General features: G+C 50.1%; 15 protein-coding genes across 16 annotated transcripts; 14 read left to right on the top strand and 1 right to left on the bottom strand.

The window, feature by feature from the left end:
• Positions 1 to 33,623: 33,623 nt before the first annotated feature.
• On the bottom strand, positions 33,624 to 49,083 carry LOC136558095 (potassium channel subfamily K member 16-like). 2 transcript variants are annotated; one of them, XM_066552385.1, is made up of 6 exons: positions 48,886 to 49,083; positions 46,746 to 46,866; positions 44,886 to 45,052; positions 43,176 to 43,344; positions 40,043 to 40,203; positions 33,624 to 33,686 (listed from the first exon to the last, which is right to left on the bottom strand). In XM_066552385.1, the coding sequence occupies exons 1-6, from the start codon at positions 49,078 to 49,080 to the stop codon at positions 33,672 to 33,674; spliced, it is 828 nt and encodes a 275-aa protein (XP_066408482.1). In that variant the 5' UTR covers positions 49,081 to 49,083; the 3' UTR covers positions 33,624 to 33,671. The 2 variants fall into 2 exon arrangements, with proteins under 2 accessions (XP_066408482.1, XP_066408481.1); XM_066552384.1 differs by lacking the exon at positions 33,624 to 33,686 and having other exon boundaries at positions 39,269 to 40,203.
• A 6,171-nt stretch (positions 49,084 to 55,254) lies between these two features.
• Positions 55,255 to 56,718, top strand: LOC136558253 (inositol 1,4,5-trisphosphate receptor-interacting protein-like 1). The gene has a single exon (XM_066552577.1). The coding sequence runs from the start codon at positions 55,255 to 55,257 to the stop codon at positions 56,716 to 56,718; it is 1,464 nt and encodes a 487-aa protein (XP_066408674.1).
• Positions 56,719 to 61,489: 4,771 nt separating this feature from the next.
• Positions 61,490 to 62,695, top strand: LOC136558252 (inositol 1,4,5-trisphosphate receptor-interacting protein-like 1). Its single transcript, XM_066552576.1, is given in 1 exon segment — positions 61,490 to 62,695. A coding segment is annotated over 1 exon segment (1,206 nt).
• A 2,380-nt stretch (positions 62,696 to 65,075) lies between these two features.
• LOC136558250 (inositol 1,4,5-trisphosphate receptor-interacting protein-like 1) lies at positions 65,076 to 68,772 on the top strand. The gene is made up of 3 exons (XM_066552575.1): positions 65,076 to 65,172; positions 67,163 to 67,593; positions 67,648 to 68,772. Exons 1-3 carry the CDS (start codon positions 65,076 to 65,078, stop codon positions 68,770 to 68,772), a joined length of 1,653 nt encoding a protein of 550 aa, XP_066408672.1.
• Positions 68,773 to 71,152: 2,380 nt separating this feature from the next.
• On the top strand, positions 71,153 to 74,849 carry LOC136558249 (inositol 1,4,5-trisphosphate receptor-interacting protein-like 1). The gene is made up of 3 exons (XM_066552574.1): positions 71,153 to 71,249; positions 73,240 to 73,670; positions 73,725 to 74,849. The coding sequence occupies exons 1-3, from the start codon at positions 71,153 to 71,155 to the stop codon at positions 74,847 to 74,849; spliced, it is 1,653 nt and encodes a 550-aa protein (XP_066408671.1).
• A 4,547-nt stretch (positions 74,850 to 79,396) lies between these two features.
• Positions 79,397 to 80,935, top strand: LOC136558248 (inositol 1,4,5-trisphosphate receptor-interacting protein-like 1). The gene has a single exon (XM_066552573.1). The coding sequence runs from the start codon at positions 79,397 to 79,399 to the stop codon at positions 80,933 to 80,935; it is 1,539 nt and encodes a 512-aa protein (XP_066408670.1).
• A 4,532-nt stretch (positions 80,936 to 85,467) lies between these two features.
• On the top strand, positions 85,468 to 87,015 carry LOC136558247 (inositol 1,4,5-trisphosphate receptor-interacting protein-like 1). The gene has a single exon (XM_066552572.1). The coding sequence runs from the start codon at positions 85,468 to 85,470 to the stop codon at positions 87,013 to 87,015; it is 1,548 nt and encodes a 515-aa protein (XP_066408669.1).
• A 4,538-nt stretch (positions 87,016 to 91,553) lies between these two features.
• LOC136558246 (inositol 1,4,5-trisphosphate receptor-interacting protein-like 1) lies at positions 91,554 to 93,092 on the top strand. Its single transcript, XM_066552570.1, has one exon. It carries the CDS (start codon positions 91,554 to 91,556, stop codon positions 93,090 to 93,092), a length of 1,539 nt encoding a protein of 512 aa, XP_066408667.1.
• A 4,538-nt stretch (positions 93,093 to 97,630) lies between these two features.
• On the top strand, positions 97,631 to 99,169 carry LOC136558245 (inositol 1,4,5-trisphosphate receptor-interacting protein-like 1). Its single transcript, XM_066552569.1, has one exon. It carries the CDS (start codon positions 97,631 to 97,633, stop codon positions 99,167 to 99,169), a length of 1,539 nt encoding a protein of 512 aa, XP_066408666.1.
• Positions 99,170 to 103,779: 4,610 nt separating this feature from the next.
• LOC136558244 (inositol 1,4,5-trisphosphate receptor-interacting protein-like 1) lies at positions 103,780 to 105,231 on the top strand. The gene has a single exon (XM_066552568.1). The coding sequence runs from the start codon at positions 103,780 to 103,782 to the stop codon at positions 105,229 to 105,231; it is 1,452 nt and encodes a 483-aa protein (XP_066408665.1).
• Positions 105,232 to 109,856: 4,625 nt separating this feature from the next.
• Positions 109,857 to 111,308, top strand: LOC136558243 (inositol 1,4,5-trisphosphate receptor-interacting protein-like 1). The gene has a single exon (XM_066552567.1). The coding sequence runs from the start codon at positions 109,857 to 109,859 to the stop codon at positions 111,306 to 111,308; it is 1,452 nt and encodes a 483-aa protein (XP_066408664.1).
• Positions 111,309 to 115,849: 4,541 nt separating this feature from the next.
• Positions 115,850 to 117,388, top strand: LOC136558242 (inositol 1,4,5-trisphosphate receptor-interacting protein-like 1). Its single transcript, XM_066552566.1, has one exon. It carries the CDS (start codon positions 115,850 to 115,852, stop codon positions 117,386 to 117,388), a length of 1,539 nt encoding a protein of 512 aa, XP_066408663.1.
• Positions 117,389 to 121,998: 4,610 nt separating this feature from the next.
• Positions 121,999 to 123,450, top strand: LOC136558241 (inositol 1,4,5-trisphosphate receptor-interacting protein-like 1). The gene has a single exon (XM_066552565.1). The coding sequence runs from the start codon at positions 121,999 to 122,001 to the stop codon at positions 123,448 to 123,450; it is 1,452 nt and encodes a 483-aa protein (XP_066408662.1).
• A 4,628-nt stretch (positions 123,451 to 128,078) lies between these two features.
• Positions 128,079 to 129,530, top strand: LOC136558240 (inositol 1,4,5-trisphosphate receptor-interacting protein-like 1). The gene has a single exon (XM_066552563.1). The coding sequence runs from the start codon at positions 128,079 to 128,081 to the stop codon at positions 129,528 to 129,530; it is 1,452 nt and encodes a 483-aa protein (XP_066408660.1).
• A 4,541-nt stretch (positions 129,531 to 134,071) lies between these two features.
• On the top strand, positions 134,072 to 135,610 carry LOC136558239 (inositol 1,4,5-trisphosphate receptor-interacting protein-like 1). The gene has a single exon (XM_066552562.1). The coding sequence runs from the start codon at positions 134,072 to 134,074 to the stop codon at positions 135,608 to 135,610; it is 1,539 nt and encodes a 512-aa protein (XP_066408659.1).
• The last annotated feature ends 2,613 nt before the right edge of the window (positions 135,611 to 138,223 follow it).

Below are 138,223 nucleotides of genomic sequence, written 5' to 3'. Positions count from 1 at the left end.
GGCACCAGGCTGCTGGCCAACCTGACCATGAAAACCAAGGCAAATACCATGATAGATCACGATTCTGGCTTTGGGAAGGCACCTGTTTATGCAGAAAAATGCTGTCTCCTGCTGGATAGTGGAAAATAATCTTGTCTGACAGAAGGTGTCACCCAGGTCCACCCCACTGGCCTGTGGTGGTTTTGTTCCTCCTGAGCAAGGGAGGTTGGGGCAGGCCACAGAGCAGAAGAGTCATTGCCTGGAGAACTGGAGAAGCCCCCATGGCAGGAATTGGTTAGGGGAACTGTGGAATAGCCATTTTCCTCCACTCTTCCACAGACACCCCAGCAATGTCCTAAACTCCTGGAGGGTGAGTAGAGACAGTGGTATGGGGTGGGAAGCTTGGCCTTGGTGGCTCTGTCTGGGTCAGGACAGAGGGTCCAGCTCTGGTAGCTCTTCAATGGCCTTTCCTTGCAGGAGGAACACTCTTCCCCAAGGCCACACAGCTGCTTCATGACCTCAGAGGGATTTCTGGCACCTCCTGAAATGGCAGCACAAAGCCCATCACCCTTCCCTGATGCTGCTGTGCTGTCATGCACATAACAGCCTCTGCTCAGTCCCCCAGCACAGCCCAGGAGTTCCTCTCCTCCCAGTGACACCACCAGCCCTGTCTGCACACATCTGCATCAATTCAAACGCTCACATCGTGTCAGTCATGCCTAAACCCTCTGAGACCTCCCCCTGCCTTTCTCAAACATCACAAATGTGCATTTTGTTAAACCACCTCCAGCTTCCTTGCAGAAAATCCCTGCACAGGCAACAAAGCAAACCTGTGTGGCAAAAGTCTTTCCAGCTCCATGGTGATTTTCTGCAGGACAGGGAAAACTCCACCACCAGCTGAAGAAGTAAAAGTTATGGATCACAGTGGGTGCAGAAAGGATCTCTTACCTGGGGGGGATCAGGTCCCACTTGCAGGTATAGCAGCTGTGCTGTGCTGGGTGAAAAGCACACTGAGCTGTAAAAAAGTAAAACTTTGATTTACCTTCAGCCATAGCCAGCAGCACGAGCCTGGGGAAAAGCAACAGGACAAAACTTGCTTATAGTGATAATTCTCTGATTGACTCCTCCACTGTGCTGCACTGCAGAGAGTTCACAGGTCAGAGTGGGTGTCTTTGTAAAAGACCCAGAGGAGCTTTTTTCCATATAAATGTAGCTCAAAATTGCTTAAGCAAATAAATAAAATAAACAAAAGTTTAAAAAAATTGCTGTCGCTGTGCCCCAGAGTGGGGAGCACCACATTTAAACCCACAAAGTGTGATGGAGCAACCCTTGGGGGTTTTTGTTTGTTTGTTTGTTTGTTTGTTTTTAATTTGTGGCCATTTGTTGCTGCTGTTTTTATCTGCCACTGATAATTTCACAGGCTGACCCTCAGTTTTTGCAATATGTGTGGTATTGAGGGGTACCTCCTCATTCACATTCTTTGGGTCATTTATCATCTTTGGTTTCTCCCTCTTTTCTTTTTCTGGGGTGTCTCAATCTCCTGGTGCTGAGCAGCTCTGTAGGCCTGGAGCTGGGGTTCAGTTCCCAGTTCTTTGCCATATCTGCTTCATCTTGCTGAGATGGTGAAGAAACACAATATTCAAGGTGGAGGCCAATACCTCTATTCAGCAAAGATTTCTGGCTAATTCTCCATTCCTGATGGAACATTTCACAGTTCCCTTGTCTAAGCTTACCAACCTCTATGCTGAAGTTTTACAGAACCATAAAATCAGAGAAAGATTTGGGTTAAAAGGGACCTTTAAGACCATCTCATTCCACCCCCTGCTATGGGCAGGGACATCTTCCACTATCCCAGGTTGCCCCAAGCCCCATCCAACCTGGCCTTGGCCACTTCCAGCCATGGGGCAGCCACAGCCTCTGTGGGAAAAGTGTCACTGTGAAGTCCCTGGAGCACTGTTATCTGCCTGAAAAGTCAGCTGAGTGCATTGTCCAAAGGCTTTGCAGAAAATTGGTTGAAGATGTAGACAAATGGACAATACTGTAGCTAATGGGAGGTTATATTGGCTCCTGTAGAACTAACTGAAAATGTTGCCAGCTGGATACAAGAAAGGAAAAGTAATACTGAATAATTTATTTTTAAATAAAACACACATATGTTGCAAAGTGACTGGATTAAAGCTTCTGGGGCTTGGGGAATTTCATGGAATGCGTGTGAAATTCAAAATGTGTACTGTGCTGAGTTGAAGATTAGGCTGTTTCCAACTTTGATATTTCCTAGCTTTCCCTCACCTGCCTTGCAATGGCCCTGGGCAGTTTGAGCTGTGTTATCAGATGTGTGCTGGACATGCCTGATGAATGCCAAGATCTCACAGCCTGAGCAGACAGCTACTGCTCTGATCTGAGTCACTGCAGACTTTGAACAGGCTGTGTTTAAGCTGAAAGTGGGTGGTCTGAGTTGTCTGCAGACAGTCTAACTTGAGAGGGATCTTATTCCTGGAGCATATCTAACGCCATATATCAAAAGTTACTTTGATTCTTATCAATATTCTGGAGGCAAAACTTCAAAATATGCCATTAAAACAAAGAGGCATGACTGATCTTTTTAAGAACTCTTGTGAATTTATTGTTCTACTAAAGTCAAATAACCTAGGAACAGAAAATATATTTTCTGAGTAGATATGTAGGTTAAAGCAACTTCCTCTGTTAAAAAAAAAAGAAAAAAAAACCTTTGGAAAACTATTTTTTCAGACCTTCCTGGCATTGCTCTGGTTGTACTAAAGAGTCTCCTTAAAACTGTTCTCACAGCACAGCTGAAAATGACCTCCAGCAAGAGACAATTTCTTCAACAAACAGCCAGCAAACTCGCTCTTAGAGAAAGTATCCTCATTCCTCACATGGCACACAAGCTAAATAATGGGCTTGTGCTGTCCCTGTGTCTTGATGATGTACATTCTGAGCCCAAGGGGATTTTCCAGAGGAGAGGAGAGCATGGATGGTCAGAGGGTAGATATGCAGCTATGTAAATACACAAGGATTGCTGTTATTTTATGCTCATTTATATTTTATGCTCATTTATATGAGCTGAAGATAATTTCCTGCCCCACCTACATCAGAGATACAGGCTGTGTTTGTACTGCTCTGTAACTTGAAAATATCTGTCATTAAGAGTAGTTTCATTATACAAGAAAGGGCAAAGAAAGGGAAAATTATGCTGGGAGTTCTGCACTCTCCTTAACTTTTACTTCTTTTGCTTGGGTCAAATGAATATACTATTTAAACTTGGAAATGTCTTGATGAAAATTCAAGAGTCATTAGGTTAAAGACACCATTATCTAAACTTTTTGCTTGTTTGATCTTTTTTCGGGAGGAGCAGTGTAATTGATGATTACACTGACACAATCCCTACAACTTCTTCCAGAACTTTCCACCAGTGTCTCAAAAACCCAGAGAACAGACCAGACATCCACATTCCCCTTCTGAATCAGTCTTAAAATATTGGTGGGCCAAAGTCTCCACAACTGCTTTGGAAAGCACCAACAGCTTCCTGGTTTCAGCTGTATCATTTGGTATTTCTATGTACATGGCAGAGGGCAAAATGTGATTTAATTCACTTTTCAACCCTGTGTATGGTTTTAAGACACAATGCTTAAATGATTTTAAGAAGTCTTGTGTTGTAGACAGGCTTCTTATATAAAAAAAACCCCTCATTGTGTAATTACTCATAACAAAGAATAATGCAATTTTGCAAACAGCAAGAGCTTTGTTTTTTTTCCAATTTCACATTAATTTTATTGGCCCCCAAATCCAGGGCTGTGTTTTTGTGTTTGGGCTTTAACCAGGAGTGGAGTATTTCCTGTAAAAGTGCTGTGAACTCCCTGGCACTGTAAGTGTTTCCTCCTCCATAGTTTTGCTGGTAGATTTATATAAGCTGAAAACACTTTCCTAGTGACACTTTTTTTTTCTTTTTTCTTTTTTTCTTTTCTGGTGATCATGTTTCCTAGAGGGTGCAGGCTTGTCTCTTTGGTTTACACTGTTTTCTGCCAGTGGGGAAGGCATATACATCTGTGTCAGTCAACTTATACAAAGAACAGCTGTTTTAGCCCCTGTAGAGATATTTTCCCCTCCATGAGGATTGTTTGGTCTTGTCTTTACTGCTAAATTTTTAATTTTTTTTTCCGCAACCCCAGGGGAACAAGTGCTCATCCAATATCCTGAGGTAAAAACACAAACAAGGCAGTAAAACTGAAGCACCCTGTGAGATAAATTTGCAGAGGTCAACTTCAAGTGAGATCACAGCATTGACCCTGGTGAGTTTATCCACAGTAAAACCCAAGCCCTCTGTCTTGGCTGGGTTGTTTACCTGAAGAGAGCTGCTGGCCATTAGTTACCTTCCAGTGAAAATAGAAGTGTTTTTCACTAGTGAAGACAAGTCTTTGGAGAGCTGACAGAAAGTTTGGTTGTATTGTCAGAGTTTAAAATAAAGTGCAGATCCTGTTGCCTTGAACTCCTGAGAGCAGCTCCAGCAGGAAGGCACTTGGGACAGCCAGAGCAAGCCCTCCCTGGCCAAATTTGCTGATTTTTCCTACTCACCTTCACCACACTGCCTTGGGCAAATTCTCAGGTGGAGCTGGACCTGAATCTCACAGAATCACAGAACCTCCTGAGTTGGAAGGGACCCAAAAAGGTCATTGAGTCCAGCTCCTGGCTCTGCACCTGACAGCAGCAAGAATCTCACCATGTGCCTGAGAGTGCTATCCAAATTCTTCTTGAACTCAGGCAGGCTGGAGGCTGTGACCACCCGAGCTTGAGGGTTTTAAGTCCATTGACCCACTTTTGAATTTTCCTGCATCCAGAAACACATATCTGACAATCACAGCATCACAGAATGGTTGAGGTTGAAGGTGCCTTGAAGCCCATCCAGTCCCAAACCCCAAACACAGGCAGGGACACCTTCCACCAGACCAGCTTGCCCCATCCAGCCTGGCCTGGAGCCCTTCCAGGGAAAATCCTTCCAAAATGACTCAGTCTGGAGGTGCTGTCTTGGTAGCAGAGTGAAGGGTTACAGAGGAGCTGGAATCTGACATTTGGAGACCCAAAGGTGATGGTGCTTTGGGAAAGAGCTGCAAGGCTTGGCCAGGCTTCCCCTGAGTCAAACTTACACAGCCTCCTCCACAAACAAAGGGGAGAAGAGACACATCCATTCCTTTTCCTGGCCTTGGAGTTGGTGAAAGTGGCACTGCCAATGGTTTGCATTATTCTAAGAGGTGTCATTTTAAATCATGTGTGCATGGTGTTCCACTGCTGTGCCCTGAATCCAGTGGGGTGGGGTGGGATGGGATGGGATGGGATGGGGTGGGATGGGATGGGATGGGATGGGATGGGATGGGATGGGACAGGGCTGGGGCACCGTCACTGAGATGCTGAGGGGGCTCTTGGCACATCTGCACGTGCTGGATGTGGTGCATGGAGAGAGGATGGAAAGCAAGTGCCAAAGGACAGCACTTTAAACTAAAAAGCAGAGCAGAGACAGTCCAGAAACCACCCTGCAAAGGACCTTAGAGACTGGGAGTATTTCCTCTCACTGGCCAAAGAGGGCTTCCTGCTGGTCTGTGCAAACAACTCCACTGCATTCGTGGATTTCTCAGGCACCTGGGGACAGGTGGGGTTCAGAAAGGAGACCTGTCCTCTGCAAATGGGGTTAAACAAGCCCCAGCTGCATTTTCACGTATCTTCAGTGGGGCTGCAGCTCTCTGCACCACACCCAGGAACTGGAAACTGGGCTGAACCCCAAGATATCTGTCTCTGACAAAATGAAGACAAGCTCTTAGCCACAGAAGAGCTCTCTTCTTCCTGGCTCATCACCCTGCCAGTATAAAAATCAAGAAGTGCTTAGCTGTTGTGGTTTGTAAGGATAATATTTCAAGCCTGAGGAAATGCTTCTTCCTGAAAAAAACCCCAACATTTTCAAGAATGAACTTTAGAAATAATAAGCTTTTTCAAATTATATCATTTGTTTCCTATAAACCTGGCCTGGAAAGGTTAAGTGTTCCCCAAGAGAGCAGAGTATTTGAGATGGTCCTGACCTCTCTCCACGTGTAATGTGCGTTGTCAGAAGGGCTTTCACCAGGTGTTGTTTGTTTAAACAGATTTCTGGTGATGGCATGGCTACATATGACCTTTAGGGACTGGGCTGATAAGGAAGGAGTAATTAAAACAAACCCCTGAAAGCAGATATAGAGACCCATCAGGAAGCCAGGGATGCAGATGAAAGTGCATTGGCCCCACAGCTCTGAAAAAAAAAACCAAACCAAAAAACAACAGGGAAGAGTCCTATGGGTTTTGAGATGTCTGGAAGAGGATAATATTTCTGGGCAAAGAGATTTTGGGTCAGTCTTGGGGTTACAGCAGCATGTTTTCCATAAAAGTACAACTGTATCAATGGACCTTCCTGCACTCACGGTGTTGGTGTCTCAACAGGAGCAAACCCAAAGACCTCAAATATGATGAGATCAGAAGGGGTTGTAGTGATTTATTGATGATTTTGAGGTGGGGAGCTTCAACAGGTGGGAAGCTGGCAGAGGGCAGGCAACATGCACATTTCCACTTGGGAAATCTGTGTCAGGGAGCTGCTCTTGGATATCTTAAACTCCAAGTGAACATCCCAATTGCCAGAACATCCTTTTGCTCTGCAAGAGGTCTCATGTCCCTGTTCCTTCTGTACTAGGGCTGCTGCGGGAGCCAAACAGTTCAGCTTCATCTGTTCCTTATCCCATTTCATTTATTTGTTTCACATGGTTTGCTATTTCAGAATAGTGAATCATCCTCGAGGTGTCTCCAAGTGCTTGATTCAGAACTTTCCCCTCCCAGGCACCATTCCTCACCTACTCAACTTGGCAATAAGCTATGGGTACTAACCCCCCCTGCCTTACCCCTGATGTGAATTTAGCATGTTTTGAGCCCGTGAAAAGATTTTGCATTAAAGCCTAGGGCATCAACTGATGAAAAATGACTCTGAAACCACTTTAGGTCATAATTCTTTCCCCCTCTGTGTCCTGGCTGGGTGGGAGATTAGGGCGAGGTGATCTGCCAGCCATCCAGGTGCTAATGGGAACAGATGGAGACATTCCTCCTCTTTCAGGGGTGCTTGGTTGGGTTTCCCTCCTTTTTCTGCAGGTGATGAGTTTCTCTTTGTCTGTTAACTGAGAAACAAATCAGTGGGAGCGTTATCTCACAGGCATCTACCCCACTTTTGAATGCGGTTAAAACTGGCGAGCTGGTTCAAAAGTTTGAGGGTGGAGAGGAACCAACCGGCTGTATCCTCATATAAACCTTGTTTCCTGAGGTAGAAATGGCTCCTGCTCCTTCGGCACAAACTTCACCTTCTCCTGCTGTGCAGCAGGCAGCTAATTGCTTGTGGTTAATAACGAACTCATCTGTTCACAGCTTGCCCTGACTAAGTCAAAGGGAATCCTCCTTCATTATCCAACTCTTTTTGCCACCACCCACCACCCAAACCTGCTTTGCCTTCCAGGGTCTTGGAGGTTTGAGATCTGCTTTGATCCCAAGCTCAGCTCTGTGAAGAGCAGCTCTCTCCACCTGGGATGTGTCCAGCCATTGTTATCCCCGTGCCTTTGAAGCTGCCTATCCGCAGCGCACTTCCCTGCACCGCTGTTTTTACTTCTCCAAGTCCTTTTAACAGCCCCTTCACAGCTGCCTCTGCCTCCACCACAAGCATTTGGCACTGCAAAACCAAACAGGGAAATGGAATCACCCATAGAGTTAATTAAATATTCCCCCTCCACCCCGTGGCTCTGGAGCTCAGGGATGCTTTCCTGTGCCCAGTGTCTTTCCCACCAGGAGAACTGATGGATTCTGCCACATCTCCAGGGCTGAGAGCAGCACAGTGGGACAAAACCAGTACAGCCATCATGCTGGTTGGAAATCAGCCCAGGGGAAAATCCCTGCTTCAAACAGCTCTGAGCTTTGGAGGGAAGTTTTAGCCCAGGACCCAGAACTGAATAGTGAGTGAGGTTTTTTTTTTACTGAATGTATTTATCCTCTGCTCATTGCCAGGATCCCCAGGCCTCTGGCAGTGGTAAAAAAAAGCCAGATGTTGAGATATTCAAAAGCTAAGCAGGATCCCATCCTGATCAGCTTTTGCTCCATCCAGCCTGTCCTTGAACCCCTCCAAGGATGGGGCATTCACAGCTTCTCTGGACAACCTCTGGCAGGCTGTGACAACCTTGCCACCCTCACAGTCAAGAATTTCTTCCTAATATCAAACTAGATCTACTCTTTCAGTAGAAGAACAATCACTGTAGAAGATTACAGTGCATTTTGAGGGTTAGGTGAAATCTCAAAGTACTTGCTGGTTAACGGGGAATAAGTAAATGAATTTTTCATTCAATTTGGCCTTTGCTCAGCACAAGTGGTTGAGTCTCCTCTCCCTGATCTCACTTATCTTTGAAGCTGTGGGGAGTTCATTAGAGTTGTCTGTCTCTAAGCCACTAAAGATTAAGGTGTGCATACATTAGCCCAAGGAAAACACATCAGGCCAAGGAGACAAAATAACCAAGGCTCAGCACTCTAGCTGAGCACAATCGTGTGCTGCCACACACCACTGCATATGGCCCTGGATCTCTCTCAAGTCTGATTCTGCACAGGAATAATTCAGGAATGAATATGGGATCTATTTGTAGGTCAGCCTGTTGAGCTCCGAGCGTGACTCCCAGCAGAGGAAACTTGGAACAGGGCCCACAAAGTCCCACTGAGATTCCCATTGAGATACATATAGACCATTGTGTATTGCACATTAATGCAGGGTAATTATGTCCTTCTGGAAACCTTTCAAGTCAGCATTCATCATTCAGAAATCGTCTTAAACCAGTTTGTGCTGCTCTTGTGCTGGAAAGTGAATTGTGCGAAGCTGGCAGCCATAACCACCACTGCAGCAGGGCGTATAAAAGCCCTTTCATTGTGGACTTGGTGGTTTTACTGTAGCTTCCCTGTTTCATCAAGGAGCACCATAATTCGCTGCAAAAATCTGCGACTCCTGCAGCATCCAGAGCCTCTGGCTTGCTGAGCATGATTGCTGAGCACCTCCAGCCTGAGCTGCGGTGGGATCATTGCTCCACGTCCCCAAGCGTGCCATCAGGAGAGAGACTGGGTGGAAACTCCCCTGGAAGCTGGTCCAGATTGCCCTTCCCAGGTGGCAGGGCTGTGCTGGCTGGATGGCAGTAGGGCAGGAGGAAGAACTCATCCTCAGCAGCCATTCTCAAGTTGAGCTAATAAAGAGGCAAGCAGGCATTTGCAAATATCATGCTGGGCAAATTCTCCAGGGCCTCTGTGGCAGCTGCAACATGAAAGAGATGATAATGAATATCTTGTCTGTTCCGTGGCCTTTCGGGCTCTTCCTGAGTTTGCAGCAGGAGTGTGGTATGCAAAGAGCAAGCCTCCAGCCTCGTGCACCAAATTAGGTGGTAAAAATAATTGCGAAGCAATTTGCGGCTCGGTTTCATTATGTTGTTTTTTCCTTTCCTTTAGGAGCTGCAGACACATAGGAATAGCCTCAATACTCCTTTGCTGAAGATCTTCCAGCTCAATTATGTTTTCTGCATCATTTCAGTGTCCAGCACGTAAATGAAGAATGATCCATCCAGGCTGCTGGTGGAGGGAAGGAGTGAAACTGAGTTAAAAACCCCTTTGAAGAATGCATACAAAATATTGTTGCCACTAAAGTCAATGCTAAAACTTCCATGGATCTCATTACAGACAGATTTTCACCAGGCTCCAATTTAAGTGGAGCTGCTCACATCCTTACAACAAGCATCTTAATAAGCTTTTGCAAATTTGAAGCCTTAACTCATGGTCCCAGCTGCTGGATGTGGGGAAGATATATTAGTCCCACTTTTTTGCCATGTGGAAGACTGCTCTCTACATGACATTAATTGCTCTCTGACTCACTTAATAAGAGCCTGCTTTCAGCAGCCCAATATAACCATGTAATCAGAAGAATTTCTGTTTATTGTTAAAATGTTTTCATGCCTAGAAAATGAAGACTTCTGGAATGTGTCTGATGGCAGCACGACACGGGCGTCGGGAGCAAGCGTCTGGAGCGCTGAGCTGGGATTTGCTCCTCAGCCTCCCCATGCCCTGCTCAGCCATCAGCCACAGCCCAGCTAGAATTTAATTTCAGATTAAGGAGCCTGGGGCAGAAAGGGCATTTCATGAGAAGAGAGGGAATAGTGTGCCAGTTAATGCTGCCTGTGTGCTTTGAGGTGTGAGCACACACAAGCGATCCAGATCCACCGCAATCCAAAGGGATGAGCAGCTGGAAGGTGTCCTCAGCACAGGCACCATTCCTGGCGTGAGGATGGGCTGTCACACGTGTCACAGCTTTGCCACAGCAGGGATGGCACAGAGACATCATTGGTAATGCCCTTCTTCTCAGGATAATCCCATGCCAGCTGTCCACACCACCTCCCAGAGGATGCCGTGCAAGGAAGGAGGGCACAGTCTGTCCTTTGGGGTGGCAGCTTGCACTGTAGGATGTTGTCACCTTCAGCCATGTCCCTGGCAATCAGCATCCCCTCTGGTTGTCCCCATCCCAGGAGGTTGTCCCATGTGTTTTCCATGGAGGGAGAGGGCTCCAGGGTAGGTGGATGCCATTCCAAAGAGGGACTTTCTCCCAGGTGCTTTCATTTCTTGCAGGAGCTGTGCTGGAGAAAATCTGTGTCAACAAAAGACATCCTCCCTCCAAATCAAAATCTCATACTAGTGCTCATGATTTTTAATTGGGCAGCACCCTCTCAGCTAAATTAACTGGTGCTCATCTGGTTCTTCCTGCTGCACACTCCCCCACCCAGATCCCAGACTAGCATCCACCTGGATCTAATTAGAGCTGGAAGAAAATGAAGATTTTGAGAAGCTGTGCCTAGAGAGGGTATTTTTCAGGGTTCTTTTGCCTATGGATGTACATTGAAGGCAGCCACAATGCAGGAAGAGCAGCCTGCATGTCAGGGGACAGATCCCCAGCATGTCCCCTCTCTCAGCATCACAGAGAGGGTTCCTACAGTGCTCAGCTGCTGTGCCAGCAGGGATACATGTGCCCCAGGCATCCCCTGCCCTGACTGGCCTTGGCTTTACCTATTTATTTCTTAGTAAGTGCATCTGAGCCAGGAAAATTACTGCTTTGGCTGCTTCTCCCTTCACCCGTGAGTGATTTTTTCATCTCCAGGCAGCCACCTGTGTGTTGAGCACAAGGGACTCAGTAAGGACTGAAAAGCACAGATTTTTTTGATTTTTTTTTTCCATTGCATCCTGCACGTTTCCAAGGGGAGCCCTTTCCCCTCTGCCAAGGTTCAATGCAGCTCTTATGCACTGGATCCACACACACACAAAAAAAAGCAGTAAATACAGCACAGAAGCATGCTTTGTGTGCTCTCCTGCCTGAGAAAAGTGGTGTAGAGCAACTACAGGGTTTCAAAGCTTCCTTCGATAGGAGGTTTCACTCCCTGTGGGATTTGGGGCACCATGGAGCCGAGCTAACTCAGCAAATGTGTTTACTTTTGTGAGCTGGAGAGCCACAAGGCAGGAATTCACAGCAACCCCAACTTCTTAGCACAGAACCAATAACATTATGAGCACCTCAGGGCAGCTCTGAACAAGGGCTTCTTTTATAGGCAGGGAAGTGTAATACAAAGTGATTCTCGGCCACAGGAAAAGGGAAAATTGCCCAGGTAAATGTGCAGTGGGAACTGCAAACTGGATTCTTTCTGAAAAGTTTAATAATTCTGTGTTATTCCATGAAAGCTTTCCGGTATTATGAGCAATAACCCCCTCCTCCGTCCCTACATGTTAAAGTAATTAGATTGCAAAATGCAATGGCTGCATAATGTATCTATGGCTTTTGTTATTTAGCAAGGATTTTTTGGTTTGTTTCTCTACCCACATGATGAGTTTTATTGAAGTCCAAAAGAAATCAGAGGCTAAAATAAATGGTGACAAGCTGGGTGCTCCCTCTGGGTCTGCAGCCTCACTGACACACACATTTCTTCAACAATTTCTAGGAAATGTAAAGCCAAATTAGAAAAGTCTCAGTATGCCAAGATGCTGCAAAAGATGTTTGGCTGCTCCTCAGGAACTGGTTCTCTGGATCAGCTCTTTAAGTGTGAGGATTTTCCCTTCCAGGCAGCCTAGCACACTGGTGTTGCTAAATGAAATTACACACGGATCACCAGGGCAAGGAAAAGTAAAATAAAACGTACCATTCCTCAAATAAAGGGCTGCAGTGTATCACCTTGTCAGGCTGGAAGGAAACTCCAGCTTATGAGGGAAACAGCAGTGTTGGCTCTTTTCTGAAGATCAGGCAGCACTAGTGCTGCCTGGAATTTAATTAAAGATCCATGTATTTGCTTTATATTCTCGCTTGCTGTTTGACCAGAGAGGAGTTGGGATGTAAAGTCAGGTGCTTCCTAGAGAGCTGAGGGTACAAACCAAGGTGACACATCCTGAAGGGACAGTGCTGGCCTGTCAGGAGAGGGAGCTCTGACCACACCACCCAGCTGGGAGCCCTCCCTGCTGGCTCCCAGATTTCTGCCCGCACCTTCAGCTCCCTCTGCTCTGCACTGGCTGCAGCTTCAGCCTCCAACCTCATCTCCCTGTGCTCTGTGGTCTCTGTGCTCTGTGTTCCAGCCAGGGAAATGGGATCCTCCCCAGGGCACTTCTGGTGTCCCCAGGAGACAGCTGGAGGCTGGGTTTGGTGCTTGGCAGGGGCTCCTTTCCCTGCCACAGCACAGAACATCATCCCCACGGTCCCCTCTGTGTTTATGAGGTTCTGGGGAAGCTTTCCATAAGCAGAGGTTCTTCTTGGGGGATTTTAACACTTGCAGCTGTAACACCAAGCAAGATGTGTCGTGCAGAATGCTTTCAGCTAAATAAATGAAACCCAGTTATTTAAATTTATGCAAAAAGGCTGCAATAAATGGAAGAGTTTTTTTTTTAAATGCACGTCACACAACGATTCTACAGAATATGCAGATACTGAGGAGTAGTTACCAGCTGATCAATATGTATCAATCCAGAGGACAGCAGAAAATGATGAATAGGGATTTCCATCATCATATTAATTCCTGTAGTACCTGATGACTTCCCAGTCCCCTAATTAATTTAGCCTCATGACCTCTGGAGGTACTGGGTGCTCTGAAGAGGAGATAAGCCCAGACCAACACACAACTTCAGTTCTAGACCTCAGCTCTTGGCTTGGATCGTGGAATCACAGAATGGTTTGGGTTGGAAGTGAGGGTGCCAAGAGAGGATGGATCCAACCCTGTCCCAGACCATCTCAGTCCCACTGGAGACCATCAGGTCCAGATGTCCCTCATTTCTTCTGCAAGCTGACATGAGGTGGATTCATCTCATAAAGCCCCTGAGCTTTGAAATGCAGCCCAGCAGGTTATGTGGTGAGCCAACAGAGGTGGTTGTGAAAAGGCACAAAAATGTGCTGCCTGCCCCAGCTCTACAATACACTTTCAGCTGTAACGTGTTTAGTTTCCTTGATCCCCTTCTAGACCACAACCTGGCTAGTGTTTCCCTGTGCTGGGATTTACCTTTCCAAGTGATTTGGTCATTGTTTCCACTCCAGAAGCTTCTCAGATGGGGAGGGCTTTCCCTCTCTGAAGCATTTTTGCTCTCTGTGGATAAAGTGCAGCCTCAGCCCCTTGTAAATCAGAGCTCTCACCTTGAACACAACAGTCCCAACCACGATTTAATAAAAACCAAAGGAGGTCACAGTGGGAGCCAAAGCAGCTGGGACCAGGAGGCTTCCTTGCATCTCTAAATGTTGTCCTAATGCTGAGGAGTGTTGCAAAAAAACAAATGTTCTTTTCTGGAAATCAACACCAGCCTTTCTCTGCTTCTGGCTGCTGCCAAGAATGTCCCCCTCAGCACAGGATGAGCCAGCCCCAGCCCTTTTTTGCTGCTGGAAGTGCTGGGCTTGGTGTAACAGCCTGTGACCAGTGCTGGGGCTTACCTGGCCATTCAGTAGCACTTCACAGGGTTGCAACTTCTCCCTGGAAGATTTTAAAAATCCAGGGTAAAATATAATGAAAATACAAAGAGGCTTGCTTGGCACATAGCATCGATTTCTGTCCCCACAGCTGGCTTCATGTGGAAGTCTGAAATATGACTTGTAATATTATGAGATCCAGAGTGATGTTCAAATTGATGATGTCCCTTTAAAATGACTTTCAAAAAATCCTTTTAAAGTAGATGACAGATTTTTAATACCACCCGCAGAGTTCAGCATGTATCAGTGTCACTGTTCTTACACAGCTGTAGCAAACCCTCTCCATCTGGACTTTAAAAGATTTGACTTTAAAAAGGAAAAACAGCAAACCCCCAATCATTAACCAGGACCTATTTGCCAGAGATCGATGAAATTAAAGAGCACTCATGTTAAATTACTTCCATCCAGCATGTATGACACATTGAATTTGTTACACTTGGGAAATCGTGATATTCCTTCTGCTATTACGAGGCAGAAATACAAAAATTCCTAATAAAAGAACACACACACTCACACATGAAAAATCAGCTTCTTATGGCATTTCTCTTTGAAGTTGCTGTGGCTCAGTGCCAGTGAGAAGTCCCAGACTCATCTGCAGCTGCCTTGCTGGACCCTTTGTGCTCACAGAGACACTGGACTTGCTGCCAAAATTTGAATCTGTGCCCTCCTTTCTCTCAGATTACTATGACCACCATAGTGCTTTGCAGGCCCAAAAGGGATCTTCCTTTTATTTATTTTTAAAATTCTGTTTCTTGATTTTCAGAAGATGCAAACTATTGCTGTCTCAAGTGCAACAGGTGACCTCATGGAAATGTCTGTCACAGACATCTTTTATGAAAAAGCCTTTCCTCAGGATTTTTCCTCCTGAGAACCTGAGAGGCCTCAGGAGCAAAATGTAAACAATGGTTATCTGCTGCTGTGGAATGCAACGGGTGGATCTGGGATTGGTCTCATGTGGTTGTTTCTAATTAATGGCCAATCACAGTCCAGCTGGCTCAGACTCTCTGTCCAAGACACACAAGCCTTTGTTATCATTCCTTCCTATTCTATTCTTAGCTAGCCTTCTGATGAAATCCTTTCTTCTACTCTTTTAGTATAGTTTTAATATAATATATATCATAAAATAATAAATCAGCCTTCTGAAACATGGAGTCAGATCCTCGTCTCTTCCCTCATCCTCAGACCCCTGTGAACACGGTCACAGAGATCTGCACTTCAGCACCCAGGGACGTTGTCTGCGAGGGGAATTCACCTTCAGGCAGCATCAAATTCACCTTCTACAGCAGCATCTTATCCTCAGAGTCTGCCCTCTTTAGCTGATTGTTTGTCCTGGTTTTGATGGCCATCTGTCTCTTATCTTGTGCAGGTTATCCAAGGATACAGAGCTGGAGGACTCATCCAAAGTGCTGGTGGCACCCAGGATGTGTGGGCTATCTGAGAGGAGTGAGCTGTGAGCATCAGAAATGAACCATCTCAATCCAACGTGAAGAATGTTGAAAAGCAGGGCAAGCCCCTGTGAAGCTTTGCCTCCTCCTCATCCTCCCACATCCCAGCATGGGCAGACCCTGCTTCCATTGGGAAATGTAGAAATAATCAGGAATCCAGCTGGTGTGAGGGAGGGGAGAGGGTGAGGCTGCAAGAACATGGAGAAGAAAACGAGGAGGAGTTGATTTTTCTTGACATCTTCCACAGGCTGACCTTTGTCATTGTCTTCTATGGAGAAATGATCTTTCTTATCAGCTCCTTGCAAATTCCTTGTGAGATGTACACAAAGAGGATGCCCAAGACTCTGATGGATGGAGAGATGGACATGGATGGATGTAAGGACACAAGGAGAAACTCAACTTCTCCTCTCCCGCTTCTCCACTTTTCCTACACAAATATGACTCTCCCATCACTTATCACTTCCTTCAATCTTGACAACTGATGGAAAAGTGTTTAGGACTCAAGGTCTTTATTTAGTTTTCTAATCAAATAATTTAAATGTATGAGTTGACACAATAGGCAAAGAGCCATAAGTCCCACTGCTTGCTATTATATGTGATTCTTCTTTGAGCAAATATATAATCACAGCCCTAAGTTATAATAATTATGTAATATTTCTTGATAGAAGCAATTGGAATCCATTGTGTAGGGAAGTAATTACAGCCTACTTTGGTTCCTTTGTTTCTGAGTGGGTGGCATTTATGGGAAAAAAAATTATGCATGCTCAAAAATCTTTATAAAATGTTGGGTTCTCAGAAAATCTTGGATCTCCTCAGATGCATGGGATTTTTTAAGGGATAATAAAATCTTTTTATTTTCTGCAGAGCAAAAATGTATATTAAGTTAACCAAGAAACATTTAGTTCTAAGGATGAAAGAACATCAAGGTAAATGTTTTCCTTACAATAAAAAAGAGGAGAGTTTATAAATTTACACATTCAAATAAGCTTGATGGGTGTGTGCACATGTTCCCTCTCTCACACACACACAGAAGGTATGAGCTGCTTTTAAGATGACACCTTAAATATGGATTTTTATCCTGTAGCAGTTTCATGTTGGAGGGTTCTTATTTGTAATTAAATTTCTGAGAAAACCTTCACAGTAGTGACAGAGCAAAAATTGGCTTAAAGGAATAAATTAACAGTAATAGCACAAAAGAAGAAATGTCAGGCAGACTGCTACAACACTCTCTAATTTGCTTTTTTGATCACATCAGCGGAGGTCTGGAAATAACCAGATGCATTAACATTTATCTAGGAATGATAAAAGTTGCCATCCTGCCAGATATTCAGTTGGTTTATTAATTACCAGCAGAAACCTGAGATGAGATGTGTGTTGGTTTAACTTCTTAACTGCTCACTGGAGAATGTTTTTAAAGGGATTTCCTGCAGAGAAATAAGAGATGTTTGGGAAATATTTTTGAAGCTTGAAAACAAAAATGTTAAGTTTCAGTTCCTGCCATGATCTTGGTAAGTCTTTCATCAAGTGTATGGGGAACTGGTAAAGGATGCAGGAAGTGGGCTGAAGAGGAGAAAAGATCATAGGAACACAAATATTTATCCTGGAGGTATGAGGCGGCCTTTTCTACATAGCAAGTGAAGGGGCTCTTCCAATAACATCTCAATCAGTCCTGCACCCATTGCTGTCATGCTGGGTGCCAAAGTTGCTCTTGAAGAAGCTGAAATTGGTGTTTTCCATGTCAGAGTCCTCTGCAGTCCTGCCAGTGCCTTTTCTCACTAAATCTCATTGCTGACTGGAGATTAGATGAGACATCCCCCAGTCAGGGCATGTCTGGTGCACGAAGCATTTCTCCACTCAGATCTGCCTATTTCATCTGCCTGCTTCCCATGGAAAGCTTTTCAAGTGGCTTCCTCAGATGAAAAGAAAAATGTGTTATTTTCCTCACTCTGCACAAAAGCCCAGATATTTTTGTTCCTTTTGACTGTTTCCTGATCAATAGGCCAATTTTAGCTAGTGACCCTTTTCAGAATGTTCTCTTGGCCACTAGAGATTCTCTAATTTGCTCAAAAATTGCCCTGGTGAGAGCAGAAATAGGCAGCATGATCCCAGCACTGTGCAGTGCATATGCATGGGCTATAAATATAATTCCTTGTTTCTTCTGGGTACAGATCTACATGCAGACCCCCACTGGAAGCCTTTTCTCTGTGGCTGAGTAGCACTTAGGATGAATTTTTTTTTAAGTGCATTTTCAAGATACACTTTTTCATGTGTCAATTTTTATTCTGGATGCCTGCTGCCTAAAAAAGTGATGGCAAGATAGCAAAGCCCACCCTCTTCCACATATTTTGACTAATTGCCTCAAAACATCCTGTGTTAGATCCAGGCTGTGTTCTACACCCACGTCACCACCATTTTTTCATACATTTTATTTTTTTTCCCACTGGTTTTCTGAAGCAAGGCTGCCAAAGCTGCACAAATCCTCAAAGATAAATCAGAGGTCAGAGCTGGCTGCTCCTGAGTGGAGGAAGCCACAGCTGTTCCCTGTCCTACAGGGCAGCTCCTATAGCTGTGAAAAACTCCATTTTTGAAGAGGATAAAGGAACTTCAGACTGAATTTGGTGGGAAACAAAATTGGTGGGTTTGGACAGGGTTTGAGGATGTGGGTTGTTGCTGCCCTGCTCATCCCTGGCCATGGGCAGCTCCTATAGCTGTGAAAAACTTCATTTTTCAAGAGGACAAAGGATAAATTCATACTGAATTAGGTGGGAAGTATAATTGGTGGGTTTGGACAGGGTTTGAGGAGGTGGGTTGCTGCTGCCCTGCTCATCCCTGGCCATGGAGCCTGCTTTTCCTCCAGACCTGAAGGGAGACTTCCAGGAACACACACCTCAGGGATGTGCCAGCTCCAGAGCTGCTGCTTGCCTTATTGATGCTTGGCATTGAGATTCAAATTCTTTTTGAAAGATTGCAATTTACACATCAGTGTTATTGTAGTGGCAGAGATTTCTTAATGACTTCCTGTCAAGTACAAAATGCAAGCTAATTTCTGATCCTAGAGAAGTGCTGTGACAAAGACATTTTCAATGCCAGTGTTTGGTACAACCAAGCCACTGTTCTGATCCAGGTCAGTATGTACAGCTCATCTTGATGTCTTTCACCCCCTAAAAATAGCCAAGCTCAATTGGGAAAAGTCAAGCCAAATCACAAAATAATTTGTTTTCACATGAATCTTAGAGTGATTAATTTATCCTATTGGTTTCAGAACATGAAAATGTGACGCACCACAGGTAAAAGCTTTTTTTGGGATATGCCTGATAACTCCATAGTATTACTTCCTCCAGCACCAAGTAGTAATAAATATCACCTCTTATTAATAAAATATAACAATAGAAAAAGACATCCCAGAAGCCAAACATCTCTTCTAATTCATGAAAGAGTTAACAGGCAATCCTACACCTCGCAGGGAGACCTTTGCTACACATTTTTAATGGCCTGGGCTCTTGGTAGGTGAAAGGAAAGTTCCAAGCAATAATTCAGGTTTAAAATACTGTCTCGGTGCCAAGTAATCAAACTAGTTTTAAGTGAAGCAATTAGCAAGCATTAGAAAGGCAGCTATTTCCTGCCTAGGGTGGTAAACTCTGTGTCTCTTATTATGATTTCTCTGGGGATGTGAGTAATGGGCTACAGAGCTTTTTTGGGGGTAGTGGAGGGTTTTTTGCATATGTGGAAATACTGGCAATGTCCTAAATCCTTGCCAATTTACTGGATACAGATGATGATGAGGGTGGAACAAAATCCTTACCCTTTTCTGGTGGTTTGAGCAATATGTGTGCCAAAATCTGTAAGGTGGTTTTCTCATTAGGTCTTTAAAAACAGGTTTTTCTTCCCGGTTCTGCCTCACCAGATCCCCATTTCTGGGTCCAGGCTGGTGCTGGAATGAGCGGATGAAGCAAAACCTGCTCATTCTGCTGCTTTTGCTAGATTTTGTTGGGGGGGTTGATGAAACACAGGTGGGGACCACATCTCCCTGAAGGAGGGTTTTCTCCTTGAAACCACTTGGTTTTTTGCCAGGGGGAGCTCTCAGAGCTGCATTTCCAAGGCAAGGTGGCTCCTGATGGGTGCAGCTGCATCAACAGTCTGTTTTAACCTAAATGGGCGCTTTTGGAGCCAACCTGTCACTTGTCCTAATTTCCTACACTTTACTTTGTGAGCACAATTTACCTAAACTTAACCCTGGAGTGCCAGAGCAGATCTGTCCCTCAGTGCCCCTCTCCTCCACCACAGCTTTATAAACCAGCATCCACACCTGAGGCTCCTTGGATTATTGAGAAATGCCTCTGTTGCCTCTGCTGGGCTTTGAAAAAGGCTGTAGGGGCTCAAAGTGAATGGACATGCAGCCAAATGAAGGTGAGAAGCAAGGCTGACACCCTGCCAAAATTCAGGACATGTCCCTGAAGTCTCAGCAGCACACAGGACAAACCCCTGCCCAAAAGGGGAACCTCTATATAAGGCCCAGAAACAGAAATTTCATGAGTTTTTCACTGCATTTTATCCTTTTTGTTTTGAACATTGGGGAAAAACCCCACCATTATCTAAATTAAAATGGTCAATCTTAGAGAATATTAAAACTAATTTGCTTTCTATCATTTTTATTCCTTCCCTGGCAAATTCAGAAATAGGTTGGAAAGCACAAAACCCAAATTCTTCAACAGCATTTCACATTTTGGCCAGCACATGCCCTTATCTGGTACGGAGCCTGATGAAACTAGTTTTATTTTAAAAAACCTGGATCATAAATGTGATCAGGTGGAATTTTATGTAAGCACAGCTGAAACCTCTGCTGGTACAGTTATTGCTGTGCATAAGCAAAAAAGGAAAGCACACAAAAAACCCGTGGAATCTTACCTCAGGTTAAAGAAACAATGGGAAGTTTGGCAGAAAATGGGGAATTACATACTTTTATTAAAAGACTTGAATTTGTTTAACCACAGGAAGCAGAGGGAGAAGGTCCCCCTCCCAATCCCTTGGACTTTCAATCCATTTGTTCTTTTTCTCTGAACGTGTAGGACAGTTTGGGTTTTTCTGACAGGGTGCCAAGATATTGAAGCTAACCACAGTGGTGCTTAAACTATCAGATTTTATAGCTGTGCTGGGGAAAAAAAAGCAAAGAGGAAGAAGCAGCATCCTCAACATGATGGATCTCAACCCAGACAGGTACTGGCAAAAGAACCAGTTAAAGAAACAATGGGAAGTTTGGCAGAAAATGGGGAATACACACTTTAATTAAAAGGCTTGAATTTGTGTGACCACAGGAAGCAGAGGGAGAAGGTCCCCCTCCCAATCCCTTGGATTTTCAATCCATTTGTTCTTTTCCTCTGAATGTGTAGGACAGCTTGGGTTTTTCTGACAGGGTGTCAAGATATTGAAGGTAACCACAGTGGTGCTTAAACTATCAGATTTTATAGCTGTGCTGGGAAAAAAAAAGCAAAGAGGAAGAAGCTGCATCCCCAACATGATGGATCTCAACCCAGACAGGTACTGGCAAAAGAACCTCCTGTTCTGGAAAAAAGGGAATGCCTGTTTTCCAGCTGACAACTCAGCTTATGTGTCTACCAGCTCATTGAAAAGCCTCTTGCCTGCTCTTTATTTCTTATTATTGTGGCATCTGTGAAAAATTTGGTGCTTTTCACAGCTTTGAGTCTCACACCCAGGTTTTTCCAGTGGAGGCATGAATGCCTTCACAGCAATCTAAGCACCTTCCTGGAAGGCTTGAATTCACAGAGAAACAAGCCACAAGTTGGAAACTATTCAGCCAGAGCTGAGAGATGGGATATTTTCCATCAGAAGATGCAGTGTTTGTTTTTTAAGAGCTTTGCCAGCCCAGCCTGCTTCAGATGGGAATTTTGCTGTGTGTCTCTGGTCAGACCCCACAGAGATGGGCACTAATTACAAGTTGCTGCTGGTGGCTTTGGTCCCCAGCCTGTGACCCCATTGTGCCAGACCCCAGGGTGAAGCTCTCACGATTGCAGACACAGTCAAAGGCCACCTGTGCTGTGACCAAGTAAAGTGCTGTGGAAAAAAGCACTCTGGAAAATCCTGCCTTGTGCTTTCTCAAATTAGCAGATGCTTTTAATGCTGTTGACCTTCCTATCTCTGCAGCTCTGCTCCCCATCTCCAAAAATGGGGACAATGGTATCATTTGGTGCCACAGGGCTCTGCTGAAGGTGCACCCATTAGTGCTGTGGGGTTTTCAGTCTCAAAGAGAGAGCACTTCACAGGAATGCTGAGCCCAGGGTCAGAAAGCTGTGCAGAGGGAATGAGGACAGAGGCTGTGTGATGAACAGGGAGAGAAAAACCCAGCAGCCACCCAGAGTGGGGATCTGGATCATTATGGATGGAGCAAAACAGGGGCTGAGGGAGGGCAGACAAACAGGTCTGTGGTCACATCTTTCAAGACTGTGCTCTAATAATGTATGCAGAGGAGACTAAACCAAAGTGGATGGCACTGTGTGTGTGTGTGTGTGTGTGTGCATATATAGGCACAGGATCTAATTTTAAATTAACAGCTAGGGTGAAGCAGTCATTTTGAATGGTGAGATTCACAGGCATGAGTGTGTGAGGTTGAGGGCGGCTGTGAAATGCATATTTATCAATATAAAATAAAACAAAAATATAAAATACTAGAATAAAATAATAAAATAAAAATAAAAGAAAGCAAAATAAAATAAATAATAAAATAAAAAAATTAAAAATAAGATAACAATATAAAATAAAAAATAAAATAAAATAAAAAATAGAAAATAAAAAATAATAATATAAAATAAATAATAAAATAAAAATTAAGATAAAAGAAAAAAGAAAAAATAAAAAATAATAATATAAAATAAATAACAAAATAAAAATTAAGATAAAATAAAATAAAATAAAATAAAATAAAATAAAATAAAATAATAAAATAAAACCAGAGACATTTCCAGTCCTGCTGTGGATTGATGTCTGCTGACATCAAAATCAACAGAACAGTAAACCTGTGGTAGCAAAGAAATCTCAGGGCATCCTCCCAGGAATTTCAGGATGACAATAACCAGGGCTGCTAAAGGTGACCTCAAAGGCTCAGGACTTCACCAGAAACCAGGATCCTTCCAGGGTGTCCACCCACCCAGATGTGGGTCAGGAGACCCTCCTGCACTGCTGTGAGCCCCTGTCTGGGGTCTCCACTGCTTCCACTGCCTCATCTGCCCCTGCCTGATCCATCTCCTCCTGGCTGCCTTTAGCTGAGACCTGCTCCATGTTAAGGTGATATTTGCTGTTCTGCAGCCCCATTTCTTCAGGGCTGGGGTTGGAAAGGCAGAGAAATGGCTGTGCTGCACATCTGGTGGGGTGGTAACCCCTGGTCAGCTGGGGCTGCCTGAGGGTAATAAACCTCTGATCCAGGGGGATGGTCCCTGCAGGAGTTGGGATGTTTAATGTGGCCACTCCTGAAACATATAATTGCTTCTGCATCAGTATTTGGAAGCAGAACAGCAAGATTTGCATCTTACAGCTTACACTTGCTAGCAACATGCTCCAAACTCTCCTCACTACCTCTCCCCCACCCCAAATGTAAATGTCTTTTTTTAGGTATTTTATTTCCAATCTGAGTGTCTAAACTTCGTTCACTGAGCTGCTCAATCTGAAGATTGATTCCTCTAGATCCTCTATTCCCTCCATTTTCTTTCATGCAGGTCTGATCACTGCTTGAAATATTCCCATTCCATGCAGCTGATGGAGATTTTTCACAGTGGAGCACAGAGCATCTCCACCTGAGCACAGCAGTGCTGCATTATTAGCTTGGGAAGCTATGACCTTGAAGGCTTTATATTTAATTTATTTCAGCATTCCAGCCATAGAGATGTTTGCTCTGATTAGACCCAGTAAATTACCCTCCACAGATGAATTATCAGGGGATTTTCTTCTATCTTTTTTTTCCTGCCCATTCTCAAACAACTCAGAATGAGCCTGGATACTCAGGTCTGTGTGTCTGGAAATCTTAAATGACTTCTTTTCCACAGCACAGGTCTCCAAGCAGTTTACAGTGAGTTCTGAACAATTTCCCATCATGTATGTGCCATTTATGCTGTCACCCACGGGCTAATCTGATTGTCAAAACTTTTCAACAATTAAATAAATCATAAATTATCTGTAGTTTTGACCAGTGATTAGCAAATAGGTAGTGGATCCATGGGGATATCCATATCTGCACCCCTAACAAGGCTTCATCCCTGGAAGTGTTCCAAGCCAGCTTGGATGGGGCTCTAGGTAACCTGAACTGGTGGAAGGTGTCCCTGCCCATGGCAGGGGGTTGGAATGAGAAGATCTTTAAAGCCCCTTCCTACCCAAACCAGTCCATGATTCTGTGACTCCATGATAAGTCATTCTCTTGGCAGTCTGGGAAAGGAGGTGATATCGCTTAACATTTAGGAAAGGAGACAGAAACAATAAAAAAAATTAAACAACAACAGAAGGTCTTGTCATTTTCTAGAGTTAAGAACCTTGATTCATATAATCTGCTATGGCAGTGACCATGCCCTCTCTAGATGTATAATGTGCTTGCAGAAATACTTCTTATTCTGATAATAGAAAAGTGAGAATTTCTTCTTAGTGAACTTCAGGCACACCAAGCAGAGAGGAGGAGAGCTGAACCAAATCTTTAACATTTTCTGGTTGCACATGAGGAAAAGACATATTTTTTCTGCAACGTTTTTTCCACCAGAGATATAGCAAATACTTGCAAGCAGCTGAGTAATAGGAGCTTAATTCTTTATCACTTTTGCCCCAGCAAGAAGCCTCTGTGTGACTCTGAGCCAAATGCAAATGTAAAGCAAAGCACATTAGCTCCAGTCACCCTGCAGGGACATTTTGTTTTGCATTTGCAGGAGCTCTAAAATCTGCACATGGGCAGTTCCTGTGGCTTATTTTGTTAACAGGAACTTTTTCTGAGCTACCCTAATTCAGTCACCTGCAGCTACACGAATATTTCCCTAGGGAAGAGAGGGTTATGTCAGCATTTAGAAAAGGGCTTTTCCCAGAATGACTCAAGGAGTGAAAATAAAGATAGGTGCACACTTCTGGAGGTGTTTTTCTCCTTGGGGGACATCTTTTCTCTGAGCAGGAGCTGTGGAGGTTTAAGCCAGTGTGCTCATGGTTCCCAGCAGAGCACTCAGAAAGCCTGTCAGGACAAGAGTTCACCCTGTAAGAGCCAGGGCTGTGCTACCTCCCCTCTCACCTGCTGGGTTTCCTGCAGGCTCCTCAGCTTCACCTCACTTGTGGAGCAGTGATGAATTTTGCCTGCTCTCTCCTCTCTCTGTCCTGGCATGCTTCCAGCCCTGGGCTTGGGGACTCCATCAGGAATTTATTGCATTTGCAGAACAAGCTATCATTCCAAAAAGCATTATTTGCTAATTCCTCTGCGGCTCCATGAGAAAGTTTTCCCCCACAAACTCATCTTCTAGCTTAGATGAGGATGGAAATGATGGAAGGTGGTGGCTCCAGGTACCCTGACATTTATTTCCTAGCAGTGATTTGGATAATGTTTCCCAGCTCTGGGGGGAAGGAAGGCTGGATTTTTTGTTTGTTTCTTTGTTTGTTTGTTCTTATACCAAAGGCTGGGAATTGTGATTTAATCCTTGAACTGTGTAAATTGAATCCTAAATGCAAAATGACTGGAAAAGTCATGGGGGTTACTTCAGCCAGGAAATAAGCCCATCAAATGGTTTTTTTGGATCAAAACTGCTCAAAGTGTATTTTGCAATTTTCATACCCAAAGAAGAAGTGTTGCAGTAAATGAGGACACTGATTTAAAGTCTAGCATAAAATACTGACATAAAGTTCTGTTGCACATTAGCTCTGTTTCTTTGGGGTCTGTACAGCTACAGGCAAGCCAGAGCTTTGGCAGGTCAGGGGAACATGTTTAAGCCTGGGCTCCAGTGACCTCACTAACCAAACAGATGAAGCTAAAAATAAATGTAAGATGTTGTAGACATACAGGAGCCCCTGTTCCCTGAACTGTTTGCAAAAGGAAGAGACTGATTCTCCTGCTTTCAGTTTGTTGTTGGAGATAAGAGCTCACATCAGACAGTTTGGGTGGGGGGGTCCTTTGGGCTCATTTTCCCAGACAGCAAATACTGCATAGAGATCCTCCAGAAATCCCTCCTGCTCTCTGCATTCCTATTCCCTAAATACTTCAGGCCCTTACATTTTTATGGCTAGATAATGAGGCCAGACCAAATCTGTCATCTGATCTCTCTGCTAATGTAGCAGACACAGCTTTCCAATCCCAGCTTAAGCCGATTTTACTTAACTGTGACCTCTGTAGCTGATGGGAGCTGAAACAAAACTCCTTCAGTTCAGGTCCTGGGGTTTGGACAACGTGTGATTAAAGCTCTCTACAAGTCCATTTGAAAATCCATAAATGACTACCTAGCCAACATGCTGAGTTTAGAGTAACCATAAATTATCTTAAGCAAATCATTTGCCTCGATCAAAGAAGTGGAATTTCATATTCACAAACAATTTGAGAATCAAAGGGAACTGGCAGAGAAAGGTTACAATAGACAGCAGACCATTTTCAGCTTTCCCATGTAACGTGGACTCAAAATGATTTCAGCAAAGATTGGATGTGCTGGGCTATGGGACATGAAGATGGACCTCCATGGGTCTTCAGTAATCTGATTTTTCAGAGTCTACAAAAGCAGAATTGAGTGATGGCAACAGGTCATGAAGGTGAGAAATCTTTGTGTTGACATGGCTGTGATTGCCAGAGTAGACTCCATGTGTCTTCACCCCAAGATGAGAGTGGAAAGCACATTTCTGTAGGTTTGTGAAGCACTGGGAGAATTTACACTGATTGGGGCAGGCAGACCCAGGCACCAGAGGTGTAACTGGGACAACCAAAGAGGCTGAATTTCCCCTAAGAAAGTCTCACATCAAACAGCCCCACTGTGACAGCTGATGCTGGCAGGGTCTCCACAGATGTGGCAATCTCTGCACCGTGCCCTGTGGAGGGAATAGGATGTTCCCATTGTTCCTTCCCCTCCTAATTAGCCATGGTCTGTTAATAACAAAGCTGTCAGGTGCAAAGGGAACTCGCATGGGCTGGACAGGGAGATTTGCCATCCCCACCACAGCATCGCTCCCCATATTGAGGCAATTTCCTCCTTTTTGTATTTGGAAGGGAGTACAGGGGAACAGGGCTCTTTAGATGATATTTTAAAATATTTTTCCTGCTGGCAGAAGGAGAAAAGTCTTCAAGAAAGAGACCTGACCTTTTGTGTGCTGTGGCGCTGATTCCCAGAGAGGCCCATTGAATTCCTCCCTAATGAGAAAGGACTTTGTTTCTGCACCACAGAGGAGTTCACTGAGAATAGCCCCATTTTCCTGCCCATCAGCTGGAAAGCTTTCTCTCTTGGGGCTGGGCTGATGGCTCATCCTCACCCCTCTGCATGGGGAGGCCACCACATACCCCCACAGAGGAACCTCCTGCCCAGGAGCAATATGGTCCTCAGCACTTCTTCCCCAGGTGATCTCAAGGTGCTCCACAGGTGATCTTCAGTTTGGGGAGGTCCAGGAGCTCTGGCTGAACCCCAAAGGCCCTGGGTAAATCTGATCTGCCTCTGATCGTAAAAGAGCCTCACAGTCCCTCTCCAATGGAGGGAGAATCTGGGATGTGCAGACAGGTCCTTTCCTCCAGGAAAGGCAGAGGTGTCCCCTCCAACACTTGTTTCTGCCCTGTGCCCCAGCCTCTCCTTTATGCAGTCAATTTCCTTTGCTCTCCACTGTAACAAACCTCATCTCATCCCTCCATCCCTCCATCCCTCCATCCTTGCCCTGGGGCATGCTGCAGTGGAAGGGATAAACACAGTTTCCCTTCCTTGCTCCAGGCTGGAATGCAGCTTTCCTTATTTTCCCTCTCTGGTCTCCCAGGATCATCTCTAATGGACTTTACAGGTTAACCCCAGTGTCAGCTCAGCTCTGTGCAAATTTGTAATAAAGGTATGTAAAGAAAACCCCAGAACACATCCTTCTCTTTTTTTTTTTTCTTTTCTTTTCTTTTCTTTTTTTTTAATTTTGGTGAGAATAAAGAAGGAATGTGGTAGGAATGTGTCAGCTGTAACAGCTAAAGCACAGGAAGGGGAAGCAGTTGGACCTGGGGTGAGAGTTGAAAAGAGTTTCCATCAGGGGCACCCTTGGGATGCAGGAGGTGAAAAGGGAGAGAAAAGGACTGAAAATACTTGACAGAAGGGAGATGAAGGAAGGGGTTCAGTCTTCCATTCCTCCCTGCTGGTGGGGCTCAGCAAGGATGTGCCTGTTTGAGATTTGCACTTTGCTGCCTTGGCCTCGAGGCCCATTTCTGCTTTTGGCCACATCACTGGGCCTCATCTGCAAGGTATTCTCTGTGTAGATTACACAGAAATTGCTGCATCCAGATCCCTGAAGAGCTTGAGCTCCAGTGACTTTGTGCAGAGCCAAGATGCACCACACACCCTTTTCCTGGTGAATAACAAGGGTTGAAGCTCGTTTGCTGTGTCACAGCACCTCTGAAGGGGCTGACACGTTTCACCAAGCAGGTACAAATAATTGCTTTACACTGCACAAAGGCAGTCAAGGGCCAGGGACTGGCTGTTAAAGTGTTTGCAGTGACACCGTGCCAGGCTCTGTGACGGGAATTCACCTTCTTGTAATTAACTCTGAGGCTCTGTCACTGGATCTAGTTCTCCTCAGATAAAGCTGGTGTTAAATAGGCTCAAAAACTTGCCGTGTCAGTCCACTTTGTACTTGAGAGGAGATGTACCTCGGGGTAGGGGAAAGGGAGGGGAGGGAAATATGCTGATGGCTGAGAGACACTGAGATATGCTGGTAATGGGGCCAGCCAAGAGGCAGAGGGAGAATAAATAAACATAATTTGGAAGTGACAGTCTGTCTGGCATTGTACTGCGGTCTGCTAAGATTTCTGTTTTTAAAGGATGCAGTAATTTAGTGAAAGCAATATGGTGAAAGGGCTCTGGTATTATCGATTAGCTTTGATCCATAAATTTCTGCTGAGCTCCTTGAAAACACATGAGATAAGGACAGGACAGATGGAGGAGAGATCCAGATTGATGTGCAGGTCTTGATGGTGCTCACTCCAGAAAATGTGACCTTAAGGACAGCAAGAGTGGGAATGAAGGGGCTTTCACCAGTCTGTGGCAGGTCTGATTGGGTGTGAAATCATAGTAACCATAGAAAGCACTGAATAGTTTGGGTTGGAAGGGACCTTACAGATCACCCCGTTCCATCCCCTGCCAGTTCCACGGGCAGGGACACCTTCCACGACACCAGGCTGCTCCAAGCCCCATCCAACTCTTCCAAGGATGGGGCAGCCACAGCTTTTTTCTGGGCAACCAGGGAACCTGATCTTGCTCAAGCCCTTCAGGTCCTCCTGTACTTTATGGAAACTGTGTGGGCTGCAGTGACAGCTGTTTGAAGGTGTCTCAGGATATGTGTGGATCCCTCTGGAGTTGTCTTGCTGAGCTGGCAGATGGAAGGGAAGCAGAAAAAACCCAGTCCAGTGGCTGGCAGAGCTGATGGATCACTCATGAACCATCATGGATGCTGAGCTGCTCCCAGTATCCCAATGCATCCTTTCTGTCACACATTTGCTCTTGGTTTTGGGTGAGTGCGTTGCAACCCCTCGGGGCATGGGAATTTTGTGAGACAAACCTTTATTGCTTGTGAGGCTCTCTCTACTTGAGGTTTCTTTGCAAGCTTAAGTTGGGCAGTGTTATCAGAAATGCTTTTCCCCACTGGCAAATTCGAGCATCTGAGCCCAGTTTGGAGGAAATTTGATAGGTCAGGTTTCCACAGAGCCTGGAACTGGCAAATGCATTGCAAGCTGCCAGCAAGTCTTTGCTGATTTTTCTTGGTGACCCTCCAGACAATCACATTCTCAGATTCTGGTGATTCAACATTTTATCGCATCAGGGACCAGCTGTGGTCAGATCTGGCAAAACCAAAGCCAGTGGCACCTTGCCAGCTGTCAGTTCTGTGCTCAAGCCTGCAGTTCCTTCACAGAAGCTGTGTGAGGAACAGACCATCCCTGTCTCATGGCTCAGAGGTACAAGGGAAACATTTCAAGTGCTTGGTCTTGCAATAATCTCCAGAATGCTCCAAGGACAACCAGGGAAATTGTGGGCTTTTCTTTGGACCATTACTGCTTCCTCATGGGTTCTTACACTTGCTAAGCTCTCTCCCACAGCATCAGGTCCTTTTGCAGATGATGCCAGAGCTCTCTTGACTCATCCTCCCACGGAAGTCTGCACCCACCTGGCTCCAGCTCAGTGACATGTTTCACATCCAAACATTGACTGTTTTTACGGGATTAGGCCTCACATGATGGTCTTCAGTGGCTTGGATCCAAACCCTAGAAATGTCCATGAAGAAATTCCTGTTTGTTTCAGCTTTGGACCTGGTGCCAAGTTCTCAGCACTGTGCTGAGCACAAGCCAGGATCCTGCTGAAGGCAATATCTGATGCAGTACTATGTCACCCCTTTGGATTCCCTGTCTTCAGCTTTTAAACCCCAGAAAACGTGTTTTACTCAGCTCCCTAATGGTTATTCAAGAACACGAGATTGGAAGATGATTCCTTGAATCATCAAGGCTAATCCCCTGTTTCTCTGGCAACCATGCCGCTCAAATCTTTGCATAAGTCTCAGTTTTGACTGTAATTAATCTGTTTGACCCTTTAAACCATGGCTAGCCTCTCATGCATGTTGCATCCTTTTTCTGCCCAACATGCAAGTGTGTTGGGGAGTCTTTTCTAGCAGAACTTGGCTGCTGTCATTATCAGCTCACACCTTCTACTCCCAGCCCATCTGTGCCTGGCACTATTTTCATGCATAATACATCGATCATCTGCAGCCTGGTAGGGGGGAAAATCATCACTTCAAGTCACTTGTCTGAATTCAAGCCACATCTGAGCTGTATCCTTTGCTGAATTCCATATCCATGGTTTGATAAAAGGGAGGGAAACCAGTAAGAAGACTTCAGGCTCCTCCTGTCTGCAAGGACTCCAAATCAAATATTGTGTTTATAGGCCTTTGAGAGCCTTATGGGCCACAGTTAAAGCTGGTGGAAAACCATGCAGGTCTGATGGACTCTTGCAGCAAGGCCAGCTGATACCAGGCAAAAGATAAAGGCTCTGTTGTGTTTGCTTATCTTCGTTTTCTGCAGTGCAAAGCCTCTCCTCTTTGGCAGGTTGGATGGGCCCTTGTGAATATTTGACTGAATTTCAACCCTTCTGCTCTTCATTTACACCAGCATGGCTGGGAAGAGCCCTGATGTTTCATTCTGGAACACAGATCTTCAAAGAGCAATGTACACGTAACAAACTTGATTTTGAAGTCTCTCAGGAAGGCTTTGAAAACAAAGGCTCAAATTCCAGAGTAAGTAGAAAGACCTTGGTTCCTAGTGGTGAAAGCTTCCTACCAGAATTATTCCCAGAGGCAGTACAGACTTTACGTTTTGCCTCATCTAAATGCATTAGGAGGAGTATTAAATTTCACATGTGCTGCATATTGATGTAATTCTCCTGACATGTCTGTTTGCACCGTTATGAAATAAGGGATTTCCTTTCCCTTTCTTTCCACATTTGCCTTGCTCCCTAGGGATCTCGAGGATATGATCCATTGGCATACAAGGATTATGCCTTTTACACAGAGGACTTAAAAAAAGCTTTGTCATTGGGCTAACACAGGTCTCAGGACAGCATCCTGCATTAGCAGTGCTTGACTTAACTGACAACCTATGGCTGGGAGAGATCCATTAATCTTCCATGTCACCATCCCTCCAGGCCCTGCTCAAACTTTGTGGGGATGAAAACCTTGGTGCAGGAGAACCCTGAGGGTCTTTTCATGTAAAAACAACACCTCTGTACCCTACAAGCACTCCCCAACCCAATCTGGCATTTCCTTTTGTGGTATTTTTTTAAATGTCATGTTCAGGGGGAAGGGTGTGTTTAAGCAAACAGCCCCCGAATATCCCCCCAGTTTTCTGCAGGTACAAGGTAAGGTTGGAGGGTGCTCTGCCACCCTGCAGCTCTGCCACCCTGCAGCCCTGCAAGGGTGACCAGCAGTGCCCTTGGGCTCCACACCTCTGCTGCCTCAATGCTTGGCTTTGCTTGTGACTTTATTCTGCATCACAGCTCCACGCTGTGACAGGGACAATGTAAATGCCAGCCTTGAGCAGAGCTGAGAGCCTTTTCCTTGCCCATAAATGCTGAATGCACTTAATCTTGTGGGCAGTAAGGAGAGGGCAGAGTTCAAGGGAAGAAGAGGCAAAGGTGGGATTTTTAAGCCTTTTTTTTTTTTCTTAACAGGCAAATTTAGATTGCTGAAAGAGAGCCATAAAACGAACTTAACAACCCGAGGGAAATAGAGGAGACAACCAATTCCTTGAAAAGTCAACACTGACCTTACTACAGAGACTTGAGGGCATATTGTCTTCTTTCTCTGGGAACACCTGTGCCTATGCCCTCAGATCCTTTATACAGGGCTGATTGCTCCATTTCTCAGCTCATCAGCTGGATGGGACACAGGAATGTGTACTGCAAGAGATGAATATGTATATGGTTAGAAAAGGCACTGGAGAACACACCTTGCTTTCACCTTCAGGTAAAGTTGTTGGCAAAAAACCTGTGATTCTTCAGACCAAAAGTTATGAAGTTACATATATAACTTTATATATATTTATATATATACACACATATACATAAGTGATTTTATATACATATATGTAATGAGCACTTACATACAGAGAAGCACCCATGTGATCTACATCGGCAAAATGTGCACACAAAATGCTTGCATGCACAGCTCTAAACCACATTCATAGATTTTGTCTGTGATTCAAGCACTTTATCCAGGTGGACTGGAAAGCCTCCTGTCTGTCTGTCCCAGGCAGGGGAGCAGGGACTGAAGGAGAAGTCTGTGAGTGGGGTTTTTCTGCTCGGTTTATGCTGTGCCTCTTTCTTGCTTGGGTTGATGGTGACATCTGGAGGCTCTGTCGTGTGTGTGCACAGTGACTTTACAGAATCCTAGAAACACGGAATGATTTAGATTGGGAAGGATCTAAAAGACCATCACGTTCCAAACCCCTGCCATGGATAGGGACACCCACTAGGCCAGGTTGCTCCAAGCCCCATCCATCCAGCTTGGCCTGGAAAAGGGCTGGGATGGGGCACTCACAGCTCCTCTGGGCAACTGAGCCAGGACCTCAACACCCTGTCAGGGAAGAATTTCTTTCTAATATCTACCCTAACCCTGCTCTCTGTCAATTTGAAGCCCATTTCCCCTTGTTCTGTCCCTCCCTGTCCTTGTAAAAAGTCCCTCTTCAACCACAATGCACTTTTTGTCTCAGCTGATGGACACCTGTGCATAAAAGGGGTTTACCTATCATGTAGGCTGATCCCAAAAATCAGCCACTATCCCTAATCCCAGAGGGAACAGTGCTCTGCCTGTCCTTCTTTACTCCACCTCTCCTCATCCTGCTGTCACCACCTAAGACAGATGGCCTTGGTGGGGGAGTGAACACATTTCTCATTTCTGTAACTCACTGCTCTGCTTTTTGGCATGTGTGAAGTAAGTGTGGGCTTTGGGGGGGCTGAGATGAGTTTGCCACCAAAGCTCTTCCACTCCAGTATGGCTGAGCACTGTTCACTACAGCAAATGCCAGTATGCAAATTTCATGCACCAAAAATTGGGCTTCTCCCTCGACACCCCTAGAGGATGTTTTCCACCTTCACTGGTTGGTTTACCAAGGCAGGCTCAGCCCCTACAGAGACCTGTGAGATGATGACTGGGAAGTGTTGTTACCAAACCCCAGCCCAAAAAATTACCCATGTTTGAGCAAAAAGTGTGGGCAGCTTGTGTTCAGGCTTTTGCTCAGAGACCTGCTGCAAGCAAGGAATAGACTTTTACAACCACTGCTGGAAATTCCTCTTTTTTGCTTCCCCCTGGCAATTTTTGGCTATTTGGCATCACCCAACTGTGCTAGCACTGTTGTCATTACATTCAGCCTTTAAGCACTTTGGAGGCCTTGTTGCTGGGCCATGTTCTCCTGGAGCTGCCCATGCATTTCTGGGACTCTGCTGCACCCATCCTTTGTCCCATCACCACCTTGAAGGCTGTAAGGAAGAAAGAAATCAGGAAAAAAAGGAAGAAAGGAAAAAAATCTATTAAAAAAATTTATGTGTTGGACTTTTATACTGTCAATTGGGAAACTGGCTGAAGTTCTGCAGAGATTGACATTGACCTCTAATTGATTTATATCTAATTTGGGGCAATGTACAGGTCCCAACCCCAGCATTGATTTGTGACAGACTTGCACAACAGAGACACTGAGTAGCTCCTGCATGCTTTGTGAAGAGGCAGACTGCTTGGATGAGGAGAATTGGTTTCCAGCAACTGGAAGGTGCCCATGCTGGGCCTCTTGCATCTTTCTAATTCTCAGGCAGTGCATATTTTATTTTGAGATTAATGACTGGACTTTTGAAGCTGAGAATAGACAGATGAAACCTGCTTAGGTCTCATCCTTGGTTTCCAGTAAATCTCCAAAACCATTTTAAATTTAAGACCTTGTCCTTGATTTTAAAGCATTCAATGAGTCATTTAAATGAAGGGAACAGCGATTGCTGAGGGACTTTCAGCACAAATTCTGACTTATGCTCTTTTCTGGTCTTGATGCATGATTTTCTCCATGCCAAAAGATGAACAGTCATCTTTTACTTTGAGAAGCTGGATTCACCTCAAACCACATTTGTTCTTTGAGAACATCAGCATCTTTCTGGCTAATCCCTCTCAAGGAAGCCATCAGTTTAAATTGTAAATTGTACCTCCCTTCATTTTTCAATGACTCATGCTTGTTATTATTATTGTTCTGCTTATCAGGGTATCTCTCTTTCTGGGGATGTATTATTTCATGCTTCAGCATCTCACCACAAAGTACATATGTAGTTTCCAACCACAAATGTAAGAGTAATTGAAAGAGAAATTTGGAAAGTGTTTATTCAAGAGACACATCTCTTAAATCATGTCTGGTAATCAAATGGATTCAATAATAGCCCTAATTTTAACTCAGCATAATGAGCCTTTCCAAACCCATGGTTGAGAATTACCCTAATTGAGTCCAGAACCACTCGTGATAGTAAATACTGAATTTTCTAAGCAGATTTGAGTTCCTGTTCTGGGCTGGAGGTGCAGGGATGCAGGAGCATGGACAAGGCTCTCTGGAGGCAGCATTTTTACTTCCCCCGAACTTTTTAGCCCCAGAAGGGCCAAATGTTGACTCTACCTGTGATGGAGCAAAGTCAGTATTGCCCAGGCTGGTCCTCAGACATCCCATCACATCCATGTGAAAGATCCCAAAGGATCTCCTTTCCTCACAGTGTGAGATCTGGTGTCAAATCTATGTTCAACACCACTTTGAATCCTACTGGAATGATATGAGAGACTTGGCTGGCACCAAAACCTGGGTTTTTTGTTTCTTTGGGTGTGATCATGAGGGATGGATTACAAGCAAGCCTTTGTAGAGGGATTAGTTATGTTTGTTAAACCAGTTCTGAGCTGGATCCAGCCTTTTGGTCACGAGGCAGGCAAGAAAGCACAAGTCCAAGTGTGACAGAGTGGAAAACAGCATGTGTGTGGCCCATGCTTAGCAATTGCTGTAAAAAAAAAAAAATCCCACTGGCTGTGTGATGTTACATTAGCCAAGGTGTTCCACTGTTTTCAGTAGTGCCTCTGCTTCCAGAAAAAAAAATAATCTCTCCAAATGAACTGGCTATTAATTGAGGGAGACCTCAAACGATCCCTAACAGCCCATATACTAATTAAAGACAGATCAAAGTGTAGTTTCTCCTGTTCTCTCTGGAGGCAATTGAATTTCTGAGGGGAAAAATCATTCCTCATGGCTTTTCCTTGGTTTCAAGTGCAGAAGTGCACAGTGTTTCCCAGCTGGCAGCAAAGATGTGGGTGATGTATGAGGAGCAGCAGAGACTGAATGCAGGAACATGCTGCTGCCATTTAATCTCAGATAATATATTTCACAATCCTACTCCTGGAGTTTTTCAGCAACTGGTTTAATGTATTGGAAAGTATTTGGCTTGCCTTGGAAATGTTTCCCATTTGAAAACAAGCTGCAGTGGGAGAGCTGGCAGTGGCACAGGAGGCTGCTCTGTGAAAATTGGATTTCCCTGTGTGGCACAGTGGGAATGGGTCACAGGGAGAGCTTTGAGCAACTCCCAGAAAAGGCTGCAGGCTATACAGATCTGCCAGTGGAGAACCCTTCTGCTTGGTCTCCAGAGGATTTCTGTCACTCTGTCCCTTGGCAGAACAGGGATTTTGGAATGGATTTATTCCTGGTTTCTATCCCTTGGGCAAGGAGAACGTGCAGAAGAACAGCAAAGCCTGGCTTACATTCATGAATTAAAAATCTTAGGATTATTTTAAATCTCCAGATGTGGAGTAGAATCTCTGCTCTAATTCTGCTCTCAATTCAAGTCTATTTTTTTTTTTAACCTCAACAAGTACAGAAGCACTGTCTGGGTCTAGTTGATCAGTAAACAATTCCAGGACACCTGGTCCTGGCTGAGAGAGCCAGAGGTCTGACGCACGAGTTTGGGATACACTGAATTTTCTCTGGGGCCCCGTTACCTGCACAGGAATCAACAATTCCCCTTTCCAGGGGTGATGTGAGGACAATTTCTCCTCCTGTTGTGCAATGCTCTGAGGATGATAATGCTGGAAAAGGCTGCTTGCTCTAGCCCTGGAGAGATTTGTCACTGTGCCTAAGCCCTTTTGGAGACAGATTTATCACTCAGCTCAAGAACGAGGAACAACATCACATCCAAAAAAGTTCTTCTCCCACCCTGGCTTGCAGCTTTCCCAGGCTTTCCCCTTGCCTTTCCCAGCAGAGAGGACCACACACCCTTTGGTGCTGGTTCTCCCTTCCACATATCTGCAGCTCTTATCTCCACCCCTGGTGCTGCATGAGGCACTGCCTGCCCTCCAGGCTGCTGCAGAGGGAGCCAGACCCTCCAGGCCCCAGATCCTGCACCCAAACTTGCTTTTTTTGCACATTTTTTTCCCAGACCAATCCCTTTCCCTGGGGGACAGGGGGTGGGAATGTGTGCCTTGACCCTGGAACAGATTTTGTGCATGGGAAGGTGCTGCATGGGGCATGTGATGGGAGTGCTCCTCACCATCAGCACCGTGTGTGCTGCCAGTGAGGATCCTTCTCGTGATGGAAGATGTCACAACCTTCTTGTGATGGTTTGCTGGCAGAAAGCCACCACACCCCCAGCTGGCCTCCACAGAGCTGTCTCAGCGTGGGCATGAGGCAGGGACCTTGGCTGCACCAGGCTGAGGTGCTCATCCCCATCTCTTTGTGGAAAATGAGGCCTTTTTTAGCCTTTTTCAAACTCATGTGATCTGGATAAAAAATAAAGGGCAGTGTCCTCTGGTTCCCACTGACAAAACAGAGCTGCAACAGTGGGAGGTGGAGAAAAGGTCCCCAAACCTGGCAGGGATGTGAAGGGAAAGGGTCTGCAGCACACACAGCCACTGGAGGGCACAAGGAGCAAAGCTAAGACCCTTCTCCAAAAGGCCTCTGCAGGAGTAAGGATTTATGAATGGGCAGCCTTCTTTCTCAGAACAGCTGAGCTTCTCCTGAGAGCTTTTATTTTTATATTTCTATATTTTAATTTTTATATATTTTTTTAATGGATGTGTTTTCTGCTCTCCCAGGCTGGCTTCTCCAGTTGAAGGGACACCTCAGTTCTTGCTGCCTGAAGGTGGACAGCCCCACCATGGCCATTCCTGGCTAATGTTTCCTGGATCCTCTGGCCTTGGGTGGCTTTTTCAGTCCCTCTGGGCCACATTCTCACCCTGGAGCATGGCAGGAGGAAGAAGTTAAAATGCCTGCACCCTGTGGCAATGACTACACAGGACAGAGGGACTCCTGGAAGTGGGAAGTGCTTGGGTTTCCAAGGCTCATTGTTAAACACCCACCCACCAGGGCAAAGGAACAAGAATTTGCCCTGTTTTGCTCCAAGAGGCTCTGCCTGGCTCTGTGCTTGCTGTTTACTGTCAGAGGCCATGGGATGTCTCTCTTACCCTTCCTGAAATGTCTAAAAAAAGCATCTTTGGTTACTCTGTGTTACAATGGGACATCTGCAGCCTGTTTCAGAGCTGAGTTGTGTTATTTGTCACAACAGGGAGTAGTGGGAAGAAGCTGAAGAAACCCTCCATTCCAGACACCAGGAACTGGCATGGAAGGAACAATGAGAGGCTGTGCAAAATGACTATTGCACCCCAAGGCAGGACCATCACACCCCCTAAACCAGCCCTGACAGTCCCTACATTAGACTGGGAGTGGGGTTAATGATCCTTCTGGGAAGGGCTGGGGAAAAAAAAAAGAAAAAAAAGAGAATAGAATAATGCCTGGAAAATAATAATGTAGGTTGATGCTCAGTGAGAGGGGAAGACAGAGAGGTGAAGAGATCCCTGCCTGGGAGCATCCAGTTGCTTTCTCTGCCTGCCTCTGGTGCCTGCTGCCCTTCTTTGATTTCAGTCAGGTTTTGCTCCTGCTGCCTCAAAAACATTCACTGACAGTACGACATATGAGGTGAGAAGGCAGCCTTGAGAGTAACACTGGAAAATAATTTCTGGAGGGAAAGAAAGTACATGTTTGGCCAGGTCTACATGCCAGGTCTTGAACCAGCAGAATTGCTTTGGCAAGAAGCATGACTCTGTTTGACTGAGATAGTTATGAATCCAGCTTCAAGGCTGACTGCATCTTTATGACCTGAAATTGCTTTACAGCTGTAATTTATTCTCCCTTTCATACAGGAATAACTCTGGCATGGGCTGGTCATGCTGTAAGTAACACCCAGAGGGTGAGCAAAAAACAATTATTCAGTCTGACGAAACAGGAGCTTGAGGGGCTCACAGCAACCTGCCAAGTGACAGCTTCAGCACTGTCAGAGTAAAGGATTGGTGCACTAAAGCCATGGACTGCCTTGGGGGGCCCTGTGGGTGCTGATGTGAGCTCAGCATTTGGGCAAGTTCCTGGATTTTGATGTACAGAGCCCACCTCCTGTGCCAGGCTGGCAGAGGGCTCGGCCCCTGTGCTGGGGCATGGCAGAGCTGCTGATCCTGCCCCCGTGTCACTTCTGGGGGACACATCAGGCATGGTCAGAGATGGTGTTGGGCTGGACTGACTTTTGGTGTGACCACAAACACACATGGGAGGTTTCACCTCTATGGCTGTGTCTACCCCAGCTGCTTTGCCAGCTCTTCAGGGCTGGGTTTCCATGCATTTTTGGCACACAGAAGGCCTGTGACGCATAGATCGACCCTTTGAAGGTCAGAGTCTTCACCCAGAAGTGGTCTGCAGGCCAGACAGCATGTCTGAAAAACCATGCCCAGATCTGACATCCTTTTTTTTTCACCTGGTTGAAGGTTTAGACACCACTCACCCTTGGAACGCAACAGCACCAGAGAATCATTGCTAAATGGCTTCACAGTTCCTATGGAATCAAAACATAGCAGCAAGGACTCCTGCCTTCAAACTGGTCTCTCTTCTTATGAAAAACTTGCAGAATAAAATTATTATAAAAATTGCAGAATAAAATTATTATAAAAATTGAATTAAAGACATGGATGCGTTTTTTATGAACACCGTCAGAAAGGTTCTTCAGAGCCACAGGGGTAAAAGCTGAAATTGCCTTTATTCAACTTAGAATGAAAGAGGAAGAGGTAGAATCAGACATTTCTAACATGCTAACCTTTTCATAACCCTGTCCATTAGATGCTTCAGGTGTCTCTGAACTGAGCTCAGGTCTTGTAATTTAAACATGTCTTTCAGACCATAACACCTTATCCAAAATGATGGCTCAAGTCAGGCACCTATGAAGTTATATACCCTTATTCCTTCTTCCAAAAGTGCTATGCAATGCCAGAAAAGCTTCTGCATGTCAGTTCCTGGAAGAGACATGATTTCTTGCAAGCTGCAAAATCCAAACAGAACCAGCAAGTTCTTCCATGCCCCTCCTCTGCGTTTTTGTGAAAGCACCTTAAAAACACCTTGCAAAGCAAGTGCACTTCTCAGGCTGTTAGCACAACCTAGCTGCAAACTGAGGAGCAAATTTCTTACCATTAATATCCAGGCTTTGTGTAACTGTAAGTCTTGATTCTAAAATGTCATATCTCAGTAAAAGGCAGGAGAAATTTTATTTCTATGGTAATTTCTTTAGAATAATTAACTAGCAATTCTCCAATGAAGAATTCAATTCTCAACATGTTATGGCAATAGTTTTGCTATTAGAAAACACTTTTTTTCATTTTTTGTGTGTTCAGAATCTGCTGTTAATGACTCCATTTTCATTGCATCCCCTCCAGCATGTGGTGGTAGTGGTTCTTCTTCTGGAATAAATTGAACAGGCCAGCATCTTCTTTGCTGGCTTCCTACATTGTCCTTACTCACCTTTCCAATTTGCTGGAGATCCTTGACAATTATTTTTTCAGTATCTTCTAGTACTGTTGTCAATAAATTAAACAGCAGAGCAATCCAGGCAAGGCCAAAAAGAATCCAAATGGCCACAAGCACTCGATAGTAGGAAAAGTATTTCCTGTCAGACTGTTTGCCTGAAGATATGGGGGAAGAAAGAAGGAGAAAATTAAAAAGTTAAAATCACCTTGCCAGTGTAAAGTGGAACAGCCTAATGAATTCATCAGTATGTTTTATATTGAGTACTTTAAAGTGACTTTTTTGTTGTAATGGAGACTCTCAGCTCCAGAGCATTAGGTTAAGGCTGGGCAATTCTCTTATTGTTGCAATGAACTGATATATGCAATAAATATGATACAAATATGCTGGCCTGCCAAATGACACACTGGAATTGAAGTGAATCATTCTGTGATTCTATGATCCTGTGATTGAGGTGAATTACCATCAGAGCAGGTATTTTTTCCCCCTTACTACATAGCAATCCCAGTTCAACTGCTGCACGTACAGGCAAATGAAATAATGTGGGAAGTAGTGCTAAATTGTATTGTATTATCTTGGAATTGCACCCAAACTCCCAAAGCACAAAAAGCAGAGCACAGTGGGCCACTATAACCATACAACCATTATTATCTGGGTAATTGTAATTCCCTGTATTTCTATAGAGTGTGATTACAACCTAATAAATATTTCCCTTAAATTACAGGTACCTGCAAGCACACAAAGAGAGCAGCTGCAATTCCCACCTCACTTTTGAATGGCTTCAGGAGCTTCCCCCATATAAAAAACTACATGACTGATGAGAATTTACTGACACATGCCAAGAACAGAACTTTCTATGTTGGAAACCAGTGGACCAAAGCTTATTTCACGCAGTCTGATCCTCTTAGCACCAGCCAGGACCTCACACCTGCTGTTCTGCATGGGTCATTTTGTTTGACTCCAACATACAGAGAGCATTTGCTTGGTTCCACACAGTATTATCATCATGGTACAGGTGATGTGGCCCTGGCACCTGCATGGAGTGCTCCAAGTCACTGCTAGAGGAGATTTGACATAGTTGATAACACAGCAATGTTCATGGACAGGGAGACCACCACAAACCTCATGGCGAACCTGCCCAGAAGGAGCCTGGGTGCTGGCAACTCTTTTCAAGTCCTGCACAGATTAATGGGCAAGATTTTTGTTCTTTGTTATCCAAGAGCTGTGGCAATGGGGCAGCAGTGGGCAGGTTTGTCCTCATGCACAGGTATCCAACAGCTGTTTCTTTTTCTGCTGCTGGCATTGAGTTGGCAAAGGCATTCTCAGCCTTGGTACAAAGCATCTCCTTGTTGTGCTCTTATCTGGAGTTCATGATGTGGGTTAGCAAAGCCACAAGGAACAAGGAACATCTTTGTGTTGTTAACCCAAAACTGGACTTGAGCAGGGAATATTCAGTTAACAACACCAGGGAGTTTCACCTTAGAGGTATCACCTGCATGTACATGTATCCCCAAAAGTTAAACCCAGGCTGAGCCACCTTCCCAGCATGTCTGCTTTCCCCAAGCAGGCTCAGACAAACCAGTTTTGAATTACTAAAATGCAAATCAACTCAAACCTGTTCTGTTCCACTTGGCCAGTGCAAAACCATTTATCATTTGTAAGCAATTCTCAGTGCATAATTCTCAGAGCAGTCATTGATCCTGCTCGTTTCATTGTGAAGATGCAAAGCATTAAACTTATCAACATTTTATCACTGTTGTTAAAGCAAATTAAGATAAATACTGGCAGAGAAAAATATTTTAGATTAAGTCATCCTAATGAAGATGAAATCATAGAGCCATGAGGCCTATCTAATTGTTATTTTTAAATAACAATTAGAAAGTTAAAATACAATTAATTGGTTTTATAAAGCAATATGGCTGCAGAGGAGTGCTATGGAAGTCATGGTTTTCAGGCTGTGACTTGCTGTCATTAAAGTAAAACACACCTGTGATTTGGACAAGGAAAGACAATGCAACATTTTGATGCTCAGTTTTTCTCCTGCATGGCACCAGCTCCTCCCCACCATTCTATTTCACGGAATAGATTTAGAGAAATTACAGTCAGCAGTGACACATCAGTGCCTGGAAAAGTCTGTGGGCTCCCTGTGCCAAAGTCATCAGCCTTATGCAAGAAATCCTTGCAACAGAGAGGCTCCAAGGCCTGTCTAGCACTTCTGCAAGGCTTGAGAGCCTGGGGTTTGTTGTCTGGTGGATGTCTGTCCCTCAGAAAAATGTGTGAAGCTTCCAGACCCTCTGTGGGGACAGCATTGGTGCAAGTATTAGCTGCAGTTTTCTTTGCATATCCCTACTGAGGAGAAGGTCAGGCTGGCAAGATGATGGCAGGACAGGTTGTTGTAGAGAAATCTTGGATTCTCCATGGAGTTCAGTTTCCTGCTTCTTCTGTGGACACTGATTTTGCTCCTGGTAATTATTTTGCAGTTCTTTTGTCCAGCAGATTCACAGAAATGCTTTGAGAAGCATTCCAGCATGCTTGAGTGCAGCTTAAATGGTGTTTCTTCAGGGGAAATCCTAAGCTCTGGCTTGTGAGGAGAGAAAACCTCCAGAGATATTCAGAAGACTAAAGAAGACCACCTTTGTACTTTTATATTTAAGCGAGTATTATATTGTGAGTAGATTTCCCCAGTTTCCCATGACTGGGATTTCCACCTCAGTCTGTTGTGTGAACTCATATATTCTGAAACATGATCACTTATTTCTTCACTTTATACTGTGAAACCTAAATCAGAGATGGCTAAAGCAGTGATATACACCTTGTTTTGTACAGCTGTCATAAACTGTTCCCTCTTGGTAATAAAAATTCCCTCACTCTTCCCTAACCAAAATATTTGTCTTCTTTGCACCCCAAAGCACCTCATTTCCTTATATTTTGATGATGTGGTGCTTTTATCAGCACACACAACCCCAGAGAAGTGAGTATTTTCCCTCAGAACTGTACAAGGCAAAGACAAGGCAAAGATTAGGCAAAGACTTTTGACAGATTTGTCTCTACAGTACATTCAGTCAGCCCATGGGGATTACAGTCATTATCCTGGTGTTTGGATGTGTTTCCTCTCTGGAATCATCCTTACCTACAACATAATCTCCAAAGCCAATGGTGCTGAGGGTGATAAATGCAAAGTAAATTCCTTCACTGTAGGACCAGCCCTCTGTTATCTGGAAGAACACTGATGGCAAGCACAGAAAAACCAGGATCCCCGTTGCCAGGAAGAACAAAAGGGTCAGAAATTTGATCTTCTTCTGAAAAAGAAACCAGTTCAATTATAATCATGATTTGAAACACAAATAAGCTATATATAATGGTGGTAAAAGTGGGTGGCTATCTGGGATCAGGAGGATCTGAAGGATTTCTACTGAGTGCTTTTCCTCTGGAAATACTTCAGTCTTGTTTAGAAGTAGTGGGAAGCCAGGTGTTGCATGTCCACAGTGGCCCTGGAAGATGTAGTCTTTTACTTGATTGTATCAATGACTGTGACTATAGGAGGAATTCCTATCTAATGACATTTACCAGAGTCAAACCATTTCTACTTATCACTATACAACTTCATTTTTAATTTTTAGGTATTTAGGGTTGGCACCTAAATTCAGATTTGCCTGGGAAAAGAGTCTTTTTTAATAAAAAATAATTGCACCATTTCTGACAGGACTGTCTTCAAGAGTCTTGATTATTGACTTTATTTCTCATTGCATCAATGCCACAACTTGGCTCCTAACCAGTGGATATCTCACTACAAAAAAAAACCAAAAACTAATGAGCTCCTGATAAAGAAGAGCCTGGACAGTGACTTTTAAACCATTCTACTTCCCAGCAGTCATGAAGGAGCTTTGACTAGAGAAGACAACTTGTTATATGTAGAGATTTATCAGCCAGACACACATAGTTTCTATGTATAGAATTTTCCAAATCCAGATTGCCTGGAAATGAATGGCAACTGCTGGATAACTTCTCATGTCTTCATGTATTGTGTACATGCTTGAGTCTGTATCTGATTGAGCCTTATCTTCTGTTTAAGTTTGGCATATATGACAGGGAATTCAGCAATCTGAACAGGGTTATCTGTAGCAATCAAACCTTGTCCTGAAAGAGAATTACTTATAGTAGGAGACACAGAAAAGCTATTCTTACTTCCTCAGCAGTGCTGAGAGAAGAGGAGGAGCTGAAAATAAATTGGGGCATAAACCAGACAAAATTCATCCTGTCTGTAGCTTGTTACAGGTGTCTCCTCATCTTTCAGCAACCAGGCTCAAATGGGCATCTCCAGCCTGATGCTTCCTTTCTGTCACAGTTAAGGGTGGAGAGAGACTAAAGGACTGGGTAATCAGTTAGGAGGGGTAGCACACTATTCATTGAGTTAAACTCCATTGAAACCTCTACACCTCACCTAATTTTTACAGCTTTGCACAGCTCACCTGCTTTTTGCAGCCTCAAGGTGATGTTTAATCACCCTTACTGGTTTTAAAGGGATGCACGCACTTGCCTAGGGTGTTGGCTCCTGAGATAAGTGTCTCAAGAAATGAGGTGGGATGCCCCATCTCTCCACTGATTGCTGAAGGGGGCTGGATTTCTGCCATCTAGATGGGAAGACAAAATGCATGCCTTTGTCTGAATATCTCTGACATGTCTGCTTAGCTCTGCAAGTGAAGAATGCATCTTTTCCTGCCCTAGAACAACATCTAACCCAGCACAAAAGCAAATACAATCGAGGATAAGGCAGCATAAAACTTGAGAAAAACACTAGAAATGGGCATATAATTGTGCCTGAGTAAGCAAAAGCAATTACCTTTCTCATTCCTTTCTCATACAGGAACTTTCCCAGCTTTTTACAGAGCAGTGAGAGCATCTTACCAACACGGTGCAGAAAAACAATGTTCAGAGGGATTCCAAAAAGAGCAAAAAACACACAAAAGATCTGTCCCCCAGCAGTTTTAGGATGTAATGTGCCATAGCCTATAAAAAAAAAAGATGGGTCAGAGGAGATATTCCAAAGAACTGCAGCAATTCACAGTCCTATTCACCCTTACTCCAATCCAGCCTGCCTTTGGCCCTAAAAGATGTGGCTAGTGTTTCTCAGCCCAAATGCACTCTTTTTTCCTGTGAAAAAGGCAGTAAGCAGATGAAGCGGTTCACCCTGCATGTCTGGGGGAATGCAGAAGCACTGTGTGTTCCCAACACAGCTTTAATGGGAACAAAAACACAATCAAGATTTAATTATGGGAAACATGCTCTGTCCTGTGACAAATACATGGAAAGTCAGAAAATAGAACTCTGAGGATCTGGACGACATCAGAGCTGGAGTCCCAGCCTGTCAGGATCACATTTCCAGCTTCTTGTTGATGTGCCTGTGTGTTAGTGACCTCCCTGGCTCCATCCCAGTGAGTTGCTGTGTCCAGATACTGACTCCAGTCCCAAGGCACTGTGCATTAGAATAGATGGTGCTAATTAGCCCAGACCTTGCTGGTGGCTGATTTATTCATGCCAGAGAGACATTTGTCTTAAGTTCCTACTAAGAGAGGATTTATATAAGTAGTGGAACAACCCCAAACATGTCTTTTAGTCTCAAGACTCTTGGACCCCATGAGGTACATGGCTGAGTGCAAGAATACTGAACTTTGTGTATGTCCTTATGCTATCAGTGACCCTGGGAAACTGCATTTCCCATGCACAGTTCATGTCAAGGCATCCATTACTTGGAAAATGCAATGCTTTCTTTGGGGGAAAAGACAGAAGAACTGAGTGATTTTTGGGCTACTGGATTCCCAAATGCATGAGCTGTCTTGTGCTCCCTGTTGCAGAAATATTCCAGTTTCAGTGATGGGTCAGAACCCTCCCCTTCTACAGCAGGAGATCTCCCTGTGGGCTCTGGCAGCAATTACACAGCTCCCACGGTGCTGGGACACTGCTGGGGCCCTTGGGACATGTCACACTCACAGATCAGATGTGCTCAGGGTCTGGTGGCAGTGAGGCCTCAGCACCACTCTGTAAAAACACAGATTTGACTTCCACTGCATGACTGTGAATCAAGTCCCAACAGTATGGACTTTATCCTTAAGTTTGGTGGGCCTGCACTTTTTGGGATGTACATTTGAAAGAAAGGACAAAGCAGGTAGGGCTGGTCCTGTAGAGATCAGAACAGCTTGAAGCAGCAGTGTAAAATTCTCAGTATTTGCCTTTACCCCTTCCCATTTTTTTCCTCCTGGCATGTTAATAACTGAATATGTGAATTAACAGCTCAAAACAGGTTATGGAGACAGTGCTCAGGCCTCAGCAGGATTCACTTCTTTCCTTACATTTTTTATGTTTTACAGCACTCTCAGATTTAAAGCCTGGAATAAACACCAGGAAAGTGAAGTTTATATCCTACCCACAAATAACAGCACAGTGAACATTATAACAGATGATTTGAAAAGAAGAAATAAGTGGGAAATAATAGGAAATACTGATATTTGACAAGCCAAAATAAAGCATGAAGAACTGTGCACTGGGAAGGTCTTAGGACTAAGTCCATGCCTGCTTGCCACCCATGACAGCAAAAGGCTGGAGTTTTTATCCTGGAAAGCATTATCCATTTATGTCCTAATAACCAGACATAATAAGCATCACTCACACACAAGCACACAAAAATGGAAAGCATTAGACCTACCTATTGTGGAGACAACTGTGCCTGCAAAGAAGAAGGAGTTGCTGAAATCCCAGTTGCTCTCTTCAAACTGTGATTCATTTCCAACAGGGTATACTCCATTTTGAATGGCTTCAATCAGGTTCTGGGAGAGAAAGCCAAGTTTGGTATCATCATGACTGCTTTTCTTAAGAGCTTGCTGCAAAAATATTACAGGTTTAGCCAACTGCTGCTCCTCTCCTGTGAGTACCACTCACTTCCCTTCAGAGACTGTCTGACACTATTCACACCTTCACCTCCAAGGTTGGGAAGCCATTATACAGAGGGTTTGGGTGTTCAGCTTCTGCCCTGTTTGTGCTGACTGCTCTAGTGGGTCTTTGGAGAGAAGTTGTTTCTTTCAGTGTGACCAAGGACCTTGTTTCTTTCAGACCAAGTAGTTTGGAAAATCACAATCCTGTGAGTGACTGGGATGTGGCAGAACACTGGTTAGGAGATGGGGGTGGCTGATTGCTGGATTTGGACTTGCAGTTGAGATGGCAGTGGTGGATCCAAGATCTGATCACCCACGTGTATGAGCAGTGGCTCTGATCCCTCCCAGTGCTGCATCAGTGAGTTGTGCCAGGGTACACGAGATACACTGAGAATTTCATTTCAAGTCTGTATTCTGGTTAGTTTCACAGAGCTAAATTCAGAGAAAGTCCATTGATTTTCAAAGCCTGACATACACATTCTTCTCCAAACTGTATGCATGAATACTCATAGATAAATTTACACATTTGCACACATGTTTGCAAAGCTGCTTTGAGAGGAGGTTAGAGGAACATCTGTCAGAGATGGTTTGGGTTGAGTTGAGACTGCCCTGGCACACAAGGCTTGACTAAATATTTCTTCCACACCTCTCCAGTGCTACATTTATCACTTTATGCATTTTTCGGACTCTTCCTTCATTTTAATTCTAAATGCTGTTATTTTTTTTTCTCTCTCTTTTTTTTTTTTTAAGTTAAAAGGAAATTTTAAAATCAAACAGTATCCAGCTGTCCCTGTCTTATAAACAGAGAACAGTGGACTGGACATCTGGAAGGCAGGCTAGTTTGTACAGAAACAACTGAGATAAAATTGAGGACAGAGCCCTGCCAGAAGCAGGACACGCGCTGGAATAAATTGCATCAGCAAAATCTTCCTCCCTGCTTCTCCCTTCACTAGTTTTTTGCTGGTGTCTCAGAAAATTGAGGCTAACAAAAATAATTTCCATAGCCTTTGCACAAAGATTTCTTTGTCTTAAAAGCGCGGGGTTTTTTTCTTCCCTTCTTGAAAAGCTCTCAATTTTCTTTTTATCTTCTTCCCTACCCATAAAAAACAAGGTGAAGAGGATGCATGCATGGGTGAAACAGGGGCTGAATTTCTGGTTCTGCTATTACAAACACCAGTTCTTCCCCACATTTCTTTTTCTGTGAAGTGGCCCACTAAGAGCTCCACTAGTTTTCCATGTGGAAATGCTTCCAGCAAGGTTTAACTCCTCATTTTCTCCTGCATTACAGCAGGTAGAGCTCTAAAATACCAAAGTTGAAGAGACAGCCTTATTCATCTTCATCTTCTGTGCCATGACCAGAAATATTTTCCCCATGCCAGGCTACCTGTTTCTCTTCTGCAGCATCCTCAAAAACGAAACTCTGATCATGCCATCCTCCTCAAAAACCAAACTCTGATCATGCCACCCTCCTTGTAGCTATTTGGAGTTTTTTTGGGTTTTTTTCCCCTATCCGGACCTTTCCTTATTGTTTCTGTATTGCACTATCTGTGATACTGTTCCAAGTGTCAGCCACACCTATGCATTTCAGACAGCCTCATTTTTCTTGCCATGCCACCCATTGTGTAAGAGCACAGCCCCACTAAAAGCAGAATCAACAGGAGGCAAGACCCCAAAAAACCCAGGATATTGTAGGATGGGGATCTTTAATATCTATCACACACAAGGTTTTGTCCAGCTACACGAGCTGTATTTACCATCAGACTGAGCTGCCTGCTCACACCAGACAGGGGTTTGCTGGAAGCATCCAAGTGACCCCAATCAGAAGGAAAGAAGTGCAAGTTACCTGTGAAAAAAGGATGAGTAGGAAACAACATCTGATGGGGAAAACAAGAGGGAGAAAGGACTTCCACTCACCTTCATGAACTGCTCCATCTCTGCCACCGTGAGCTGCGTGAAGTTCTGCAGAAAAGCCTCCTTCATCTGGGCAGCTGCCATTTTCTCCTGCTTCTCAGCAGTCCTCTCCAGGGCCTGGAACACGGCAGCACCCACCAGCAGGTAGACAAAGTAGCCAGCCACCAGCAGAGCTGTCTGCAGCCTGCCACTGCACATGGCCTTCAGGGTGACTCTGCAGGGGATGGGGAGCCAGAGGTGGGGACTGTAAATCCCTCACGCTCCTGGGAAGCCTCCCCCGGGCAGGAAGAGCCCTCCCAGCTCTGGTTTCCGCTGGGATCCCGCACTGGCAGGGACACTGTGCTGCCAGATGCATTCATTGGGAAGCTGGAAGCGGGGGGTGGGGGGGGAACCACAATAAACCCAACCCCCCCCAAGAAAAAACTTTCCATTCTCTGAGCTGCATGCTGTTTAGGGATTTCCTCTTGTCTGTGAAACTCTCCCTTGCTGGGTTCTCAGGAAAAGTGGGTCAGGATTGGAGCAGCTGGCAGGTGGCCATCTCCTGCTCAGAAGGCTCTGGGGACAGGTGAGGACAGTCTGGAAGCGGTTCACAGGGGAGTTTGCTTGGAAATCCATTGTTTGCCCTGCTGAGTCCAAGAACAGGACTCCAGGGCAAGCCTCTGATCCCAGGAGCTCCTTCTTGCCCCATGTTTAGGGGCAGCCTCAGGGAAATGCAGCTGGACTGATCTTTTGGGCTTCACTTGTCTGCTTGCAGCACAGAGCAGGGTCATGCAGCCCTGCAGAGCCTCAACAGCTCAGAGCAAAACCTTGGACACACAGGCAAATGGCTGTGGTTGCATATGTGCCAAATCCAAACAGGTTTCTTCTGCCAGCAATTCCTCTGCGGTGTATTCAAGGGAATACATTACACTGGTACTGGGTACACAGTTAGATGGATGAAAAAGTAGCTATGCCATCAGATCCGTGGAGTAATAAAATCATAGAATTGTTTAGGTTGGAAAAGACCTCTAAGGTCATCAGACATGGTGCTTAGGGTCACAGGTTAGTGGTGGGCAGTGCTGGGTTAATGGTTGGACTTGATGACCTTAAGGGTCTTTTCCAACCAAAGTGACTTTGATTCTCTGTTTCCTACAGCAATGTAGCCTCTGCTGATTTCAGAAGGATGGTTCTCATGCATCGAGAAGTCATTTATATAACTGTCAGAGCTTGTTCCCATTAGCTTCAAGAAGAATTTGGGTGTCACTGAGAAGAATTTGTGAGAGAGGGAAGCCCTTGAATGAAGAAGTTGATTTTGGAACAGACAGCAGACAGGTCTGAGCTTGGCTGCACCATGAACATTGTTAACACTTTTTAATTTTCTTGATTTTCCATTTCCCAGCATTTTCATTTGTTTCGTGCACAATTTATTTTTTATTTCAGCAGATGCCCTACTTTAATAATGAGAACACACTGAAGCAAATCACCGTTTGAAAAAGCATTTAAAATGTACCACCTGTTCTGCTCTTCAAGTCTTTGTGGTTTTATTGAGTTTGAAAATATCAAGAAAAGGCAGAGACTCTGGGATTAGCTTTGCAGAACTGGTGTAAACAAGAAGCAGCACGTGGCTTCACTCTGTCAACTGCAGGTTGTCCTTTCACATATAAATCTGTTTGACCTTAGAGGAAAACAGGAAGACTATGAATGAAGGTAAGCAGCTTCCGAAACCCTTACATGTTTGAAGATCTTCCTTAGGGTTACTGGAAAAGGGTTTGTTGAAACAGGATGTGCCGTGTTTCCTTTAACTTCTTTTGAAGCTACACGTCAAAGGTGTGCTTCTTCCTCAGATTTAAATTATTGCTCTAAAATAAGGACAATTCTTTTGTGTCTCAGTCTCCCGGCCCCGTGAGATAAGATAAAGCCCTTTACATGTACAAATGCAACACGTGTTCATCATTCTCAACAGACATGAGGATAATACAACTGGATTATTTCCTCAGCTCATCTGAGGGGAAAATGGATGACAAAAACATGAAACTCATGGAAGATAATGAGAATTTCAATATTGATGACAACTCCAGTGGTTTGATTGTGTGGGTAAGATGCCAAGAAACCTCATTTTTCTTATCTGTCTCCTCCAGCCTGTATATATACATTAAATTGGGTTTCCCTCTAAGAGGGACTATTTGTGCCTGCATCTCCAGAAACCTTTGATTGCAAGGAAGTTTGGTGACCTTGTTTTTTCTCTAGCTCTGGAACAGAGAACAGACATCAACTTTTCTCAGTCTGTTTCTTCATACAAAGAATCTTTAATAACCTGCCTGTGTATCTTTAATAACCACTACAGATTGTTTGAATGTGAGAGGAGTGTCCCATCACACAGCATCTTGTTTATACTGGGGTTGACACCCCCACAGGGAACAAGGGAGGGAAAACACAGTTCACTGCTAGGATATTTGCAGATAAGTTGCTTTGAGGAAGAAAGGAAGGGGGAATTCACTCAGTGGAATGCTTTACTTGAAGCCATTCCTTGTAAAGGTAAGAGTATTTTCCATGAGCGTTGACTGTTCTCCTCTCCTTGTTTTGCCTAGATTAAAAACTGTAAAACATGCTCTTGGTGGAGGCCGCTAGAGCTGTACTGCTTGTTATAGCTCCTGAGTGTCAGGGGCTTGAGACAAAGCACCATTATTGACTCAGTTTCCCCCCAGGGGTCTGGGTACTGCGTTAGCTTGACACCATTCACCCCAGTCATGAAAACCAAGCACTTCCCAAGTGCTGGCAGCTGCTGTAGGTACAGCACCCTCATGCAAAGGTTGATGCTGGCATCTCACAACTCTGCTTCATAACCACACTGATAACCTGTCTAGATAGCTGGGAAGGTAGATGGGAACACTGTACCTGGTGAGCTAGCCACCATTACCTTTGTCCTTTGGGAGATCATGAATACATCCCACCTGGGTGCAAGTTATCATAGAAGTCATAGAATGGTTTGGATTGGAAAGGACCTTAAAAATCATCTACTTCCAACCCCCCAGCTGTGGGCAAGGAAGCCACCCACTATGTCAGGAAGGGCCATGCTCAGGGCCTCATCCAACCTGGCCTTGGACACTGCCAGACAAGTTAATAGAACTCTTTTTGTAAATCAAAACAAATTTCTGCTGGCAGCACCTCTTTTCTCGAGTCCCCAACCCCTTATGGTGCCATAAGTTCTGACAGACCTATTCAATGGCATTTGTTTCTCAAGAAGGGGCTGAAGAAATGGAAGTGAGGCCTCATCTCTGTAGCTTTCAGTTGTGGGAAACCAACAGATCCAGCTACCAAGAACTTCTCCACAACCCATAAATTGACAGGACTTCTGCTGGTCCAGTTCCCTCGGGACTGCCCCACTGCCACCCAACCTATGGCTTGTAGTTCCAGCAACGAGATCCACTGGCCTGCCTGAGGCTGTGGTGGGTTGGGGTGCAGTTCCCTGGCAAGGGGTGGTGGCAGAACGTGGCTATCATGGCACTCCAAACCTTGTGCTCAGGTGCTGTGAGGGCTGGCAGCTCCCTCAGGGCCCTGGAGCTGGGAGCTGAGTGTGCTAACACCGTGGTCTCTCTGTCCCACTGCCCCCAGCCAGGGAGCAGGGCAGACCTGGAGGTTCTCAGCAGGTTCAGCCAGCCCTGATGAGTGTTCATAGAGCAAGTTCATGGTGATGAGACAGGACAAGTTCAAGTCACAGAATCACAGAATGATGAGGTTGGCCGAGACCTCTAAGATCACTGAGTCCAACCTATGCCCTAACACCTCAACCAGACTATAGCACCAAGTGCCATGTCCAGTCTTTTTTTAAACACATCCAGAGATGGTGATTCCACCACCTCCCTGGGAAGAGCATTCCAGTACTTTATTATTCTTTTGGTGAAAAATTTCTTCCTAATATCCAACCATTACCTTCCCTGTCAGACAAAATCTCTCTTTTCTGTCAGAAAAAAGTCAGAAAATCATCCTGCAGCTCAGCCAGGCAGGGCTGTGGGGACTGCGCCAGGCAGGGTCTCCTGGTGGGCTTGGCTTTTTGGGACCCATGGCTGGGCTGGGCAAGCTGGAATGGGCAACCTGCAATGCCACTGGAACACAGATTGACAGCCCTGGTTTGGGCTGGAGGTGGTTCCTAGGCCATGTAGGACAGAAAGGAAGCTTGGGTGAACTGGCCATAGCCTTGGCAGACATGGAGGCAGTATGTCTGGCAAGGCAGTTAATTAATTGGGGGCAGTGTGTCTGGTAAGGCAGTTAATTAATACTTTTTGTTCCTGAGCTAGGAGAGATCCATGACGCAGTTAAGGGACCAGGGAAGGAGGAGCCATGCTGACTTTTTCCACCTGCATCATTTACCCAGTCCACTGCAGGGAAACCCAGGCAGTGAGATCCAGTGGTAACAGAGGGCAGGGAACATTTCCTGCCTATAACATGATGTGCTGGGACAGGGTTTTCTTATGCTGAGTCCTCTGTCCTCAGTGTGTCCTTTCCTCCTCCACACCCCAGTCATGCCTACAGTTTAGCCATTTTCTTTTTCTACATATGGCATCTTGCTGCAGCATTATGCATTCTGTGTCCTTAAGCAGATTATAGCCTAAAATAAATTCCAGTTTAATGGAAAATATTATCAGTTTCCATGGGAATGACTTACCATGTGATTGTGGTTGTACTTCCCCTTGTGCTTAGGGCTAAAACCATTAAATGATCAGTATTTTTTACACTTTCTTACAGTTCCCCTAGAAATATCTATTCCTCATAATGGGTCAGAACATTCAGTCTTCAAACGTGGGTCATTTTGATTTTTATGCTGTGATCTTATGCCAGATTATCAAATACTTAGGCTAAAGCTGGATTCCACTGAGATCCTCCTACTTCCTAGTTTGTTATTTCAGGTCTGCAAAGCCAAATTCCTGTGGATAGCTATCAGCTGTCAAGGAAATAGGCTGATATTAATGAGTGAAGAAAATGCTGAAGCTGGTCACTTGCCTTTGGTAGCTGGCTAAGACCTCTGGTGTTCAGGCTGTGTCAGGCAACCCCTATGGAGAACTATCCAAGTGCTGTGTGAGTCCTGGCTCACAGCCTTGGACACAGTGATCAGCTGGGCCCAGGAAGAAGGGAGAGGTGTGGTAAAGATATTTTAAGAAAATTGGTTTTATTTTTCATTATCCCACTCTGATTTGATTGGTAGCAAATGAAATATGCTTCCCCCAGATGAGCCTGAGCAATCTCTCTGTTCTTGTCTCAGCCCACAAGTCCTTGGCCCTTATTTTTTCTCTCTGTTCAGCTGAGGTCAACCAATGACAGGCAGTGAGTACTGGTGCCCGCATTCCCCAGCAAAATGAGGCACAGACACTCGACAGAGGAAGCATCTGCTCAAGATGCCATTTATTGGCATCTTTGCACAGGGTGAAACTTCCAGAGGGACTGGATTCCCTCACAAAGAGAGAACATTCAGTGTCCATGTGGTAACAGGAGTCTCTAGTTCCAGGCTCCTTGCCACAGCCTCTTTGTCTTTGGATCTGACTTCCAGACTGAGCTTTTGCTGTTAGAGAATGGTGCACCAAAAATTACAAACATTGACAAAGCAATGTCTTCTCCATGTGCTGTGTGCTCAGGAACGTGGCACCTCCTCCTGAAGGAGTCAAGGATGGGTGGATACTCCTCCAAAGCAACAGTGAGGGTACAGAGGCCCTTTAGTAGTACCACACACTTGGGCCCACCACAGCCAGATCTTCCACGCCACTGTGAACTGTGTCAGCACGGGAGCTGCTCAAGCTGCAGCTGTAACCCTCTAGAAAGTTCTCACAGAAGCCACACCCCTAGTCCTTCCACAGCTTAACCTGCAGTTCCCTGTGCACTTTGTGTGTATCCAGCCTTTGATTGCTTCAGGCTACACTGAGGCTGAGTGGGGGTGGGGAGGAAAGGCAGGGCTGGCTTGGCTGGGTTGTGACATGCTGTGACACGTGTGACGTCACGGGGGACGTGTCACAATGGGGGCAGCTCTAAAAGGCCCCAGCAGGTAACGCTGGCCCTGCATTGCTTTGGCAAGCGGTGAGTACACACGTGGCGGGGAGGCTGGACTGGGAACAAGGGCTGAGGCAGAAACGCTGCACCTGGGGCTGGGTTCTCCTTCTGCATGCAGGGACAGCCCCCCATGGGAGAGCCTTGGGCAGGCCACAGGGTGGCTGCTGCTGCTGCTGCTGCTGCTGCTGTTGCTGTTGCTGTTGCTGGGGGAGCAGTACAGGCCTTGCTGCCTGCCAGCTGTGTGGGGCCCTGTCCTTCCAGCCCTCAGATCCCTGTTATTCCCATCCCTGCTGCCCTCATTGTCATTTCCCTCCCTACAGGCCCCATTTAAGCCTGCTCTTCATCCTCCTGCAGACCATGGATGCCATAACATTCTTTTTCATGCTCCTGGAAAGCCTCATCCAGTACGTGCAGCCTGTGGGTGATGTTTTGGATGAGGAGAAACATCTGCGCATGGAGCTGCGTGGAAAGCGCTTGGAGAGGAAGAGAATTCGGCTGGAGCAGCAGGTGGAGCTGATCAACCTGAAGCAGAGTGGAGGGGCCTGGGGAGACCTGCTCTGCTTTGCTTTGCAGCCCGGGCAGGTCTGGGCTTTTGCTGGGCTCCTTGTCCTTCTCTTGGGACTGTATTTTTTCTGGAGGAAAAGGAGTGATGAGGCAGAGAACAGCAGCGAGGGAGATGAAGACCATTTTTCTGACAATGATCTGAAATGGCTTCTAGACGAGCGCATCCAGTGGCCTGTACAGGACCTGCAGAGAGGCTGTCAGTGGACAACTAACCTAATGGACAATTACGCGGTTTATTTTGGACACATCTTGTCAAACAGTTTCTACCCAGTCCTGCAACGAGCCATCGGGGTGGGCAGTGCCTTTGAGGGCTGGAGTCCCCGTGAGGAGGACGTGGTGTACCGCGTGCTCATCCCCATGACTCCTCCCCGAGGCCACAGCTTCCACCTGGAGCTGGACAGTGCAGGGCAGAGGCCCGTGAGGAACTTCCGTGTCCGCGTGCAGCTGGAGTGCACCTGCAGGAGGGAGCAGCAGGCTGAGGACATGCTGTGCTTCCTGCACCAGCCTGAGGAGGAGCTGAGGAGGAATCAGGGTCCCAGCCTCCTGCACACCCTGTGCACCGGCTCCTACCTGGACGTGCAGAAAACTGCCCGCTGGTTCTACCAGCTGGTGAGAGCAATCTGGCCAGCTTTGCCTCAGTCACACAACTGGCACTTAGTGCTGCTGCCCTCCACGCGCTCCTGCCAATTTAAGGTGACCAACAGAGAAGCAAGCTTCAGGATTGAGATGCTCTTCGGGGTGCGGAGAGGTGACTCTGACATCTTTGTCAGCAGCCAGCAAGGATATGCTGGAACCCCAAGCACTCTGTGGCTGGAGTCCTATGATGTGGCAGAGATGAAGTTCTTCAAGCACATTGCCAGGCAGGCTCCCCCTGACAGCTTGCACCTGAGATGCCTGCAGCTCTTCACCCATCTTCAGCTGGGTATAGGCTTGTCCACCTATACAATGAAGACCATTGTCATGCACCTCCTGAACACCATTCCCGTGTCACGATGGCGCAGGAGGTATTTTTTGCGGCGCCTGGGAGATATCAATGTCAACCTGCGCCGCTGCCTGGAGGAGAAATGCCTTAAGCATTTTATCATTGGCAACAAGAGATTGCCTCAGGAGATCCGCTTGCCTCTGGACATTGCATCAGCTGAGCCATCCAATCTCTTTCATCATCTGGCATGGTATCCAGTTGCCCACTCCCAGGCAATGAGTGAGTACCGGGATCTCCGGCGTCGGCTCACAAGTGTGCTGCTCAATGGCTGCTGAAAAAGGTACTCATTAACAGAGCATTTGCGGGCCTGGTAGGCAGTAGCAGAAAACGAGCTCATAGTGCCAAGAAGAAGAGAAGAGAATGTGGGATACAGAGAGAGAAAAGATAAAATGCCATGCAGCAGCCCTCTGCTATCAGCAGCCGCAGCTGTGTCATCTCAACAGTCTCCCACGGCATCCACAGTCATGACTACCATGTGGAGGCCCAGAGAAGCTGACTTGCATTGCAGGGTAAACTGTGGTGATGCACTCCCCCTGTCACTGGCTGCACTAAAGTCTGAGAAACACTCATTAGGCCTTGGCCTTGAAAACTCCATTTGTACGAAGCCCCTTTTGAATGTATCAGCAACATTATTTGTTCCCAGGAACTAACAGGTGCCTAATTAATTAGCACAATTTTTTTTTTAAGGAACAGCCTTGGAAACTTATTTTTCTTTCCTGATTTATTTTTCTTTCCTGAATTTTTCTGACTAAGAACCCAAGTGGAATAATATTTTTGTTGACAAACTTTCAAATAAAGTTACAGAGAAAAGACCTGAATGATGGAAAATTACTATGACTAAAGCACTCTGTTACGACTGTAAAGCAGTCTAAAGTGAGGCCTTTTGAGCTCTTGATTCCCAGAATATAAGGGACCAATGTGTGTGTCTCTAATACTGATAATTGGATGGTAGTGGAGCCAACCAGGGACTGTTGGTAATAGTCAAGGACTGCTGGTATTGACATGCTGTGAGGAATACCAATATTTGGCTAGAAAAGGGGGACCAGGAGGAAATAGGGCAGCACTTTTCTGTGAGAAAGAGCCACAGTACAGCATAAGCACAAGAATAAGGCCAAGAAGAGGGCATGGACTATAGAGTAGGATTAAGACCCCCAAAAACCATCAAAGCCATCTGACCCATGTCCAGGAAGGCCTGAAAGAAAGGACTGTACATGCTAATTAATTGACATAGAAAGTGGGAAACCTGTCTTTAGGGCAGAGAAACCTGTCAACAAAAAGGTAACTCCCAAGCCTGGGAAGTGCCCTCAGGACCCTGGATATCTCATAGACCAGACTGGCACAGCTGGATTAATGCTGAACCAGGATTATCCCCTGGATTGGCACTGCAGCCAGGACTGACATTCCACTAACTGGATCAACATGGTAACCAGGACTGGTGTTCTCTTTTCTTCTTTGTCTTTTTCTTTCTCTCTTTATTTAATTTATCTCTCCCTCTTTAATTCCTCTCTTCCCTTTAACCCTACCCTTTTATTCAAAACCCACTGCCATGTGCTTATATAATAGGAGGGGGACTAACATATTGATTTCCAAGCCCAGTGTCTAGTTAGTTAATAAATTTTTCTGATTGTTTGTGGACCCCCTGACTTTTGTTATTCCTTTCAATCACAAGCATTTAAAAATCTTTAGAGTTTCCTTCCCCTTAAGGATGGGTCATCACACTACAGTGGCTACAAAGATGAATTTCATCCCCCTTTCTTCTCATACTGTCACAGCCAGGGTGACCATTTTAGATGGACCCAGAAATTCTTGCTGGCAGCTTCAGCTGGTCAGGAATCATGCAAGAGGCATTGCTAATATTCCTCCTTGTGTTCACTGGGGTCTGCATGGAGAAGCTGCCCATCCTTAGACACTCCCTGGGGAAAAGCTGCCACAGATCTGAGAATGCAGGACATGGAGAAGGCACTGCTCAATTGGCAGGGGAGATTGCTGCCACACCTTTCCTCTAGAGTAAAAGGATACTCATGTCATCAAACCTGATGTAGCTGAAGAGATCCTGGCCAGGGCCTTGTGAGAGAGTGCCATTACCACTTGGACACTGACTGCCATCCCTTTTCTGAGAGAATCTATTCCCTCTGTGAGCTTCACCCAGTCTCTAATGGATCACTGAGCCAGGATGATGACACTGGTGTATGATGCTATAAGGAATGAAAAGAAATCTCTTGATCAGTCACACAAAGTCACACTCATGGTGCACCTCAACTTCTTAGCTGCAAATGGAGACATCATAGTGAAGAGCTGAACAAGCCAAAAAAATTCCTGAAGTCCACACTGAAAATAGCTTTTTGACATAGGTACTGTGGGAGCCAACTAGGAAAAGTGCCCTCCTAGACCTGTTGTTTGTCCATAGAAATGCTCTTGTAGGTGAAGTGGTGATTGGTGCTGTCTTGTCCACAGTAATCAAGAAATGCTTGAGTAAAAAAATCTTAGGCATTATGGAAAAAACTCTCTGTGGAGCTACTCCCAAGGGTTGTGGGAGAGCAAGCTCAAGGAACTAATTAATAAGAGCCCCTGAGCATGTAGTTTCAAGGGTACTGATATCCACAAATGCTAGTCCTTTTTATTAGAAACGCTTCTATGAGAGCACAAGTCTGATGAAGAAGGGCTGAGGGAGGTGGGGTGCGGAGGCTGCTGGGCCAATAAGGAAAGAATCCACTGCACTCCCCTGGAGGGACAACCCCTCAAGCCATAACCACCCGTTAGGGCGAGGAAAAAAGGCTTCTCACAGCATGCCTCGTTGTGACATGCAGATTTAATGTATCCCACTGGCCCTTCTCCCTTGCTCCACCCCTGTGCCCTGGTGCCATTGGCCCTAGTGTTCTGTCCCACCCCTCAAGATCCTTATATAATTCCCTGCTTTCCAAGCTTTCCCTGCCTGCGTGGTGCTTTGACTGTTTCAGGGAAGAAGCTCAATAAAGGCTCTCTTTGGAATTCCACACAAAGATCCTATCTCTTCTTCTGCGTGAAAGAGCTGAAATTACCCAGTGTGAGCACAGACAGCGAGGTGTCTTTTTTAAGAGGCTTCTTTGGGAAGGTCACGGCACTCTGAACACCGCCCACTGCAATACTGGGGGTGTTTAGCAGAGAGAAAAAGTGCCTCAGAGGGGACCTCGTGGTTCTCTACAGCTCCCTGAAGGGAGGTTGTAGCCAGCTGGGGATTGATTTATTCTCCCAGGTGTGGCAGAGCGTCTCATTCTGCTCAAGAGCTGATCTGTGGTTTGTTAACTGCTCAGGTAATTCAAACAGGACCAGCAGTCTTGCAGTGAGTTCTTTTGGCTCCATGGGGCTAACAGTGGGCTGGCATCTCCCACCTGCCAATAAACATCTAACTGTTGAAGTGGGATCTGGAAAGAGAAGCTAGGTTTCTGACTGACAGGCTTCATAATTATAAAAGCCATACCAAACTTTCACAAAGCAGAAATTTTCTATACATTTTTCTGGAAATGTGTGGTGTTTCTCTTGTGGACAAGGACACTTGTTTTGCAATTACTGCCATGGAGGTTAAGTGAAAGAAATCTGCATTATTATCATCGCTGTGGTGTGTAACATTTGACTCCTGCTCAATGCTGTTTCTTTGACATGCTTTAATATAGACACCTTCATGTTGTACATTGTTTATTAGGCTGTAATCTAATTCCTTTTGGTTTTATACTGAGTAGTAAGTAACTCTGATGGAGATTGTTTATCTATTATCTCCTGTCTGTTTAATAAATAATTCATTTTATAAATGAATTTGATCTTTAGAACTTGCAGGCCAGAAAGATTTCTTAAATATGAGCTGTTGACAAAATCTTAGGCTAAAGACAGGCTTTTCTGAAGATTCCACTTGTCCAGTGACACAAAAAAAACAAGCAATAAGACCAAGGAAAATGACCTCAAGCTGTATCGCATGTAGATATTTAGATTGGATCTTAGAAAAAATGCTTTCATGAAAACTAATATCAAGCATGGAAACAGGCTGCCTAGGGAAATAGCGGTGTCACCCTCCTTGGAGGGATTGAAAAGGCATGGAATATTTGGGGACTCGATTTATTAATGGAGTAGGCAGTGTTAAGTTTGCAGTTGCACTGTGTGATCTTCAGGGACTTTTCAATCTCGCTGACTCTGAGATTTCAGTGTAGCTCAACCAGTGAGGAGTCAAAGCTTCGAGTCAATGATCCTCAAGGGTGCCTTCCAACAGGGATATCTTTGAGATTGTCAGTAAAGGACAGATGAAAATAAATCCAAAAGAAAGAACAATGGGAGTTCTTTGAAGAAGCTTCAATCAAGGGCAGCCCTAGGTTGTGCATCAGGGCCACTCTGAGTGCCTGAGCAAGGGTGGGGCAAAAGGGTGGGGCTGGCTGGGTTGTGACATGCTGTGACACGTGTGACATCACGGGGGACGTGTCACAATGGGGGCAGCTCTAAAAGGCCCCAGCAGGTAACGCTGGCCCTGCATTGCTTTGGCAAGCGGTGAGTACACACGTGGCGGGGAGGCTGGGCTGGGAACAAGGGCTGGGGCAGAAACGCTGCACCTGGGGCTGGGTTCTCCTTCTGCATGCAGGGACAGCCCCTCATGGGAGAGCCTTGGGCAGGCCACAGGGTGGCTGCTGCTGCCTGCCAGCTGTGTGGGGCCCTGTCCTTCCAGCCCTCAGATCCCTGAGGATTCCCATCCCTGCTTCACCTACTGCTAGCTGCCTCCCCCACAGCACCATTTTAGACGTTCTCTCTATCCTCCTGCAGACTATGAATTCCATAGTATTCCTTTTCTTGCTCTTGCAAAGCTTCACCCAGTACCCACAGCCCGTGGGTGATGTTTGGGATGAGGAAACATCTCTGCACATGAAGGTACATGCAGAGCAGCAGGAACTGGAAAGGTTTTGGCTGGAGTGGGAGATGGAGCAGTTGGCCCTGGAGCAAAGTGGAGTGGGGAAGTACTTGCAGCTCTTAGCTGTTTCTCTGCTTCTGGTCCTTCTCTTGGTCCTATGGTTTATGGGGTGCAAATGGAGCATGAGAAGAGAGGAGCCTGAAGAAGAAAGTGTAAATGCAAGTGAAGATGATGGTGGAAATGAAGTAGATGATCGTGTTCAGGAGAACATAGGAAGGATGTTATTGGAGCGCATCCAGAGGCCTGTACAGGACCTACAGGCAGGCTGCGAGTGGACAATAGACCTGATGGACAATTATACGGTTTATTTTGGACACATCTTGTAAAACAGTTTCTACCCAGTCTTGCAACGAGCCATCGGGGTGGGCAGTGCCTTTAAGGGCTGGAGTCCCCGTGAGGAGGACGTGGTGTACCGCGTGCTCATCCCCATGACTCCTCCCCGAGGCCACAGCTTCCACCTGGAGCTGGACAGTGCAGGGCAGAGGCCCGTGAGGAACTTCCGTGTCCGCGTGCAGCTGGAGTGCACCTGCAGGAGGGAGCAGCAGGCTGAGGACATGCTGTGCTTCCTGCACCAGCCTGAGGAGGAGCTGAGGAGGAATCAGGGTCCCAGCCTCCTGCACACCCTGTGCACCGGCTCCTACCTGGACGTGCAGAAAACTGCCCGCTGGTTCTACCAGCTGGTGAGAGCAATCTGGCCAGCTTTGCCTCAGTCACACAACTGGCACTTAGTGCTGCTGCCCTCCACGCGCTCCTGCCAATTCAAGGTGACCAACGGCAGGGAAAGCTTCAGGATTGAGATGCTCTTCGGGGTGCGGAGAGACGACTCAGCCGTCTTCGTCAGCAGCCAGACCAGAGAGGCCCACACAGCAAGCACAATCTGGCCCGAGTCTTATGCTGTGGCAGAGGCTGAATTCTTCAAGCACATTGCCAGGCAGGCGCCTCCTGACAGCTTGCACCTGAAATGCCTGCAGTTCTTCACCCGACTTCCGCTGGGCTTCAGCTTTTCCACCTACACCATGAAGACCATTGTCATGCACCTGCTCAATGTCAGACCCGTCTCATCGTGGTGCAGGAGAGACCTCCTAGAACGACTGCAGGATATCATCAAGAGCCTGCGCTTCTGTGTGCGAGCCAAACGCCTCAACCACTTCATTGTGGGGAACCCGACGCTCCCTCAGCACATCCATGTACCTGCAGATGTTCAAACGTGTGGGACGTACAATCTTCTCCTTCGCCTGGCGCAGCAGCCGGATGCCCACGCCCAGGCCATCCATGAGTACCGGGTTCTGAAAAGGTGGTACAAAAGAATCCTTCTTGCTGAAGATTGACCCTATGAAGGGGAGGAGTCATGGCTGTGAGCACAGAGCTGTGCTTGTGCTGTTCACAGCTGGCAGCAGAGAACCACCTTGCAGTCCAGATTTGGCTGAGAAGAGGTTGCGTGCAAAGGCTCTGGTGAAGGTCCCACTGGCTCTCCTGTCGCCTCAGCAGGTGGAGGGCCCTGGGTGGTTTTATACCAGGTCTTTCTGTAATTTCATTTTCCAAAAAAAGCACCCAGACCGCATTCAGCCCTGCTTACCACTACTCTCCCATGCCTGAAAAAGCACATGAAGAGAACCCGTGCAGGGCTAAAGCCGCCAAAGCCGACCTGCAACATGCAGTCTTTCCTGGCCTTTGAAAAGGGGCAAAATCTAGAGCGTGGAAGTAGTGTGAATGTGGGACAGAGAAAGAGAAAAAAAATGGGGCAAAAAGGACCAAGAGAAAAAGCGGGCGCTGCTGGCCGAGGATCAGTCAACGGATGGAGTCTCTCTATGTTCCTGGAAGGGACATCTTGACGTCAGCGTTGGAACAACGGCGTTGGAGCTGGCCGGAAATTTTGTATACGAAGGAATCCAGAATTTTATTTCATAGATATATAGTGTATTCCTATTATAGACTATAATATTTATAAATTAGATATACTACTAAACTACCATCAACCAAAACAATATACTAAGAGAAATAATATAAAATATATGAAATGTGTAGTTATGATGTCAGGATAAAAAGTAATTTTAAAGAGTTGAATCTGTAATTATGTGTAAATACTAACAGTAGAGGCCATATTTAGTGTCACTATCTGTTGTGACACATATTGTTGGTTTTAGTATGTTTATGTCTGGAAGGTGTTCCATAAAAGAGAGATATTTATAACACAGATAAGATACATATGATATATACATGCTGTTAAAATTAGATTTGAATAGAACTGTATCAGATGTATTATACACCCCATGCCCGTATATATTACCCCATGCCTCTAATATATTACAATATATTACGTTATTGATGCAATTTTTAGATACATATATAGCCATATCTACTGTTGCTATCTGTTATGAACCATATATATGCCCTATAGTTAGCGCACTTAAGAGCGGTGAGCTGGAAAATTCTTTGCTCTTGTTTCAATAAAATGCAATTTTACAGGATCTGCTGTGTGCAAGACTTTATTGATCTCAGCAAGGCCTAGAGTAGTGGTAAATGTCACCCACTGTGAATCTGGGATCTTGAACAGACGCCTTGAAGTCAACCAAACTGAGAGTGCTGAATTGGCTCTAAGCAGAAATTAAGCCAAGCCAAGCCAGCCCCTCAGATCACAGAATCCCAGAATGGCTTGGCTTGGAAGGGTCCTTAGAAATTGTCTTGTTCCAGCCCTGCTGCCAAGGGCAGGGACACCTTCCGCCAGGCCAGGTTGCCACAAGGCGCATCCAAGCTGGCCTGGAACACGGCCAGGGATGGGGCAGCCACAGCTCCCGTGGGCAGCGTGGGCCAGGCCTCAGCAGCCTCTGAGGCCAGAATTCCTTGCCCATCACCAGCCTAAGGCCGTCCTGTGTCGCTGGGAAGCCACTGGACCTGGCGCTGTCCCTGAGGGCCCTTACCAAGAGCCCCTGTGCAGGTCTCTGCTGGCTCCCGGGCAGGGACTGAAAGGCCGCAGGAAGGCGCCCCTGGAGAAGGCCTTGGAGAGCGCTGGGGCCAGGAGTGCCGCCATGAGGGCAGCAAGCGGGGCCTGGGCTGTCTGTGCGTGTGGGAGGGCACAGGGCGGGCACCGAGGCCCTGCCAGCTGGAGCTGGGAGCTCTGCAGGGCGGCCGGCAGAGAGGCCTGGGCTCCCGCAGCTCTGCAGCCCTCACGGCTGAGGCAGCTGCCCGGGCACAGCCGGCTGGGGACACGCGGCCGGCCCGGGGCCAGCCGCAGGGGGAGCCGGCTCTGGGGCCGGCCCAGTCCGCAGCAGGGAGCAGCCCATGGGGCTGTGCCCGGCCAGGGAGCGGCTCTGCCCGGGGACAGGGCTCCGGGAGCAGGGCAGCAGGGCCGGCAGTGCCGGGCACAGACACAGGTGCACACATGGCTGCAGCCACAGTCAGGATCACGCAGGAGCCTTCTCACTCTCTGCAGCTCCCACACAGCAGGGTGGGGCTGGTGCAGGCCAGCCTCTGCTCCCAGGAACCAAGGGAGAGGACAAGAGTGGCTGCCCGAGGAATTGGTGCAATTGTCCTTGCTTGAGCCACTTCAGCAATGTGTGGCAGCGGCACTCGGGGACATGGTTGCGAGTTGAACTTGTCTGTGTTAGGTTTGTGCCCTGCGACTTGATAGCAGGACCAATGTGGAGTGGGACACAGCCCAGCTGCTGGCAGCTGTGAGCTGACTTATTCCGTACAGATGAGCCTTCCACCATGGCGAGCACCAGTGCTGGCAGCCGAGCCACTGGCACCATGCCACCTTACACTGCTGCAGAAGACTTGAAGGCTCAGGCTGTGTCACAGGAGGGGGGTGGGTGGCTCTCCCAGCTCTTGAGCTCAAGGTGAGAGGAGAGAAAAGCTGTTACCCATCAGTGCCTTGAACTGAAACATCATAACAGGGGAAAGAGATGTGCAAAGGCACAATTTTGAGTTCCATGTAGGCAGCACTGAGAATGGACCACTCAAATCCAGGTGTACAATATGGCAAATGCCACACGTTTTCCTGGGGGGGAAAAAGCTTTAAATGAAACACAACAAAGTCCCCAAAATCAAAGAGTAATGTTGGAATATTTTGTGATTGATGGCTGAGAGAAGCAGCTGTGCAGTGCTGATTGTGCCTTCTCTGCATACTCATCATCTATGCTTGTCTCAGGGGTCTCTGAAGCCAGGTAATCATTTCTTCCTGCTCCAGCCTGTGCTGAGACCAAGCAGGCCTGGGGTGCCCAGGCCCGTTAGCAGGAGAGCTGGTGAAAGTCACTGCCAGGCACACGGCCTTCCCCTCCAAGGCTCCAGAGACACAAGGGCAGAAAGCTGTAGCCTAAGCTGCATTGCACTTGCACCTTTGTTGGCCTTGTCTGTCCTCTGGCATCCCTCAGGCTGGGCGGTGTAAATCTGAGCTGCTTCCACAGGGAATTCAGTGTTTGCCCACACTGGGGCCTTGCTGAAGGCAAAGGCCACGCAAGGGCTCTCTCCCTTGTGCCGCCTGTGCCATGGAAGGCCCCAGAGCAAGAGGGCATTTCTTGGCTGCTGAGACCCCTCTTGACACTCTGGCCTTGCAGGTTAGCAAAATCCACACGGACATACGGGGACATTCCAGCTTTGACTTTCACTCCTAACCTTTCAATTCTCTACAAGGAAAATTCTGCTTTTTCCTTCTGCTCTGAAGGCCATGGATTCCCTTGGCTGATGTTTTTGGCACAAAGGTTCTCCTCACATGGAAACCCTTCCGGGCAACCTGAAATTCTTCTGCCCACTGAGAACCCATTCTGTCCCACGGGAAGTGCAGTGCAAAAGCCCCACGTTTCTCTCCCCTGCCAGGAGCTGGTTTCACAGCTCAAATGCCGGACACGATGCAGATGGCCCCAGAAGGGAGGTTGTAGCTTAGTGGGAGTCATTCTATCAGCCCAGGGAACACACAGTATGAGCAGAGGAAAATGACCTCAAGTTGCGCTAGGGGAGGTTTCGATTGCATCTCTAGGAAATATTCCCTCAAGCAAAAGGTGTCAAGCTTGGGAACAGGCTGCCTAGGGAAATGGCTCGGAGTGACCACCCTCAGAGAGGTAGAACAGTCTTGTTGATGTGGCATTTGGGGACCTGGCTGATTGGAGCAGTAGGCAGTGTTAAGTTTGCAGCTGCACTGTGTGATCTTCAGGGACGTTTTCAACCGCGCTGACACCTAGATTTCAGTGTAGCTCAACCAGTGAGGAGTCAAAGCTTAGAGTCAGTGATCCTCAAGGGTGCCTTCCAACAGGGATGTCTATGAGATTGCCAGTAAAGGGCCGATGAAAAGAATGACAAAAAGAGAGAACAATGGGAAATCCTTTGGAAAAGCTTCCCCCAACAAGGGCAGCCCTAAGCAGTACACCAGGGCCACTCTGAGTGCCTGAGCCAGGAGTTGGCTCAGGGCAAAAGGGTGGGGCTGGCTGGGTTGTGACATGCTGTGACACGTGTGACGTCACGGGGGACGTGTCACAATGGGGACAGCTCTAAAAGGCCCCAGCAGGTAACGCTGGCCCTGCATTGCTTTGGCAAGCGGTGAGTGCACACGTGGCGGGGTGGCTGGGCTGGGAACAAGGGCTGGGCCAGAAATGCTGCACCTGGGGCTGGGTTCTCCTTCTGCATGCAGGGACAGCCCCCCATGGGAGAGCCTTGGGCAGGCCACAGGGTGGCTGCTGCTGCTGCTGCTGCTGCTGCTGCTGCTGCTGCTGCTGGGGCACTGAGACAGGCCTTGCTGCCTGCATGCTGTCTGTGGCCCTGTGCTTCCTACGCCCAGATCCCTGAGCATCATGTTCTCTATCCAGCAAGCAGCAGTTCCCTCCCTCCCCGCCCCACTCACAGACTTCTCTCCCTCCTCCTGCAGACCATGGCTCCCATGGCGTTCTTTTTCACGCTCTTGAAAAGCCTCATCCAGTACCCACAGCCTGTGGCTGAGGGATTGGATGAGGAAACACGTCTGCGCATGGAAGTGCGTGCCAAACACCTGGAACGGGAGAGGCTTCAGCTGGAGCAGGAGGTGGAGCGGCATAGCCAGCAGCAGGTGCAGTTCTTGCTGCTCTTAGCTGTTGCTGTGCTCCTGGTCTACATCTTGGTCCTGTGGTTTATTGGGTGGAAAAGCAGCCTGAGGAGAGAGGAGGATGAAGAAGAAAACCGTGGTGCAAATGAAGAGGAAGCGGGCAATGTTGCTGCAAATGAAGAAGACGATGTTGGAAACGAAGCTGTCAATGAGGCTGAAATTGCAGCAAACAACGATGTTGCAATTGCAGTCCAAGTAGAAGATGATTTTGACGATCGCGTTGGACGACTTATAATGCAGCGCATCCGGTGGCCTGTACAGGACCTGCAGAGAGGCTGTCAGTGGACAACTAACCTGATGGACAATTACACGGTTTATTTTGGACACGTCTTGTCAAACAGTTTCTACCCAGTCCTGCAACGAGCCATCGGGGTGGGCAGTGCCTTTGAGGGCTGGAGTCCCCGTGAGGAGGACGTGGTGTACCGCGTGCTCATCCCCATGACTCCTCCCCGAGGCCACAGCTTCCACCTGGAGCTGGACAGTGCAGGGCAGAGGCCCGTGAGGAACTTCCGTGTCCGCGTGCAGCTGGAGTGCACCTGCAGGAGGGAGCAGCAGGCTGAGGACATGCTGTGCTTCCTGCACCAGCCTGAGGAGGAGCTGAGGAGGAATCAGGGTCCCAGCCTCCTGCACACCCTGTGCACCGGCTCCTACCTGGACGTGCAGAAAACTGCCCGCTGGTTCTACCAGCTGGTGAGAGCAATCTGGCCAGCTTTGCCTCAGTCACACAACTGGCACTTAGTGCTGCTGCCCTCCACGCGCTCCTGCCAATTCAAGGTGACCAACGGCAGGGAAAGCTTCAGGATTGAGATGCTCTTCGGGGTGCGGAGAGACGACTCAGCCGTCTTCGTCAGCAGCCAGACCAGAGAGGCCCACACAGCAAGCACAATCTGGCCCGAGTCTTATGCTGTGGCAGAGGCTGAATTCTTCAAGCACATTGCCAGGCAGGCGCCTCCTGACAGCTTGCACCTGAAATGCCTGCAGTTCTTCACCCGACTTCCGCTGGGCTTCAGCTTTTCCACCTACACCATGAAGACCATTGTCATGCACCTGCTCAATGTCAGACCCGTCTCATCGTGGTGCAGGAGAGACCTCCTAGAACGACTGCAGGATATCATCAAGAGCCTGCGCTTCTGTGTGCAAGCCAAACGCCTCAACCACTTCATTGTGGGGAACCCGACGCTCCCTCAGCACATCCATGTACCTGCAGATGTTCAAACGTGTGGGACGTACAATCTTCTCCTTCGCCTGGCGCAGCAGCCGGATGCCCACGCCCAGGCCATCCATGAGTACCGGGTTCTGAAAAGGTGGTACAAAAGAATCCTTCTTGCTGAAGATTGACCCTATGAAGGGGAGGAGTCATGGCTGTGAGCACAGAGCTGTGCTTGTGCTGTTCACAGCTGGCAGCAGAGAACCACCTTGCAGTCCAGATTTGGCTGAGAAGAGGTTGTGTGCAAAGGCTCTGGTGAAGGTCCCACTGGCTCTCCTGCCGCCTCAGCAGGTGGAGGGCCCTGGGTGGTTTTATACCAGGTCTTTCTGTAATTTCATTTTCCAAAAAAAGCACCCAGACCGCATTCAGCCCTGCTTACCACTACTCTCCCATGCCTGAAAAAGCACATGAAGAGAACACGTGCAGGGCTAAAGCCGCCAAAGCCGACCTGCAACATGCAGTCTTTCCTGGCCTTTGAAAAGGGGCAAAATCTAGAGCGTGGAAGTAGTATGAATGTGGGACAGAGAAAGAGAAAAAAAATGGGGCAAAAAGGACCAAGAGAAAAAGCGGGCGCTGCTGGCCGAGGATCAGTCAACGGATGGAGTCTCTCTATGTTCCTGGAAGGGACATCTTGACGTCAGCGTTGGAACAACGGCGTTGGAGCTGGCCGGAAATTTTGTATACGAAGGAATCCAGATTTTTATTTCATAGATATATAGTGTATTCCTATTATAGACTATAATATTTATAAATTAGATATACTACTAAACTACCATCAACCAAAACAATATACTAAGAGAAATAATATAAAATATATGAAATGTGTAGTTATGATGTCAGGATAAAAAGTAATTTTAAAGAGTTGAATCTGTAATTATGTGTAAATACTAACAGTAGAGGCCATATTTAGTGTCACTATCTGTTGTGACACATATTGTTGGTTTTAGTATGTTTATGTCTGGAAGGTGTTCCATAAAAGAGAGATATTTATAACACAGATAAGATACATATGATATATACATGCTGTTAAAATTAGATTTGAATAGAACTGTATCAGATGTATTATACACCCCATGCCCGTATATATTACCCCATGCCTCTAATATATTACAATATATTACGTTATTGATGCAATTTTTAGATACATATATAGCCATATCTACTGTCGCTATCTGTTGTGAACCATATATATGCCCTATAGTTATCACATTTAAGAGCGGTGAGCTGGAAAATTCTTTGCTCTTGTTTCAATAAAATGCAACTTTACAGGATCTGCTGTGTGCAAGACTTTATTGATCTCAGCAAGGCCTAGAGTAGTGGTAAATGTCACCCACTGTGAATCTGGGATCTTGAACAGACGCCTTGAAGTCAACCAAACTGAGAGTGCTGAATTGGCTCTAAGCAGAAATTAAGCCAAGCCAAGCCAGCCCCTCAGATCACAGAATCCCAGAATGGCTTGGCTTGGAAGGGTCCTTAGAAATTGTCTTGTTCCAGCCCTGCTGCCAAGGGCAGGGACACCTTCCGCCAGGCCAGGTTGCCACAAGGCGCATCCAAGCTGGCCTGGAACACGGCCAGGGATGGGGCAGCCACAGCTCCCGTGGGCAGCGTGGGCCAGGCCTCAGCAGCCTCTGAGGCCAGAATTCCTTGCCCATCACCAGCCTAAGGCCGTCCTGTGTCGCTGGGAAGCCACTGGCCCTGGCGCTGTCCCTGCGGGCCCTTGCCAAGAGCCCCTGTGCAGGTCTCTGCTGGCTCCCAGGCAGGGACCGAAAGGCCGCAGGAAGGTGCCCCTGGAGAAGGCCTTGGAGAGCGCTGGGGCCAGGAGTGCCGCCATGAGGGCAGCAAGCGGGGCCTGGGCTGTCTGTGCGTGTGGGAGGGCACAGGGCGGGCACCGAGGCCCTGCCAGCTGGAGCTGGGAGCTCTGCAGGGCGGCCGGCAGAGAGGCCTGGGCTCCCGCAGCTCTGCAGCCCTCACGGCTGAGGCAGCTGCCCGGGCACAGCCGGCTGGGGACACGCGGCCGGCCCGGGGCCAGCCGCAGGGGGAGCCGGCTCTGGGGCCGGCCCAGTCCGCAGCAGGGAGCAGCCCATGGGGCTGTGCCCGGCCAGGGAGCGGCTCTGCCCGGGGACAGGGCTCCGGGAGCAGGGCAGCAGGGCCGGCAGTGCCGGGCACAGACACAGGTGCACACATGGCTGCAGCCACAGTCAGGATCACGCAGGAGCCTTCTCACTCTCTGCAGCTCCCACACAGCAGGGTGGGGCTGGTGCAGGCCAGCCTCTGCTCCCAGGAACCAAGGGAGAGGACAAGAGTGGCTGCCCGAGGAATTGGTGCAATTGTCCTTGCTTGAGCCACTTCAGCAATGTGTGGCAGCGGCACTCGGGGACATGGTTGCGAGTTGAACTTGTCTGTGTTAGGTTTGTGCCCTGCGACTTGATAGCAGGACCAATGTGGAGTGGGACACAGCCCAGCTGCTGGCAGCTGTGAGCTGACTTATTCCGTACAGATGAGCCTTCCACCATGGCGAGCACCAGTGCTGGCAGCCGAGCCACTGGCACCATGCCACCTTACACTGCTGCAGAAGACTTGAAGGCTCAGGCTGTGTCACAGGAGGGGGGTGGGTGGCTCTCCCAGCTCTTGAGCTCAAGGTGAGAGGAGAGAAAAGCTGTTACCCATCAGTGCCTTGAACTGAAACATCGTAACAGGGGAAAGAGATGTGCAAAGGCACAATTTTGAGTTCCATGTAGGCAGCACTGAGAATGGACCACTCAAATCCAGGTGTACAATATGGCAAATGCCACACGTTTTCCTGGGGGGGAAAAAGCTTTAAATGAAACACAACAAAGTCCCCAAAATCAAAGAGTAATGTTGGAATATTTTGTGATTGATGGCTGAGAGAAGCAGCTGTGCAGTGCTGATTGTGCCTTCTCTGCATACTCATCATCTATGCTTGTCTCAGGGGTCTCTGAAGCCAGGTAATCATTTCTTCCTGCTCCAGCCTGTGCTGAGACCAAGCAGGCCTGGGGTGCCCAGGCCCGTTAGCAGGAGAGCTGGTGAAAGTCACTGCCAGGCACACGGCCTTCCCCTCCAAGGCTCCAGAGACACAAGGGCAGAAAGCTGTAGCCTAAGCTGCATTGCACTTGCACCTTTGTTGGCCTTGTCTGTCCTCTGGCATCCCTCAGGCTGGGCGGTGTAAATCTGAGCTGCTTCCACAGGGAATTCAGTGTTTGCCCACACTGGGGCCTTGCTGAAGGCAAAGGCCACGCAAGGGCTCTCTCCCTTGTGCCGCCTGTGCCATGGAAGGCCCCAGAGCAAGAGGGCATTTCTTGGCTGCTGAGACCCCTCTTGACACTCTGGCCTTGCAGGTTAGCAAAATCCACACGGACATACGGGGACATTCCAGCTTTGACTTTCACTCCTAACCTTTCAATTCTCTACAAGGAAAATTCTGCTTTTTCCTTCTGCTCTGAAGGCCATGGATTCCCTTGGCTGATGTTTTTGGCACAAAGGTTCTCCTCACATGGAAACCCTTCCGGGCAACCTGAAATTCTTCTGCCCACTGAGAACCCATTCTGTCCCACGGGAAGTGCAGTGCAAAAGCCCCACGTTTCTCTCCCCTGCCAGGAGCTGGTTTCACAGCTCAAATGCCGGACACGATGCAGATGGCCCCAGAAGGGAGGTTGTAGCTTAGTGGGAGTCATTCTATCAGCCCAGGGAACACACAGTATGAGCAGAGGAAAATGACCTCAAGTTGCGCTAGGGGAGGTTTCGATTGCATCTCTAGGAAATATTCCCTCAAGCAAAAGGTGTCAAGCTTGGGAACAGGCTGCCTAGGGAAATGGCTCGGAGTGACCACCCTCAGAGAGGTAGAACAGTCTTGTTGATGTGGCATTTGGGGACCTGGCTGATTGGAGCAGTAGGCAGTGTTAAGTTTGCAGCTGCACTGTGTGATCTTCAGGGACGTTTTCAACCGCGCTGACACCTAGATTTCAGTGTAGCTCAACCAGTGAGGAGTCAAAGCTTAGAGTCAGTGATCCTCAAGGGTGCCTTCCAACAGGGATGTCTATGAGATTGCCAGTAAAGGGCCGATGAAAAGAATGACAAAAAGAGAGAACAATGGGAAATCCTTTGGAAAAGCTTCCCCCAACAAGGGCAGCCCTAAGCAGTACACCAGGGCCACTCTGAGTGCCTGAGCCAGGAGTTGGCTCAGGGCAAAAGGGTGGGGCTGGCTGGGTTGTGACATGCTGTGACACGTGTGACGTCACGGGGGACGTGTCACAATGGGGACAGCTCTAAAAGGCCCCAGCAGGTAACGCTGGCCCTGCATTGCTTTGGCAAGCGGTGAGTGCACACGTGGCGGGGTGGCTGGGCTGGGAACAAGGGCTGGGCCAGAAATGCTGCACCTGGGGCTGGGTTCTCCTTCTGCATGCAGGGACAGCCCCCCATGGGAGAGCCTTGGGCAGGCCACAGGGTGGCTGCTGCTGCTGCTGCTGCTGCTGCTGCTGCTGCTGCTGCTGGGGCACTGAGACAGGCCTTGCTGCCTGCATGCTGTCTGTGGCCCTGTGCTTCCTACGCCCAGATCCCTGAGCATCATGTTCTCTATCCAGCAAGCAGCAGTTCCCTCCCTCCCCGCCCCACTCACAGACTTCTCTCCCTCCTCCTGCAGACCATGGCTCCCATGGCGTTCTTTTTCACGCTCTTGAAAAGCCTCATCCAGTACCCACAGCCTGTGGCTGAGGGATTGGATGAGGAAACACGTCTGCGCATGGAAGTGCGTGCCAAACACCTGGAACGGGAGAGGCTTCAGCTGGAGCAGGAGGTGGAGCGGCATAGCCAGCAGCAGGTGCAGTTCTTGCTGCTCTTAGCTGTTGCTGTGCTCCTGGTCTACATCTTGGTCCTGTGGTTTATTGGGTGGAAAAGCAGCCTGAGGAGAGAGGAGGATGAAGAAGAAAACCGTGGTGCAAATGAAGAGGAAGCGGGCAATGTTGCTGCAAATGAAGAAGACGATGTTGGAAACGAAGCTGTCAATGAGGCTGAAATTGCAGCAAACAACGATGTTGCAATTGCAGTCCAAGTAGAAGATGATTTTGACGATCGCGTTGGACGACTTATAATGCAGCGCATCCGGTGGCCTGTACAGGACCTGCAGAGAGGCTGTCAGTGGACAACTAACCTGATGGACAATTACACGGTTTATTTTGGACACGTCTTGTCAAACAGTTTCTACCCAGTCCTGCAACGAGCCATCGGGGTGGGCAGTGCCTTTGAGGGCTGGAGTCCCCGTGAGGAGGACGTGGTGTACCGCGTGCTCATCCCCATGACTCCTCCCCGAGGCCACAGCTTCCACCTGGAGCTGGACAGTGCAGGGCAGAGGCCCGTGAGGAACTTCCGTGTCCGCGTGCAGCTGGAGTGCACCTGCAGGAGGGAGCAGCAGGCTGAGGACATGCTGTGCTTCCTGCACCAGCCTGAGGAGGAGCTGAGGAGGAATCAGGGTCCCAGCCTCCTGCACACCCTGTGCACCGGCTCCTACCTGGACGTGCAGAAAACTGCCCGCTGGTTCTACCAGCTGGTGAGAGCAATCTGGCCAGCTTTGCCTCAGTCACACAACTGGCACTTAGTGCTGCTGCCCTCCACGCGCTCCTGCCAATTCAAGGTGACCAACGGCAGGGAAAGCTTCAGGATTGAGATGCTCTTCGGGGTGCGGAGAGACGACTCAGCCGTCTTCGTCAGCAGCCAGACCAGAGAGGCCCACACAGCAAGCACAATCTGGCCCGAGTCTTATGCTGTGGCAGAGGCTGAATTCTTCAAGCACATTGCCAGGCAGGCGCCTCCTGACAGCTTGCACCTGAAATGCCTGCAGTTCTTCACCCGACTTCCGCTGGGCTTCAGCTTTTCCACCTACACCATGAAGACCATTGTCATGCACCTGCTCAATGTCAGACCCGTCTCATCGTGGTGCAGGAGAGACCTCCTAGAACGACTGCAGGATATCATCAAGAGCCTGCGCTTCTGTGTGCAAGCCAAACGCCTCAACCACTTCATTGTGGGGAACCCGACGCTCCCTCAGCACATCCATGTACCTGCAGATGTTCAAACGTGTGGGACGTACAATCTTCTCCTTCGCCTGGCGCAGCAGCCGGATGCCCACGCCCAGGCCATCCATGAGTACCGGGTTCTGAAAAGGTGGTACAAAAGAATCCTTCTTGCTGAAGATTGACCCTATGAAGGGGAGGAGTCATGGCTGTGAGCACAGAGCTGTGCTTGTGCTGTTCACAGCTGGCAGCAGAGAACCACCTTGCAGTCCAGATTTGGCTGAGAAGAGGTTGTGTGCAAAGGCTCTGGTGAAGGTCCCACTGGCTCTCCTGCCGCCTCAGCAGGTGGAGGGCCCTGGGTGGTTTTATACCAGGTCTTTCTGTAATTTCATTTTCCAAAAAAAGCACCCAGACCGCATTCAGCCCTGCTTACCACTACTCTCCCATGCCTGAAAAAGCACATGAAGAGAACACGTGCAGGGCTAAAGCCGCCAAAGCCGACCTGCAACATGCAGTCTTTCCTGGCCTTTGAAAAGGGGCAAAATCTAGAGCGTGGAAGTAGTGTGAATGTGGGACAGAGAAAGAGAAAAAAAATGGGGCAAAAAGGACCAAGAGAAAAAGCGGGCGCTGCTGGCCGAGGATCAGTCAACGGATGGAGTCTCTCTATGTTCCTGGAAGGGACATCTTGACGTCAGCGTTGGAACAACGGCGTTGGAGCTGGCCGGAAATTTTGTATACGAAGGAATCCAGATTTTTATTTCATAGATATATAGTGTATTCCTATTATAGACTATAATATTTATAAATTAGATATACTACTAAACTACCATCAACCAAAACAATATACTAAGAGAAATAATATAAAATATATGAAATGTGTAGTTATGATGTCAGGATAAAAAGTAATTTTAAAGAGTTGAATCTGTAATTATGTGTAAATACTAACAGTAGAGGCCATATTTAGTGTCACTATCTGTTGTGACACATATTGTTGGTTTTAGTATGTTTATGTCTGGAAGGTGTTCCATAAAAGAGAGATATTTATAACACAGATAAGATACATATGATATATACATGCTGTTAAAATTAGATTTGAATAGAACTGTATCAGATGTATTATACACCCCATGCCCGTATATATTACCCCATGCCTCTAATATATTAGAATATATTACGTTACTCATGCAATTTTTAGATACATATATAGCCATATCTACTGTCGCTATCTGTTGTGAACCATATATATGCCCTATAGTTATCACATTTAAGAGCGGTGAGCTGGAAAATTCTTTGCTCTTGTTTCAATAAAATGCAACTTTACAGGATCTGCTGTGTGCAAGACTTTATTGATCTCAGCAAGGCCTAGAGTAGTGGTAAATGTCACCCACTGTGAATCTGGGATCTTGAACAGACGCCTTGAAGTCAACCAAACTGAGAGTGCTGAATTGGCTCTAAGCAGAAATTAAGCCAAGCCAAGCCAGCCCCTCAGATCACAGAATCCCAGAATGGCTTGGCTTGGAAGGGTCCTTAGAAATTGTCTTGTTCCAGCCCTGCTGCCAAGGGCAGGGACACCTTCCGCCAGGCCAGGTTGCCACAAGGCGCATCCAAGCTGGCCTGGAACACGGCCAGGGATGGGGCAGCCACAGCTCCCGTGGGCAGCGTGGGCCAGGCCTCAGCAGCCTCTGAGGCCAGAATTCCTTGCCCATCACCAGCCTAAGGCCGTCCTGTGTCGCTGGGAAGCCACTGGCCCTGGCGCTGTCCCTGCGGGCCCTTGCCAAGAGCCCCTGTGCAGGTCTCTGCTGGCTCCCGGGCAGGGACTGAAAGGCCGCAGGAAGGCGCCCCTGGAGAAGGCCTTGGAGAGCGCTGGGGCCAGGAGTGCCGCCATGAGGGCAGCAAGCGGGGCCTGGGCTGTCTGTGCGTGTGGGAGGGCACAGGGCGGGCACCGAGGCCCTGCCAGCTGGAGCTGGGAGCTCTGCAGGGCGGCCGGCAGAGAGGCCTGGGCTCCCGCAGCTCTGCAGCCCTCACGGCTGAGGCAGCTGCCCGGGCACAGCCGGCTGGGGACACGCGGCCGGCCCGGGGCCAGCCGCAGGGGGAGCCGGCTCTGGGGCCGGCCCAGTCCGCAGCAGGGAGCAGCCCATGGGGCTGTGCCCGGCCAGGGAGCGGCTCTGCCCGGGGACAGGGCTCCGGGAGCAGGGCAGCAGGGCCGGCAGTGCCGGGCACAGACACAGGTGCACACATGGCTGCAGCCACAGTCAGGATCACGCAGGAGCCTTCTCACTCTCTGCAGCTCCCACACAGCAGGGTGGGGCTGGTGCAGGCCAGCCTCTGCTCCCAGGAACCAAGGGAGAGGACAAGAGTGGCTGCCCGAGGAATTGGTGCAATTGTCCTTGCTTGAGCCACTTCAGCAATGTGTGGCAGCGGCACTCGGGGACATGGTTGCGAGTTGAACTTGTCTGTGTTAGGTTTGTGCCCTGCGACTTGATAGCAGGACCAATGTGGAGTGGGACACAGCCCAGCTGCTGGCAGCTGTGAGCTGACTTATTCCGTACAGATGAGCCTTCCACCATGGCGAGCACCAGTGCTGGCAGCCGAGCCACTGGCACCATGCCACCTTACACTGCTGCAGAAGACTTGAAGGCTCAGGCTGTGTCACAGGAGGGGGGTGGGTGGCTCTCCCAGCTCTTGAGCTCAAGGTGAGAGGAGAGAAAAGCTGTTACCCATCAGTGCCTTGTACTGAAACATCGTAACAGGGGAAAGAGATGTGCAAAGGCACAATTTTGAGTTCCATGTAGGCAGCACTGAGAATGGACCACTCAAATCCAGGTGTACAATATGGCAAATGCCACACGTTTTCCTGGGGGGGAAAAAGCTTCAAACAAAACAGAACAAAAACCCAAAACCCAAATAGTTACATTTGAATTTTCTGTGATTGATGGCTGAGAGAAGCAGCTGTGCAGTGCTGATTGTGCCTTCTCTGCATACTCATCATCTATGCTTGTCTCAGGGGTCTCTGAAGCCAGGTAATCATTTCTTCCTGCTCCAGCCTGTGCTGAGACCAAGCAGGCCTGGGGTGCCCAGGCCCGTTAGCAGGAGAGCTGGTGAAAGTCACTGCCAGGCACACGGCCTTCCCCTCCAAGGCTCCAGAGACACAAGGGCAGAAAGCTGTAGCCTAAGCTGCATTGCACTTGCACCTTTGTTGGCCTTGTCTGTCCTCTGGCATCCCTCAGGCTGGGCGGTGTAAATCTGAGCTGCTTCCACAGGGAATTCAGGGTTTGCCCACACTGGGGCCTTGCTGAAGGCAAAGGCCACGCAAGGGCTCTCTCCCTTGTGCCGCCCGTGCCATGGAAGGCCCCAGAGCAAGAGGGCATTTCTTGGCTGCTGAGACCCCTCTTGACACTCTGGCCTTGCAGGTTAGCAAAATCCACACGGACATACGGAGACATTCCCGCACTGACTTTCACTCCTAACCTTTCAATTCTCTACAAGGAAAATTCTGCTTTTTCCTTCTGCTCTGAAGGCCATGGATTCCCTTGGCTGATGTTTTTGGCACAAAGGTTCTCCTCACATGGAAACCCTTCCGGGCAACCTGAAATTCTTCTGCCCACTGAGAACCCATTCTGTCCCACGGGAAGTGCAGTGCAAAAGCCCCACGTTTCTCTCCCCTGCCAGGAGCTGGTTTCACAGCTCAAATGCCGGACACGATGCAGATGGCCCCAGAAGGGAGGTTGTAGCTTAGTGGGAGTCATTCTATCAGCCCAGGGAACACACAGTATGAGCAGAGGAAAATGACCTCAAGTTGCGCTAGGGGAGGTTTCGATTGCATCTCTAGGAAATATTCCCTCAAGCAAAAGGTGTCAAGCTTGGGAACAGGCTGCCTAGGGAAATGGCTCGGAGTGACCACCCTCAGAGAGGTAGAACAGTCTTGTTGATGTGGCATTTGGGGACCTGGCTGATTGGAGCAGTAGGCAGTGTTAAGTTTGCAGCTGCACTGTGTGATCTTCAGGGACGTTTTCAACCGCGCTGACACCTAGATTTCAGTGTAGCTCAACCAGTGAGGAGTCAAAGCTTAGAGTCAGTGATCCTCAAGGGTGCCTTCCAACAGGGATGTCTATGAGATTGCCAGTAAAGGGCCGATGAAAAGAATGACAAAAAGAGAGAACAATGGGAAATCCTTTGGAAAAGCTTCCCCCAACAAGGGCAGCCCTAAGCAGTACACCAGGGCCACTCTGAGTGCCTGAGCCAGGAGTTGGCTCAGGGCAAAAGGGTGGGGCTGGCTGGGTTGTGACATGCTGTGACACGTGTGACGTCACGGGGGACGTGTCACAATGGGGACAGCTCTAAAAGGCCCCAGCAGGTAACGCTGGCCCTGCATTGCTTTGGCAAGCGGTGAGTGCACACGTGGCGGGGTGGCTGGGCTGGGAACAAGGGCTGGGCCAGAAATGCTGCACCTGGGGCTGGGTTCTCCTTCTGCATGCAGGGACAGCCCCCAATGGGAGAGCCTTGGGCAGGCCACAGGGTGGCTGCTGCTGCTGCTGCTGCTGCTGCTGCTGCTGCTGCTGCTGCTGCTGCTGGGGCACTGAGACAGGCCTTGCTGCCTGCATGCTGTCTGTGGCCCTGTGCTTCCTACGCCCAGATCCCTGAGCATCATGTTCTCTATCCAGCAAGCAGCAGTTCCCTCCCTCCCCGCCCCACTCACAGACTTCTCTCCCTCCTCCTGCAGACCATGGCTCCCATGGCGTTCTTTTTCACGCTCTTGAAAAGCCTCATCCAGTACCCACAGCCTGTGGCTGAGGGATTGGATGAGGAAACACGTCTGCGCATGGAAGTGCGTGCCAAACACCTGGAACGGGAGAGGCTTCAGCTGGAGCAGGAGGTGGAGCGGCATAGCCAGCAGCAGGTGCAGTTCTTGCTGCTCTTAGCTGTTGCTGTGCTCCTGGTCTACATCTTGGTCCTGTGGTTTATTGGGTGGAAAAGCAGCCTGAGGAGAGAGGAGGATGAAGAAGAAAACCGTGGTGCAAATGAAGAGGAAGCGGGCAATGTTGCTGCAAATGAAGAAGACGATGTTGGAAACGAAGCTGTCAATGAGGCTGAAATTGCAGCAAACAACGATGTTGCAATTGCAGTCCAAGTAGAAGATGATTTTGACGATCGCGTTGGACGACTTATAATGCAGCGCATCCGGTGGCCTGTACAGGACCTGCAGAGAGGCTGTCAGTGGACAACTAACCTGATGGACAATTACACGGTTTATTTTGGACACGTCTTGTCAAACAGTTTCTACCCAGTCCTGCAACGAGCCATCGGGGTGGGCAGTGCCTTTGAGGGCTGGAGTCCCCGTGAGGAGGACGTGGTGTACCGCGTGCTCATCCCCATGACTCCTCCCCGAGGCCACAGCTTCCACCTGGAGCTGGACAGTGCAGGGCAGAGGCCCGTGAGGAACTTCCGTGTCCGCGTGCAGCTGGAGTGCACCTGCAGGAGGGAGCAGCAGGCTGAGGACATGCTGTGCTTCCTGCACCAGCCTGAGGAGGAGCTGAGGAGGAATCAGGGTCCCAGCCTCCTGCACACCCTGTGCACCGGCTCCTACCTGGACGTGCAGAAAACTGCCCGCTGGTTCTACCAGCTGGTGAGAGCAATCTGGCCAGCTTTGCCTCAGTCACACAACTGGCACTTAGTGCTGCTGCCCTCCACGCGCTCCTGCCAATTCAAGGTGACCAACGGCAGGGAAAGCTTCAGGATTGAGATGCTCTTCGGGGTGCGGAGAGACGACTCAGCCGTCTTCGTCAGCAGCCAGACCAGAGAGGCCCACACAGCAAGCACAATCTGGCCCGAGTCTTATGCTGTGGCAGAGGCTGAATTCTTCAAGCACATTGCCAGGCAGGCGCCTCCTGACAGCTTGCACCTGAAATGCCTGCAGTTCTTCACCCGACTTCCGCTGGGCTTCAGCTTTTCCACCTACACCATGAAGACCATTGTCATGCACCTGCTCAATGTCAGACCCGTCTCATCGTGGTGCAGGAGAGACCTCCTAGAACGACTGCAGGATATCATCAAGAGCCTGCGCTTCTGTGTGCAAGCCAAACGCCTCAACCATTTCATTGTGGGGAACCCGACGCTCCCTCAGCACATCCATGTACCTGCAGATGTTCAAACGTGTGGGACGTACAATCTTCTCCTTCGCCTGGCGCAGCAGCCGGATGCCCACGCCCAGGCCATCCATGAGTACCGGGTTCTGAAAAGGTGGTACAAAAGAATCCTTCTTGCTGAAGATTGACCCTATGAAGGGGAGGAGTCATGGCTGTGAGCACAGAGCTGTGCTTGTGCTGTTCACAGCTGGCAGCAGAGAACCACCTTGCAGTCCAGATTTGGCTGAGAAGAGGTTGTGTGCAAAGGCTCTGGTGAAGGTCCCACTGGCTCTCCTGCCGCCTCAGCAGGTGGAGGGCCCTGGGTGGTTTTATACCAGGTCTTTCTGCAATTTCATTTTCCAAAAAAAGCACCCAGACCGCATTCAGCCCTGCTTACCACTACTCTCCCATGCCTGAAAAAGCACATGAAGAGAACACGTGCAGGGCTAAAGCCTCCAAAGCCGACCTGCAACATGCAGTCTTTCCTGGCCTTTGAAAAGGGGCAAAATCTAGAGCGTGGAAGTAGTGTGAATGTGGGACAGAGAAAGAGAAAAAAAATGGGGCAAAAAGGACCAAGAGAAAAAGCGGGCGCTGCTGGCCGAGGATCAGTCAACGGATGGAGTCTCTCTATGTTCCTGGAAGGGACATCTTGACGTCAGCGTTGGAACAACGGCATTGGAGCTGGCCGGAAATTTTGTATACGAAGGAATCCAGATTTTTATTTCATAGATATATAGTGTATTCCTATTATAGACTATAATATTTATAAATTAGATATACTACTAAACTACCATCAACCAAAACAATATACTAAGAGAAATAATATAAAATATATGAAATGTGTAGTTATGATGTCAGGATAAAAAGTAATTTTAAAGAGTTGAATCTGTAATTATGTGTAAATACTAACAGTAGAGGCCATATTTAGTGTCACTATCTGTTATGACACATATTGTTGGTTTTAGTATGTTTATGTCTGGAAGGTGTTCCATAAAAGAGAGGTATTTCTAACATAGATAAGATACATATGATATATACATGCTGTTAAAATTAGATTTGAATAGAACTGTGTAATATGTATTATATACCCTATGCCTGTATATATTACCCCATGCCTATAATATATTAGAATATATTACGTTACTCATGCAATTTTTAGATACATATATAGCCATATCTACTGTTGCTATCTGTTATGAACCATATATATGCCCTATAGTTAGCGCACTTAAGAGCGGTGAGCTGGAAAATTCTTTGCTCTTGTTTCAATAAAATGCAATTTTACAGGATCTGCTGTGTGCAAGACTTTATTGATCTCAGCAAGGCCTAGAGTAGTGGTAAATGTCACCCACTGTGAATCTGGGATCTTGAACAGACGCCTTGAAGTCAACCAAACTGAGAGTGCTGAATTGGCTCTAAGCAGAAATTAAGCCAAGCCAAGCCAGCCCCTCAGATCACAGAATCCCAGAATGGCTTGGCTTGGAAGGGTCCTTAGAAATTGTCTTGTTCCAGCCCTGCTGCCAAGGGCAGGGACACCTTCCGCCAGGCCAGGTTGCCACAAGGCGCATCCAAGCTGGCCTGGAACACGGCCAGGGATGGGGCAGCCACAGCTCCTGTGCGCAGCGTGGGCCAGGCCTCAGCAGCCTCTGAGGCCAGAATTCCTTGCCCATCACAAGCCTAAGGCCGTCCTGTGTCGCTGGGAAGCCACTGGCCCTGGCGCTGTCCCTGCGGGCCTTTGCCAAGAGCCCCTGTGCAGGTCTCTGCTGGCTCCCGGGCAGGGACCGAAAGGCCGCAGGAAGGCGCCCCTGGAGAAGGCCTTGGAGAGCGCTGGGGCCAGGAGTGCCGCCATGAGGGCAGCAAGCGGGGCCTGGGCTGTCTGTGCGTGTGGGAGGGCACAGGGCGGGCACCGAGGCCCTGCCAGCTGGAGCTGGGAGCTCTGCAGGGCGGCCGGCAGAGAGGCCTGGGCTCCCGCAGCTCTGCAGCCCTCACGGCTGAGGCAGCTGCCCGGGCACAGCCGGCTGGGGACACGCGGCCGGCCCGGGGCCAGCCGCAGGGGGAGCCGGCTCTGGGGCCGGCCCAGGCCGCAGCAGGGAGCAGCCCATGGGGCTGTGCCCGGCCAGGGAGCGGCTCTGCCCGGGGACAGGGCTCCGGGAGCAGGGCAGCAGGGCCGGCAGTGCCGGGCACAGACACAGGTGCACACATGGCTGCAGCCACAGTCAGGATCACGCAGGAGCCTTCTCACTCTCTGCAGCTCCCACACAGCAGGGTGGGGCTGGTGCAGGCCAGCCTCTGCTCCCAGGAACCAAGGGAGAGGACAAGAGTGGCTGCCCGAGGAATTGGTGCAATTGTCCTTGCTTGAGCCACTTCAGCAATGTGTGGCAGCGGCACTCGGGGACATGGTTGCGAGTTGAACTTGTCTGTGTTAGGTTTGTGCCCTGCGACTTGATAGCAGGACCAATGTGGAGTGGGACACAGCCCAGCTGCTGGCAGCTGTGAGCTGACTTATTCCGTACAGATGAGCCTTCCACCATGGCGAGCACCAGTGCTGGCAGCCGAGCCACTGGCACCATGCCACCTTACACTGCTGCAGAAGACTTGAAGGCTCAGGCTGTGTCACAGGAGGGGGGTGGGTGGCTCTCCCAGCTCTTGAGCTCAAGGTGAGAGGAGAGAAAAGCTGTTACCCATCAGTGCCTTGTACTGAAACATCGTAACAGGGGAAAGAGATGTGCAAAGGCACAATTTTGAGTTCCATGTAGGCAGCACTGAGAATGGACCACTCAAATCCAGGTGTACAATATGGCAAATGCCACACGTTTTCCTGGGGGGGAAAAAGCTTTAAATGAAACACAACAAAGTCCCCAAAATCAAAGAGTAATGTTGGAATATTTTGTGATTGATGGCTGAGAGAAGCAGCTGTGCAGTGCTGATTGTGCCTTCTCTGCATACTCATCATCTATGCTTGTCTCAGGGGTCTCTGAAGCCAGGTAATCATTTCTTCCTGCTCCAGCCTGTGCTGAGACCAAGCAGGCCTGGGGTGCCCAGGCCCGTTAGCAGGAGAGCTGGTGAAAGTCACTGCCAGGCACACGGCCTTCCCCTCCAAGGCTCCAGAGACACAAGGGCAGAAAGCTGTAGCCTAAGCTGCATTGCACTTGCACCTTTGTTGGCCTTGTCTGTCCTCTGGCATCCCTCAGGCTGGGCGGTGTAAATCTGAGCTGCTTCCACAGGGAATTCAGGGTTTGCCCACACTGGGGCCTTGCTGAAGGCAAAGGCCACGCAAGGGCTCTCTCCCTTGTGCCGCCCGTGCCATGGAAGGCCCCAGAGCAAGAGGGCATTTCTTGGCTGCTGAGACCCCTCTTGACACTCTGGCCTTGCAGGTTAGCAAAATCCACACGGACATACGGAGACATTCCCGCACTGACTTTCACTCCTAACCTTTCAATTCTCTACAAGGAAAATTCTGCTTTTTCCTTCTGCTCTGAAGGCCATGGATTCCCTTGGCTGATGTTTTTGGCACAAAGGTTCTCCTCACATGGAAACCCTTCCGGGCAACCTGAAATTCTTCTGCCCACTGAGAACCCATTCTGTCCCACGGGAAGTGCAGTGCAAAAGCCCCACGTTTCTCTCCCCTGCCAGGAGCTGGTTTCACAGCTCAAATGCCGGACACGATGCAGATGGCCCCAGAAGGGAGGTTGTAGCTTAGTGGGAGTCATTCTATCAGCCCAGGGAACACACAGTATGAGCAGAGGAAAATGACCTCAAGTTGCGCCAGGGGAGGTTTCGATTGCATCTCTAGGAAATATTCCCTCAAGCAAAAGGTGTCAAGCTTGGGAACAGGCTGCCTAGGGAAATGGCTCGGAGTGACCACCCTCAGAGAGGTAGAACAGTCTTGTTGATGTGGCATTTGGGGACCTGGCTGATTGGAGCAGTAGGCAGTGTTAAGTTTGCAGCTGCACTGTGTGATCTTCAGGGACGTTTTCAACCGCGCTGACACCTAGATTTCAGTGTAGCTCAACCAGTGAGGAGTCAAAGCTTAGAGTCAGTGATCCTCAAGGGTGCCTTCCAACAGGGATGTCTATGAGATTGCCAGTAAAGGGCCGATGAAAAGAATGACAAAAAGAGAGAACAATGGGAAATCCTTTGGAAAAGCTTCCCCCAACAAGGGCAGCACTAAGCAGTACACCAAGGCCACTCTGAGTGCCTGAGCCAGGAATTGGCTCAGGGCAAAAGGGTGGGGCTGGCTGGGTTGTGACATGCTGTGACACGTGTGACGTCACGGGGGACGTGTCACAATGGGGGCAGCTCTAAAAGGCCCCAGCAGGTAACGCTGGCCCTGCATTGCTTTGGCAAGCGGTGAGTACACACGTGGCGGGGAGGCTGGACTGGGAACAAGGGCTGGGCCAGAAATGCTGCACCTGGGGCTGGGTTCTCCTTCTGCATGCAGGGACAGCCCCCAATGGGAGAGCCTTGGGCAGGCCACAGGGTGGCTGCTGCTGCTGCTGCTGCTGCTGCTGCTGCTGCTGCTGCTGCTGGGGCACTGAGACAGGCCTTGCTGCCTGCATGCTGTCTGTGGCCCTGTGCTTCCTACGCCCAGATCCCTGAGGATCCTGGCCTCTATCCAGCAAGCAGCAGTTCCCTCCCTCCCCGCCCCACTCACAGACTTCTCTCCCTCCTCCTGCAGACCATGGATCCCATGGCATTCTTTTTCACGCTCTTGAAAAGCCTCATCCAGTACCCACAGCCCGTGGCTGAGGGATTGGATGAGGAAACACGTCTGCGCATGGAAGTGCGTGCCAAACACCTGGAACGGGAGAGGCTTCAGCTGGAGCAGGAGGTGGAGCGGCATAGCCAGCAGCAGGTGCAGTTCTTGCTGCTCTTAGCTGTTGCTGTGCTCCTGGTCTACATCTTGGTCCTGTGGTTTATTGGGTGGAAAAGCAGCCTGAGGAGAGAGGAGGATGAAGAAGAAAACCGTGGTGCAAATGAAGAGGAAGCGGGCAATGTTGCTGCAAATGAAGAAGACGATGTTGGAAACGAAGCTGTCAATGAGGCTGAAATTGCAGCAAACAACGATGTTGCAATTGCAGTCCAAGTAGAAGATGATTTTGACGATCGCGTTGGACGACTTATAATGCAGCGCATCCGGTGGCCTGTACAGGACCTGCAGAGAGGCTGTCAGTGGACAACTAACCTGATGGACAATTACACGGTTTATTTTGGACACGTCTTGTCAAACAGTTTCTACCCAGTCCTGCAACGAGCCATCGGGGTGGGCAGTGCCTTTGAGGGCTGGAGTCCCCGTGAGGAGGACGTGGTGTACCGCGTGCTCATCCCCATGACTCCTCCCCGAGGCCACAGCTTCCACCTGGAGCTGGACAGTGCAGGGCAGAGGCCCGTGAGGAACTTCCGTGTCCGCGTGCAGCTGGAGTGCACCTGCAGGAGGGAGCAGCAGGCTGAGGACATGCTGTGCTTCCTGCACCAGCCTGAGGAGGAGCTGAGGAGGAATCAGGGTCCCAGCCTCCTGCACACCCTGTGCACCGGCTCCTACCTGGACGTGCAGAAAACTGCCCGCTGGTTCTACCAGCTGGTGAGAGCAATCTGGCCAGCTTTGCCTCAGTCACACAACTGGCACTTAGTGCTGCTGCCCTCCACGCGCTCCTGCCAATTCAAGGTGACCAACGGCAGGGAAAGCTTCAGGATTGAGATGCTCTTCGGGGTGCGGAGAGACGACTCAGCCGTCTTCGTCAGCAGCCAGACCAGAGAGGCCCACACAGCAAGCACAATCTGGCCCGAGTCTTATGCTGTGGCAGAGGCTGAATTCTTCAAGCACATTGCCAGGCAGGCGCCTCCTGACAGCTTGCACCTGAAATGCCTGCAGTTCTTCACCCGACTTCCGCTGGGCTTCAGCTTTTCCACCTACACCATGAAGACCATTGTCATGCACCTGCTCAATGTCAGACCCGTCTCATCGTGGTGCAGGAGAGACCTCCTAGAACGACTGCAGGATATCATCAAGAGCCTGCGCTTCTGTGTGCAAGCCAAACGCCTCAACCACTTCATTGTGGGGAACCCGACGCTCCCTCAGCACATCCATGTACCTGCAGATGTTCAAACGTGTGGGACGTACAATCTTCTCCTTCGCCTGGCGCAGCAGCCGGATGCCCACGCCCAGGCCATCCATGAGTACCGGGTTCTGAAAAGGTGGTACAAAAGAATCCTTCTTGCTGAAGATTGACCCTATGAAGGGGAGGAGTCATGGCTGTGAGCACAGAGCTGTGCTTGTGCTGTTCACAGCTGGCAGCAGAGAACCACCTTGCAGTCCAGATTTGGCTGAGAAGAGGTTGCGTGCAAAGGCTCTGGTGAAGGTCCCACTGGCTCTCCTGCCGCCTCAGCAGGTGGAGGGCCCTGGGTGGTTTTATACCAGGTCTTTCTGCAATTTCATTTTCCAAAAAAAGCACCCAGACCGCATTCAGCCCTGCTTACCACTACTCTCCCATGCATGAAAAAGCACATGAAGAGAACACGTGCAGGGCTAAAGCCTCCAAAGCCGACCTGCAACATGCAGTCTTTCCTGGCCTTTGAAAAGGGGCAAAATCTAGAGCGTGGAAGTAGTGTGAATGTGGGACAGAGAAAGAGAAAAAAAATGGGGCAAAAAGGACCAAGAGAAAAAGCGGGCGCTGCTGGCCGAGGATCAGTCAACGGATGGAGTCTCTCTATGTTCCTGGAAGGGACATCTTGACGTCAGCGTTGGAACAACGGCGTTGGAGCTGGCCGGAAATTTTGTATACGAAGGAATCCAGATTTTTATTTCATAGATATATAGTGTATTCCTATTATAGACTATAATATTTATAAATTAGATATACTACTAAACTACCATCAACCAAAACAATATACTAAGAGAAATAATATAAAATATATGAAATGTGTAGTTATGATGTCAGGATAAAAAGTAATTTTAAAGAGTTGAATCTGTAATTATGTGTAAATACTAACAGTAGAGGCCATATTTAGTGTCACTATCTGTTGTGACACATATTGTTGGTTTTAGTATGTTTATGTCTGGAAGGTGTTCCATAAAAGAGAGATATTTATAACACAGATAAGATACATATGATATATACATGCTGTTAAAATTAGATTTGAATAGAACTGTATCAGATGTATTATACACCCCATGCCCGTATATATTACCCCATGCCTCTAATATATTACAATATATTACGTTATTGATGCAATTTTTAGATACATATATAGCCATATCTACTGTCGCTATCTGTTGTGAACCATATATATGCCCTATAGTTATCACATTTAAGAGCGGTGAGCTGGAAAATTCTTTGCTCTTGTTTCAATAAAATGCAACTTTACAGGATCTGCTGTGTGCAAGACTTTATTGATCTCAGCAAGGCCTAGAGTAGTGGTAAATGTCACCCACTGTGAATCTGGGATCTTGAACAGACGCCTTGAAGTCAACCAAACTGAGAGTGCTGAATTGGCTCTAAGCAGAAATTAAGCCAAGCCAAGCCAGCCCCTCAGATCACAGAATCCCAGAATGGCTTGGCTTGGAAGGGTCCTTAGAAATTGTCTTGTTCCAGCCCTGCTGCCAAGGGCAGGGACACCTTCCGCCAGGCCAGGTTGCCACAAGGCGCATCCAAGCTGGCCTGGAACACGGCCCGGGATGGGGCAGCCACAGCTCCTGTGCGCAGCGTGGGCCAGGCCTCAGCAGCCTCTGAGGCCAGAATTCCTTGCCCATCACCAGCCTAAGGCCGTCCTGTGTCGCTGGGAAGCCACTGGCCCTGGCGCTGTCCCTGAGGGCCCTTGCCAAGAGCCCCTGTGCAGGTCTCTGCTGGCTCCCGGGCAGGGACCGAAAGGCCGCAGGAAGGCGCCCCTGGAGAAGGCCTTGGAGAGCGCTGGGGCCAGGAGTGCCGCCATGAGGGCAGCAAGCGGGGCCTGGGCTGTCTGTGCGTGTGGGAGGGCACAGGGCGGGCACCGAGGCCCTGCCAGCTGGAGCTGGGAGCTCTGCAGGGCGGCCGGCAGAGAGGCCTGGGCTCCCGCAGCTCTGCAGCCCTCACGGCTGAGGCAGCTGCCCGGGCACAGCCGGCTGGGGACACGCGGCCGGCCCGGGGCCAGCCGCAGGGGGAGCCGGCTCTGGGGCCGGCCCAGGCCGCAGCAGGGAGCAGCCCATGGGGCTGTGCCCGGCCAGGGAGCGGCTCTGCCCGGGGACAGGGCTCCGGGAGCAGGGCAGCAGGGCCGGCAGTGCCGGGCACAGACACAGGTGCACACATGGCTGCAGCCACAGTCAGGATCACGCAGGAGCCTTCTCACTCTCTGCAGCTCCCACACAGCAGGGTGGGGCTGGTGCAGGCCAGCCTCTGCTCCCAGGAACCAAGGGAGAGGACAAGAGTGGCTGCCCGAGGAATTGGTGCAATTGTCCTTGCTTGAGCCACTTCAGCAATGTGTGGCAGCGGCACTCGGGGACATGGTTGCGAGTTGAACTTGTCTGTGTTAGGTTTGTGCCCTGCGACTTGATAGCAGGACCAATGTGGAGTGGGACACAGCCCAGCTGCTGGCAGCTGTGAGCTGACTTATTCCGTACAGATGAGCCTTCCACCATGGCGAGCACCAGTGCTGGCAGCCGAGCCACTGGCACCATGCCACCTTACACTGCTGCAGAAGACTTGAAGGCTCAGGCTGTGTCACAGGAGGGGGGTGGGTGGCTCTCCCAGCTCTTGAGCTCAAGGTGAGAGGAGAGAAAAGCTGTTACCCATCAGTGCCTTGAACTGAAACATCGTAACAGGGGAAAGAGATGTGCAAAGGCACAATTTTGAGTTCCATGTAGGCAGCACTGAGAATGGACCACTCAAATCCAGGTGTACAATATGGCAAATGCCACACGTTTTCCTGGGGGGGAAAAAGCTTCAAACAAAACAGAACAAAAACCCAAAACCCAAATAGTTACATTTGAATTTTCTGTGATTGATGGCTGAGAGAAGCAGCTGTGCAGTGCTGATTGTGCCTTCTCTGCATACTCATCATCTGTGCTTGTCTCAGGGGTCTCTGAAGCCAGGTAATCATTTCTTCCTGCTCCAGCCTGTGCTGAGACCAAGCAGGCCTGGGGTGCCCAGGCCCGTTAGCAGGAGAGCTGGTGAAAGTCACTGCCAGGCACACGGCCTTCCCCTCCAAGGCTCCAGAGACACAAGGGCAGAAAGCTGTAGCCTAAGCTGCATTGCACTTGCACCTTTGTTGGCCTTGTCTGTCCTCTGGCATCCCTCAGGCTGGGCGGTGTAAATCTGAGCTGCTTCCACAGGGAATTCAGGGTTTGCCCACACTGGGGCCTTGCTGAAGGCAAAGGCCACGCAAGGGCTCTCTCCCTTGTGCCGCCCGTGCCATGGAAGGCCCCAGAGCAAGAGGGCATTTCTTGGCTGCTGAGACCCCTCTTGACACTCTGGCCTTGCAGGTTAGCAAAATCCACACGGACATACGGAGACATTCCCGCACTGACTTTCACTCCTAACCTTTCAATTCTCTACAAGGAAAATTCTGCTTTTTCCTTCTGCTCTGAAGGCCATGGATTCCCTTGGCTGATGTTTTTGGCACAAAGGTTCTCCTCACATGGAAACCCTTCCGGGCAACCTGAAATTCTTCTGCCCACTGAGAACCCATTCTGTCCCACGGGAAGTGCAGTGCAAAAGCCCCACGTTTCTCTCCCCTGCCAAGAGCTGGTTTCACAGCTCAAATGCCGGACACGATGCAGATGGCCCCAGAAGGGAGGTTGTAGCTTAGTGGGAGTCATTCTATCAGCCCAGGGAACACACAGTATGAGCAGAGGAAAATGACCTCAAGTTGCGCCAGGGGAGGTTTCGATTGCATCTCTAGGAAATATTCCCTCAAGCAAAAGGTGTCAAGCTTGGGAACAGGCTGCCTAGGGAAATGGCTCGGAGTGACCACCCTCAGAGAGGTAGAACAGTCTTGTTGATGTGGCATTTGGGGACCTGGCTGATTGGAGCAGTAGGCAGTGTTAAGTTTGCAGCTGCACTGTGTGATCTTCAGGGACGTTTTCAACCGCGCTGACACCTAGATTTCAGTGTAGCTCAACCAGTGAGGAGTCAAAGCTTAGAGTCAATGATCCTCAAGGGTGCCTTCCAACAGGGATGTCTATGAGATTGCCAGTAAAGGGCCGATGAAAAGAATGACAAAAAGAGAGAACAATGGGAAATCCTTTGGAAAAGCTTCCCCCAACAAGGGCAGCCCTAAGCAGTACACCAAGGCCACTCTGAGTGCCTGAGCCAGGAGTTGGCTCAGGGCAAAAGGGTGGGGCTGGCTGGGTTGTGACATGCTGTGACACGTGTGACGTCACGGGGGACGTGTCACAATGGGGACAGCTCTAAAAGGCCCCAGCAGGTAACGCTGGCCCTGCATTGCTTTGGCAAGCGGTGAGTACACACGTGGCGGGGAGGCTGGACTGGGAACAAGGGCTGGGGCAGAAATGCTGCACCTGGGGCTGGGTTCTCCTTCTGCATGCAGGGACAGCCCCCCATGGGAGAGCCTTGGGCAGGCCACAGGGTGGCTGCTGCTGCTGCTGCTGCTGCTGCTGCTGCTGCTGCTGCTGGGGCACTGAGACAGGCCTTGCTGCCTGCATGCTGTCTGTGGCCCTGTGCTTCCTACGCCCAGATCCCCGAGGATCCTGGCCTCTATCCAGCAAGCAGCAGTTCCCTCCCTCCCCGCCCCACTCACAGACTTCTCTCCCTCCTCCTGCAGACCATGGCTCCCATGGCGTTCTTTTTCACGCTCTTGAAAAGCCTCATCCAGTACCCACAGCCCGTGGCTGAGGGATTGGATGAGGAAACACGTCTGCGCATGGAAGTGCGTGCCAAACACCTGGAACGGGAGAGGCTTCAGCTGGAGCAGGAGGTGGAGCGGCATAGCCAGCAGCAGGTGCAGTTCTTGCTGCTCTTAGCTGTTGCTGTGCTCCTGGTCTACATCTTGGTCCTGTGGTTTATTGGGTGGAAAAGCAGCCTGAGGAGAGAGGAGGATGAAGAAGAAAACCGTGGTGCAAATGAAGAGGAAGCGGGCAATGTTGCTGCAAATGAAGAAGACGATGTTGGAAACGAAGCTGTCAATGAGGCTGAAATTGCAGCAAACAACGATGTTGCAATTGCAGTCCAAGTAGAAGATGATTTTGACGATCGCGTTGGACGACTTATAATGCAGCGCATCCGGTGGCCTGTACAGGACCTGCAGAGAGGCTGTCAGTGGACAACTAACCTGATGGACAATTACACGGTTTATTTTGGACACGTCTTGTCAAACAGTTTCTACCCAGTCCTGCAACGAGCCATCGGGGTGGGCAGTGCCTTTGAGGGCTGGAGTCCCCGTGAGGAGGACGTGGTGTACCGCGTGCTCATCCCCATGACTCCTCCCCGAGGCCACAGCTTCCACCTGGAGCTGGACAGTGCAGGGCAGAGGCCCGTGAGGAACTTCCGTGTCCGCGTGCAGCTGGAGTGCACCTGCAGGAGGGAGCAGCAGGCTGAGGACATGCTGTGCTTCCTGCACCAGCCTGAGGAGGAGCTGAGGAGGAATCAGGGTCCCAGCCTCCTGCACACCCTGTGCACCGGCTCCTACCTGGACGTGCAGAAAACTGCCCGCTGGTTCTACCAGCTGGTGAGAGCAATCTGGCCAGCTTTGCCTCAGTCACACAACTGGCACTTAGTGCTGCTGCCCTCCACGCGCTCCTGCCAATTCAAGGTGACCAACGGCAGGGAAAGCTTCAGGATTGAGATGCTCTTCGGGGTGCGGAGAGACGACTCAGCCGTCTTCGTCAGCAGCCAGACCAGAGAGGCCCACACAGCAAGCACAATCTGGCCCGAGTCTTATGCTGTGGCAGAGGCTGAATTCTTCAAGCACATTGCCAGGCAGGCGCCTCCTGACAGCTTGCACCTGAAATGCCTGCAGTTCTTCACCCGACTTCCGCTGGGCTTCAGCTTTTCCACCTACACCATGAAGACCATTGTCATGCACCTGCTCAATGTCAGACCCGTCTCATCGTGGTGCAGGAGAGACCTCCTAGAACGACTGCAGGATATCATCAAGAGCCTGCGCTTCTGTGTGCAAGCCAAACGCCTCAACCACTTCATTGTGGGGAACCCGACGCTCCCTCAGCACATCCATGTACCTGCAGATGTTCAAACGTGTGGGACGTACAATCTTCTCCTTCGCCTGGCGCAGCAGCCGGATGCCCACGCCCAGGCCATCCATGAGTACCGGGTTCTGAAAAGGTGGTACAAAAGAATCCTTCTTGCTGAAGATTGACCCTATGAAGGGGAGGAGTCATGGCTGTGAGCACAGAGCTGTGCTTGTGCTGTTCACAGCTGGCAGCAGAGAACCACCTTGCAGTCCAGATTTGGCTGAGAAGAGGTTGTGTGCAAAGGCTCTGGTGAAGGTCCCACTGGCTCTCCTGCCGCCTCAGCAGGTGGAGGGCCCTGGGTGGTTTTATACCAGGTCTTTCTGTAATTTCATTTTCCAAAAAAAGCACCCAGACCGCATTCAGCCCTGCTTACCACTACTCTCCCATGCCTGAAAAAGCACATGAAGAGAACACGTGCAGGGCTAAAGCCGCCAAAGCCGACCTGCAACATGCAGTCTTTCCTGGCCTTTGAAAAGGGGCAAAATCTAGAGCGTGGAAGTAGTGTGAATGTGGGACAGAGAAAGAGAAAAAAAATGGGGCAAAAAGGACCAAGAGAAAAAGCGGGCGCTGCTGGCCGAGGATCAGTCAACGGATGGAGTCTCTCTATGTTCCTGGAAGGGACATCTTGACGTCAGCGTTGGAACAACGGCGTTGGAGCTGGCCGGAAATTTTGTATACGAAGGAATCCAGATTTTTATTTCATAGATATATAGTGTATTCCTATTATAGACTATAATATTTATAAATTAGATATACTACTAAACTACCATCAACCAAAACAATATACTAAGAGAAATAATATAAAATATATGAAATGTGTAGTTATGATGTCAGGATAAAAAGTAATTTTAAAGAGTTGAATCTGTAATTATGTGTAAATACTAACAGTAGAGGCCATATTTAGTGTCACTATCTGTTATGACACATATTGTTGGTTTTAGTATGTTTATGTCTGGAAGGTGTTCCATAAAAGAGAGGTATTTCTAACATAGATAAGATACATATGATATATACATGCTGTTAAAATTAGATTTGAATAGAACTGTGTAATATGTATTATATACCCTATGCCTGTATATATTACCCCATGCCTATAATATATTAGAATATATTACGTTACTCATGCAATTTTTAGATACATATATAGCCATATCTACTGTCGCTATCTGTTATGAACCATATATATGCCCTATAGTTAGCGCACTTAAGAGCGGTGAGCTGGAAAATTCTTTGCTCTTGTTTCAATAAAATGCAATTTTACAGGATCTGCTGTGTGCAAGACTTTATTGATCTCAGCAAGGCCTAGAGTAGTGGTAAATGTCACCCACTGTGAATCTGGGATCTTGAACAGACGCCTTGAAGTCAACCAAACTGAGAGTGCTGAATTGGCTCTAAGCAGAAATTAAGCCAAGCCAAGCCAGCCCCTCAGATCACAGAATCCCAGAATGGCTTGGCTTGGAAGGGTCCTTAGAAATTGTCTTGTTCCAGCCCTGCTGCCAAGGGCAGGGACACCTTCCGCCAGGCCAGGTTGCCACAAGGCGCATCCAAGCTGGCCTGGAACACGGCCAGGGATGGGGCAGCCACAGCTCCCGTGGGCAGCGTGGGCCAGGCCTCAGCAGCCTCTGAGGCCAGAATTCCTTGCCCATCACCAGCCTAAGGCCGTCCTGTGTCGCTGGGAAGCCACTGGCCCTGGCGCTGTCCCTGAGGGCCCTTGCCAAGAGCCCCTGTGCAGGTCTCTGCTGGCTCCCGGGCAGGGACCGAAAGGCCGCAGGAAGGCGCCCCTGGAGAAGGCCTTGGAGAGCGCTGGGGCCAGGAGTGCCGCCATGAGGGCAGCAAGCGGGGCCTGGGCTGTCTGTGCGTGTGGGAGGGCACAGGGCGGGCACCGAGGCCCTGCCAGCTGGAGCTGGGAGCTCTGCAGGGCGGCCGGCAGAGAGGCCTGGGCTCCCGCAGCTCTGCAGCCCTCACGGCTGAGGCAGCTGCCCGGGCACAGCCGGCTGGGGACACGCGGCCGGCCCGGGGCCAGCCGCAGGGGGAGCCGGCTCTGGGGCCGGCCCAGGCCGCAGCAGGGAGCAGCCCATGGGGCTGTGCCCGGCCAGGGAGCGGCTCTGCCCGGGGACAGGGCTCCGGGAGCAGGGCAGCAGGGCCGGCAGTGCCGGGCACAGACACAGGTGCACACATGGCTGCAGCCACAGTCAGGATCACGCAGGAGCCTTCTCACTCTCTGCAGCTCCCACACAGCAGGGTGGGGCTGGTGCAGGCCAGCCTCTGCTCCCAGGAACCAAGGGAGAGGACAAGAGTGGCTGCCCGAGGAATTGGTGCAATTGTCCTTGCTTGAGCCACTTCAGCAATGTGTGGCAGCGGCACTCGGGGACATGGTTGCGAGTTGAACTTGTCTGTGTTAGGTTTGTGCCCTGCGACTTGATAGCAGGACCAATGTGGAGTGGGACACAGCCCAGCTGCTGGCAGCTGTGAGCTGACTTATTCCGTACAGATGAGCCTTCCACCATGGCGAGCACCAGTGCTGGCAGCCGAGCCACTGGCACCATGCCACCTTACACTGCTGCAGAAGACTTGAAGGCTCAGGCTGTGTCACAGGAGGGGGGTGGGTGGCTCTCCCAGCTCTTGAGCTCAAGGTGAGAGGAGAGAAAAGCTGTTACCCATCAGTGCCTTGTACTGAAACATCGTAACAGGGGAAAGAGATGTGCAAAGGCACAATTTTGAGTTCCATGTAGGCAGCACTGAGAATGGACCACTCAAATCCAGGTGTACAATATGGCAAATGCCACACGTTTTCCTGGGGGGGAAAAAGCTTCAAACAAAACAGAACAAAAACCCAAAACCCAAATAGTTACATTTGAATTTTCTGTGATTGATGGCTGAGAGAAGCAGCTGTGCAGTGCTGATTGTGCCTTCTCTGCATACTCATCATCTGTGCTTGTCTCAGGGGTCTCTGAAGCCAGGTAATCATTTCTTCCTGCTCCAGCCTGTGCTGAGACCAAGCAGGCCTGGGGTGCCCAGGCCCGTTAGCAGGAGAGCTGGTGAAAGTCACTGCCAGGCACACGGCCTTCCCCTCCAAGGCTCCAGAGACACAAGGGCAGAAAGCTGTAGCCTAAGCTGCATTGCACTTGCACCTTTGTTGGCCTTGTCTGTCCTCTGGCATCCCTCAGGCTGGGCGGTGTAAATCTGAGCTGCTTCCACAGGGAATTCAGGGTTTGCCCACACTGGGGCCTTGCTGAAGGCAAAGGCCACGCAAGGGCTCTCTCCCTTGTGCCGCCCGTGCCATGGAAGGCCCCAGAGCAAGAGGGCATTTCTTGGCTGCTGAGACCCCTCTTGACACTCTGGCCTTGCAGGTTAGCAAAATCCACACGGACATACGGAGACATTCCCGCACTGACTTTCACTCCTAACCTTTCAATTCTCTACAAGGAAAATTCTGCTTTTTCCTTCTGCTCTGAAGGCCATGGATTCCCTTGGCTGATGTTTTTGGCACAAAGGTTCTCCTCACATGGAAACCCTTCCGGGCAACCTGAAATTCTTCTGCCCACTGAGAACCCATTCTGTCCCACGGGAAGTGCAGTGCAAAAGCCCCACGTTTCTCTCCCCTGCCAGGAGCTGGTTTCACAGCTCAAATGCCGGACACGATGCAGATGGCCCCAGAAGGGAGGTTGTAGCTTAGTGGGAGTCATTCTATCAGCCCAGGGAACACACAGTATGAGCAGAGGAAAATGACCTCAAGTTGCGCTAGGGGAGGTTTCGATTGCATCTCTAGGAAATATTCCCTCAAGCAAAAGGTGTCAAGCTTGGGAACAGGCTGCCTAGGGAAATGGCTCGGAGTGACCACCCTCAGAGAGGTAGAACAGTCTTGTTGATGTGGCATTTGGGGACCTGGCTGATTGGAGCAGTAGGCAGTGTTAAGTTTGCAGCTGCACTGTGTGATCTTCAGGGACGTTTTCAACCGCGCTGACACCTAGATTTCAGTGTAGCTCAACCAGCGAGGAGTCAAAGCTTAGAGTCAATGATCCTCAAGGGTGCCTTCCAACAGGGATGTCTATGAGATTGCCAGTAAAGGGCCGATGAAAAGAATGACAAAAAGAGAGAACAATGGGAAATCCTTTGGAAAAGCTTCCCCCAACAAGGGCAGCACTAAGCAGTACACCAGGGCCACTCTGAGTGCCTGAGCCAGGAGTTGGCTCAGGGCAAAAGGGTGGGGCTGGCTGGGTTGTGACATGCTGTGACACGTGTGACGTCACGGGGGACGTGTCACAATGGGGGCAGCTCTAAAAGGCCCCAGCAGGTAACGCTGGCCCTGCATTGCTTTGGCAAGCGGTGAGTACACACGTGGCGGGGAGGCTGGGCTGGGAACAAGGGCTGGGCCAGAAATGCTGCACCTGGGGCTGGGTTCTCCTTCTGCATGCAGGGACAGCCCCCCATGGGAGAGCCTTGGGCAGGCCACAGGGTGGCTGCTGCTGCTGCTGCTGCTGCTGCTGCTGCTGCTGCTGCTGGGGCACTGAGACAGGCCTTGCTGCCTGCATGCTGTCTGTGGCCCTGTGCTTCCTACGCCCAGATCCCTGAGGATCCTGGCCTCTATCCAGCAAGCAGCAGTTCCCTCCCTCCCCGCCCCATTCACAGACTTCTCTCCCTCCTCCTGCAGACCATGGCTCCCATGGCGTTCTTTTTCACGCTCTTGAAAAGCCTCATCCAGTACCCACAGCCCGTGGCTGAGGGATTGGATGAGGAAACACGTCTGCGCATGGAAGTGCGTGCCAAACACCTGGAACGGGAGAGGCTTCAGCTGGAGCAGGAGGTGGAGCGGCATAGCCAGCAGCAGGTGCAGTTCTTGCTGCTCTTAGCTGTTGCTGTGCTCCTGGTCTACATCTTGGTCCTGTGGTTTATTGGGTGGAAAAGCAGCCTGAGGAGAGAGGAGGATGAAGAAGAAAACCGTGGTGCAAATGAAGAGGAAGCGGGCAATGTTGCTGCAAATGAAGAAGACGATGTTGGAAACGAAGCTGTCAATGAGGCTGAAATTGCAGCAAACAACGATGTTGCAATTGCAGTCCAAGTAGAAGATGATTTTGACGATCGCGTTGGACGACTTATAATGCAGCGCATCCGGTGGCCTGTACAGGACCTGCAGAGAGGCTGTCAGTGGACAACTAACCTGATGGACAATTACACGGTTTATTTTGGACACGTCTTGTCAAACAGTTTCTACCCAGTCTTGCAACGAGCCATCGGGGTGGGCAGTGCCTTTGAGGGCTGGAGTCCCCGTGAGGAGGACGTGGTGTACCACGTGCTCATCCCCATGACTCCTCCCCGAGGCCACAGCTTCCACCTGGAGCTGGACAGTGCAGGGCAGAGGCCCGTGAGGAACTTCCGTGTCCGCGTGCAGCTGGAGTGCACCTGCAGGAGGGAGCAGCAGGCTGAGGACATGCTGTGCTTCCTGCACCAGCCTGAGGAGGAGCTGAGGAGGAATCAGGGTCCCAGCCTCCTGCACACCCTGTGCACCGGCTCCTACCTGGACGTGCAGAAAACTGCCCGCTGGTTCTACCAGCTGGTGAGAGCAATCTGGCCAGCTTTGCCTCAGTCACACAACTGGCACTTAGTGCTGCTGCCCTCCACGCGCTCCTGCCAATTCAAGGTGACCAACGGCAGGGAAAGCTTCAGGATTGAGATGCTCTTCGGGGTGCGGAGAGACGACTCAGCCGTCTTCGTCAGCAGCCAGACCAGAGAGGCCCACACAGCAAGCACAATCTGGCCCGAGTCTTATGCTGTGGCAGAGGCTGAATTCTTCAAGCACATTGCCAGGCAGGCGCCTCCTGACAGCTTGCACCTGAAATGCCTGCAGTTCTTCACCCGACTTCCGCTGGGCTTCAGCTTTTCCACCTACACCATGAAGACCATTGTCATGCACCTGCTCAATGTCAGACCCGTCTCATCGTGGTGCAGGAGAGACCTCCTAGAACGACTGCAGGATATCATCAAGAGCCTGCGCTTCTGTGTGCAAGCCAAACGCCTCAACCACTTCATTGTGGGGAACCCGACGCTCCCTCAGCACATCCATGTACCTGCAGATGTTCAAACGTGTGGGACGTACAATCTTCTCCTTCGCCTGGCGCAGCAGCCGGATGCCCACGCCCAGGCCATCCATGAGTACCGGGTTCTGAAAAGGTGGTACAAAAGAATCCTTCTTGCTGAAGATTGACCCTATGAAGGGGAGGAGTCATGGCTGTGAGCACAGAGCTGTGCTTGTGCTGTTCACAGCTGGCAGCAGAGAACCACCTTGCAGTCCAGATTTGGCTGAGAAGAGGTTGCGTGCAAAGGCTCTGGTGAAGGTCCCACTGGCTCTCCTGCCGCCTCAGCAGGTGGAGGGCCCTGGGTGGTTTTATACCAGGTCTTTCTGTAATTTCATTTTCCAAAAAAAGCACCCAGACCGCATTCAGCCCTGCTTACCACTACTCTCCCATGCCTGAAAAAGCACATGAAGAGAACACGTGCAGGGCTAAAGCCTCCAAAGCCGACCTGCAACATGCAGTCTTTCCTGGCCTTTGAAAAGGGGCAAAATCTAGAGCGTGGAAGTAGTGTGAATGTGGGACAGAGAAAGAGAAAAAAAATGGGGCAAAAAGGACCAAGAGAAAAAGCGGGCGCTGCTGGCCGAGGATCAGTCAACGGATGGAGTCTCTCTATGTTCCTGGAAGGGACATCTTGACGTCAGCGTTGGAACAACGGCATTGGAGCTGGCCGGAAATTTTGTATACGAAGGAATCCAGATTTTTATTTCATAGATATATAGTGTATTCCTATTATAGACTATAATATTTATAAATTAGATATACTACTAAACTACCATCAACCAAAACAATATACTAAGAGAAATAATATAAAATATATGAAATGTGTAGTTATGATGTCAGGATAAAAAGTAATTTTAAAGAGTTGAATCTGTAATTATGTGTAAATACTAACAGTAGAGGCCATATTTAGTGTCACTATCTGTTATGACACATATTGTTGGTTTTAGTATGTTTATGTCTGGAAGGTGTTCCATAAAAGAGAGGTATTTCTAACATAGATAAGATACATATGATATATACATGCTGTTAAAATTAGATTTGAATAGAACTGTGTAATATGTATTATATACCCTATGCCTGTATATATTACCCCATGCCTATAATATATTACAATATATTACGTTACTCATGCAATTTTTAGATACATATATAGCCATATCTACTGTCGCTATCTGTTATGAACCATATATATGCCCTATAGTTAGCGCACTTAAGAGCGGTGAGCTGGAAAATTCTTTGCTCTTGTTTCAATAAAATGCAATTTTACAGGATCTGCTGTGTGCAAGACTTTATTGATCTCAGCAAGGCCTAGAGTAGTGGTAAATGTCACCCACTGTGAATCTGGGATCTTGAACAGACGCCTTGAAGTCAACCAAACTGAGAGTGCTGAATTGGCTCTAAGCAGAAATTAAGCCAAGCCAAGCCAGCCCCTCAGATCACAGAATCCCAGAATGGCTTGGCTTGGAAGGGTCCTTAGAAATTGTCTTGTTCCAGCCCTGCTGCCAAGGGCAGGGACACCTTCCGCCAGGCCAGGTTGCCACAAGGCGCATCCAAGCTGGCCTGGAACACGGCCAGGGATGGGGCAGCCACAGCTCCTGTGCGCAGCGTGGGCCAGGCCTCAGCAGCCTCTGAGGCCAGAATTCCTTGCCCATCACCAGCCTAAGGCCGTCCTGTGTCGCTGGGAAGCCACTGGCCCTGGCGCTGTCCCTGCGGGCCTTTGCCAAGAGCCCCTGTGCAGGTCTCTGCTGGCTCCCGGGCAGGGACCGAAAGGCCGCAGGAAGGCGCCCCTGGAGAAGGCCTTGGAGAGCGCTGGGGCCAGGAGTGCCGCCATGAGGGCAGCAAGCGGGGCCTGGGCTGTCTGTGCGTGTGGGAGGGCACAGGGCGGGCACCGAGGCCCTGCCAGCTGGAGCTGGGAGCTCTGCAGGGCGGCCGGCAGAGAGGCCTGGGCTCCCGCAGCTCTGCAGCCCTCACGGCTGAGGCAGCTGCCCGGGCACAGCCGGCTGGGGACACGCGGCCGGCCCGGGGCCAGCCGCAGGGGGAGCCGGCTCTGGGGCCGGCCCAGGCCACAGCAGGGAGCAGCCCATGGGGCTGTGCCCGGCCAGGGAGCGGCTCTGCCCGGGGACAGGGCTCCGGGAGCAGGGCAGCAGGGCCGGCAGTGCCGGGCACAGACACAGGTGCACACATGGCTGCAGCCACAGTCAGGATCACGCAGGAGCCTTCTCACTCTCTGCAGCTCCCACACAGCAGGGTGGGGCTGGTGCAGGCCAGCCTCTGCTCCCAGGAACCAAGGGAGAGGACAAGAGTGGCTGCCCGAGGAATTGGTGCAATTGTCCTTGCTTGAGCCACTTCAGCAATGTGTGGCAGCGGCACTCGGGGACATGGTTGCGAGTTGAACTTGTCTGTGTTAGGTTTGTGCCCTGCGACTTGATAGCAGGACCAATGTGGAGTGGGACACAGCCCAGCTGCTGGCAGCTGTGAGCTGACTTATTCCGTACAGATGAGCCTTCCACCATGGCGAGCACCAGTGCTGGCAGCCGAGCCACTGGCACCATGCCACCTTACACTACTGCAGAAGACTTGAAGGCTCAGGCTGTGTCACAGGAGGGGGGTGGGTGGCTCTCCCAGCTCTTGAGCTCAAGGTGAGAGGAGAGAAAAGCTGTTACCCATCAGTGCCTTGAACTGAAACATCGTAACAGGGGAAAGAGATGTGCAAAGGCACAATTTTGAGTTCCATGTAGGCAGCACTGAGAATGGACCACTCAAATCCAGGTGTACAATATGGCAAATGCCACACGTTTTCCTGGGGGGGAAAAAGCTTTAAATGAAACACAACAAAGTCCCCAAAATCAAAGAGTAATGTTGGAATATTTTGTGATTGATGGCTTAGAGAAGCAGCTGTGCAGTGCTGATTGTGCCTTCTCTGCATACTCATCATCTATGCTTGTCTCAGGGGTCTCTGAAGCCAGGTAATCATTTCTTCCTGCTCCAGCCTGTGCTGAGACCAAGCAGGCCTGGGGTGCCCAGGCCCGTTAGCAGGAGAGCTGGTGAAAGTCACTGCCAGGCACACGGCCTTCCCCTCCAAGGCTCCAGAGACACAAGGGCAGAAAGCTGTAGCCTAAGCTGCATTGCACTTGCACCTTTGTTGGCCTTGTCTGTCCTCTGGCATCCCTCAGGCTGGGCGGTGTAAATCTGAGCTGCTTCCACAGGGAATTCAGGGTTTGCCCACACTGGGGCCTTGCTGAAGGCAAAGGCCACGCAAGGGCTCTCTCCCTTGTGCCGCCCGTGCCATGGAAGGCCCCAGAGCAAGAAGGCATTTCTTGGCTGCTGAGACCCCTCTTGACACTCTGGCCTTGCAGGTTAGCAAAATCCACACGGACATACGGAGACATTCCCGCACTGACTTTCACTCCTAACCTTTCAATTCTCTACAAGGAAAATTCTGCTTTTTCCTTCTGCTCTGAAGGCCATGGATTCCCTTGGCTGATGTTTTTGGCACAAAGGTTCTCCTCACATGGAAACCCTTCCGGGCAACCTGAAATTCTTCTGCCCACTGAGAACCCATTCTGTCCCACGGGAAGTGCAGTGCAAAAGCCCCACGTTTCTCTCCCCTGCCAGGAGCTGGTTTCACAGCTCAAATGCCAGACACGATGCAGATGGCCCCAGAAGGGAGGTTGTAGCTTAGTGGGAGTCATTCTATCAGCCCAGGGAACACACAGTATGAGCAGAGGAAAATGACCTCAAGTTGCGCTAGGGGAGGTTTCGATTGCATCTCTAGGAAATATTCCCTCAAGCAAAAGGTGTCAAGCTTGGGAACAGGCTGCCTAGGGAAATGGCTCGGAGTGACCACCCTCAGAGAGGTAGAACAGTCTTGTTGATGTGGCATTTGGGGACCTGGCTGATTGGAGCAGTAGGCAGTGTTAAGTTTGCAGCTGCACTGTGTGATCTTCAGGGACGTTTTCAACCGCGCTGACACCTAGATTTCAGTGTAGCTCAACCAGCGAGGAGTCAAAGCTTAGAGTCAATGATCCTCAAGGGTGCCTTCCAACAGGGATGTCTATGAGATTGCCAGTAAAGGGCCGATGAAAAGAATGACAAAAAGAGAGAACAATGGGAAATCCTTTGGAAAAGCTTCCCCCAACAAGGGCAGCACTAAGCAGTACACCAGGGCCACTCTGAGTGCCTGAGCCAGGAGTTGGCTCAGGGCAAAAGGGTGGGGCTGGCTGGGTTGTGACATGCTGTGACACGTGTGACGTCACGGGGGACGTGTCACAATGGGGACAGCTCTAAAAGGCCCCAGCAGGTAACGCTGGCCCTGCATTGCTTTGGCAAGCGGTGAGTGCACACGTGGCGGGGTGGCTGGGCTGGGAACAAGGGCTGGGCCAGAAATGCTGCACCTGGGGCTGGGTTCTCCTTCTGCATGCAGGGACAGCCCCCAATGGGAGAGCCTTGGGCAGGCCACAGGGTGGCTGCTGCTGCTGCTGCTGCTGCTGCTGGGGCACGGAGACAGGCCTTGCTGCCTGCATGCTGTCTGTGGCCCTGTGCTTCCTACGCCCAGATCCCTGAGGATCCTGGCCTCTATCCAGCAAGCAGCAGTTCCCTCCCTCCCCGCCCCACTCACAGACTTCTCTCCCTCCTCCTGCAGACCATGGCTCCCATGGCGTTCTTTTTCACGCTCTTGAAAAGCCTCATCCAGTACCCACAGCCCGTGGCTGAGGGATTGGATGAGGAAACACGTCTGCGCATGGAAGTGCGTGCCAAACACCTGGAACGGGAGAGGCTTCAGCTGGAGCAGGAGGTGGAGCGGCATAGCCAGCAGCAGGTGCAGTTCTTGCTGCTCTTAGCTGTTGCTGTGCTCCTGGTCTACATCTTGGTCCTGTGGTTTATTGGGTGGAAAAGCAGCCTGAGGAGAGAGGAGGATGAAGAAGAAAACCGTGGTGCAAATGAAGAGGAAGCGGGCAATGTTGCTGCAAATGAAGAAGACGATGTTGGAAACGAAGCTGTCAATGAGGCTGAAATTGCAGCAAACAACGATGTTGCAATTGCAGTCCAAGTAGAAGATGATTTTGACGATCGCGTTGGACGACTTATAATGCAGCGCATCCGGTGGCCTGTACAGGACCTGCAGAGAGGCTGTCAGTGGACAACTAACCTGATGGACAATTACACGGTTTATTTTGGACACGTCTTGTCAAACAGTTTCTACCCAGTCTTGCAACGAGCCATCGGGGTGGGCAGTGCCTTTGAGGGCTGGAGTCCCCGTGAGGAGGACGTGGTGTACCGCGTGCTCATCCCCATGACTCCTCCCCGAGGCCACAGCTTCCACCTGGAGCTGGACAGTGCAGGGCAGAGGCCCGTGAGGAACTTCCGTGTCCGCGTGCAGCTGGAGTGCACCTGCAGGAGGGAGCAGCAGGCTGAGGACATGCTGTGCTTCCTGCACCAGCCTGAGGAGGAGCTGAGGAGGAATCAGGGTCCCAGCCTCCTGCACACCCTGTGCACCGGCTCCTACCTGGACGTGCAGAAAACTGCCCGCTGGTTCTACCAGCTGGTGAGAGCAATCTGGCCAGCTTTGCCTCAGTCACACAACTGGCACTTAGTGCTGCTGCCCTCCACGCGCTCCTGCCAATTCAAGGTGACCAACGGCAGGGAAAGCTTCAGGATTGAGATGCTCTTCGGGGTGCGGAGAGACGACTCAGCCGTCTTCGTCAGCAGCCAGACCAGAGAGGCCCACACAGCAAGCACAATCTGGCCCGAGTCTTATGCTGTGGCAGAGGCTGAATTCTTCAAGCACATTGCCAGGCAGGCGCCTCCTGACAGCTTGCACCTGAAATGCCTGCAGTTCTTCACCCGACTTCCGCTGGGCTTCAGCTTTTCCACCTACACCATGAAGACCATTGTCATGCACCTGCTCAATGTCAGACCCGTCTCATCGTGGTGCAGGAGAGACCTCCTAGAACGACTGCAGGATATCATCAAGAGCCTGCGCTTCTGTGTGCAAGCCAAACGCCTCAACCACTTCATTGTGGGGAACCCGACGCTCCCTCAGCACATCCATGTACCTGCAGATGTTCAAACGTGTGGGACGTACAATCTTCTCCTTCGCCTGGCGCAGCAGCCGGATGCCCACGCCCAGGCCATCCATGAGTACCGGGTTCTGAAAAGGTGGTACAAAAGAATCCTTCTTGCTGAAGATTGACCCTATGAAGGGGAGGAGTCATGGCTGTGAGCACAGAGCTGTGCTTGTGCTGTTCACAGCTGGCAGCAGAGAACCACCTTGCAGTCCAGATTTGGCTGAGAAGAGGTTGTGTGCAAAGGCTCTGGTGAAGGTCCCACTGGCTCTCCTGCCGCCTCAGCAGGTGGAGGGCCCTGGGTGGTTTTATACCAGGTCTTTCTGTAATTTCATTTTCCAAAAAAAGCACCCAGACCGCATTCAGCCCTGCTTACCACTACTCTCCCATGCCTGAAAAAGCACATGAAGAGAACACGTGCAGGGCTAAAGCCGCCAAAGCCGACCTGCAACATGCAGTCTTTCCTGGCCTTTGAAAAGGGGCAAAATCTAGAGCGTGGAAGTAGTGTGAATGTGGGACAGAGAAAGAGAAAAAAAATGGGGCAAAAAGGACCAAGAGAAAAAGCGGGCGCTGCTGGCCGAGGATCAGTCAACAGATGGAGTCTCTCTGTGTTCCTGGAAGGGACATCTTGACGTCAGCGTTGGAACAACGGCGTTGGAGCTGGCCGGAAATTTTGTATACGAAGGAATCCAGATTTTTATTTCATAGATATATAGTGTATTCCTATTATAGACTATAATATTTATAAATTAGATATACTACTAAACTACCATCAACCAAAACAATATACTAAGAGAAATAATATAAAATATATGAAATGTGTAGTTATGATGTCAGGATAAAAAGTAATTTTAAAGAGTTGAATCTGTAATTATGTGTAAATACTAACAGTAGAGGCCATATTTAGTGTCACTATCTGTTGTGACACATATTGTTGGTTTTAGTATGTTTATGTCTGGAAGGTGTTCCATAAAAGAGAGATATTTATAACACAGATAAGATACATATGATATATACATGCTGTTAAAATTAGATTTGAATAGAACTGTATCAGATGTATTATACACCCCATGCCCGTATATATTACCCCATGCCTCTAATATATTACAATATATTACGTTATTGATGCAATTTTTAGATACATATATAGCCATATCTACTGTCGCTATCTGTTGTGAACCATATATATGCCCTATAGTTATCACATTTAAGAGCGGTGAGCTGGAAAATTCTTTGCTCTTGTTTCAATAAAATGCAACTTTACAGGATCTGCTGTGTGCAAGACTTTATTGATCTCAGCAAGGCCTAGAGTAGTGGTAAATGTCACCCACTGTGAATCTGGGATCTTGAACAGACGCCTTGAAGTCAACCAAACTGAGAGTGCTGAATTGGCTCTAAGCAGAAATTAAGCCAAGCCAAGCCAGCCCCTCAGATCACAGAATCCCAGAATGGCTTGGCTTGGAAGGGTCCTTAGAAATTGTCTTGTTCCAGCCCTGCTGCCAAGGGCAGGGACACCTTCCGCCAGGCCAGGTTGCCACAAGGCGCATCCAAGCTGGCCTGGAACACGGCCCGGGATGGGGCAGCCACAGCTCCTGTGCGCAGCGTGGGCCAGGCCTCAGCAGCCTCTGAGGCCAGAATTCCTTGCCCATCACCAGCCTAAGGCCGTCCTGTGTCGCTGGGAAGCCACTGGCCCTGGCGCTGTCCCTGAGGGCCCTTGCCAAGAGCCCCTGTGCAGGTCTCTGCTGGCTCCCGGGCAGGGACCGAAAGGCCGCAGGAAGGCGCCCCTGGAGAAGGCCTTGGAGAGCGCTGGGGCCAGGAGTGCCGCCATGAGGGCAGCAAGCGGGGCCTGGGCTGTCTGTGCGTGTGGGAGGGCACAGGGCGGGCACCGAGGCCCTGCCAGCTGGAGCTGGGAGCTCTGCAGGGCGGCCGGCAGAGAGGCCTGGGCTCCCGCAGCTCTGCAGCCCTCACGGCTGAGGCAGCTGCCCGGGCACAGCCGGCTGGGGACACGCGGCCGGCCCGGGGCCAGCCACAGGGGGAGCCGGCTCTGGGGCCGGCCCAGGCCGCAGCAGGGAGCAGCCCATGGGGCTGTGCCCGGCCAGGGAGCGGCTCTGCCCGGGGACAGGGCTCCGGGAGCAGGGCAGCAGGGCCGGCAGTGCCGGGCACAGACACAGGTGCACACATGGCTGCAGCCACAGTCAGGATCACGCAGGAGCCTTCTCACTCTCTGCAGCTCCCACACAGCAGGGTGGGGCTGGTGCAGGCCAGCCTCTGCTCCCAGGAACCAAGGGAGAGGACAAGAGTGGCTGCCCGAGGAATTGGTGCAATTGTCCTTGCTTGAGCCACTTCAGCAATGTGTGGCAGCGGCACTCGGGGACATGGTTGCGAGTTGAACTTGTCTGTGTTAGGTTTGTGCCCTGCGACTTGATAGCAGGACCAATGTGGAGTGGGACACAGCCCAGCTGCTGGCAGCTGTGAGCTGACTTATTCCGTACAGATGAGCCTTCCACCATGGCGAGCACCAGTGCTGGCAGCCGAGCCACTGGCACCATGCCACCTTACACTGCTGCAGAAGACTTGAAGGCTCAGGCTGTGTCACAGGAGGGGGGTGGGTGGCTCTCCCAGCTCTTGAGCTCAAGGTGAGAGGAGAGAAAAGCTGTTACCCATCAGTGCCTTGTACTGAAACATCGTAACAGGGGAAAGAGATGTGCAAAGGCACAATTTTGAGTTCCATGTAGGCAGCACTGAGAATGGACCACTCAAATCCAGGTGTACAATATGGCAAATGCCACACGTTTTCCTGGGGGGGAAAAAGCTTCAAAGAAAACAGAACAAAAACCCAAAACCCAAATAGTTACATTTGAATTTTCTGTGATTGATGGCTGAGAGAAGCAGCTGTGCAGTGCTGATTGTGCCTTCTCTGCATACTCATCATCTGTGCTTGTCTCAGGGGTCTCTGAAGCCAGGTAATCATTTCTTCCTGCTCCAGCCTGTGCTGAGACCAAGCAGGCCTGGGGTGCCCAGGCCCGTTAGCAGGAGAGCTGGTGAAAGTCACTGCCAGGCACACGGCCTTCCCCTCCAAGGCTCCAGAGACACAAGGGCAGAAAGCTGTAGCCTAAGCTGCATTGCACTTGCACCTTTGTTGGCCTTGTCTGTCCTCTGGCATCCCTCAGGCTGGGCGGTGTAAATCTGAGCTGCTTCCACAGGGAATTCAGGGTTTGCCCACACTGGGGCCTTGCTGAAGGCAAAGGCCACGCAAGGGCTCTCTCCCTTGTGCCGCCCGTGCCATGGAAGGCCCCAGAGCAAGAGGGCATTTCTTGGCTGCTGAGACCCCTCTTGACACTCTGGCCTTGCAGGTTAGCAAAATCCACACGGACATACGGAGACATTCCCGCACTGACTTTCACTCCTAACCTTTCAATTCTCTACAAGGAAAATTCTGCTTTTTCCTTCTGCTCTGAAGGCCATGGATTCCCTTGGCTGATGTTTTTGGCACAAAGGTTCTCCTCACATGGAAACCCTTCCGGGCAACCTGAAATTCTTCTGCCCACTGAGAACCCATTCTGTCCCACGGGAAGTGCAGTGCAAAAGCCCCACGTTTCTCTCCCCTGCCAAGAGCTGGTTTCACAGCTCAAATGCCGGACACGATGCAGATGGCCCCAGAAGGGAGGTTGTAGCTTAGTGGGAGTCATTCTATCAGCCCAGGGAACACACAGTATGAGCAGAGGAAAATGACCTCAAGTTGCGCCAGGGGAGGTTTCGATTGCATCTCTAGGAAATATTCCCTCAAGCAAAAGGTGTCAAGCTTGGGAACAGGCTGCCTAGGGAAATGGCTCGGAGTGACCACCCTCAGAGAGGTAGAACAGTCTTGTTGATGTGGCATTTGGGGACCTGGCTGATTGGAGCAGTAGGCAGTGTTAAGTTTGCAGCTGCACTGTGTGATCTTCAGGGACGTTTTCAACCGCGCTGACACCTAGATTTCAGTGTAGCTCAACCAGTGAGGAGTCAAAGCTTAGAGTCAATGATCCTCAAGGGTGCCTTCCAACAGGGATGTCTATGAGATTGCCAGTAAAGGGCCGATGAAAAGAATGACAAAAAGAGAGAACAATGGGAAATCCTTTGGAAAAGCTTCCCCCAACAAGGGCAGCCCTAAGCAGTACACCAAGGCCACTCTGAGTGCCTGAGCCAGGAGTTGGCTCAGGGCAAAAGGGTGGGGCTGGCTGGGTTGTGACATGCTGTGACACGTGTGACGTCACGGGGGACGTGTCACAATGGGGACAGCTCTAAAAGGCCCCAGCAGGTAACGCTGGCCCTGCATTGCTTTGGCAAGCGGTGAGTACACACGTGGCGGGGAGGCTGGACTGGGAACAAGGGCTGGGGCAGAAATGCTGCACCTGGGGCTGGGTTCTCCTTCTGCATGCAGGGACAGCCCCCCATGGGAGAGCCTTGGGCAGGCCACAGGGTGGCTGCTGCTGCTGCTGCTGCTGCTGCTGCTGCTGCTGCTGCTGGGGCACTGAGACAGGCCTTGCTGCCTGCATGCTGTCTGTGGCCCTGTGCTTCCTACGCCCAGATCCCTGAGGATCCTGGCCTCTATCCAGCAAGCAGCAGTTCCCTCCCTCCCCGCCCCACTCACAGACTTCTCTCCCTCCTCCTGCAGACCATGGCTCCCATGGCGTTCTTTTTCACGCTCTTGAAAAGCCTCATCCAGTACCCACAGCCCGTGGCTGAGGGATTGGATGAGGAAACACGTCTGCGCATGGAAGTGCGTGCCAAACACCTGGAACGGGAGAGGCTTCAGCTGGAGCAGGAGGTGGAGCGGCATAGCCAGCAGCAGGTGCAGTTCTTGCTGCTCTTAGCTGTTGCTGTGCTCCTGGTCTACATCTTGGTCCTGTGGTTTATTGGGTGGAAAAGCAGCCTGAGGAGAGAGGAGGATGAAGAAGAAAACCGTGGTGCAAATGAAGAGGAAGCGGGCAATGTTGCTGCAAATGAAGAAGACGATGTTGGAAACGAAGCTGTCAATGAGGCTGAAATTGCAGCAAACAACGATGTTGCAATTGCAGTCCAAGTAGAAGATGATTTTGACGATCGCGTTGGACGACTTATAATGCAGCGCATCCGGTGGCCTGTACAGGACCTGCAGAGAGGCTGTCAGTGGACAACTAACCTGATGGACAATTACACGGTTTATTTTGGACACGTCTTGTCAAACAGTTTCTACCCAGTCCTGCAACGAGCCATCGGGGTGGGCAGTGCCTTTGAGGGCTGGAGTCCCCGTGAGGAGGACGTGGTGTACCGCGTGCTCATCCCCATGACTCCTCCCCGAGGCCACAGCTTCCACCTGGAGCTGGACAGTGCAGGGCAGAGGCCCGTGAGGAACTTCCGTGTCCGCGTGCAGCTGGAGTGCACCTGCAGGAGGGAGCAGCAGGCTGAGGACATGCTGTGCTTCCTGCACCAGCCTGAGGAGGAGCTGAGGAGGAATCAGGGTCCCAGCCTCCTGCACACCCTGTGCACCGGCTCCTACCTGGACGTGCAGAAAACTGCCCGCTGGTTCTACCAGCTGGTGAGAGCAATCTGGCCAGCTTTGCCTCAGTCACACAACTGGCACTTAGTGCTGCTGCCCTCCACGCGCTCCTGCCAATTCAAGGTGACCAACGGCAGGGAAAGCTTCAGGATTGAGATGCTCTTCGGGGTGCGGAGAGACGACTCAGCCGTCTTCGTCAGCAGCCAGACCAGAGAGGCCCACACAGCAAGCACAATCTGGCCCGAGTCTTATGCTGTGGCAGAGGCTGAATTCTTCAAGCACATTGCCAGGCAGGCGCCTCCTGACAGCTTGCACCTGAAATGCCTGCAGTTCTTCACCCGACTTCCGCTGGGCTTCAGCTTTTCCACCTACACCATGAAGACCATTGTCATGCACCTGCTCAATGTCAGACCCGTCTCATCGTGGTGCAGGAGAGACCTCCTAGAACGACTGCAGGATATCATCAAGAGCCTGCGCTTCTGTGTGCAAGCCAAACGCCTCAACCACTTCATTGTGGGGAACCCGACGCTCCCTCAGCACATCCATGTACCTGCAGATGTTCAAACGTGTGGGACGTACAATCTTCTCCTTCGCCTGGCGCAGCAGCCGGATGCCCACGCCCAGGCCATCCATGAGTACCGGGTTCTGAAAAGGTGGTACAAAAGAATCCTTCTTGCTGAAGATTGACCCTATGAAGGGGAGGAGTCATGGCTGTGAGCACAGAGCTGTGCTTGTGCTGTTCACAGCTGGCAGCAGAGAACCACCTTGCAGTCCAGATTTGGCTGAGAAGAGGTTGCGTGCAAAGGCTCTGGTGAAGGTCCCACTGGCTCTCCTGCCGCCTCAGCAGGTGGAGGGCCCTGGGTGGTTTTATACCAGGTCTTTCTGTAATTTCATTTTCCAAAAAAAGCACCCAGACCGCATTCAGCCCTGCTTACCACTACTCTCCCATGCCTGAAAAAGCACATGAAGAGAACACGTGCAGGGCTAAAGCCTCCAAAGCCGACCTGCAACATGCAGTCTTTCCTGGCCTTTGAAAAGGGGCAAAATCTAGAGCGTGGAAGTAGTGTGAATGTGGGACAGAGAAAGAGAAAAAAAATGGGGCAAAAAGGACCAAGAGAAAAAGCGGGCGCTGCTGGCCGAGGATCAGTCAACGGATGGAGTCTCTCTATGTTCCTGGAAGGGACATCTTGACGTCAGCGTTGGAACAACGGCGTTGGAGCTGGCCGGAAATTTTGTATACGAAGGAATCCAGATTTTTATTTCATAGATATATAGTGTATTCCTATTATAGACTATAATATTTATAAATTAGATATACTACTAAACTACCATCAACCAAAACAATATACTAAGAGAAATAATATAAAATATATGAAATGTGTAGTTATGATGTCAGGATAAAAAGTAATTTTAAAGAGTTGAATCTGTAATTATGTGTAAATACTAACAGTAGAGGCCATATTTAGTGTCACTATCTGTTATGACACATATTGTTGGTTTTAGTATGTTTATGTCTGGAAGGTGTTCCATAAAAGAGAGGTATTTCTAACATAGATAAGATACATATGATATATACATGCTGTTAAAATTAGATTTGAATAGAACTGTGTAATATGTATTATATACCCTATGCCTGTATATATTACCCCATGCCTATAATATATTAGAATATATTACGTTACTCATGCAATTTTTAGATACATATATAGCCATATCTACTGTCGCTATCTGTTATGAACCATATATATGCCCTATAGTTAGCGCACTTAAGAGCGGTGAGCTGGAAAATTCTTTGCTCTTGTTTCAATAAAATGCAACTTTACAGGATCTGCTGTGTGCAAGACTTTATTGATCTCAGCAAGGCCTAGAGTAGTGGTAAATGTCACCCACTGTGAATCTGGGATCTTGAACAGACGCCTTGAAGTCAACCAAACTGAGAGTGCTGAATTGGCTCTAAGCAGAAATTAAGCCAAGCCAAGCCAGCCCCTCAGATCACAGAATCCCAGAATGGCTTGGCTTGGAAGGGTCCTTAGAAATTGTCTTGTTCCAGCCCTGCTGCCAAGGGCAGGGACACCTTCCGCCAGGCCAGGTTGCCACAAGGCGCATCCAAGCTGGCCTGGAACACGGCCAGGGATGGGGCAGCCACAGCTCCCGTGGGCAGCGTGGGCCAGGCCTCAGCAGCCTCTGAGGCCAGAATTCCTTGCCCATCACCAGCCTAAGGCCGTCCTGTGTCGCTGGGAAGCCACTGGCCCTGGCGCTGTCCCTGAGGGCCCTTGCCAAGAGCCCCTGTGCAGGTCTCTGCTGGCTCCCGGGCAGGGACCGAAAGGCCGCAGGAAGGCGCCCCTGGAGAAGGCCTTGGAGAGCGCTGGGGCCAGGAGTGCCGCCATGAGGGCAGCAAGCGGGGCCTGGGCTGTCTGTGCGTGTGGGAGGGCACAGGGCGGGCACCGAGGCCCTGCCAGCTGGAGCTGGGAGCTCTGCAGGGCGGCCGGCAGAGAGGCCTGGGCTCCCGCAGCTCTGCAGCCCTCACGGCTGAGGCAGCTGCCCGGGCACAGCCGGCTGGGGACACGCGGCCGGCCCGGGGCCAGCCGCAGGGGGAGCCGGCTCTGGGGCCGGCCCAGGCCGCAGCAGGGAGCAGCCCATGGGGCTGTGCCCGGCCAGGGAGCGGCTCTGCCCGGGGACAGGGCTCCGGGAGCAGGGCAGCAGGGCCGGCAGTGCCGGGCACAGACACAGGTGCACACATGGCTGCAGCCACAGTCAGGATCACGCAGGAGCCTTCTCACTCTCTGCAGCTCCCACACAGCAGGGTGGGGCTGGTGCAGGCCAGCCTCTGCTCCCAGGAACCAAGGGAGAGGACAAGAGTGGCTGCCCGAGGAATTGGTGCAATTGTCCTTGCTTGAGCCACTTCAGCAATGTGTGGCAGCGGCACTCGGGGACATGGTTGCGAGTTGAACTTGTCTGTGTTAGGTTTGTGCCCTGCGACTTGATAGCAGGACCAATGTGGAGTGGGACACAGCCCAGCTGCTGGCAGCTGTGAGCTGACTTATTCCGTACAGATGAGCCTTCCACCATGGCGAGCACCAGTGCTGGCAGCCGAGCCACTGGCACCATGCCACCTTACACTGCTGCAGAAGACTTGAAGGCTCAGGCTGTGTCACAGGAGGGGGGTGGGTGGCTCTCCCAGCTCTTGAGCTCAAGGTGAGAGGAGAGAAAAGCTGTTACCCATCAGTGCCTTGTACTGAAACATCGTAACAGGGGAAAGAGATGTGCAAAGGCACAATTTTGAGTTCCATGTAGGCAGCACTGAGAATGGACCACTCAAATCCAGGTGTACAATATGGCAAATGCCACACGTTTTCCTGGGGGGGAAAAAGCTTCAAACAAAACAGAACAAAAACCCAAAACCCAAATAGTTACATTTGAATTTTCTGTGATTGATGGCTGAGAGAAGCAGCTGTGCAGTGCTGATTGTGCCTTCTCTGCATACTCATCATCTGTGCTTGTCTCAGGGGTCTCTGAAGCCAGGTAATCATTTCTTCCTGCTCCAGCCTGTGCTGAGACCAAGCAGGCCTGGGGTGCCCAGGCCCGTTAGCAGGAGAGCTGGTGAAAGTCACTGCCAGGCACACGGCCTTCCCCTCCAAGGCTCCAGAGACACAAGGGCAGAAAGCTGTAGCCTAAGCTGCATTGCACTTGCACCTTTGTTGGCCTTGTCTGTCCTCTGGCATCCCTCAGGCTGGGCGGTGTAAATCTGAGCTGCTTCCACAGGGAATTCAGGGTTTGCCCACACTGGGGCCTTGCTGAAGGCAAAGGCCACGCAAGGGCTCTCTCCCTTGTGCCGCCCGTGCCATGGAAGGCCCCAGAGCAAGAGGGCATTTCTTGGCTGCTGAGACCCCTCTTGACACTCTGGCCTTGCAGGTTAGCAAAATCCACACGGACATACGGAGACATTCCCGCACTGACTTTCACTCCTAACCTTTCAATTCTCTACAAGGAAAATTCTGCTTTTTCCTTCTGCTCTGAAGGCCATGGATTCCCTTGGCTGATGTTTTTGGCACAAAGGTTCTCCTCACATGGAAACCCTTCCGGGCAACCTGAAATTCTTCTGCCCACTGAGAACCCATTCTGTCCCACGGGAAGTGCAGTGCAAAAGCCCCACGTTTCTCTCCCCTGCCAGGAGCTGGTTTCACAGCTCAAATGCCGGACACGATGCAGATGGCCCCAGAAGGGAGGTTGTAGCTTAGTGGGAGTCATTCTATCAGCCCAGGGAACACACAGTATGAGCAGAGGAAAATGACCTCAAGTTGCGCTAGGGGAGGTTTCGATTGCATCTCTAGGAAATATTCCCTCAAGCAAAAGGTGTCAAGCTTGGGAACAGGCTGCCTAGGGAAATGGCTCGGAGTGACCACCCTCAGAGAGGTAGAACAGTCTTGTTGATGTGGCATTTGGGGACCTGGCTGATTGGAGCAGTAGGCAGTGTTAAGTTTGCAGCTGCACTGTGTGATCTTCAGGGACGTTTTCAACCGCGCTGACACCTAGATTTCAGTGTAGCTCAACCAGCGAGGAGTCAAAGCTTAGAGTCAATGATCCTCAAGGGTGCCTTCCAACAGGGATGTCTATGAGATTGCCAGTAAAGGGCCGATGAAAAGAATGACAAAAAGAGAGAACAATGGGAAATCCTTTGGAAAAGCTTCCCCCAACAAGGGCAGCACTAAGCAGTACACCAGGGCCACTCTGAGTGCCTGAGCCAGGAGTTGGCTCAGGGCAAAAGGGTGGGGCTGGCTGGGTTGTGACATGCTGTGACACGTGTGACGTCACGGGGGACGTGTCACAATGGGGGCAGCTCTAAAAGGCCCCAGCAGGTAACGCTGGCCCTGCATTGCTTTGGCAAGCGGTGAGTACACACGTGGCGGGGAGGCTGGGCTGGGAACAAGGGCTGGGCCAGAAATGCTGCACCTGGGGCTGGGTTCTCCTTCTGCATGCAGGGACAGCCCCCCATGGGAGAGCCTTGGGCAGGCCACAGGGTGGCTGCTGCTGCTGCTGCTGCTGCTGCTGCTGCTGCTGCTGCTGCTGGGGCACGGAGACAGGCCTTGCTGCCTGCATGCTGTCTGTGGCCCTGTGCTTCCTACGCCCAGATCCCTGAGGATCCTGGCCTCTATCCAGCAAGCAGCAGTTCCCTCCCTCCCCGCCCCATTCACAGACTTCTCTCCCTCCTCCTGCAGACCATGGCTCCCATGGCGTTCTTTTTCACGCTCTTGAAAAGCCTCATCCAGTACCCACAGCCCGTGGCTGAGGGATTGGATGAGGAAACACGTCTGCGCATGGAAGTGCGTGCCAAACACCTGGAACGGGAGAGGCTTCAGCTGGAGCAGGAGGTGGAGCGGCATAGCCAGCAGCAGGTGCAGTTCTTGCTGCTCTTAGCTGTTGCTGTGCTCCTGGTCTACATCTTGGTCCTGTGGTTTATTGGGTGGAAAAGCAGCCTGAGGAGAGAGGAGGATGAAGAAGAAAACCGTGGTGCAAATGAAGAGGAAGCGGGCAATGTTGCTGCAAATGAAGAAGACGATGTTGGAAACGAAGCTGTCAATGAGGCTGAAATTGCAGCAAACAACGATGTTGCAATTGCAGTCCAAGTAGAAGATGATTTTGACGATCGCGTTGGACGACTTATAATGCAGCGCATCCGGTGGCCTGTACAGGACCTGCAGAGAGGCTGTCAGTGGACAACTAACCTGATGGACAATTACACGGTTTATTTTGGACACGTCTTGTCAAACAGTTTCTACCCAGTCTTGCAACGAGCCATCGGGGTGGGCAGTGCCTTTGAGGGCTGGAGTCCCCGTGAGGAGGACGTGGTGTACCACGTGCTCATCCCCATGACTCCTCCCCGAGGCCACAGCTTCCACCTGGAGCTGGACAGTGCAGGGCAGAGGCCCGTGAGGAACTTCCGTGTCCGCGTGCAGCTGGAGTGCACCTGCAGGAGGGAGCAGCAGGCTGAGGACATGCTGTGCTTCCTGCACCAGCCTGAGGAGGAGCTGAGGAGGAATCAGGGTCCCAGCCTCCTGCACACCCTGTGCACCGGCTCCTACCTGGACGTGCAGAAAACTGCCCGCTGGTTCTACCAGCTGGTGAGAGCAATCTGGCCAGCTTTGCCTCAGTCACACAACTGGCACTTAGTGCTGCTGCCCTCCACGCGCTCCTGCCAATTCAAGGTGACCAACGGCAGGGAAAGCTTCAGGATTGAGATGCTCTTCGGGGTGCGGAGAGACGACTCAGCCGTCTTCGTCAGCAGCCAGACCAGAGAGGCCCACACAGCAAGCACAATCTGGCCCGAGTCTTATGCTGTGGCAGAGGCTGAATTCTTCAAGCACATTGCCAGGCAGGCGCCTCCTGACAGCTTGCACCTGAAATGCCTGCAGTTCTTCACCCGACTTCCGCTGGGCTTCAGCTTTTCCACCTACACCATGAAGACCATTGTCATGCACCTGCTCAATGTCAGACCCGTCTCATCGTGGTGCAGGAGAGACCTCCTAGAACGACTGCAGGATATCATCAAGAGCCTGCGCTTCTGTGTGCAAGCCAAACGCCTCAACCACTTCATTGTGGGGAACCCGACGCTCCCTCAGCACATCCATGTACCTGCAGATGTTCAAACGTGTGGGACGTACAATCTTCTCCTTCGCCTGGCGCAGCAGCCGGATGCCCACGCCCAGGCCATCCATGAGTACCGGGTTCTGAAAAGGTGGTACAAAAGAATCCTTCTTGCTGAAGATTGACCCTATGAAGGGGAGGAGTCATGGCTGTGAGCACAGAGCTGTGCTTGTGCTGTTCACAGCTGGCAGCAGAGAACCACCTTGCAGTCCAGATTTGGCTGAGAAGAGGTTGTGTGCAAAGGCTCTGGTGAAGGTCCCACTGGCTCTCCTGCCGCCTCAGCAGGTGGAGGGCCCTGGGTGGTTTTATACCAGGTCTTTCTGTAATTTCATTTTCCAAAAAAAGCACCCAGACCGCATTCAGCCCTGCTTACCACTACTCTCCCATGCCTGAAAAAGCACATGAAGAGAACACGTGCAGGGCTAAAGCCTCCAAAGCCGACCTGCAACATGCAGTCTTTCCTGGCCTTTGAAAAGGGGCAAAATCTAGAGCGTGGAAGTAGTGTGAATGTGGGACAGAGAAAGAGAAAAAAAATGGGGCAAAAAGGACCAAGAGAAAAAGCGGGCGCTGCTGGCCGAGGGTCAGTCAACGGATGGAGTCTCTCTATGTTCCTGGAAGGGACATCTTGACGTCAGCGTTGGAACAACGGCATTGGAGCTGGCCGGAAATTTTGTATACGAAGGAATCCAGATTTTTATTTCATAGATATATAGTGTATTCCTATTATAGACTATAATATTTATAAATTAGATATACTACTAAACTACCATCAACCAAAACAATATACTAAGAGAAATAATATAAAATATATGAAATGTGTAGTTATGATGTCAGGATAAAAAGTAATTTTAAAGAGTTGAATCTGTAATTATGTGTAAATACTAACAGTAGAGGCCATATTTAGTGTCACTATCTGTTATGACACATATTGTTGGTTTTAGTATGTTTATGTCTGGAAGGTGTTCCATAAAAGAGAGGTATTTCTAACATAGATAAGATACATATGATATATACATGCTGTTAAAATTAGATTTGAATAGAACTGTGTAATATGTATTATATACCCTATGCCTGTATATATTACCCCATGCCTATAATATATTAGAATATATTACGTTACTCATGCAATTTTTAGATACATATATAGCCATATCTACTGTTGCTATCTGTTATGAACCATATATATGCCCTATAGTTAGCGCACTTAAGAGCGGTGAGCTGGAAAATTCTTTGCTCTTGTTTCAATAAAATGCAATTTTACAGGATCTGCTGTGTGCAAGACTTTATTGATCTCAGCAAGGCCTAGAGTAGTGGTAAATGTCACCCACTGTGAATCTGGGATCTTGAACAGACGCCTTGAAGTCAACCAAACTGAGAGTGCTGAATTGGCTCTAAGCAGAAATTAAGCCAAGCCAAGCCAGCCCCTCAGATCACAGAATCCCAGAATGGCTTGGCTTGGAAGGGTCCTTAGAAATTGTCTTGTTCCAGCCCTGCTGCCAAGGGCAGGGACACCTTCCGCCAGGCCAGGTTGCCACAAGGCGCATCCAAGCTGGCCTGGAACACGGCCAGGGATGGGGCAGCCACAGCTCCTGTGCGCAGCGTGGGCCAGGCCTCAGCAGCCTCTGAGGCCAGAATTCCTTGCCCATCACCAGCCTAAGGCCGTCCTGTGTCGCTGGGAAGCCACTGGCCCTGGCGCTGTCCCTGCGGGCCTTTGCCAAGAGCCCCTGTGCAGGTCTCTGCTGGCTCCCGGGCAGGGACCGAAAGGCCGCAGGAAGGCGCCCCTGGAGAAGGCCTTGGAGAGCGCTGGGGCCAGGAGTGCCGCCATGAGGGCAGCAAGCGGGGCCTGGGCTGTCTGTGCGTGTGGGAGGGCACAGGGCGGGCACCGAGGCCCTGCCAGCTGGAGCTGGGAGCTCTGCAGGGCGGCCGGCAGAGAGGCCTGGGCTCCCGCAGCTCTGCAGCCCTCACGGCTGAGGCAGCTGCCCGGGCACAGCCGGCTGGGGACACGCGGCCGGCCCGGGGCCAGCCACAGGGGGAGCCGGCTCTGGGGCCGGCCCAGGCCGCAGCAGGGAGCAGCCCATGGGGCTGTGCCCGGCCAGGGAGCGGCTCTGCCCGGGGACAGGGCTCCGGGAGCAGGGCAGCAGGGCCGGCAGTGCCGGGCACAGACACAGGTGCACACATGGCTGCAGCCACAGTCAGGATCACGCAGGAGCCTTCTCACTCTCTGCAGCTCCCACACAGCAGGGTGGGGCTGGTGCAGGCCAGCCTCTGCTCCCAGGAACCAAGGGAGAGGACAAGAGTGGCTGCCCGAGGAATTGGTGCAATTGTCCTTGCTTGAGCCACTTCAGCAATGTGTGGCAGCGGCACTCGGGGACATGGTTGCGAGTTGAACTTGTCTGTGTTAGGTTTGTGCCCTGCGACTTGATAGCAGGACCAATGTGGAGTGGGACACAGCCCAGCTGCTGGCAGCTGTGAGCTGACTTATTCCGTACAGATGAGCCTTCCACCATGGCGAGCACCAGTGCTGGCAGCCGAGCCACTGGCACCATGCCACCTTACACTACTGCAGAAGACTTGAAGGCTCAGGCTGTGTCACAGGAGGGGGGTGGGTGGCTCTCCCAGCTCTTGAGCTCAAGGTGAGAGGAGAGAAAAGCTGTTACCCATCAGTGCCTTGAACTGAAACATCGTAACAGGGGAAAGAGATGTGCAAAGGCACAATTTTGAGTTCCATGTAGGCAGCACTGAGAATGGACCACTCAAATCCAGGTGTACAATATGGCAAATGCCACACGTTTTCCTGGGGGGGAAAAAGCTTTAAATGAAACACAACAAAGTCCCCAAAATCAAAGAGTAATGTTGGAATATTTTGTGATTGATGGCTTAGAGAAGCAGCTGTGCAGTGCTGATTGTGCCTTCTCTGCATACTCATCATCTATGCTTGTCTCAGGGGTCTCTGAAGCCAGGTAATCATTTCTTCCTGCTCCAGCCTGTGCTGAGACCAAGCAGGCCTGGGGTGCCCAGGCCCGTTAGCAGGAGAGCTGGTGAAAGTCACTGCCAGGCACACGGCCTTCCCCTCCAAGGCTCCAGAGACACAAGGGCAGAAAGCTGTAGCCTAAGCTGCATTGCACTTGCACCTTTGTTGGCCTTGTCTGTCCTCTGGCATCCCTCAGGCTGGGCGGTGTAAATCTGAGCTGCTTCCACAGGGAATTCAGGGTTTGCCCACACTGGGGCCTTGCTGAAGGCAAAGGCCACGCAAGGGCTCTCTCCCTTGTGCCGCCCGTGCCATGGAAGGCCCCAGAGCAAGAAGGCATTTCTTGGCTGCTGAGACCCCTCTTGACACTCTGGCCTTGCAGGTTAGCAAAATCCACACGGACATACGGAGACATTCCCGCACTGACTTTCACTCCTAACCTTTCAATTCTCTACAAGGAAAATTCTGCTTTTTCCTTCTGCTCTGAAGGCCATGGATTCCCTTGGCTGATGTTTTTGGCACAAAGGTTCTCCTCACATGGAAACCCTTCCGGGCAACCTGAAATTCTTCTGCCCACTGAGAACCCATTCTGTCCCACGGGAAGTGCAGTGCAAAAGCCCCACGTTTCTCTCCCCTGCCAGGAGCTGGTTTCACAGCTCAAATGCCAGACACGATGCAGATGGCCCCAGAAGGGAGGTTGTAGCTTAGTGGGAGTCATTCTATCAGCCCAGGGAACACACAGTATGAGCAGAGGAAAATGACCTCAAGTTGCGCTAGGGGAGGTTTCGATTGCATCTCTAGGAAATATTCCCTCAAGCAAAAGGTGTCAAGCTTGGGAACAGGCTGCCTAGGGAAATGGCTCGGAGTGACCACCCTCAGAGAGGTAGAACAGTCTTGTTGATGTGGCATTTGGGGACCTGGCTGATTGGAGCAGTAGGCAGTGTTAAGTTTGCAGCTGCACTGTGTGATCTTCAGGGACGTTTTCAACCGCGCTGACACCTAGATTTCAGTGTAGCTCAACCAGCGAGGAGTCAAAGCTTAGAGTCAATGATCCTCAAGGGTGCCTTCCAACAGGGATGTCTATGAGATTGCCAGTAAAGGGCCGATGAAAAGAATGACAAAAAGAGAGAACAATGGGAAATCCTTTGGAAAAGCTTCCCCCAACAAGGGCAGCACTAAGCAGTACACCAGGGCCACTCTGAGTGCCTGAGCCAGGAGTTGGCTCAGGGCAAAAGGGTGGGGCTGGCTGGGTTGTGACATGCTGTGACACGTGTGACGTCACGGGGGACGTGTCACAATGGGGACAGCTCTAAAAGGCCCCAGCAGGTAACGCTGGCCCTGCATTGCTTTGGCAAGCGGTGAGTACACACGTGGCGGGGAGGCTGGACTGGGAACAAGGGCTGGGGCAGAAATGCTGCACCTGGGGCTGGGTTCTCCTTCTGCATGCAGGGACAGCCCCCCATGGGAGAGCCTTGGGCAGGCCACAGGGTGGCTGCTGCTGCTGCTGCTGCTGCTGCTGGGGCACGGAGACAGGCCTTGCTGCCTGCATGCTGTCTGTGGCCCTGTGCTTCCTACGCCCAGATCCCTGAGGATCCTGGCCTCTATCCAGCAAGCAGCAGTTCCCTCCCTCCCCGCCCCACTCACAGACTTCTCTCCCTCCTCCTGCAGACCATGGCTCCCATGGCGTTCTTTTTCACGCTCTTGAAAAGCCTCATCCAGTACCCACAGCCCGTGGCTGAGGGATTGGATGAGGAAACACGTCTGCGCATGGAAGTGCGTGCCAAACACCTGGAACGGGAGAGGCTTCAGCTGGAGCAGGAGGTGGAGCGGCATAGCCAGCAGCAGGTGCAGTTCTTGCTGCTCTTAGCTGTTGCTGTGCTCCTGGTCTACATCTTGGTCCTGTGGTTTATTGGGTGGAAAAGCAGCCTGAGGAGAGAGGAGGATGAAGAAGAAAACCGTGGTGCAAATGAAGAGGAAGCGGGCAATGTTGCTGCAAATGAAGAAGACGATGTTGGAAACGAAGCTGTCAATGAGGCTGAAATTGCAGCAAACAACGATGTTGCAATTGCAGTCCAAGTAGAAGATGATTTTGACGATCGCGTTGGACGACTTATAATGCAGCGCATCCGGTGGCCTGTACAGGACCTGCAGAGAGGCTGTCAGTGGACAACTAACCTGATGGACAATTACACGGTTTATTTTGGACACGTCTTGTCAAACAGTTTCTACCCAGTCTTGCAACGAGCCATCGGGGTGGGCAGTGCCTTTGAGGGCTGGAGTCCCCGTGAGGAGGACGTGGTGTACCGCGTGCTCATCCCCATGACTCCTCCCCGAGGCCACAGCTTCCACCTGGAGCTGGACAGTGCAGGGCAGAGGCCCGTGAGGAACTTCCGTGTCCGCGTGCAGCTGGAGTGCACCTGCAGGAGGGAGCAGCAGGCTGAGGACATGCTGTGCTTCCTGCACCAGCCTGAGGAGGAGCTGAGGAGGAATCAGGGTCCCAGCCTCCTGCACACCCTGTGCACCGGCTCCTACCTGGACGTGCAGAAAACTGCCCGCTGGTTCTACCAGCTGGTGAGAGCAATCTGGCCAGCTTTGCCTCAGTCACACAACTGGCACTTAGTGCTGCTGCCCTCCACGCGCTCCTGCCAATTCAAGGTGACCAACGGCAGGGAAAGCTTCAGGATTGAGATGCTCTTCGGGGTGCGGAGAGACGACTCAGCCGTCTTCGTCAGCAGCCAGACCAGAGAGGCCCACACAGCAAGCACAATCTGGCCCGAGTCTTATGCTGTGGCAGAGGCTGAATTCTTCAAGCACATTGCCAGGCAGGCGCCTCCTGACAGCTTGCACCTGAAATGCCTGCAGTTCTTCACCCGACTTCCGCTGGGCTTCAGCTTTTCCACCTACACCATGAAGACCATTGTCATGCACCTGCTCAATGTCAGACCCGTCTCATCGTGGTGCAGGAGAGACCTCCTAGAACGACTGCAGGATATCATCAAGAGCCTGCGCTTCTGTGTGCAAGCCAAACGCCTCAACCACTTCATTGTGGGGAACCCGACGCTCCCTCAGCACATCCATGTACCTGCAGATGTTCAAACGTGTGGGACGTACAATCTTCTCCTTCGCCTGGCGCAGCAGCCGGATGCCCACGCCCAGGCCATCCATGAGTACCGGGTTCTGAAAAGGTGGTACAAAAGAATCCTTCTTGCTGAAGATTGACCCTATGAAGGGGAGGAGTCATGGCTGTGAGCACAGAGCTGTGCTTGTGCTGTTCACAGCTGGCAGCAGAGAACCACCTTGCAGTCCAGATTTGGCTGAGAAGAGGTTGTGTGCAAAGGCTCTGGTGAAGGTCCCACTGGCTCTCCTGCCGCCTCAGCAGGTGGAGGGCCCTGGGTGGTTTTATACCAGGTCTTTCTGTAATTTCATTTTCCAAAAAAAGCACCCAGACCGCATTCAGCCCTGCTTACCACTACTCTCCCATGCCTGAAAAAGCACATGAAGAGAACACGTGCAGGGCTAAAGCCGCCAAAGCCGACCTGCAACATGCAGTCTTTCCTGGCCTTTGAAAAGGGGCAAAATCTAGAGCGTGGAAGTAGTGTGAATGTGGGACAGAGAAAGAGAAAAAAAATGGGGCAAAAAGGACCAAGAGAAAAAGCGGGCGCTGCTGGCCGAGGATCAGTCAACGGATGGAGTCTCTCTGTGTTCCTGGAAGGGACATCTTGACGTCAGCGTTGGAACAACGGCGTTGGAGCTGGCCGGAAATTTTGTATACGAAGGAATCCAGATTTTTATTTCATAGATATATAGTGTATTCCTATTATAGACTATAATATTTATAAATTAGATATACTACTAAACTACCATCAACCAAAACAATATACTAAGAGAAATAATATAAAATATATGAAATGTGTAGTTATGATGTCAGGATAAAAAGTAATTTTAAAGAGTTGAATCTGTAATTATGTGTAAATACTAACAGTAGAGGCCATATTTAGTGTCACTATCTGTTGTGACACATATTGTTGGTTTTAGTATGTTTATGTCTGGAAGGTGTTCCATAAAAGAGAGATATTTATAACACAGATAAGATACATATGATATATACATGCTGTTAAAATTAGATTTGAATAGAACTGTATCAGATGTATTATACACCCCATGCCCGTATATATTACCCCATGCCTCTAATATATTACAATATATTACGTTATTGATGCAATTTTTAGATACATATATAGCCATATCTACTGTCGCTATCTGTTGTGAACCATATATATGCCCTATAGTTATCACATTTAAGAGCGGTGAGCTGGAAAATTCTTTGCTCTTGTTTCAATAAAATGCAACTTTACAGGATCTGCTGTGTGCAAGACTTTATTGATCTCAGCAAGGCCTAGAGTAGTGGTAAATGTCACCCACTGTGAATCTGGGATCTTGAACAGACGCCTTGAAGTCAACCAAACTGAGAGTGCTGAATTGGCTCTAAGCAGAAATTAAGCCAAGCCAAGCCAGCCCCTCAGATCACAGAATCCCAGAATGGCTTGGCTTGGAAGGGTCCTTAGAAATTGTCTTGTTCCAGCCCTGCTGCCAAGGGCAGGGACACCTTCCGCCAGGCCAGGTTGCCACAAGGCGCATCCAAGCTGGCCTGGAACACGGCCCGGGATGGGGCAGCCACAGCTCCTGTGCGCAGCGTGGGCCAGGCCTCAGCAGCCTCTGAGGCCAGAATTCCTTGCCCATCACCAGCCTAAGGCCGTCCTGTGTCGCTGGGAAGCCACTGGCCCTGGCGCTGTCCCTGAGGGCCCTTGCCAAGAGCCCCTGTGCAGGTCTCTGCTGGCTCCCGGGCAGGGACCGAAAGGCCGCAGGAAGGCGCCCCTGGAGAAGGCCTTGGAGAGCGCTGGGGCCAGGAGTGCCGCCATGAGGGCAGCAAGCGGGGCCTGGGCTGTCTGTGCGTGTGGGAGGGCACAGGGCGGGCACCGAGGCCCTGCCAGCTGGAGCTGGGAGCTCTGCAGGGCGGCCGGCAGAGAGGCCTGGGCTCCCGCAGCTCTGCAGCCCTCACGGCTGAGGCAGCTGCCCGGGCACAGCCGGCTGGGGACACGCGGCCGGCCCGGGGCCAGCCGCAGGGGGAGCCGGCTCTGGGGCCGGCCCAGGCCGCAGCAGGGAGCAGCCCATGGGGCTGTGCCCGGCCAGGGAGCGGCTCTGCCCGGGGACAGGGCTCCGGGAGCAGGGCAGCAGGGCCGGCAGTGCCGGGCACAGACACAGGTGCACACATGGCTGCAGCCACAGTCAGGATCACGCAGGAGCCTTCTCACTCTCTGCAGCTCCCACACAGCAGGGTGGGGCTGGTGCAGGCCAGCCTCTGCTCCCAGGAACCAAGGGAGAGGACAAGAGTGGCTGCCCGAGGAATTGGTGCAATTGTCCTTGCTTGAGCCACTTCAGCAATGTGTGGCAGCGGCACTCGGGGACATGGTTGCGAGTTGAACTTGTCTGTGTTAGGTTTGTGCCCTGCGACTTGATAGCAGGACCAATGTGGAGTGGGACACAGCCCAGCTGCTGGCAGCTGTGAGCTGACTTATTCCGTACAGATGAGCCTTCCACCATGGCGAGCACCAGTGCTGGCAGCCGAGCCACTGGCACCATGCCACCTTACACTGCTGCAGAAGACTTGAAGGCTCAGGCTGTGTCACAGGAGGGGGGTGGGTGGCTCTCCCAGCTCTTGAGCTCAAGGTGAGAGGAGAGAAAAGCTGTTACCCATCAGTGCCTTGTACTGAAACATCGTAACAGGGGAAAGAGATGTGCAAAGGCACAATTTTGAGTTCCATGTAGGCAGCACTGAGAATGGACCACTCAAATCCAGGTGTACAATATGGCAAATGCCACACGTTTTCCTGGGGGGGAAAAAGCTTCAAACAAAACAGAACAAAAACCCAAAACCCAAATAGTTACATTTGAATTTTCTGTGATTGATGGCTGAGAGAAGCAGCTGTGCAGTGCTGATTGTGCCTTCTCTGCATACTCATCATCTGTGCTTGTCTCAGGGGTCTCTGAAGCCAGGTAATCATTTCTTCCTGCTCCAGCCTGTGCTGAGACCAAGCAGGCCTGGGGTGCCCAGGCCCGTTAGCAGGAGAGCTGGTGAAAGTCACTGCCAGGCACACGGCCTTCCCCTCCAAGGCTCCAGAGACACAAGGGCAGAAAGCTGTAGCCTAAGCTGCATTGCACTTGCACCTTTGTTGGCCTTGTCTGTCCTCTGGCATCCCTCAGGCTGGGCGGTGTAAATCTGAGCTGCTTCCACAGGGAATTCAGGGTTTGCCCACACTGGGGCCTTGCTGAAGGCAAAGGCCACGCAAGGGCTCTCTCCCTTGTGCCGCCCGTGCCATGGAAGGCCCCAGAGCAAGAGGGCATTTCTTGGCTGCTGAGACCCCTCTTGACACTCTGGCCTTGCAGGTTAGCAAAATCCACACGGACATACGGAGACATTCCCGCACTGACTTTCACTCCTAACCTTTCAATTCTCTACAAGGAAAATTCTGCTTTTTCCTTCTGCTCTGAAGGCCATGGATTCCCTTGGCTGATGTTTTTGGCACAAAGGTTCTCCTCACATGGAAACCCTTCCGGGCAACCTGAAATTCTTCTGCCCACTGAGAACCCATTCTGTCCCACGGGAAGTGCAGTGCAAAAGCCCCACGTTTCTCTCCCCTGCCAGGAGCTGGTTTCACAGCTCAAATGCCGGACACGATGCAGATGGCCCCAGAAGGGAGGTTGTAGCTTAGTGGGAGTCATTCTATCAGCCCAGGGAACACACAGTATGAGCAGAGGAAAATGACCTCAAGTTGCGCCAGGGGAGGTTTCGATTGCATCTCTAGGAAATATTCCCTCAAGCAAAAGGTGTCAAGCTTGGGAACAGGCTGCCTAGGGAAATGGCTCGGAGTGACCACCCTCAGAGAGGTAGAACAGTCTTGTTGATGTGGCATTTGGGGACCTGGCTGATTGGAGCAGTAGGCAGTGTTAAGTTTGCAGCTGCACTGTGTGATCTTCAGGGACGTTTTCAACCGCGCTGACACCTAGATTTCAGTGTAGCTCAACCAGCGAGGAGTCAAAGCTTAGAGTCAATGATCCTCAAGGGTGCCTTCCAACAGGGATGTCTATGAGATTGCCAGTAAAGGGCCGATGAAAAGAATGACAAAAAGAGAGAACAATGGGAAATCCTTTGGAAAAGCTTCCCCCAACAAGGGCAGCACTAAGCAGTACACCAGGGCCACTCTGAGTGCCTGAGCCAGGAGTTGGCTCAGGGCAAAAGGGTGGGGCTGGCTGGGTTGTGACATGCTGTGACACGTGTGACGTCACGGGGGACGTGTCACAATGGGGGCAGCTCTAAAAGGCCCCAGCAGGTAACGCTGGCCCTGCATTGCTTTGGCAAGCGGTGAGTACACACGTGGCGGGGAGGCTGGGCTGGGAACAAGGGCTGGGCCAGAAATGCTGCACCTGGGGCTGGGTTCTCCTTCTGCATGCAGGGACAGCCCCCCATGGGAGAGCCTTGGGCAGGCCACAGGGTGGCTGCTGCTGCTGCTGCTGCTGCTGCTGCTGCTGCTGCTGCTGCTGGGGCACGGAGACAGGCCTTGCTGCCTGCATGCTGTCTGTGGCCCTGTGCTTCCTACGCCCAGATCCCTGAGGATCCTGGCCTCTATCCAGCAAGCAGCAGTTCCCTCCCTCCCCGCCCCATTCACAGACTTCTCTCCCTCCTCCTGCAGACCATGGCTCCCATGGCGTTCTTTTTCACGCTCTTGAAAAGCCTCATCCAGTACCCACAGCCCGTGGCTGAGGGATTGGATGAGGAAACACGTCTGCGCATGGAAGTGCGTGCCAAACACCTGGAACGGGAGAGGCTTCAGCTGGAGCAGGAGGTGGAGCGGCATAGCCAGCAGCAGGTGCAGTTCTTGCTGCTCTTAGCTGTTGCTGTGCTCCTGGTCTACATCTTGGTCCTGTGGTTTATTGGGTGGAAAAGCAGCCTGAGGAGAGAGGAGGATGAAGAAGAAAACCGTGGTGCAAATGAAGAGGAAGCGGGCAATGTTGCTGCAAATGAAGAAGACGATGTTGGAAACGAAGCTGTCAATGAGGCTGAAATTGCAGCAAACAACGATGTTGCAATTGCAGTCCAAGTAGAAGATGATTTTGACGATCGCGTTGGACGACTTATAATGCAGCGCATCCGGTGGCCTGTACAGGACCTGCAGAGAGGCTGTCAGTGGACAACTAACCTGATGGACAATTACACGGTTTATTTTGGACACGTCTTGTCAAACAGTTTCTACCCAGTCCTGCAACGAGCCATCGGGGTGGGCAGTGCCTTTGAGGGCTGGAGTCCCCGTGAGGAGGACGTGGTGTACCGCGTGCTCATCCCCATGACTCCTCCCCGAGGCCACAGCTTCCACCTGGAGCTGGACAGTGCAGGGCAGAGGCCCGTGAGGAACTTCCGTGTCCGCGTGCAGCTGGAGTGCACCTGCAGGAGGGAGCAGCAGGCTGAGGACATGCTGTGCTTCCTGCACCAGCCTGAGGAGGAGCTGAGGAGGAATCAGGGTCCCAGCCTCCTGCACACCCTGTGCACCGGCTCCTACCTGGACGTGCAGAAAACTGCCCGCTGGTTCTACCAGCTGGTGAGAGCAATCTGGCCAGCTTTGCCTCAGTCACACAACTGGCACTTAGTGCTGCTGCCCTCCACGCGCTCCTGCCAATTCAAGGTGACCAACGGCAGGGAAAGCTTCAGGATTGAGATGCTCTTCGGGGTGCGGAGAGACGACTCAGCCGTCTTCGTCAGCAGCCAGACCAGAGAGGCCCACACAGCAAGCACAATCTGGCCCGAGTCTTATGCTGTGGCAGAGGCTGAATTCTTCAAGCACATTGCCAGGCAGGCGCCTCCTGACAGCTTGCACCTGAAATGCCTGCAGTTCTTCACCCGACTTCCGCTGGGCTTCAGCTTTTCCACCTACACCATGAAGACCATTGTCATGCACCTGCTCAATGTCAGACCCGTCTCATCGTGGTGCAGGAGAGACCTCCTAGAACGACTGCAGGATATCATCAAGAGCCTGCGCTTCTGTGTGCAAGCCAAACGCCTCAACCACTTCATTGTGGGGAACCCGACGCTCCCTCAGCACATCCATGTACCTGCAGATGTTCAAACGTGTGGGACGTACAATCTTCTCCTTCGCCTGGCGCAGCAGCCGGATGCCCACGCCCAGGCCATCCATGAGTACCGGGTTCTGAAAAGGTGGTACAAAAGAATCCTTCTTGCTGAAGATTGACCCTATGAAGGGGAGGAGTCATGGCTGTGAGCACAGAGCTGTGCTTGTGCTGTTCACAGCTGGCAGCAGAGAACCACCTTGCAGTCCAGATTTGGCTGAGAAGAGGTTGCGTGCAAAGGCTCTGGTGAAGGTCCCACTGGCTCTCCTGCCGCCTCAGCAGGTGGAGGGCCCTGGGTGGTTTTATACCAGGTCTTTCTGTAATTTCATTTTCCAAAAAAAGCACCCAGACCGCATTCAGCCCTGCTTACCACTACTCTCCCATGCCTGAAAAAGCACATGAAGAGAACACGTGCAGGGCTAAAGCCTCCAAAGCCGACCTGCAACATGCAGTCTTTCCTGGCCTTTGAAAAGGGGCAAAATCTAGAGCGTGGAAGTAGTGTGAATGTGGGACAGAGAAAGAGAAAAAAAATGGGGCAAAAAGGACCAAGAGAAAAAGCGGGCGCTGCTGGCCGAGGATCAGTCAACGGATGGAGTCTCTCTATGTTCCTGGAAGGGACATCTTGACGTCAGCGTTGGAACAACGGCGTTGGAGCTGGCCGGAAATTTTGTATACGAAGGAATCCAGATTTTTATTTCATAGATATATAGTGTATTCCTATTATAGACTATAATATTTATAAATTAGATATACTACTAAACTACCATCAACCAAAACAATATACTAAGAGAAATAATATAAAATATATGAAATGTGTAGTTATGATGTCAGGATAAAAAGTAATTTTAAAGAGTTGAATCTGTAATTATGTGTAAATACTAACAGTAGAGGCCATATTTAGTGTCACTATCTGTTATGACACATATTGTTGGTTTTAGTATGTTTATGTCTGGAAGGTGTTCCATAAAAGAGAGGTATTTCTAACATAGATAAGATACATATGATATATACATGCTGTTAAAATTAGATTTGAATAGAACTGTGTAATATGTATTATATACCCTATGCCTGTATATATTACCCCATGCCTATAATATATTAGAATATATTACGTTACTCATGCAATTTTTAGATACATATATAGCCATATCTACTGTCGCTATCTGTTATGAACCATATATATGCCCTATAGTTAGCGCACTTAAGAGCGGTGAGCTGGAAAATTCTTTGCTCTTGTTTCAATAAAATGCAATTTTACAGGATCTGCTGTGTGCAAGACTTTATTGATCTCAGCAAGGCCTAGAGTAGTGGTAAATGTCACCCACTGTGAATCTGGGATCTTGAACAGACGCCTTGAAGTCAACCAAACTGAGAGTGCTGAATTGGCTCTAAGCAGAAATTAAGCCAAGCCAAGCCAGCCCCTCAGATCACAGAATCCCAGAATGGCTTGGCTTGGAAGGGTCCTTAGAAATTGTCTTGTTCCAGCCCTGCTGCCAAGGGCAGGGACACCTTCCGCCAGGCCAGGTTGCCACAAGGCGCATCCAAGCTGGCCTGGAACACGGCCAGGGATGGGGCAGCCACAGCTCCCGTGGGCAGCGTGGGCCAGGCCTCAGCAGCCTCTGAGGCCAGAATTCCTTGCCCATCACCAGCCTAAGGCCGTCCTGTGTCGCTGGGAAGCCACTGGCCCTGGCGCTGTCCCTGAGGGCCCTTGCCAAGAGCCCCTGTGCAGGTCTCTGCTGGCTCCCGGGCAGGGACCGAAAGGCCGCAGGAAGGCGCCCCTGGAGAAGGCCTTGGAGAGCGCTGGGGCCAGGAGTGCCGCCATGAGGGCAGCAAGCGGGGCCTGGGCTGTCTGTGCGTGTGGGAGGGCACAGGGCGGGCACCGAGGCCCTGCCAGCTGGAGCTGGGAGCTCTGCAGGGCGGCCGGCAGAGAGGCCTGGGCTCCCGCAGCTCTGCAGCCCTCACGGCTGAGGCAGCTGCCCGGGCACAGCCGGCTGGGGACACGCGGCCGGCCCGGGGCCAGCCGCAGGGGGAGCCGGCTCTGGGGCCGGCCCAGGCCGCAGCAGGGAGCAGCCCATGGGGCTGTGCCCGGCCAGGGAGCGGCTCTGCCCGGGGACAGGGCTCCGGGAGCAGGGCAGCAGGGCCGGCAGTGCCGGGCACAGACACAGGTGCACACATGGCTGCAGCCACAGTCAGGATCACGCAGGAGCCTTCTCACTCTCTGCAGCTCCCACACAGCAGGGTGGGGCTGGTGCAGGCCAGCCTCTGCTCCCAGGAACCAAGGGAGAGGACAAGAGTGGCTGCCCGAGGAATTGGTGCAATTGTCCTTGCTTGAGCCACTTCAGCAATGTGTGGCAGCGGCACTCGGGGACATGGTTGCGAGTTGAACTTGTCTGTGTTAGGTTTGTGCCCTGCGACTTGATAGCAGGACCAATGTGGAGTGGGACACAGCCCAGCTGCTGGCAGCTGTGAGCTGACTTATTCCGTACAGATGAGCCTTCCACCATGGCGAGCACCAGTGCTGGCAGCCGAGCCACTGGCACCATGCCACCTTACACTGCTGCAGAAGACTTGAAGGCTCAGGCTGTGTCACAGGAGGGGGGTGGGTGGCTCTCCCAGCTCTTGAGCTCAAGGTGAGAGGAGAGAAAAGCTGTTACCCATCAGTGCCTTGTACTGAAACATCGTAACAGGGGAAAGAGATGTGCAAAGGCACAATTTTGAGTTCCATGTAGGCAGCACTGAGAATGGACCACTCAAATCCAGGTGTACAATATGGCAAATGCCACACGTTTTCCTGGGGGGGAAAAAGCTTCAAACAAAACAGAACAAAAACCCAAAACCCAAATAGTTACATTTGAATTTTCTGTGATTGATGGCTGAGAGAAGCAGCTGTGCAGTGCTGATTGTGCCTTCTCTGCATACTCATCATCTATGCTTGTCTCAGGGGTCTCTGAAGCCAGGTAATCATTTCTTCCTGCTCCAGCCTGTGCTGAGACCAAGCAGGCCTGGGGTGCCCAGGCCCGTTAGCAGGAGAGCTGGTGAAAGTCACTGCCAGGCACACGGCCTTCCCCTCCAAGGCTCCAGAGACACAAGGGCAGAAAGCTGTAGCCTAAGCTGCATTGCACTTGCACCTTTGTTGGCCTTGTCTGTCCTCTGGCATCCCTCAGGCTGGGCGGTGTAAATCTGAGCTGCTTCCACAGGGAATTCAGGGTTTGCCCACACTGGGGCCTTGCTGAAGGCAAAGGCCACGCAAGGGCTCTCTCCCTTGTGCCGCCCGTGCCATGGAAGGCCCCAGAGCAAGAGGGCATTTCTTGGCTGCTGAGACCCCTCTTGACACTCTGGCCTTGCAGGTTAGCAAAATCCACACGGACATACGGAGACATTCCCGCACTGACTTTCACTCCTAACCTTTCAATTCTCTACAAGGAAAATTCTGCTTTTTCCTTCTGCTCTGAAGGCCATGGATTCCCTTGGCTGATGTTTTTGGCACAAAGGTTCTCCTCACATGGAAACCCTTCCGGGCAACCTGAAATTCTTCTGCCCACTGAGAACCCATTCTGTCCCACGGGAAGTGCAGTGCAAAAGCCCCACGTTTCTCTCCCCTGCCAGGAGCTGGTTTCACAGCTCAAATGCCGGACACGATGCAGATGGCCCCAGAAGGGAGGTTGTAGCTTAGTGGGAGTCATTCTATCAGCCCAGGGAACACACAGTATGAGCAGAGGAAAATGACCTCAAGTTGCGCTAGGGGAGGTTTCGATTGCATCTCTAGGAAATATTCCCTCAAGCAAAAGGTGTCAAGCTTGGGAACAGGCTGCCTAGGGAAATGGCTCGGAGTGACCACCCTCAGAGAGGTAGAACAGTCTTGTTGATGTGGCATTTGGGGACCTGGCTGATTGGAGCAGTAGGCAGTGTTAAGTTTGCAGCTGCACTGTGTGATCTTCAGGGACGTTTTCAACCGCGCTGACACCTAGATTTCAGTGTAGCTCAACCAGCGAGGAGTCAAAGCTTAGAGTCAATGATCCTCAAGGGTGCCTTCCAACAGGGATGTCTATGAGATTGCCAGTAAAGGGCCGATGAAAAGAATGACAAAAAGAGAGAACAATGGGAAATCCTTTGGAAAAGCTTCCCCCAACAAGGGCAGCACTAAGCAGTACACCAGGGCCACTCTGAGTGCCTGAGCCAGGAGTTGGCTCAGGGCAAAAGGGTGGGGCTGGCTGGGTTGTGACATGCTGTGACACGTGTGACGTCACGGGGGACGTGTCACAATGGGGGCAGCTCTAAAAGGCCCCAGCAGGTAACGCTGGCCCTGCATTGCTTTGGCAAGCGGTGAGTACACACGTGGCGGGGAGGCTGGGCTGGGAACAAGGGCTGGGCCAGAAATGCTGCACCTGGGGCTGGGTTCTCCTTCTGCATGCAGGGACAGCCCCCCATGGGAGAGCCTTGGGCAGGCCACAGGGTGGCTGCTGCTGCTGCTGCTGCTGCTGCTGCTGCTGCTGCTGCTGCTGGGGCACGGAGACAGGCCTTGCTGCCTGCATGCTGTCTGTGGCCCTGTGCTTCCTACGCCCAGATCCCTGAGGATCCTGGCCTCTATCCAGCAAGCAGCAGTTCCCTCCCTCCCCGCCCCATTCACAGACTTCTCTCCCTCCTCCTGCAGACCATGGCTCCCATGGCGTTCTTTTTCACGCTCTTGAAAAGCCTCATCCAGTACCCACAGCCCGTGGCTGAGGGATTGGATGAGGAAACACGTCTGCGCATGGAAGTGCGTGCCAAACACCTGGAACGGGAGAGGCTTCAGCTGGAGCAGGAGGTGGAGCGGCATAGCCAGCAGCAGGTGCAGTTCTTGCTGCTCTTAGCTGTTGCTGTGCTCCTGGTCTACATCTTGGTCCTGTGGTTTATTGGGTGGAAAAGCAGCCTGAGGAGAGAGGAGGATGAAGAAGAAAACCGTGGTGCAAATGAAGAGGAAGCGGGCAATGTTGCTGCAAATGAAGAAGACGATGTTGGAAACGAAGCTGTCAATGAGGCTGAAATTGCAGCAAACAACGATGTTGCAATTGCAGTCCAAGTAGAAGATGATTTTGACGATCGCGTTGGACGACTTATAATGCAGCGCATCCGGTGGCCTGTACAGGACCTGCAGAGAGGCTGTCAGTGGACAACTAACCTGATGGACAATTACACGGTTTATTTTGGACACGTCTTGTCAAACAGTTTCTACCCAGTCTTGCAACGAGCCATCGGGGTGGGCAGTGCCTTTGAGGGCTGGAGTCCCCGTGAGGAGGACGTGGTGTACCACGTGCTCATCCCCATGACTCCTCCCCGAGGCCACAGCTTCCACCTGGAGCTGGACAGTGCAGGGCAGAGGCCCGTGAGGAACTTCCGTGTCCGCGTGCAGCTGGAGTGCACCTGCAGGAGGGAGCAGCAGGCTGAGGACATGCTGTGCTTCCTGCACCAGCCTGAGGAGGAGCTGAGGAGGAATCAGGGTCCCAGCCTCCTGCACACCCTGTGCACCGGCTCCTACCTGGACGTGCAGAAAACTGCCCGCTGGTTCTACCAGCTGGTGAGAGCAATCTGGCCAGCTTTGCCTCAGTCACACAACTGGCACTTAGTGCTGCTGCCCTCCACGCGCTCCTGCCAATTCAAGGTGACCAACGGCAGGGAAAGCTTCAGGATTGAGATGCTCTTCGGGGTGCGGAGAGACGACTCAGCCGTCTTCGTCAGCAGCCAGACCAGAGAGGCCCACACAGCAAGCACAATCTGGCCCGAGTCTTATGCTGTGGCAGAGGCTGAATTCTTCAAGCACATTGCCAGGCAGGCGCCTCCTGACAGCTTGCACCTGAAATGCCTGCAGTTCTTCACCCGACTTCCGCTGGGCTTCAGCTTTTCCACCTACACCATGAAGACCATTGTCATGCACCTGCTCAATGTCAGACCCGTCTCATCGTGGTGCAGGAGAGACCTCCTAGAACGACTGCAGGATATCATCAAGAGCCTGCGCTTCTGTGTGCAAGCCAAACGCCTCAACCACTTCATTGTGGGGAACCCGACGCTCCCTCAGCACATCCATGTACCTGCAGATGTTCAAACGTGTGGGACGTACAATCTTCTCCTTCGCCTGGCGCAGCAGCCGGATGCCCACGCCCAGGCCATCCATGAGTACCGGGTTCTGAAAAGGTGGTACAAAAGAATCCTTCTTGCTGAAGATTGACCCTATGAAGGGGAGGAGTCATGGCTGTGAGCACAGAGCTGTGCTTGTGCTGTTCACAGCTGGCAGCAGAGAACCACCTTGCAGTCCAGATTTGGCTGAGAAGAGGTTGTGTGCAAAGGCTCTGGTGAAGGTCCCACTGGCTCTCCTGCCGCCTCAGCAGGTGGAGGGCCCTGGGTGGTTTTATACCAGGTCTTTCTGTAATTTCATTTTCCAAAAAAAGCACCCAGACCGCATTCAGCCCTGCTTACCACTACTCTCCCATGCCTGAAAAAGCACATGAAGAGAACACGTGCAGGGCTAAAGCCTCCAAAGCCGACCTGCAACATGCAGTCTTTCCTGGCCTTTGAAAAGGGGCAAAATCTAGAGCGTGGAAGTAGTGTGAATGTGGGACAGAGAAAGAGAAAAAAAATGGGGCAAAAAGGACCAAGAGAAAAAGCGGGCGCTGCTGGCCGAGGGTCAGTCAACGGATGGAGTCTCTCTATGTTCCTGGAAGGGACATCTTGACGTCAGCGTTGGAACAACGGCATTGGAGCTGGCCGGAAATTTTGTATACGAAGGAATCCAGATTTTTATTTCATAGATATATAGTGTATTCCTATTATAGACTATAATATTTATAAATTAGATATACTACTAAACTACCATCAACCAAAACAATATACTAAGAGAAATAATATAAAATATATGAAATGTGTAGTTATGATGTCAGGATAAAAAGTAATTTTAAAGAGTTGAATCTGTAATTATGTGTAAATACTAACAGTAGAGGCCATATTTAGTGTCACTATCTGTTATGACACATATTGTTGGTTTTAGTATGTTTATGTCTGGAAGGTGTTCCATAAAAGAGAGGTATTTCTAACATAGATAAGATACATATGATATATACATGCTGTTAAAATTAGATTTGAATAGAACTGTGTAATATGTATTATATACCCTATGCCTGTATATATTACCCCATGCCTATAATATATTAGAATATATTACGTTACTCATGCAATTTTTAGATACATATATAGCCATATCTACTGTTGCTATCTGTTATGAACCATATATATGCCCTATAGTTAGCGCACTTAAGAGCGGTGAGCTGGAAAATTCTTTGCTCTTGTTTCAATAAAATGCAATTTTACAGGATCTGCTGTGTGCAAGACTTTATTGATCTCAGCAAGGCCTAGAGTAGTGGTAAATGTCACCCACTGTGAATCTGGGATCTTGAACAGACGCCTTGAAGTCAACCAAACTGAGAGTGCTGAATTGGCTCTAAGCAGAAATTAAGCCAAGCCAAGCCAGCCCCTCAGATCACAGAATCCCAGAATGGCTTGGCTTGGAAGGGTCCTTAGAAATTGTCTTGTTCCAGCCCTGCTGCCAAGGGCAGGGACACCTTCCGCCAGGCCAGGTTGCCACAAGGCGCATCCAAGCTGGCCTGGAACACGGCCAGGGATGGGGCAGCCACAGCTCCTGTGCGCAGCGTGGGCCAGGCCTCAGCAGCCTCTGAGGCCAGAATTCCTTGCCCATCACCAGCCTAAGGCCGTCCTGTGTCGCTGGGAAGCCACTGGCCCTGGCGCTGTCCCTGCGGGCCTTTGCCAAGAGCCCCTGTGCAGGTCTCTGCTGGCTCCCGGGCAGGGACCGAAAGGCCGCAGGAAGGCGCCCCTGGAGAAGGCCTTGGAGAGCGCTGGGGCCAGGAGTGCCGCCATGAGGGCAGCAAGCGGGGCCTGGGCTGTCTGTGCGTGTGGGAGGGCACAGGGCGGGCACCGAGGCCCTGCCAGCTGGAGCTGGGAGCTCTGCAGGGCGGCCGGCAGAGAGGCCTGGGCTCCCGCAGCTCTGCAGCCCTCACGGCTGAGGCAGCTGCCCGGGCACAGCCGGCTGGGGACACGCGGCCGGCCCGGGGCCAGCCACAGGGGGAGCCGGCTCTGGGGCCGGCCCAGGCCGCAGCAGGGAGCAGCCCATGGGGCTGTGCCCGGCCAGGGAGCGGCTCTGCCCGGGGACAGGGCTCCGGGAGCAGGGCAGCAGGGCCGGCAGTGCCGGGCACAGACACAGGTGCACACATGGCTGCAGCCACAGTCAGGATCACGCAGGAGCCTTCTCACTCTCTGCAGCTCCCACACAGCAGGGTGGGGCTGGTGCAGGCCAGCCTCTGCTCCCAGGAACCAAGGGAGAGGACAAGAGTGGCTGCCCGAGGAATTGGTGCAATTGTCCTTGCTTGAGCCACTTCAGCAATGTGTGGCAGCGGCACTCGGGGACATGGTTGCGAGTTGAACTTGTCTGTGTTAGGTTTGTGCCCTGCGACTTGATAGCAGGACCAATGTGGAGTGGGACACAGCCCAGCTGCTGGCAGCTGTGAGCTGACTTATTCCGTACAGATGAGCCTTCCACCATGGCGAGCACCAGTGCTGGCAGCCGAGCCACTGGCACCATGCCACCTTACACTACTGCAGAAGACTTGAAGGCTCAGGCTGTGTCACAGGAGGGGGGTGGGTGGCTCTCCCAGCTCTTGAGCTCAAGGTGAGAGGAGAGAAAAGCTGTTACCCATCAGTGCCTTGAACTGAAACATCGTAACAGGGGAAAGAGATGTGCAAAGGCACAATTTTGAGTTCCATGTAGGCAGCA

Source organism: Molothrus aeneus, chromosome 6, assembly GCF_037042795.1.
Source record: "Molothrus aeneus isolate 106 chromosome 6, BPBGC_Maene_1.0, whole genome shotgun sequence".
NCBI classification, from domain to species: Eukaryota; Metazoa; Chordata; class Aves; order Passeriformes; family Icteridae; genus Molothrus; species Molothrus aeneus.
This window is presented reverse-complemented; position numbering and strand designations above follow the sequence as displayed.

What these genes read in the sequence shown, in the direction of transcription:
- LOC136558095 (XM_066552384.1), bottom strand. Translation starts at nt 49,080, where the DNA reads ATGTGCAGTGGCAGGCTGCAGACAGCTCTGCTGGTGGCTGGCTACTTT. An exon ending in CACAGTTGTCTCCACAATAG is followed by an intron (nt 45,053 to 46,745) that starts GTAGGTCTAATG and finishes TTTTTTTTATAG; the next exon opens with GCTATGGCACATTACATCCT. An exon ending in ATGAGAAAGGAATGAGAAAG is followed by an intron (nt 43,345 to 44,885) that starts GTAATTGCTTTT and finishes TTTCTTTTTCAG; the next exon opens with AAGAAGATCAAATTTCTGAC.
- LOC136558253 (XM_066552577.1), top strand. Translation starts at nt 55,255, where the DNA reads ATGGATGCCATAACATTCTTTTTCATGCTCCTGGAAAGCCTCATCCAG.
- LOC136558250 (XM_066552575.1), top strand. Translation starts at nt 65,076, where the DNA reads ATGGCGAGCACCAGTGCTGGCAGCCGAGCCACTGGCACCATGCCACCT. An exon ending in GGCTGTGTCACAGGAGGGGG is followed by an intron (nt 65,173 to 67,162) that starts GTGGGTGGCTCT and finishes TTCTCTATCCAG; the next exon opens with CAAGCAGCAGTTCCCTCCCT. An exon ending in AAGCTGTCAATGAGGCTGAA is followed by an intron (nt 67,594 to 67,647) that starts ATTGCAGCAAAC and finishes GATGATTTTGAC; the next exon opens with GATCGCGTTGGACGACTTAT.
- LOC136558249 (XM_066552574.1), top strand. Translation starts at nt 71,153, where the DNA reads ATGGCGAGCACCAGTGCTGGCAGCCGAGCCACTGGCACCATGCCACCT. An exon ending in GGCTGTGTCACAGGAGGGGG is followed by an intron (nt 71,250 to 73,239) that starts GTGGGTGGCTCT and finishes TTCTCTATCCAG; the next exon opens with CAAGCAGCAGTTCCCTCCCT. An exon ending in AAGCTGTCAATGAGGCTGAA is followed by an intron (nt 73,671 to 73,724) that starts ATTGCAGCAAAC and finishes GATGATTTTGAC; the next exon opens with GATCGCGTTGGACGACTTAT.
- LOC136558248 (XM_066552573.1), top strand. Translation starts at nt 79,397, where the DNA reads ATGGCGTTCTTTTTCACGCTCTTGAAAAGCCTCATCCAGTACCCACAG.
- LOC136558247 (XM_066552572.1), top strand. Translation starts at nt 85,468, where the DNA reads ATGGATCCCATGGCATTCTTTTTCACGCTCTTGAAAAGCCTCATCCAG.
- LOC136558246 (XM_066552570.1), top strand. Translation starts at nt 91,554, where the DNA reads ATGGCGTTCTTTTTCACGCTCTTGAAAAGCCTCATCCAGTACCCACAG.
- LOC136558245 (XM_066552569.1), top strand. Translation starts at nt 97,631, where the DNA reads ATGGCGTTCTTTTTCACGCTCTTGAAAAGCCTCATCCAGTACCCACAG.
- LOC136558244 (XM_066552568.1), top strand. Translation starts at nt 103,780, where the DNA reads ATGGAAGTGCGTGCCAAACACCTGGAACGGGAGAGGCTTCAGCTGGAG.
- LOC136558243 (XM_066552567.1), top strand. Translation starts at nt 109,857, where the DNA reads ATGGAAGTGCGTGCCAAACACCTGGAACGGGAGAGGCTTCAGCTGGAG.
- LOC136558242 (XM_066552566.1), top strand. Translation starts at nt 115,850, where the DNA reads ATGGCGTTCTTTTTCACGCTCTTGAAAAGCCTCATCCAGTACCCACAG.
- LOC136558241 (XM_066552565.1), top strand. Translation starts at nt 121,999, where the DNA reads ATGGAAGTGCGTGCCAAACACCTGGAACGGGAGAGGCTTCAGCTGGAG.
- LOC136558240 (XM_066552563.1), top strand. Translation starts at nt 128,079, where the DNA reads ATGGAAGTGCGTGCCAAACACCTGGAACGGGAGAGGCTTCAGCTGGAG.
- LOC136558239 (XM_066552562.1), top strand. Translation starts at nt 134,072, where the DNA reads ATGGCGTTCTTTTTCACGCTCTTGAAAAGCCTCATCCAGTACCCACAG.